At 47.5% G+C, this 141,776-nt stretch overlaps 5 protein-coding genes and 1 long non-coding RNA gene across 14 annotated transcripts in view; 4 read left to right on the top strand and 2 right to left on the bottom strand.

Moving 5' to 3' along the window:
• Positions 1–14,496, bottom strand: part of Flvcr1 (FLVCR heme transporter 1) — a 17,780-nt gene extending 3,284 nt beyond the window's left edge. Inside the window, exons 1-6 of one of the 3 annotated variants that reach the window (XM_028876784.2) lie at positions 13,707–14,496; positions 9,709–9,853; positions 3,723–3,863; positions 1,589–1,656; positions 490–593; positions 1–36 (exon numbers count right to left, since the gene is read on the bottom strand). The exon at positions 1–36 is cut by the window's left edge and continues 75 nt beyond it. In XM_028876784.2, the coding sequence (XP_028732617.1) occupies positions 1–36; positions 490–593; positions 1,589–1,656; positions 3,723–3,863; positions 9,709–9,853; positions 13,707–14,429 (1,217 nt within the window). In that variant the 5' untranslated portion in view covers positions 14,430–14,496. The other 2 variants (XR_005092974.1, XR_005092973.1) reach the window with 2 other exon arrangements.
• A 10,158-nt stretch (positions 14,497–24,654) lies between these two features.
• On the top strand, positions 24,655–30,942 carry Spata45 (spermatogenesis associated 45). The gene is made up of 3 exons (XM_028876725.2): positions 24,655–24,752; positions 27,446–27,757; positions 30,879–30,942. Exons 2-3 carry the CDS (start codon positions 27,484–27,486, stop codon positions 30,896–30,898), a joined length of 294 nt encoding a protein of 97 aa, XP_028732558.1. The 5' UTR covers positions 24,655–24,752; positions 27,446–27,483; the 3' UTR covers positions 30,899–30,942.
• A 4,120-nt stretch (positions 30,943–35,062) lies between these two features.
• On the bottom strand, positions 35,063–53,931 carry Tatdn3 (TatD DNase domain containing 3). Of its 7 annotated transcripts, none has more exons than XM_037211136.1 (10): positions 53,796–53,931; positions 52,199–52,231; positions 51,093–51,166; positions 49,996–50,080; positions 42,555–42,617; positions 41,322–41,431; positions 40,889–40,944; positions 38,929–39,041; positions 37,246–37,377; positions 35,063–35,484 (listed from the first exon to the last, which is right to left on the bottom strand). In XM_037211136.1, exons 1-10 carry the CDS (start codon positions 53,865–53,867, stop codon positions 35,341–35,343), a joined length of 882 nt encoding a protein of 293 aa, XP_037067031.1. In that variant the 5' UTR covers positions 53,868–53,931; the 3' UTR covers positions 35,063–35,340. The 7 variants fall into 7 exon arrangements, with proteins under 7 accessions (XP_037067031.1, XP_028732618.1, XP_028732619.1 ...); XM_028876785.2 differs by having other exon boundaries at positions 37,246–37,326; XM_028876786.2 differs by having other exon boundaries at positions 37,246–37,323.
• Positions 53,932–53,996: 65 nt separating this feature from the next.
• Nsl1 (NSL1 component of MIS12 kinetochore complex) lies at positions 53,997–73,071 on the top strand. The gene is made up of 6 exons (XM_028876789.2): positions 53,997–54,272; positions 56,265–56,343; positions 60,161–60,291; positions 61,831–61,885; positions 70,822–70,889; positions 72,290–73,071. Exons 1-6 carry the CDS (start codon positions 54,039–54,041, stop codon positions 72,566–72,568), a joined length of 846 nt encoding a protein of 281 aa, XP_028732622.1. The 5' UTR covers positions 53,997–54,038; the 3' UTR covers positions 72,569–73,071.
• An 825-nt stretch (positions 73,072–73,896) lies between these two features.
• LOC119089102 lies at positions 73,897–75,263 on the top strand. Its single transcript, XR_005092932.1, has 2 exons — positions 73,897–74,377; positions 74,608–75,263. It is a non-coding gene; the product is annotated as an uncharacterized LOC119089102 (long non-coding RNA).
• Positions 75,264–94,278: 19,015 nt separating this feature from the next.
• Batf3 (basic leucine zipper ATF-like transcription factor 3) lies at positions 94,279–107,145 on the top strand. The gene is made up of 3 exons (XM_028876726.2): positions 94,279–94,445; positions 96,732–96,836; positions 106,668–107,145. Exons 1-3 carry the CDS (start codon positions 94,377–94,379, stop codon positions 106,845–106,847), a joined length of 354 nt encoding a protein of 117 aa, XP_028732559.1. The 5' UTR covers positions 94,279–94,376; the 3' UTR covers positions 106,848–107,145.
• Positions 107,146–141,776: the final 34,631 nt, after the last annotated feature.

Here is a 141,776-nt window from a genome sequence, read left to right as displayed (position 1 = left end):
ATGAAAGACAGGATGTACACGATCAGAGTCGTCTGCCTAAAACAAAGACAAAATAATTAATGGTTCCCTTCTGATTTCCCTAGGGCATAGAGAAAAATGTGGCTGGCTATCACAAATCATCCCTTCTCATCAGTGGATAATGTGGCTAGCTCAACAATAATCTTCCCATAGAAAAGACCTTTTTTTAAAGTTTACAACATAAAAAAGACAAGATAAGGTTTGTTGGGAACCTGGTGCTTCACTGGGAGGGCTCTTTTCAGATAGAAACAAGCTACAAAGGGCTGGGAAGATCTGTAAAGCATTCATGCAGGCAGATCACTGAAATGCTCCAAGTCTCAGTTACAATGGTGGGTCACGCTGGCATCCTGGCAGTCCGGCAGCTACGGCAAGATGGAGCTCCAAGCCAGCTCGAGCTACCTAGTGAAACCCCGTTCTTTAAAATCAGTGTATCTTTACTTACATACCATGCACATATCTACTGTAACTTACTTGTAGGTTTTGGTGTAATCCAGCCACAAGCCACAAAGAATAGAGCCCACCATTCCAGCTACCACCAGCGTTAGCCCAATTCTTCCAGCATTCACCTCTTCTCTCTAGAACAATTTGATAATCAGATATTTCTAATTCAAGCAGTGGTTCATATTCCCATATACTTACATAGTTAGCAGAAATAATTATTAAAATTAAGCACACAATAGGAAGATTCATTACATGGGATAGAGGTGTGTTTTTGGAGAGGATGGTTTATTGAAGGCATTCTATTTTAAAACAACAGAATCAGTAAAAGTGAATATAAAATAATGAAAGAAGTAAAAAGGAGATATTTCCTGGATACTCCATAGTTGTATTTACTTTTTGTTAAGACTTTGAAATCATTTATACATGTGCATAGAGAAAGGTAAGGGCAACACTTTTACATAGTAAAAGTGCCAGCTCCTTTTTAAGAGAGAGGCCAGTCTGACCTCGATGTCTAAGCTTACATCCTTTACAAGGTTTTGTGTTTTTCCATATAACCAAATTAAGGTTTTGTCACAATGCTAATAATATTTACTTTCAATGTGTGTTTTGCAAATTAGGTTAAATACGCTTAATAAAAGTATGGGAGCTAGTGATTTTGGACTGAGTTTACACACTAAGTCCAGGGGACCAGAACAAACTAGATTGGTGTGATATACCAGGTATCATATTGACAACTCAGGAATCTGGCCTTTCTGCTCTAACTGTGAGACCCATCTGCCTTCTATTTCCTAAACAGCTTTATTCAGCTTTTTTTCCACTTCTTAGTTGTAGATGGAATGCTGCCTTTAAAAAAAAAAAAAACAAAACAGGTATAAATCTTTTGCATTAACAAGGCCATAATCCGTCATTTTAGAACCACACTAATGCAAATTATATTGTTAAAGGAAAAGTCTTGGTCAAGCATACAATATAAAAGCAGATGGTGGCCCACGATTGTAATCCCAGCATTGGGGAGACAGAAGCAGGAAAACCATCTCAAGTTCCAGGCTAGCCTGGTCTACATAATGAGTTCTAGACCAGTCAATGTTCCATTGCAAGACTCTGTTTCAGAAAACAAAACAAAGCTTACCTCATAATGTGTCAATATCATTTGATTTAATAATGTTGAAACTGAATAAAATGCTCCAGTCATAATACCTATAAAGAAAAAAAAGTTCATCATTCCATGAAATAACACAGAATGCTATGCAATATGTATAAAATGTAATGTTCTCAGACAGTCAAGAAGACTAAACACCACCACTGTTGCCTTTTAGAAGATAGACAGATGGATTTAATACCAGGTTTATTAGAGATCTGTGCTGGAATCTTGGTCTCCACCATGGGTGGGTCAAAGGTGATGGAACCTTTAAGAGGTGGGACCTAAAACAATGAGATGAGGCCCAGGGGCTCCTCAGAAAGATTCATTTAGGTCTCATGGAGTAAGTCAGTTATTAGTGAAGAAGGCTGTTATAAAATAAGGCCACCAAACACCTTGGTCTACTTGGCACAAAGTCATATTTTATCTCTGTCATGATGCTCCCAAGTTCCTTGCCAAAGACTAAGCAGATGGGGCTACCTGGTCTTGAACTTTCCAAAGATATGAGATAAATACACCTCTTTTCTTTATAAAATATCCAGCACTGGGCATTTTGTTGTAGCAACGGAAATGGAAACTAGGATTTTGTTACAACACATTATTTTGATTCAGGCATGTAGATCACCACATGCAACTCTGCATATGGCAAACATTCAAGCAACCTTTCCTGTGCATGTACCATAAACCATAGTCAGTGGTGCTGAAAAGTGAGACAGGGCTCAATGACAGCATTTGCCTAGTATACACAAGACCCTTGGTTTGATTCCTAGCATCACAGCACCACACCCCACCAAACAAAACCAACCAACCAAGTCTTAAGAAAAAGAAACCCTTCATCATTAACAGCATAACAGAATGCTTGTTTCAGAGACCTGACACTTGAATCAAAAACTTACAAGGCAATTCCTAAGAGAATAAAAGAACACGAAAGAATCTAAACAGATTGTTATCAGGAGTCACATGTGCAGTCTCAAACCTCGTGTGCACTTCCTCAAAGACACGGGATTGGTAACATAGCTGAGATTTAATTTACTATTCATTCTCTTTTACTATTAAATATTCAAGCACACAAAGACCACTGCTGTGGGGTGTCTTTCTACATGCTGTGAATTTGTGTGGCTCCCATTGGATAATAAATAAAGCTGTTTTGGCCTATGGCAAGAAAGCTTACAGCCTGGTGGGAAATCCAAGCAGATACAGAGAAAGAAGGTCGAAGTCTGTAGAGATTCGAGCCTGCTGCCAAAGGAGCAACAAGATGCCAGCAGACCATAACAGCACAGCCATGTACGTATGTACATAGACTTGTAGGAATGGGTTAATTTAAGATGAAAGAGCTGGCTAGCAAGAAGCTAAAGCCATAGGCCGCACAGTTTGTAATTCATATGAGCCTCTGAGGGATTATTTCATAAGCAGCTGCGGGACCTGGGGAGAAGAGATTCGTCAGGACTGCGGGGCAAGGCAGGACTGGAGACGTTTCTGGCTACAGACCACAGTGAATAACATACCCTCTCATCACTGATCTTTGCTTCAATTTTCCCACTTCTATACTTTCTTTTCCAAAAGTACTCCTATCTTGATCTTGGGAGTTTTTAATTTCATGTGTGTATTCATGAATAATTAGAATTATTCCACATCATCTATAACTTGGTCTTACCATTCAACTGTTTGTTTTGTGGTTCATGGTGACACTTTCATTCTAGTTCATTGATTTTTCTCTACTGTGTAATAGTCCATAGTGTTAATCTATTTCAATTCAGTTACCTGTTATCAGTAGACATTTAACACTCCTCCCCCAGGTTTTCAATATTTAAAATAAGACTGCAGTTGATATTAAGATTTTACTCCTAAACACAAGAATGGATTTCTCTAAATATATCTGCAGGCAGTAGATGTAACACTCTACCAGGACTCAAAAAAGCATGCAGTACTTCTGAGATCTGCTTTTTTTTTTTTTTCCTATTTAAAAACATTAAAAAAAAAACCCTTTAGGCAAAACTTAAGTTCATCATTAAGCTATGAAGTTCATGGACCAACCTCATTAATATTCAAGCCACTAGTTTCAATAAAAAAGAATCCACAGTGCTTGAAGGTGTCCATGGCCACCAGCGAACACAGTGCCACTTACCATAACTGATCAGCAGGAGAACAAAGGGGATGTTTCTGAAGAGGTTCCAGATAGAAGTCTTGTAGGAGTACTCCGCAGGAGGACTGTCTCTCAGAGCTGCCTGAGCCTGACTTGGTGGTAACAGAGGCCTTTCCTTGAACACTGGGAACATGTGTGAAAAGGATTACATATGACTAGCTCACGTATATTATACCCACACACCTCATGTGATTAAATATAGGGCATCTTTCTCAGTGAGAGAACAGAATTTAGTTTAGGACTAAAGAGGCAGTCAGAGTCTTGTACAGCAAGGTTGTTTTTTAGCTTTACTGACTTCTAAGTGAAGAATAATTTGGCATTATCCTTTTAGCTCTCTGAACTAAAACTCAGAGATTTGGCCAATTCATCGGAGCTGAAAAATCACTGGCAATGAGACCACCTTTGCCCATTGATTGCTCCATTTTCAATAATCAAGATCAATATTTACTACATTAAGGACTTCACTTTTAAATTCAGTCCCTTGGAAGAGATAAATGCTTGGATTCAGTGACCTTCCCAGGTATCAAGAGTCACACAGTCATGTCTCTATAATCATAGATCCCAGATGTACTGATGTCACTGATCAGACAATTCATGAAAATGTGCTTTACAATTAACAAGTAAATTCAAAAAGCAAAAGGGAAGCACACGGGCAAAGTCATGCTTTCTAAGACCATAATTTCTGCCCCCTCCGCCCGTCTCTCCTCTCGGAGCACTGACCTTTACACAGCACAGCCCCCCACTCCCTGCCGCTCATCACTTTTCCATTTCCTCTTTTTCCTTCTCCCTTTCAAAACAATTTCTTCTTGGTTGGAAGAGGCCTGTTTTATTTTCAATTTGAAGGGGATTAGGTCTGGTGTCTCTGGTTGTCAAGTGGACTGATTTAAAAATTTAAAATTAATACTGGTTTTGAGACTCTATACAAGGTTTAACAAGCAGAATCCGTAGGATAGAATATGAGACCCTACACTAAACACAAAATTCCAACATCCCCAACACACAGACATATTTGAGAGTTACTGGGAAGAAACAATCCTTGCAACCCCACAAATTATTATGAGTCATTTCTCTATTTGCTGATAAAAACAAAAAGTTCAAGTTTTTGTTGGGAAAAAATTATGATGTAACTAAAACCAAACTCAGTATACTTCTATTCCAGAGCTCAGAACTAGAGCAAGAGGGACAGAACTCATCGGTACTTATTCATAGCATCCTTACATTGGAGCCTGGTGGGCACAAAACCTTTAGCTGCTGCAATTCTTCCTCTTCCTTCCTCCCTATCTGATCCTTGCACTGTTAGGAGGCCTCGAGTCTGTCCTGCAAGTCTCTCTGTGTCCTAGTCAGATAGGAAATATTTCTCTTTATTAGCATTGGTAATACAAAACTTTCACAGCAGTAAATCAAGGTTTCAGACTATAAGTAATTGTAGTCTAGTTTCTAGCAAGTCCTAAATATTTAGCTTTTAATTTACTATAGCAAAACAAATCCAAATGAACCAAATATGGATTAAAAACTCACATAAATTAAAAACAATCCTCATCGGTCTTTAGCTCCACTCAGATTGATTTTCTGAATACAAGTATCATTCTCAAGTTTCGGAGAGATGAACTGATCTCGTGGCAAATGTAACCTGTACCTCCCAGCCACACACCGCTGAAAGGTCAGACTCAGTGCTACATGAAGAAAAGCAGGAACAAAAGGTCATCTGTCTATGACCTTTTTATGCTGTGTATCTATCTCAAAGCAGGAAATAAGGCCTTTCTTTTTTCCTTTGAAATGGGGAACTCTTTTTTTTCCACTAAAAATCTGTGCCAATAAAAGAACTGTTTATTAACCTCAAATAGCATCTACTCTCCACCTGGCATTAGACACACAAAGTCATCAAAAGCTTGCAGAGCACTGAGTCCACGCAGCTCCTCCTTGGAGGAAGAAAGAGTAAACCCGGCTGCTCAGAGCCCTTTTGTCACTGTGGGAGACGCAGGCAGACAGTAAATACACTTGTGAATTCTGCCTCCGCCCTGTCTTACGTATGTCTCAGTTTTAGGTTCTCATTCTTTAAATGGAAATGACATTGACAAGCTGCTGTAAAGATCACACAAAATGTGTGAAATTTTACAATTATCAAGTGTTGTTATATAAAATGTATTGTATTATTTGAAAAATATTCACTTAGAGTGGAACTTGGTGGTGCATGTCTTTAATCCCAGCACTTGGAATCCAGAGGCAGGTGGATCTCTGTGAGTTCAAAGCCAGCCTGGTCTTCATAGTGAGTTCCAGGACAGTCAGAACTACATAGAGAAACCAAAAATAAAAAAATAAATAAATACAATATTCACTTAAAAAATCAGACTTTGCCTCAAGAGCTTGAAATATTTATAGACTAAGTAAGTAAAAGGCATCTCTAGTAAAAAGTTTACAGCCATGTACAGCCATCGTGAATACAAGAATCCAAAGTACAATTACACATCTAGCCTATACATTCTTGTGTTTATGTAAGACTAATATTGAATTAAATGTTTTTTCTTTTTTGGAGGGTGGCAGTTTGAGACAGGGTTTCTCTGTGTAGCCTTCATTATCCTGGAACTCACTCTGTAGACCAGGCTGGTCTCCAACTCACAGAGATCCACCTGTCTCTGCCTCCCAGGTGCTGATAAAGAATCTTGAGGCTTAATAAGAACCAACATGTGGTGTGCATTCAACCATGTTTTGGTGCACATCTACCATCCAAATGTGAGAGGCCAGAATTCCTCAAGAATGAGGAATCAGTGTGGACTCAGTGGAAGGTATGGAGAGTTCCTAAGATTCCCACATAAATCCATATACACAACCCACGAGGATAAGAAAGGTCACACAAAGTGAGCCTTTAAGGAAGTCTTTGAGGTAGGCTGATGAGTATTAGTTCAATATGTGTCATGTTACTAAAAACTGTAATTTAAAGCCATAAATTATATGGATTTGGTTGAATTTTTAAGTAATTATCAGTAGGATTTGGTTGAATTTTTAAGTAATTATCAGTAGAATTTAGGAGGATGTAACCTCCTCTCTTCTAGTAAACAAGGCGCTTTAAGAGTTTCCAAATTCAGTCTCTTCCTCAGCAAACCCTGAGTGCGGTGACACAGGCTGCCTTTCTATTGACTGTCATAGTTTTCCCACAGTGAGGGTGTGCTATCTGTTTTTGTTTTTTGACACAGGGTCTCAGGTAGCCAAGGACAACCCTGGGCTCCTGATCCTCCTGTCTCCACCTCGCAAGTACTGGGACGATAGCAGATGCTTCCATGACTAATTCCTACTTTGCTTTTATACTATGTCTAGAGTCATAAAACTAAAAATGTAGGGCACTAAAACAGACTTGAAAACAAGGCTTTTTCATTCCATTGTTTCTACACTTCCAGTTCTATCTCCACTCTCAACCCATAAGCCAAAAGTACACCCATAACTAATTAGATACATAAGTAGCTCACTTTAATTTCTCAGACTACAAAAGATAATAAACTAATAGTCATACTCATTTCATTGTTTTTCATCTGTCTTTGGAAACTTAAAAACCTATTTGTAATAGTTTATACACACACACACACACACACACACACACACACACACACATCATGTAAAAAAGTTCAACTACAGAATTATTTTTAAAATTTTATTTTTACTTTTGGATTTATTTTCTGTGTATGAGTGATTTGCCTGCATGTCTATACGTGCACCATTAGTGTCTGGTGTCCACAGAGCTCAGAAAAGGGCATCAGAATCTCTGGAACTGGAGTTATATATGGTCGTGAGCTAGTTACATGTGAATGCTGGGAACTAAACCAAGTCCTCTACAACAGCAATAAGTGCACAAGCGCTCCTAACCACTGAGCTACCTTTCCACTAATTAACTAGAAATATTTTAACTTTTCAGTGTGTGTGTGTGTGTGTGTGCGTGTGCGTGTGCGTGTGCGTGTGTTGGGTTTCCTGCACGTGACTGCAGTGCACACAGAGGTCAGATAAAGAAGTCAGGTCCCCTGTAGCTGTAATTACAGGAAGCGGTGAGCTACTGGTGACATGGGTGCTGGGGACACAACCTGGGTCCTCTGCAAGAGCAGCAAGTGCTCCTAGCTGCTGAGTCGTCTCTCCAGCCAGCTCTTTTTATAAAGATGTCTTCTATAATTGATTATTCATTTCTTGTGAAGAGATGCTCAACTTAAGATCCAAGAAGACAGAAGCCCGAGATTTATGTGATTGATTACACATAAATGATTGAAAGACACTTTATACTTAAACCTACTGTGAGTGCAAGATCCATTTCTCTAAAAATGTACAGAAGCAATATTTTGTACTTGGTCAAGCAAGCCAAATGCACCAACCAGAAAAGCCGATTTAAGAGTCTCCCTCACCGTGCTGGGCAGTGGTGGCGCACGCATCCCAGCACTCGGGAGGCAGAGCCAGGCGGATCTCTATGAGTTCGAGGCCAGCCTGGTCTACAAAGCAAGTTCCAGGAAAGGCACAAAGCTACACAGAGAAACTGTCTCGAAAAACCAAAAAAAAAAAAAAAAAAAAAAAAAAAAATACACTTCTTATGGGGGCTGGAGAGATGGCTCAAAGGTTAAGAGAACTGATTGCTCTTCCAAAGGTCCTGAGTTCAATTCCCAGCAACCACATGGTGGCTCACAACCATCTGTAATGAGATCTGGTGCCCTCTTCTGGCCTGCAGACATATATGCAGGCAGAACACTGTATACATAATAAATAAATAAATCTTTAAAAAAAAAAGTCTCCCTCACCAGTACAGATTTCTTTTAAAACTGTTAAAATACTAAGAGTACAAGACAAACTTTTCAGCAATGTGCACAGTACAAACATGCCACTCCCTGACTAACTGCAAAGATGGAAAATGAGAAGCCAACTGCACATACTGGCATACTTCAGATGCTACTAAGAGAACATTCCGTTCATCACCTCAAGGGAAATTGCAGATGTGGACTGAGCTGCTTATACCTGGTCCTGCCACTCGCCTACCCAGGTTACCAGAAGATATTTCTCTGAAAACTCAACTTCATATCTGGAGACCACAAAATATGAAGATTTCATTGATATCATAGCAAGGTAAAAGTTTAATATGTAAGTCTAAAACCTCCAACCATAACACGGTTTAATGATAAGTGTTAATTAAAAGATGGTCTATGAACTTCACAGTTCCTTTTCTAATAAAACCCATCGAAGAGATCCTGAGTGTCTAGCAGGCAGTCTAGTTACGGCAGCAGCAGTATATCTTAGATACTCCTTGCCTATCTTCTCCCTAAAATCAAAATTGTTTTCCCTTAAAAATGAACTTAAAAAAAAAAAAAAAGCAGACCTTCCCAAAGCTTCTTCCAAGCTGGTGATGGCTGCTTGCAGCTGACTCTGACTGACTCCTTCAAAAGACAGGCCCAGGCGAGGACGCGGGAACGAGGGACGGCAGCCGGGCTTTGCTGAAGTGGCCTAACAAGCAGACAGTTCCCACAGTTTGAAATTCGGAACAGCTCCAGGCTGCCCAGGATCATTTACAGGTCAACATTTTAGACCCAGTTAATCTTAAACTGGGGACCCCTGGGGGAATTTCCCGTGAGAGGGGAGGTGGCATCCTGCTTGCGTCATTTCAAAGCATGACAAGAATCGGCTGCAGGCTAGGCAGGTACAAGATGCACACCACAGAGATGAACATGGGAAGGGAAGCCAGGCAGCATGTCTGAGATGAACACTTACCAAGCTGAGTTAGTAGGAAGGTAAATGGGATTGATTAGTCTCCAAACCCTTTAGAATGTTGAGGACAACATACAGTGGACCATAACATACCCCTAGAGCTGTTCCATTCAGTACCCGAGCAAGACATTGCATGAAGAGAACATAAACAGCACTGGACACACCATCAGCAAACTTCCAGGGTTAGTTATCCTCATACATCTGTCATGCACTTATCTAAGCTTAGGACGAACAAGTCACTTACCAATTACTGTTAAAAAAAATAAAAGTGTGGAGATGAATGCTGTTCCATAAAACATGGTGTTGATGTTATAAGCCAGAAGGTCTGTGTTATTCTGTGTGTTGGGCACTAAAACAGGCGGCAACAAGAAGCCAATTGCAGTTCCAAGCTGTAAAATAAACAGTCCTGTTAACAGCCATTAATAGGAAACAAAGACTAAATACTGGCATTTAACAGAACATAAAGAGAAACGGTAGTACATATAAAGATGTACTGTAAACCCTAAAAAATCTGTTCTCATGTCTTTGTTAAAAGAAAACTGTTGGCAAACTTCTCTCCTATATCTGATAAGGGATTAAAAAATTCTTACAACATGGGGAAAATATTTCCAAATCATATCTAAGAAGGAACTAGCATCAGAGTAAAGAACTTTTACAACCCAACAACAAAGAGATAAGAAGCCGGGCGGTGGTGGCTCACGCCTTTAATCCCAGCACTCGGGAGGCAGAGCCAGGCGGATCTCTGTGAGTTCGAGGCCAGCCTGGGCTACCAAGTGAGCTCCAGGAAAGGCACAAAGCTACACAGAGAAACCCTGTCTCGAAAAACCAAAAAAAAAAAAAAAAAGAAACAAAGAGATAAGAATCCCAATGTTAAATGGGCCAAAGACTTGAAAAGACATTTTTCCAAAGAAGATACATAGCTAAGAAGAATATGAAAAAAAGGTCAATATCATGCTGTAAAGGGAAACACAAATCAAAATTACCACGAGACTCCATCTTACATCCACTAGAATGAGTGTGATTATAAGAACGGAAAGTAAGTGTTCCCAAGAACGGGAGAAACTGGAACCCTTGTGGCACAAATGTAAAATGATACAGTAGCCACTATGGATAGTTTGGCAATTTCTTCACAAATTTAAAACAGAACTGAAATATGATGTTTCCATTCCACTTGTAGGTCCATGCCCCCCAAACTAAAAACAGATAGTCAAATAAACTATATACAAACACAGCAACCCCATTCACAGACCCAAAACATGATAATAACCTAAATATTTATCTGGCATGTTCACACAATGAAGTATATCCATCTGTAAGAAGGAATGAAGTACTGATGTAGTACTATCCCATGTACTTTGAAAACATGATAGAGAACTAAGACAGACACAAAGACACACAGTATATAATTTCATCTATATAAAATATTCAGCATAGACAAATCCATATCGAAAGCAACTCTGGGCTGGCAAGCTGGCTCAGTGGTGACGAGTACTTGCTGCACAGCGTAAGGACCAGAGTTCTAATCCCAGCACCCACACAATGAGCTGGCACGGTCCTGTGCACTCCTGCACCCACCGCACTTGGGGTGAGGACAGGGTGCTCTCTAGAGCCTGATGGCTGACAGCCTAGCTGAAAAACCTCAACTCCAGGCTTATGAGAGACTCTTCCTCAACAGAACAAGGCACAGGGAGACAGCGGGCATCCAAAATCCCCCTCTGGTTTCCAAGTGTGCACTCACCCAAACCATCTCCCTCCTACTGCACACCTGTATACATACATTCACACACACACACACACACACACACACACACACACACACACGAAGACATTCAAAGAAAGAAGGCAAACAAGTAATTACAAAGGGATGTGGGGGCTGGAGAGATGGCTCAGGGCTTAAGAGCACTGGCTGCTCTTCCAGAGGACCTGAGTTCAATCCCCAGCATCCACATGGCAGCTCACAACTGTCTGTGATTCAAGTTCCAGTGGATCCAACTCCCTCACAAAAACATGCAGGTCAAACACCAATGCATATAAAAAATTTTTTAAAAATTAAATTACAAAGACAGATGGAAAGTTACTCAGGAAATGAAATGAAAAAATGGACAGTAATGAGCATAAAACATGTATATTTGTCAATATATGAGCAATAAACATGAGACAGTGATAAATGCTACATGGAGAGAGAAAATGTAATGATGCAGTAAGAAAGTGACTAACTCCACATGGAATCAGGAAAGCGACTGGCTATTTAAACTGACTTGAGAGCTGAGTGGCTGTAAGTATGTAATCACGTAATCTGAACAGGAAGAAGATTCTAAGCATGGGGAAGGAATGTTTCTGCAAAGGTCCTTGTGCAAGTGCAAGTTTGACACTGTTTAAGAAGCCAAAGACACGTGACAAAGGTTTTGTAACTTATAGTAAACACTTTATATTTTTTAAAGTACTCTGGGAAACCACTGGCGAGTTTAAAGCACCTGTATTTTGGAAGGTTCTCTCTGGAGACCTAAAAAGTTAAAAACTACCATTCAGGAACCAGACAGACATGTGAACAAGCGGTATTATTACCTTTGGAAAATGATTTCATTCCTTAAAGTTTCAATTTCCCTATCTAACAAGTGGGAAAACTAGTAGTTCCTAACCTTATGATATTAAGTTGAATGGCATATGCACATAAATCACTTTAATGTTACCAAGCTCTTAGTGACTGCATAATGCTTCTGAATATCATTATGCATGATCACTCCATAAATGAGACTGAAAAATGCTTATTTGGTCATAACTGCACAGTTACAGGCACCAAGGAAGGAATGGGAACACTGAGGAGGCTACAGGAAAAGCCAGAAATGTGCTGCTAAGAGGAGGGAAGGCCACCTATAAGTGTTCCCTTTATTATCCATAAAAATTGATGCTTCATAGATATAGAGCTGATAATATTTTTATTATGGTCAATGAAGCATAATCTTGAATATAATTTAGAAACAAAAAATATCTTAAGAAAACATCTACTATCCAAATATAAAGAAACAACTAAAATATCAGTAATAAATTATTTTGAATGCACAGCAATTATAGTTTAAGTGGCCCTTCTACCGTCTTAGAGAAAGCAAGTAAGTCTAACAAAATAAGCACACACAGTCTTTTGGGGTGTTTTAAACCATGATCTTGATCCCATTGAGACTTGGAAGTAAGAAAGTAACATTTTCGCTCAGCAGTGGTGGCGCACACCTTTAACCCCAGCACTCAGGAGACAGAGGTGGGAGGATCTCTGTGACTTGGAGGCCAGCCTGGTCTACAGAGTGAGTTCCAGGACAGCCAGGGCTGTTACACAGAGAAAGGAAGGAAGAAAAGAAAAAGAAACATTTTCTGGTTACATAGCTGCATGTAGCAATATATGTATAAAGGGGTATGGATGATTTTAACTAGATTTCCTTCAATTGAATGAATACTAACTATCCTTTACAATGGTGACATTTACGGTGGTGACAAAGTACCCGGTGTCACAGTTGCCCTCTACTAAGAGTTTAAGCTACAATAAGGGAACGACCCTGAAATTAACAAATGCAAACATCAGAGTGGGTGGCTCATTCCTGCATTTGGGAGGCTGAAGCAGGATTCTCAAGAGTTTGAAGTCTGCCACACACCTTTTGCCTAGTATTGCGTCTGGAATTCTGGTGCATTTGAATTTATCATGGTAGGGGAAACAAGGCCGTTTCTTAAGGGAGCCTCGGCTAATTAAACCACTAGCCATTCCAGAGTCAGTGATTTGCAGCACTGCCTGACTTATTAAGAACTAATAACTGGACTCAGTAATATTGCCAAGTCTTTATCACCAAGACATTTATTGAACATTCACTTACGCCTATTCAGTGTGTGCCAGGCTGGGCTCACTGCTAATACACTTAAATCGGGACTGTTCCAAGGACATTCAACATGGAAACAAACGTCACAGAACTCAACACTTTCCTTCTGCAGTGATGACAAAAATACCTATGAGATCTCCAGGCGCGCCTGTGTGTAAGTAAGCCAGAGGGCAACCTCGGACGTCCTTTTTCAGGAGCTGTCCTCCTCACCTGTCAGTGCTGGCTGGAAATACAACCTGGAGCCACCATGCCACGTGGTGCTGGAGCTCAGTCTTAACGCTTCTACGGTAGGCACCTTACCCACCAACCGTGGGCTCAGCCCCGCCTATGGCTTCCTACCGTCCTTAAGAGGATCCTAGTGTCTATTCGTTCCAGTCTTTACCTGGTTGCCCAGCACCGCGGTGGCACAAGCCGTCGACACCTCCTTGGGTCCAAACCACACCGAGGCGATGCGAGAAGGCAAGCCTAGAATGAAGACCTGGGCCACGGAGCACAGGCTCTGGCCCAGCATGGTGACCCAGAAGAGGTGCCGCTGCACGCTGCCGCACTTGACCCAGGCGCCCAGGCCGTTGAGGCCGGAGCCCAGCAGCGCCGTGAGCCGCAGTCCTCGCGTGTCCAGCAGCCAGGTGGCCGGGAAAATGAGGGGCACGTAGGCCAGCATGTACACCATGGACAGCCAGTTGATGTGCAGCGCCGACACACCGTAGAAGCCCTCGAACACGTTGCTGATGATGCTGTACTGGATCCAATGGAAGGCGTTGACCAGCGAGTACGCGCTGAAGATGAGCAGCACCACGAAGCGCCGCGGCGACAGCGCCGTGCGCGGGGAGCGCGTGGGGCCCGGGCCGTCCTCCCCACCGCCCGCGGGCAGCAGCCGGGCCTGGGTCTCCTCCTCCGCCGCCGCCAGCAGGCCTTGCGGCCCGTCCGGAGCTCCCGCGACCACGGAGCCGTGACCCGGGCCTCCGTTCTCCGCCTCGGGCCCATCAGGCGGCTCCGTGCGCGCCTCCCCATCCGGGGCGCCCCTCAGCACCGGAAGGTATCCCTTTGCTAACGGGTGCCCGGGCGCCACGGCCGGCCCCTCCTCCTCCTCGTCGGGCCGCGCCATGCCTCCCGGCTCCCCGCCCCGCCGCCCCTCCACTCTCCTGCCCTGCAGCGGAACGCTCGCCGGCGCCGCCCGCTGACTATGTGAAGCTGCGCGCGCGGCGCCGGCGGTGTGGCTCCCGCCGGCAGGCCCCGCCCCCAGGGCGCCGCGTGTCGCCTGGCCACGGGCCTCCAGCCAATCATTGGGCGCCTTTGGAGGCTGGGGAGCCAATCAGGGAGTTGCCGGGAAGAGGGGCGGGATCAAATGTGAGACTGTTCGGGGAGCCCGGAGCTGGCGCGCTCCCCACTTTAGATGCTGCATGCTCTAGGCCTCCGCCTGCGCTCGCTCGACCGCGGGTATCCTCGGGTTATCTGGGAAGGAGAGGGCCGGAAAGGGCTTCAGTCCAGCCGGAGAAAGAGGTTTCCTCTGCAGCAGGCCCTTTGTGCGGTCCGGAGCTGCCCGTCTCCGTCCACAGAGCGGACTGAAGGTGATGGGACAAGGCGCAGTCCCTGCCTGCCCTTGTTCCCCTCCAGTGACCTAAGGCTGTCTGTGCCAGGACCGGATGAAGACAAGAGCTCCGGAAGTCTTGGGGTCTTCCTGGACCACTGACAAAGTCAGCCTGCTACCCTTTGGAAAGCTGTGTGTGAAAACATGGGGTACCAGGCGTTATAAGAAATACTCTCCCTCCCTCCTTTCCTCTCTTTCTTAGACAGGGTCTCACTTTGTTGCCCTGGCTGGCCCGGGACTGTGGAGACAGGTTGACCGGGAATTCATAGAGATCCACCTGTCTCTGCTTAGTGAGTGTTGGGATCGAAGATGGGCGCCACCACGCCTGGCTGAAATCTGTTTGATGAGCAAGGCACTAAAGAAGTCACAGAGGCTGCGGTTGCCTGCCTAGGACCTGAGCAAGACTGGGACCCCAAACCTCCAGGCCTCGGGAGATAGCAGCGGGGGATGAATGACATCAGGGCTGCAGAGGGAGAAGTCCTTGTATATCGTGAGGCAGCTACTGGGGAGTTACCCATGCACCAGGGAATAGTTCCACAAAGCACTTTGTAAATGAATTCATTTAAGAAAAATCAAGCGTGTATAGGGCAAGACTGCTCAGTGGGTAAGGTGTCTTGTTGCCAACCAAGCCTACCAACCTGAGTTCGATTCCTCAGCACACACGATGAATGAGAGAAGAGGCTCCTGAGAGCTAGTAGTCCTCTGACCTCCACACAGCCGGAAGAATCACCCGACTCTACAGATCTGAAGGTACCCTGGCAGCCTAGACAACACAACAGGGCCATTTGAGTTTTTTGTTTTGTCTTTGATATGGAGCCTCATAGAACCTAGACAGGCCTTGAACTCGCGGCCTCAGCCTCCCAAGTACTGAGATTGTAGGCATGTGCCTCCATGTTCAGGTTTATGCAGTGCTGAGGAGCCAGCCCAGGGCTTTGTGCATAGCAGGCAGCCACTCTACCAGCCCGACCTGTTCTTAAGAAAGCAAAAGTGTTCGGATCGGGGATCAGGGATTGAATGCTGTGTACCTTTCTTCAGTTGCCCAGGCATAGTAAACATTCAGATTATTTGTAAACTCTCTCCCTTTCAAAGGCCCCAGACTGGCAAGATAGATTAGATATAATTTCCCCTAACCTGGTAGGACTTGGAGATCCTCTCTTACCAGATCTGATAGACAGCCTCTTCTCTCTGCATGAAATTGGGGTCTCTTGGTTGTTTAGGCTCCTTGTGCTTAGATCAGTCATCTTCTCCATTGTTAACAAGGATTGGCTGACAATTGCCCAGGTTTCTGGCGTAGCCAATCAGTTTTAGTTTTCCTCCACAGATGTTTATGTTACTCTTGTTCTCCTTCTCATGCGCCGTCCCTGCACATGATAAAGTTATGTTTATAACACTGTAACCATACATGGAGCCTACTACCTAGGGGAGTCTATAGAAGTGGGGAAGGGCATTATAACTGAGGACAGGCTACATAGGTACACACACACACAACACACACACACACAATATACACATATATATGTGTGGTTGGGCTTAGGGATACACACACACACACATGCTTTTGAGGCAGGGTCTCTCTACATAGTCCTGATTGTCCTAAAACTCACTATGTAGATGAGGCTGGCCTGGAACTCACAGAGATCCTCCTGCCTCTGCCTCCTGAGTGCTGGGATTAAAGGTGTGGGACACCACAGCTGGCTATGGACATCTAAATTCCACCTTTAGTTTTCACTAGATGTGTGACCTTGGGCATTTTACAGAGCTGTTTTGTACTAGGATGACAGAATCCTTTGTGGGACTATTATGATGATTAAAGGGTTGAACAATACTTGGTATGTGGTAGGCTTTCTCTGAGTAGTTAGTAAGAAATCTAGTATAGTGGTAAAATACCAAGCTTCAAAAGGCTAGGGTTCAAACCCTAGTTTTTTCATTTTTTGGCTACATGGCCTTGGAATAGTCTCCTCTCTCTGTCTGACTGTCTCTCTGTCTCTTTCCCCCTCTGTGTGTGTGTGTATGTGTGTGTGTGTGTGTGTGTGTACATGTGCATGTATATGCAGCTATAAAATGAGGTCAGCGTTGATGACATTGTTGTGAAAAATAAATGATTAGTAAATACCACACATTCTAGGAGAACCTGATCTCTTCCTATATTAATATTTGGTAAATGTTATCACCATTATTATCTATTCATATCTTATTCTTTTTATTGGGTTTGACCCCAGCTTGTCTAAGCCTGCTTGGATTGTCATGCACTTGTTCACACCAATCACTTTCAAACTGAATTTGCAGTGGTAGGCCCCTTCCTAGTGGGCGTTTTCAGGGACTCCTGAAGTGAAGCCCTCAGTGGCTTATCTGAGAAGCTCATTGTCTAACTAGGGGAACCTGTTAGGATCCTGCTGTCACTCTTCCGGGTCTTCCATCATCAGGGGGCGCCGGGACTGCATACCGCTGCATGGTCACACAATCTCCACCTTAAAAAACTGCACAGAGACCACACACACACACACACACACACACACACACACACACACACACACTCTCTGTTTCCTCTCTGCTGTCTGCTCTGCCCCACTTCCCTCCCCTGCCAGGTCTGCCCCCCCATTAAAGCTCTGAAAACTAATATTGGGTTCTGCCGTGGCCGTGACTCTTCCGCCAACCCACCTGCGCTGTTTATCCTTTCAGTGCCTTTCTTTCATGGGGGCGATCAACAGTTGGGTGAACCACCATTTTCCTTACCTGGACAACTACGTGATTACTGACATCCTCCCACACAAGCCTTAAAAACTTGTCTGGGCAGGTATGTCATGGATATGATTCCTGAATTTCACAGAATTCTCAGAAAACTGAGCTATGTGATATCTGAGATTCTTCTGACATTGTTGCTATATGCAAAGTAAAGTAAGAGGCTTCTAATGGAAGGATTCAATAAAATTCATATGCCCATTTCAACAAAGCTCCGTGAAGGATGGAATACAGCAAGAGAGGAAAAGGCAGCAATGTCTCTCTGTAGTTTTGTTAACTCCCTTAACCTTGAATTTTCTGTCTTGAGAGAGTTACTTATTAACCAATGTAGGCATGAGTCATCCTCTCTACCATATGTGAAGGTGTAGAATATGACATGAACCTTAATCTCTGTTGGAAAGGGCACCACTGGGAGCATCACTTGGCCAGGATTCGAGGTCAGATTGAGCTGTATCATGAGTGTTAAATACCAAGCTTGTAGAGATTTGAGTAGTAACAGTTTAGTAATATGGAACCTGACCAGAACCTGGGAGTCAAGGTCCAAGACACCATTAGAAGTGATGTGATGTGGCTGTCCTTGAGCAAAGGTTTCCTATAGTCCAAGAAACTCAGAGGGCGGGGTACAAGCCAGAATGCTGCTAATAGACATAGGGTCCATTATGCTTCATGGGGAGTGGATGGATTTTCTTTTACACGACTGTAACCATGTTCCATCTGCCTGAGCAGCAGTCACTGTGCCGTTCTACTCTGGGGGGGGGGGACGACAGAAGTGGAAAGAAGTGGGGAAGTCCAGAAACTGAAACCCTCCTGTGTGTGCTCTCCCCCAGCTCACTGAGACATTTTAGCTGTGCACATACATTGAATTCCTAGAATAAAAATCAGGATTGTCCCTCCTGAGTTTTTGTTTTTCTTCTCTTGGTCCTTTGCAGCAGTTGAAGTTGTCAGTGAGACGAAACCACGTTGGTGGATGAGAACACATCATTCTTCCAGATCTTTCAGGTGTGCGTCACATCTAGGGCCGGCCATTCCACATTTGCTTAACCTCACCGTGACGGTGACAAGACTTCTTCAAGCTCTGCGATTAACAGCTTCAAATTCCTTTAAACATTTTAATTCTACTTAAGGTTAAGCATGTGATCTATATTCCCCTAGAGATTCTTAAATATAATGTCTAATTTATAACGAGATAAACTTAAGCAATGCTGTAGCCAGCTTGCACAGGCTGGGGAGAACGGATGGATTTTGCCTCTAGTGCGAGCACTGCTGGTCGATTAAAACTGTCCATCTTGGGCTAGAGAGATGGCTCAGCAGTTCAAAGCACTTGCTCTTGAAGAGGACCTAGGTTCGAGTCCAAACACTCACATGGTGTCTCACAACCATCTGTAATTCTGGTTCCACGGGATCTGAAGTCCTCTTCTGGCTTATGTAGGCACCAGGCAAGCATATGGCAAAATAAAGTAAATCTAAAATAGCTTTTAATTGTTCATAATGGGAGTATTTATATAATGGAAATGGGAGACTGCTACATTTAACTGTTGAACCCTACTAAAAGTCTAAGAAAACAAATTATCTGTTATGGTTTGAATCATAACTATTCCCCCAAGTCTAGTGTGTTAAAGACATGGTCCTCAGATGCTGGTTGTGTTGGGAGTGGTGGAACCTTTAGGGAGCCCAGCCCCTTTCTTTGTCTTTTCTTCTCTGTTACCATGAAGTGAACAGCTTTGCCCTGCCTCATGCCCCCTACCATGATATCCTATCCCTTCACCATTCTAAAGTAATGGAGCCAACACATGGCCTGAACCTCTGAAACCATCAAGCTAAACCCTTCCCCGTCAGCCGATTTTCTCAGGTATTTTGCCACAGTCATGGAAAACCTATCATACCATCTAAAATATTTAAAATAATATTTACAGATTTAATACGTTTAAACTTAGATCAAAATGTTTTTTTTTTCTGGGGGGCAGAGTTTGATACAGGGTTTCTCTGTGTAGCCTTGGCTGTCCTGGAACTCACTCTGTAGACCAGGCTGGCCCTGAACCAGAGATCCACTTGCCTTTGCCTCTTGGGTGCTGAGATTAAAGGTGTGAGCCACCACCGCCTGGTGGTGTATTCTTTTAAACAAAATAGAGACTGGAGAGATGGCTCAGTGGTTAAGAGCACTGGCTGCTCTTCCAGAGGACCTGGGTTCAGTTCCCAGTTGTGAGTTGTGGCAGCTCACAACTGTCTGTAACTCCAGCTCTGAGGGGTTTGACACCCTCACACATGCAGACAAAACACCAACGCACATAAATACAAATAAAAATAAATCATTATTAAACAAGTAAATAAATATCAATATAACAAGTGCTTCTTGAGGGCCAGGGAGCTGACTCAGCAAGGTAAGGGCACTTGTTACCAAGCCTGATGATCTGAGCTCCATCCTTGGAATCCACACAGTGCAAGAAAGAGAACTGACTCACACAAGCTGTCCTCTGACCTCCACATGTGCATCAAAGCACAAACACACACACACACACACACACACACACACACACACACAAATAATGATGATGACCAAAGCATAAGCACACAAATGATGATGGTAATAATAATAAATGTAAATAAATTCAAAATATCTCAAAATGTTCTTTCACATTTGTGTGTGTGTGTGTGTGTGTGTGTGTGGTTTATGAAGACAGGGTTTCTCTGTGTAACAGTCCTGGCTGTCCTGGCATCTGCTTTGTAGACCAGGCTAGCCTCAAACTCACAGAGATCCGCCTGCCTCTGCCTCCCAAGTGCTGGGATTAAAGGCGTGCGCCACCACCGCCCGGCTCTTTCACCGTTTTTAATTGCTTCATTTGAATTGATTGAAACTTGCACTGACTTTCCTCAGCACCCTTCCCCATTAGTGCAGGTGTTTTTCAAAAGATTTATCTTTCATTATGTCTCTGTATGGGTTTTTGTATATGGGTGCAGGCACCTAAGGATGCCAGACCAGGGTGTCAGAGGCCCTGGAGCTGGAGTTTCAGGTAGTCATCAACTGTCTACTGGGAACTGAACTCAGGTCCTCTGCAAGGGCAATATTTCCTCTTAACCCCTGAGCCATTTCTACAGCCTTATTCAGGACTTTGTTGTTGGTTTTATTGCTTGAAGCTTGTCTTGGGGGGAGGAGTTAAAATACAGATTGACATGCATGGCATTCAAAGACATCCCGAATTTACAGTCCGTCTACTGTTCGCCCTCCCACCGTGGCAGCTGGTGTCTTCATTGGCAAGTTTGTGCTAAAACAACCGGGCAACCTCTCTATTCTCCTCTTTAGAGTTCACTACTTTGGAATTAATCTGGTAAAACCTTGAAGAAGGAATTGGACAGACAAAAACAGACTTTCTGTCTCCTTCCCTATCCCTTGCCAGTCCAAAGCATGTACACCAGAGGAATCCTAAGGCTTCTATTTGCATATGGTTGGAGAATAAGTATTCCCTGAAAGCTGTGTTTAGAGGAACTGCCAGATGAGCTCGGCCACAAGAAGTCAGTCACCTAATCTAAAGAGGCCCTAGTAAAGGAGAGAACAAGGTTGAAGCCAGAGATCAGCTGAGTGAGCCAGCAGTTCTGAGAGGAACACAGGAGAATGGAACAACTCCTAGGTGATGAGCAAGCCTTGACAAGCCATGGGTGTGCGTGCACACACAAGTGTGCACCTGCACACATTTTTTCCATGAGGAAGATTATGAAGAAAGGGTGATAAGGTCTCTGTAGCCTCAGGAAGGAATGTGGTGGGGGAGCGGTGAGGAGTGGCCTTGGAGACATCACTATAGCTTCGCTCTGGAGAGCTCTCCAGAGCGTGAGCAATGCCAGCCAGGAAGAAGAGAAAGGGCATCTCAGGAAGACTGGGATGGCTACAAGGTAAAGAATATGGTCTGGAGCCAAACTGGGCCGGGGGACCTTGAACTTCAGTCAGCCTCACTCTCTACATTAAAGAACCACTGACGTTCTTGACCAGAGCAGCAGAATCAAAACACACCATGGTCTACGAGATGAAACTGAGGTGGAAGAGCAGATGAATAATAAATAGAACACATAACACAATTTCCGCCTGTGGTTTCCTGAAGGCTCCATGTTGCTCCTCGAAGTATCTGGAGAAGCATGTATAGTTATTACAAGACAGCCTATGTGTTTATAAGCTCACTTGTAAGCAAAATTACTTGAGGAAACACGCAAAAAAGTCATATTCCATCATTATATATACAATACTGTTTTAGCACAATAAATGCATAAAATTAGTATCTCAAATAACTATTAGCTGTTTGGAGCAGAAACCATCTAAAATCATATTTTTAAAACTTTTTTATACTGCTTAAAGTTTTTTTTTTCATTGTTTTTTTGAAACAAAATCTTAGTATGTAGCCCAAGCTGGCCTCAAACTCCTGCCTCTTGTCTCAACCTCCCGAGTGCTGGGATCACAGGTGTGCAGCACCACACACAACTCTCTTGAGTCATCTTTGAATCTCCTTCCCCTAGCACTGACCTAGACAGGAATGCTCAGTAGGAATTCAGAGAATGAGTATCCTTAGCACAGCAGTAGATACAAATTAGCTACCTGGCTAGTTTTATGTCAACTTGACGCAAACTAGAGTCATCTGAGAGGAGCGAGCCTGAATGGAGAAAATGCCTCCATAAGATCTGGCTGTAGGCAAGTCTATAGGGCACTTTCTTTCTTTCTTTTTTTCTTTTTTTCTTTCTTCTTCTCTCTCTCTCTCTCTCTCTCTCTCTCTCTCTCTCTCTCTCTCTCTCCTTCCTCTCCTCCCTCTCTCCCTCCCTTCCTTCCTTTCTTTTTTTCTTTTTTTTTTTAAGATTTCTTTATTTATTATGTATACAGTGTTCCTGCCTGTATGCCAGAAGAGGGCACCAGATCTCATTATAGATGGTTGTGAGCCACCATGTGGTTGCTGGGAATTAATTCAGGACCTATGGAAGAATAGCCAGTGCTCTTAACCTCTGAGCCATCTCTCCAGCCTCTAGAGCATTTTCTTTTCTTTTCTTTTCTGTTTTGTTTTTGTTTTTGTTTTTTTTTTTTTTTTCGAGACAGGGTTTCCCTATGTAGCTTTGTGCCTTTCTTGGAACTCGCTCTGTAGACCAGGCTGGCCTCGAACTCACAGAGATCCGCCTGCCTCTGCCTCCGGAGTGCTGGGATTAAAGGTGTGCACCACCACCGCCTGTGCATTTTCTTAATTAGTCATTGATGGGGAGGGCCCAGTCCATTGTGGGTGGTGCCACCCCTGGGCTGGTGATCCTGGATTCTATAAGAAAGCAGACTGAGCAAGCCAGTAAGCAGCACTCCTCCATGGCCCCTGCATCAGCCCCTGCTTCCAGGTTCCTGCCCTGCATGAGTTCCTGTCCTCACTGCTTTTGATGATTAACTGTTTTATGGAACTATGAGTGAAATAAATCCTTTCCTCCTCAAGTTGGTTTGGTCATGGTGTTTCATCACAGCAATAGTAACCCTAAGACACTACCATAGCAAACAGATTCCTCAGGTCTAGACCTGAGAACATGACAATGTTAACACACCATCCCTTTGGTCAGATGAGTGAAAGCTGGTGTGGCTCAGTGTCAGAAGAGAATGAAGTAAGCCTTTAGTGACGTGTAGGGTGGTTGGTAAACCAGAGTATTGGGAGGATGAGGATCACTGTAGTCTTAAAGTGCAGCCCGAAGGGAAAATAATCTCTGAGCAAGGAAAATCTGTTGCTTGAGAATAACCAGGGTAGGTTACTTACATGACAAATTATCATATAATAAAATAATGGTATTTGGGCACAGCATGCATAACTTTCTAAATTAATAATCTCAAATATATTTTAGAAAAACTAATGTTAACCATCTTTTTCAGCCTTTTTAATTCCAGCAGACACTTTAATTTGTTATCAAATCCCAAAGATCTATAATGGTTAGCCCCATCTCTAAGTAAGCCAAAGCCCACAGGGTAAAAACCTTCCTCCAGCTGCCCTGGAAGTGAGAGAATCCAGCATCCTTGGGTTTAAAAATGTCAAGATTATGTTCAATCAATTACAACCTTTTGATAACCCTTTGCATTATCTGTGGCATTCAAAACAAAACAAAGCTCTTCTCATCCCTCCAACCACTTTACATTGGTCTCCATAGTCACCACATCCCAGGCTCACTAGACTTGGCTGATCTAACGTTCATTGCTGACTGTTACACACTTATTCAGTGAACTGGTGTGTAAACTTTCACTACCAGTCTTTCCCCATCACTAATTCCTGCAAGGAAATAAAAGAAATTCTGACTTTTATATTTCTGAAATTTATTTCTTGAGAATTTCTTAAAAAGCAGGAGGAGATCTCTTCTGAAGAAAGATATCTGAGCCAGTGTAACGACACACTCCCTCAGTCCCAGGACTCAGAGGCAGGTAGATCTCAGCGAGTTGGAAGCCAGCCTGGTCTACATAGTGAGTTCTAGGACAGCCAGGGCTACATAGTGAGACTGCCTAAAAACAAATACAAAAACAAACAAACAAACAAAAAAAGATATCTGAATAGTCCTTTGTGCAAAACATGAAGGTATTTTTTTCTTTTGGAGATGAGATCGTGTGATATTACTCAAGTTGCCCCCAAATTCCTGGTCTCAAGTGATCCTTGTTCCTCAGCTTCCCTGTAGCTGGAATTTCATGCTCATGCCAACACCCAGGTGAGCTCCTAGCACTTCTCTTCACGGGAGCACGCTCTTGATTGGCACCAGGCATAGAATGGGCGCTCAAGAAATTGAGCACCCAGCAAACGGAAGCACCCACAGCACAGCTTTCCATGTGTGCCTTACATAATCCCAGCTTCTTCCCTGTGGTCTGCCACACAGCTCAATGAGTATCTTTGTTCCCATTTGACAGGTGATTTAGTATCTCACTGACAATAAACACAAGTCAGGTCGCTTAGCTAAGGACACGTAGTTAGGAAAGAAGTGGTCTCTGAAGAGACTTCCTCTGTTAAGCAGGGTTCTGAGAACAGAACAGAGGTGATTCACAGAGCTCAGAAAGTTCTATCACCGGGGTGGCCCAGTGGGCTGATTCCCACTGTGTACTTCATAGGCTTCGGGTTGGTGTTGTTCAAGGTAATTCACAGTTGCTGTGCCTGTAGAAATAATAATACTATTTCTCTGTGTATGTAGACTATTCTCATTATCCTTGTAGTTGTATTCATAAAATCACTGTAAACACTGAACTAGCAAATACCACTCTCCTAGATGATCAAGTTCCTATAAGCTTTGGTAAGCCAGTCAATGTATAACCTTATTTTGCATATGTTTGTAGTTTGTTGTTATTTTGATATGGGATCATACTATATTGCCTAGTCTGTTCTTGCACTGCTGGGCTCAAATGATCCTCCTGCCTCAGCCTCCGGGTAACTGGGACTATAGTGTACCCTGCTTCTGTTTAAAGCCACCTTACTTGATCTATATTGAGAACTCAAATTCGATCCATTGAATTCACAGCCAACATCTCAGATCTAACACATTCTTCTACCTTTGGGTGCACAAGAAACTTGACAGCATTCCAGTACAACACTTGGGTCATCTTAGACATTGGAAGAAACAAAACCTCACAGATGTGAAGAATATGATGCCAAATGGACCACAGAGAGTAAAGTCTGAGAGCGGAGAGAAGAAGGTAGAGTGGCCACGCTCCTCACCAGGGCGGGCAGCAGGAAACGGACTTCTTGCTGCTCTGTGCTGTCTTCCACGGACTGTGAAAGCCACAAGTACTGACCTGGGCTACAGATTTTAGTGACAGGAAAGCTTAACATGAACTCTACAAATAAAGTCTCCGTGTTCATGCTTCACATTTTCAAATATCTTCAGTGTCATAGGTTACACACACAGCTTGTCTCCATCTAGAAGATTGTAAAATTAGGAGAACGAGCTGTGCAGACTGACCTGTTCCTGTGCCAATCACCCAAAGGGCCACTCTGCTAGGCTTGCAGCCTGTGCAGGCTGGTGCTCACCAGGCTTCAGTCTTGGCAGGCGTTCTGCTTTTGACCTCCTGAATGTCTCAATTGATTTTTAAAACAAGAATTAGGTAGTTTCAGCTTCACTGGAGCCCACCAATTTTCATCACAACACATGTAAACAGATTAGTGATTAGGGAGACCAAGATATACCGTTTACTTATCAGGTAGACTACACCTTTTTCTTTTCAAAGCACCTGATTACGTGATAAATTGCAGGACCATTTGTGGAGGATGGGCAATAGTAGACTCTGATAGGTATTAGTTCATCTAGTCTATGTGATACTCTGAGCTGGTTATCTTCACTGACTTGTCAGAAGCTGAGGCCCTGAGAAGGTGAGTAACTTAAAGTGTGTGTGTAGTAGGTAGCGCAGGTAGCACAGAGACCCAAATGACCACAAGTCCATGGTTTTACCACTGCGTTCCACAGCTGAGTTTTGGGCTCAAATTTGTAAGTGATATAAAGTGTTAATTTTGTGATCCCAGTGAACCTTTGAATAGATCTATAAAATGGGCTTTCAACAAAATGTGGATCCTCTGTCCATTTGTTTTCATGTGCACATCATCCAGAGGATAACAATACTATCAAAAGCCAGGCTGAGAATGTCAGTGGTAGGGTTCTTGTCTCAAATATGCAGTTCCTAGTATCCTCCAAAAATATTGAAGGAGGTAGAATTTAGAGTTTAAGTTCTGATAAATTTGTATCTTTAGTAAGAGATATTTAATGATTAAATGAGGTATTTGAGCCAACTAGGTTTATCCATTGTTTGTTTAGTTTTGTGTTTTGTTTTTTTGATTATGGTATCTATACATAGCCCTGGCTGTCCTGAAACTTACTATGTAGACCAGGCTGGCCTTGAACTCACAGAGATGCACTTGCCTCTGCCTCCCTAGTACTGGGGTTAAAGGTAAGCACCATCACACCCAGGCAAATTATTCTTGATAATTTTTATTGTCATATTATTAATTGGTACTTAGAATGGTTAGCGTTACTAAAACAACTCAAATTATTTGATGTTAATTGTTCTACAAAACATTTTTAATTCCTTTAATTAAAAATTGCCAGATCCAAATGCCAGCCCCTGCAGTCTGCATTCCCAGAAGTCTAAGGTGGTTCTTCAGAGGTTTTTTGAGAGGATTGGATTGGCAATTTTTGAGAGGATTTTTTTCTTACTTTGGCAATAGATATCTAAAGAGATCTATTTAATCACTTAAATACCAGCAGACTATTTTAGGTAGTTTATAATTATCTTTTGTATGTGCTTTTATTGTTGTTTTGTTTTCTGAAGCAGGAGTTCACTCTAGCCCAGGCTGACCCAGAGCTTACTCTGTAACCCTGACTGGCCGTGAACTCAATACAATCCTTCAACCTCAACCTCCTGAATGCTGAGGTTACAGATATGAGTGCTAAGGCACCCAGGTTCAACTGCTTCTTAATGGGCTCCTCTATTATAATTATACTGTGTTCAAACTGCAGCAGGTATTGTAAAAGATGCGGCTCTAAGCTCACAGATTTCCCAAAGCAGAGAGATAAAATAAAAAGGTTCATAAGTCAGAGATGGGAACGTAAACTGCAGGCCCATCTTAGATCAGTCACAGGCTATTGTGCAGGAAAATACAGCGTTAATTGTTGGGTGCTGCTGAATTTTGCAGTATTTGGGGGCAATAATGACCTGAGTCGGTTCTGTAGCATGTTTCCAAACATGGTCTCGCAGAAGAAGAAAGCACTGGTAAATGTGGATATGATGGTGAATCTGGCTTCTGAGTTGGACAGGAAACTAATAAGCAATGTGTTTGCAGGACGGCAAGAGTCAGCTGATAACTGGTGCGCTAACAAAATGGCATCTGTGAACAAGAGCATTGATGTGAAAAAAGACAGACTGAGCAGAAAGCAGCTTCTGGAAGAGATAAACGAAAAGCGTGAGTCCTACTGTCAGGTGGAGAGAAGCAATCAAGTCAGCTTCCTGCGAGTTCAGAAGAGGCACTTCAGCCAGGCCTACCAGTCTTTAGATTGTATGAACGTCAAAGAGTCTGTTCCTGAAAGTGGCAGGACCTCCTGGGTCGGTCGGGGCCTCTTTGTTCGCAAGGAGAGAAGGCACTTCCCACCAAAAAGTAAGATAATATGGTAGGACTCCTACCAACCTGCAGGGGGTAAATATGGAGACTCAGCAGAATTTCTGGGTTGAAAGGGGTTCGAAGACATTGCCCTGGGGGTCTCTGAAGGCAAAAATAGATTATTTGGTATAAGCTCCACTACAGACCAGAGACTCACTTTCTTGTGTCTGTAGGAACCCAGGCCCCACCACAGGCCAGTTCGTTCAGTGGACTGGTGTTTGGGCCTGCGTCTGCATTCCCAGCAGACTAAGGTGGTTCTTAACTGCCTGACAAGCACATTTTGAGAAAAGCTGCATTCCCTTCAGAGACCTCCTGTGTCACCAATTTCATTGTCTACAGAATTTGATGTTCAAAATTGAAGTAAAACGGAGTTTTAGTAACAAATGTGACATATAATGCCAAAAGAAGCAGTACTAAAACTATGGCAAGAAGTTGGGTGAAGGGTGGTGTTTTGGTATTACAAATATGGATTGTGACTATCTATTCTGCAGTCAAGGCAAGCAACTGACAATATCTTCTCATTTATTTAGAGAAAGTGTGCATATGTAATTATATTCACTATAGCCAATGCATTATTAATTTAGTTCACAAAGACTGGCCCACATTGACCATTAGTGGCCATGACTTTGCTTTTGGCCAGTGTCCTTAGGGAGTGGTGGTACAGTGTGGCATGGAAAGCCCAGACACTGCATTGTGATTTGAGGTTAGTCTGTAACAACTGTATTTCTTTTTTTTTTTTTTTTTTTTAAAAAAAAAACAAACAAAACTCAACTATCTTTATAAAAAAGAATGTTTTCCATTCCTAATTCTAAAAGAAAAAAGTGCAGTTCTTTAGTGGAACTATTCAGAAAAGCAGTATGTCAGTTCTCTGCACTTTGATGGTAGTGAGAACGTCCCCCTTAGAGGAACACACGTGGTTTCATACAATACAGAGCAGGACCATGCGTGGTTTCATACAGTTTAGAGTCTAGCATGTCTAATCCCACAACTAGCTTTCATACTGTCAAAACTGTAAACCAATAACCCCCAAACATTACGTCTTTCATATTTAGAAAGCCCCTTGCCTTTGATTTGAGTTTCATTGAGAAATAGGATGAAGATAAAAATGCTGGTTTATTGAAAAAAACAGACCTTCACTGGAGAAACTCCCTAAAAAGAGGTCAAGCAGCCATTCCCAGAGCAGAACTTGAGGTCTGCTGCTCTCGGCTGAGAACAAATGACGGAGAGAGCCCTGGAGGCCAGCAGGTGCAGAGAAAATCATTTGTTAAGTTAGGAGCTGGGACATTATTATTGAAAAAGGCATTAATTTGGTAGGTTTCAGCAAATTAAGTTATACACATCACTTGCTACAAAGTAACAGCCTCTCTTTGGAAGACAGTGCTCTCCTATCCTGAATGTCGAAGGGTGAGGAGGTCCAACACCCGCCTTGTGGTCCTCTCAGGGAGCCTCAGGCAGGCAGCTGGTAGACTGTACAGTTACTTTCTGTTACTGTGATAGGACGTTTTGAGTTACAGCTGCAGGGGGTTAGTGTCCATAATGGCAGGGTGGAGGCAGCAGGCAGGCATGGCGGGTGGAGCAGGATGCCTAGAGCTCACATCTTGGACCTGGAGCACAAAGCAGAGAGATATCTGTGAGGAGAGTGAAGCCCGAACCTCTCAAAGCTCAATCCCAGAGACGTACTTCTTCTGGCAAGACTGCATCCCCTAAACTTCCCCAAACAGCACCATGAACTGGGCACCAAGCGTTCAAATGCCTGAGCCTGTGGGGACATTGCCATTTAGACAACTGCCAGAGGACTTACATTTCATCTCCTTTCTGATGACCCCGCATTTTAATTTCTGACCCCTCTTCTGACCTTCAGCCATGAATACTGTCTATCACATTGTCACTCTACTTGAAGTCATCTACAGTTTAGTATCACTGAGACAAAATTCCTGTTACCAAACACATCACTTGTCAGCAGCCTCACCTTCCTCACCTGGGAAAGGAGCCGAAGTGGAACGCTGGCCCTCACACTCCACACAGTGTGTGAGCGAGTCCTATCAACGCCTCCTCCAGAATCAGTTCTGAATCTGAACCCTCCACTGCACTGGCCCAACCTATAATCAAAGGAGTGTATCGGGGCCCTCTGGCTACCTAGTTTGTACCCTTTCTGCTCCCACATTTACTTCACAGGACAGCCTGAGGGAACTGTTCAGAACATGTTACCCGCGCACAAAACTCATCTGTTTCCTCCCCCGAATTCCACCCCCCCCCCCCCCCCCCCCCCCCCCCCCCCCCCCCCCCCCCCCCCCCCCCCCCCCCCCCCCCCCCCCCCCCCCCCCCCCCCCCCCCCCCCCCCCGCCCCCCCCCCCCCCCCCCCCCCCCCCCCCCCCCCCCCCCCCCCCCCCCCCCCCCCCCCCCCCCCCCCCCCCCCACCCGAGGATAAACCACATCCCACCCTGTGGGGCACACGCCGAGGATAAAATCCACACCCCACCCTGTGGGGCACACACGCCGAGGATAAAATCCACATCCCACCCTGTGGGGCACACACCGAGGATAAAATCCACACCCCACCCTGTCCACACCCCCCCCCCCCCCCCCCCCCCCCCCCCCCCCCCCCCCCCCCCCCCCCCCCCCCCCCCCCGAGGATAAAATCCACACCCCACCCTGTGGCGCACACGCTGAGGATAAAATCCACACCCCACCCTGTCCTACACACCCCCCCTGTCATGATTCTCCGTGAACAGCCCAGTGCAGACCTCCTTTGCTCACCCTGGGTCTCTCTGCTTTGCTTTATTCCTCTCCTAGAAATAAGGATAGAGCCAGCTCCTACCTCAGGAACTTGGCCCACGCTCTTCTCCCTCCCCCGCCCCCTGTGTGTGTGTGTGTGTGTGTTGTGTGTGTCTGTCTGTCTGTCTGTCTGTCTGTCTGTCTCAAATATGCAGTGTCCACAGGTAATCCTAGCATAAGAACAAAGAAATGAAAGTAATGATCCTCTCTGCCCTTCAGGTTATTCCAAAAACTGTGCAATAGATTGGATTACTGAGATGTATTTCTTTTTGATGTTTTGTTTCTGAGTCTTCTAGCCTTTCATCATCTCACCAGCCTAATAAATGTATTTTTTATCTTTCAGATAATGCCATATTTGGATAAAGTACATGTCCAGAGACCACACAATAAATTCTCTTCCATCAGTCTTCAATGTCTGTGAATTATTTAGAAATACTATGAAAGAAACTGGCCTGGTGTCATGGTGAGCACCGGTAACCTCAGCACTCAGGAGGACAGTGAACTCCAGGCCAGCCTGGGCTATATCTCAGGCCCTTGTCCCTAACAGGGCTGGGGACGTGTGATAAAATAAGACCAGAGCTGCGTTTTTCACTTCCCAACAGTAGATAGCTAGCTTCGAGTAGCTTGAAGGGTGGCCTCCTACTTTCATGAACTTGGACACTAAAAGAAGAAATGAAACTCTTGGTTCACAGCAGAGAACTCTGGCTCTAGCTGATTCTCTTCCCCCAGTCCACTGCCTCAGAACCCTCAGGGCTAGACAGAGCTGCCAGGTAGACAGACAGACACAGGTTTGGCTGCAGGCGGAGGACCTCTGTTGAGCATAAACAGCCCAACCTTTGCCTATAAGGAGACTTTATCTTTATTGTATGAGGTGACCAGGCCTATCTCTGCTCCAGGGGAGACCTTATCTCTGTCTTCTGAGGCGATCACCTGGTATCAAGGCTATCAGAGCCTCTGCCCCCTGCCTGGACAGAAACAAGAGACCAGATCTACTGAGCTTGTGCCCTAAGAGTCCAATTAGAGATAACAAGGCACAGTGTTCTCTAGGGACGAGCACAAAGCTGCGAATGCCAGGTTATACACATCGTTGCACCTCTCCACCTCCTTTCCCTCTCCCTCTCCCCCCTCTCCCCTCCCCCCTTCTCCCCTTCTCCCCCTCTCCCTCTCCCCTCTCCCCTCTCCCTCCCTCTTCCCCCTCCCCCTTCTCCTGTAGGTATGTCTCTGCTCTGTAGAACTGGTTGCAGTTTTTTGAACTTGCCTCTGTCTCTGAGCTCCCTCCCCTCCTGTGGTTCATAATTCCTTCCTTCGGCCCTTCCCATTAAATAGTTCTTTTCTACTTTGCCCTGTGTACCCTATAGCAGTCTTAAGCTAAAGCCAGAAACTCAAAAGTACAGTTGTCTTTGGACTCTGACCCTACCTGAGACGGCAGACATCCTCTCACCTCCCGGGAGTGCTTCCTATCCATCAGTGACATGTGATAATGCCCTGGCTTCCTGCGGGGGCCCAGTTGAGCCCACAGGATTCTCACTGCTTCCCCACAACTCTGGGAAGGACATTAGTGTTGTGGCATTGTCACAGTTGTCACAGACAGCTGGTACTTCCTCTCTAAGCTCCTACTGACTTCATGTCCTTTCCCAGAACTGCAGTGTGCCCAGAGAGATGGGATGGCAGAGCTGGAGGCCAATCAAAGCCAACCAGACCATGACCATCTAAGTGGGCTTCTGAACAAGAAGGGCCTGGGTCAATATAAGGACTGGGTTGATTCCTCAGTATGGATGGGCTGTGTGAGAATACACAGACATAAAGGCCCTTACTCAAGTTTGTATTTTTCCTTGAGTGGAAGAGACTGCACTTAGGAGCAGAGAATCTGCACATTTCTCTCAGAGATTTTGCTGAAAACACTCTTCATATTATGCCTCCTTTGTAGGTTCTTCCTCCTCTATGAGCCTGTGAGACTGGTTACAGAGCATCTGGACCTCAGACATTGTTCCTAGGCTGGGGCGGTGGCACACACCTTTAACCTTGGCACTGAGCAGGCAGAGGCAGACGAGTGTTCAAGGCCAGCCTGGTTGGTGCACCTAGTGAGCTTCAGGCCAGCCAGGCTTACAGGGGGTTGGGGGCGGGGTGGGGGGACAGGAATGGAAAAACAATTCACTGCAGCCACATTGGGAGGAAGTCAAGAGGCCATCATTAGGGTCTGTGCATGGGGGTTAGAGTTAAACAGAGCAGAAACGTATGTCTAAGTAAGTAGTCCTGGTCAAGATGTATTCTCACCCACCATTGACACATCACTGTCTAGGCTCTGGTCTGTCCTGTAAGGTGATCTGACAAGTTGTCAGACCTGTATAATCTCTTCTTGGGAGAGAAGTTCCTCCTCTAGCTGGCACCAGATTAAAGGTTGTGATTTCTGGGGCAATTCCAGTTCCTTGAGGTTCATTATTTTAATATTCTGATAGCCAGCTAAAAGGACGGGTACAATTGTCTTTATAATAATGCAAGTCTTGGATGGAGGTCCAAGGGGACATCGGGACAGACTGTTGTGTCATTAATAAAGGGTGATCAATGTCTTGGGCCGACAACAGCATGGCGGGGGTTCTGAGGGAGGTTTGATGACGTGGTGGGGTGCTGAAGAGAGGAACAGGCTCCCCCGTGGCAGAAGTGGAGGTCTCTGCTTATCTCTGAGGACAGGGGAGGTTTCACAGCACAAGCCTGTAGCCAGGCTCTGATTCCCAGGCAGGAGGCAGGACAGGGTGGGGAGCAGGATGAGTGGTTACCAGCACCCCTTTGATGTAAGCTCACTCCCCCAGAAGTCTTAGCTGGAGGTTCACGGTGTTCTCTGCAGGGGCCGTGGTATCTGTGGGGGAGGAGGACAGCTGTAGGCACTGTGACCCAAGCAGCAGATGGATTCTAAGTCTTAAAAACACCTTCGCAAGATGCCAGGACTGGGACAGTATCTCAGTGGCTGCCATCACTCCATTCAAGCCTGTCACACTTCACTGTGCCCTGACTTCTATGCTTAAGCACAAGGTGACAGGCTTCCTAATTTCAAGAACCAATTAGCAGGTGTATGGACAAGCTGGGTCAGTCTCTTTTCTCCTGTTATCTTCTCCATCAGTGAAACCAGCAAACATCTCCATCCTGCATCACAGAGGCCTGCTCACTTCTTTAAAGATACGCTTTATTTGCCGGGTACAACTGCTTAGGAAGCTGAGACAGCATGGCTGAGCCTAGGTGTTTGGGCCAGCCTGAGCCACATAGTGAAGTGTGTCCCTTTAAGGTGTGGGGGAGGAATATCTCAGTGCTCTCACAACTGCTGTTTCTTCTGGAAAAGGCCCTTTTCCTTGTACAACTCAGATCTGGTTCCTTCTTACCGCGGCACACCTCAGCTAGGACATTGTGCCCAGAGGCACACTGACTGCCACATCTGAAGTATATCGAACTCTGCCATGCACACACTAATTATTAAGTATTCAAAGACAAAAATCCATGGAGCACCTTCTTTATTTTTAAGAATTTTTAAATTCATTTTACATACCAACCACAGATGCCCCTCTCCTCACTCCTCCTGCTCCCGGACCAGCCTCCCCCCTCCTGACCCACTTCCCATTCCCTCCTCCAACAGGGTAAGGCTTCCCATGGGGAGTCAGCAAAGCCTGGAACATTCAGTTGAGGCAGGACTAAGCCCCATAGGTAATGGGCTCCAAAAAGTCTGCTCATGCACCAGGGATGGATCCCGATCCCACCGCCAGGTGCCCTTCAAACAGACCAAGCTACACAACTGTCTTTCACATGGGCCCAGTGCAGTCCCATGCAGGCTCCACAGCTCTCGGTCTAGAGTTGGTGAGTTCCCATGAGCTTGGTTCAGCTGTCTCTGCAGGTTTCCCCCTCGTGATCTTCACCCCCCTTGCTCATAGAACCCCTCTTCTCTCTTCGACTGGACTCCCAGAGCTCAGCCCGGAGCTTGGCGGTGGATCTCTGCATCTGCTTCCATCAGTTACTGGATGAAGGCTCTATGGTGACAGTAGGTAGTAGCTGGGGTAGGCCAGTTCAGGCACCCTCTCCACTACTGCTAATAATCTAAGCTGGGGTCATCCTTGTGGATTCCCGGGAGCTTCCCTAGTACCAGGTTTCTCCCTACCCCACAATGTCTCCCTCTATCTAGATATCTCTTCCATTGCTCTCCCACTCCATGGAGCATCTTCTATAAGCCTATTGTTAAGTGGGGGAAAGCAGGATTGGGGTGGTGGTGGTGATGGTGGCGGCGGCGGCGGCGGCGGCGGCGGCGGCGGGGGTCCTTTGAGGCTTTCCTCAAGTGGGCAATAACTCCAGAAGCTAGCGTGTCTGTGGTGTTTTCCCAGTCTGCTCCAGGACTTGGCTAATTCAAAGTTGGAATCCAGGGTTTCAGCAGCCAAGCCAAATCTCTTTTTATAAAGTTTTTAGAAATTATTATTATTTATATTTATGTTTATGTGTGTCTGTGTAGGGGTATGCCGCATGTGTGCTAGTGCTAGAGGAGGCCAGAGGGGGGGCTGCATCTTCTGGAGTTGCATGGAGTTGCAGGCAGTTGCAACCCACCCACCGTGCGTGCTGGGAACTGCTGAGTCCTCTGGAAGAGCAGCAAATGAGTGCTCTTAGTGGCTGGGCCGTCTCTCCAGCCCAGAATTTGTTTTAAAGAGAAACATTTCTGTAAAACTATGACTGCTATCCATATACACCGGCTTCTTCATGTCAGACCACTAAAGCCAACGCTTGCTTTCTCCAGTGCGGCCCTGAGCTGACTTGGCCGGGCAGTGGGTGGTTTGAAGCTATTTCTGGAGCAGGTACCGAAGCCTGGGAAACAGTTTTAATGCGTTCTGTGTCGTCACTTCTTGGACCTCTTCCACTGAGATCCCTTTCACTTGGGCAATGAATTCTGCTGAAATGGAAATGTTGCAGGGTTCATTCCGTGTCTGAAAGAGAACAAAGCTGAACACTCAAAGTCTATACAGATCCTTGGAGACGGCAGCTAAGACACACACACAAGAATGAGCGGGTAAAAGCCCCAATGAGCTACTTTTCTACTCTGGAGAAACTGACATTTCTCTATTAAAGCTTTTGTAAATGGGGGATGGACTTGACAGGGTGTCGGCTACAATGCTGAGTCTACATCCATGCTGCTCAGAAAAGAACCTAGAGGCTTTTGCAGTCCAAGCCCTGAGCACCAGCATATGAAGCAGTCCACACCTGAACCCGGGAGAGCAGCTTGCTTGAGGGGTTAGCCATCTTTGTGTTTTTGCATGCATGAGTGCTGGGAAAGGTCACTGCACTCTCCTTGGCCTCTCACCTCACAGGCCACCTGCCCAGTGTGACTTAAAATGCCCCAGGGACTGGAAAGACTGCTCAATTAGGTCCTGCCATATCACTGACTTTTATTATCTGTGAAAGAAATAAGCATTTTGCTTACACTCAGTGGAATGTCTTAATAACCAAAAAACAAAACAAAACAAAAAACAGTATTTCTGCAGTCAATAGCATTTAGATTTAGTGAAAAATATTCCTGTAATTATTAATAAGTGGATATTTGGGATAATAATTAGAGGAATAAAATTGGAAGTAAAAAATACTTGATAATACAGAATAAAAAAATAAGAACTATGTCAAAGATTCACATTCAAAGCTGTTCCTCATAGTACTTAAATTACAGACTGGCTGAACGTGGTGGCACACATCTAGATCCCCAGCATCTGGGAGGCAGAAGCAGGAGTGTCAGGAGTTTAAAGCCTAACCTGGCTACACACTGACTTTGAGGTCAGTCTGGCTACATGAGACCCTATCTTAGAAAATTAACACGTGTGTGTGTGTGTGTGTGTGTGTGTGTGTGTGTGTGTGTGTGACTAATACAAAGTTTTTTTTAATTATGCCTTTATTATTTTATGTGTATGAGCATTTTGCCTATGTGTATGTGTGCATACCACATGCCTGCCTGTTGTCTGTGGAGGCCAGAGGAACGCATTGGGTTCTCTGGAACTGGAATTACAAATGGTTGTGAACCATGATGTGGGTACTGGGAATAGAACCCAGGTCCTTTGGAAGAACAGCCAATGCTCTTAACCCCAAAGCCATCCCTCCTAATACCAAGTTTTAACAGTGGAACATTATGTGGTTATTAAACACTGAGGAAAAGTACATCTATAATATATATTTCTGACAGAAGGTATGAAATAGTGTGTTCAGGCTGATCCTTTCTTAAGGATATATATATATATCTTAAGGCATACACACATACACACACACACACACACACACACACACATCTAGTGATTTTTCACAGATAAGGTTTCATTCCCTTCCTGGAATGTCTCATTTCACCTCTTTGAGACAGTATCCTGTTCGCAGGAAAGATGATATCCTAAAAAGCTAATGAAGCTGGGCATGATTGCTCTAACATCGGCACTCGATGCTGGGTGTGGAGGCAGAGGCAGGTGGATCTCTGTGAGTCTGGGGCCAGCCTGGGCTATAGTGTGAACTCCAGGACAGCAAGGGCTGTTAGACTGAGAAACCCTGTCTTGGAAAAACAAAACCGAACCAAAATAAAATAAAATAGAAAGAAAAGGACTCTACAGGAAACACGGCCTCAGCTTAGGATCCGAGTACTGCAGCGAGTCCCAGCCAAGCCAGAATAGCCCCCACGGAAGACGCATCTGTACCCCAGAAACCAGCGATCCACGTACCAGTTTTTCCGGTCCCAGTGCAGGCGAATCTGTTTCTAAGCAGATAGAGCTTAGAGGCAGCTGTTTCACAAGCTTCTGCTTCTTAGAGAGAAGAGAGTTCGCTTTAAACAGGTGGGAACGGAACAGCATTAACTTACCACGGACGGACGAGTCTCAGCGTGCAGGACTCCAGGGCCCGTCCTACCACGAAATCACCGTGCTATCTGGACAGCTCCCACGCTCCCTCCAGCCCTCTTCGAACGGCCACTTTAAAACAGAACAGCAGCCCGGCGGCGGTGGCCACAGCTTTAATCCCAGCATGGGGGTAGGGGGCGGGGCAGGGGTGCAGAGCCAGGTGGGTCTATGCAAGCTGGAGGCGGCCAGCCTGGGCTACAGAGTGAGTTCCAGGACAGCCTGGTCTACAGCCAGGGCTACCCAGAGAAACCCTGTCTCAAAAAACAACAACAACAACAAATGTTTCCTGCTTTGCAGTCAGGCTCTCATTTTTATCGTTGAATTGTAACAGCACTTAGATATACTGGATACTATGCCCTCACCGGACACAGGATTTAAAAGTATTTTTTCTTTCTGTGGGTTGTCTTTTCACTTTATTGACAGTATATTTTGAAATATAATTGTCTTCTTTTCTCTTTCTGTAGAAATTTATCTTTTTTTTTTCTTTCGGTTTTTCGAGACAGAGGGGTTTCTCTGTGTAGCTTTGCGCCTTTCCTGGAACTCACTTGGTAGCCCAGGCTGGCCTCGAACTCACAGAGATCCACCTGGCTCTGCCTCCTGAGTGCTGGGATTAAAGGCCTGGCCGGAAATTACTATTTTGATGATGCCAATTCCACCATTTTTTCTTTGCTCACTCTGTTTTCAGTGTCATCTCCAGCAAACCATTGCTAATCCAGGGTCAAAACCAAGAGCCGCTCCTGTTTTGAGAGTTTAAAAACATTGGTTCTTGCTGGGCAGTAGAGGCGCACGCCTTGAATCCCAGCACTCAGGAGGCAGGGGAAGGTGGATCTCTGTGAGTTCGAGGCCAGCCTGGTCTACAGAGGGAGATCCAGGACAGCCAGGGCTACACAGAGAAACCCTGTCTTGAAAAACAACAATAAAAACAACAACAAACAATATTGGCTCTTACATTTAGGCCTTGATGCATTCTTTTTTAAAGATGATTTTATTTGTATGTAGTGTGTGTGTGTGTGTGTGTGTGTGTGTGTGTGTGTGTGTAGAGAGAGAGAGAGAGAGTTTGTACATGTGTACACAGAAAAGGGTGTCAGTTCATCTGAAGCTGGAGTTACAGCTGGTTGAGAGCCGCCGCCGTGGGTTCTGGGGACAGAATTCACGTCCTCTGACTCTTTTTGTTGTTGTTGCTGTTTTGTTTTTTTGAGACAGGGTCTCACTATGTAGCCCTGACTGGCCTTGAACTCACTATGTAGACCAGGCTGTCCTCGAACTCTGAGATAAGCCTGCCTCCACGTCATCAGTGCTGGGATTAAAGGTGTGCACCACGTCCACCATCAGAGCCGCACTCTTAACTACAGAGCCGTCGTCTCCCCAGCCCCTCCTGGGTCCTTTTGTCTTGTCTTATTTTGTTTTTCTGTTTGGGTACAGACTTAAGATAACTTTTGAAATGCAACCATAGGCACCACAAGTTTGTCACATACACAGTGTGCAGTAAGTCCTAATGAGAGGCTTTACCTGTCCACTTCTCACGATGGACGGTGGAATTGAGAAGTAGTAACCCGCCCTTACTCCTTCCATGGCCACCGATGGCCGACCATCGAATGCATGCAGCAGGACCTGTTCAGCACCTCTCAATGAAAACGAAGTCAGAGTTCCATTTTATCCCATAACAAAGGGTTTCCCCATTAGTCAAACTAAACAGACCTGAATTTTAAGTAAATATTTATCAGCATGATATGAAGATCAGATTCCATAACTTCTAAAGTTTAAATAAACATACTGATCTTCAGAATGAAATAGTTAACATTGGAATGCAGCTTTTAAAACCATCATCTGAACTGTCTGTGCCGCTAGATCGTTTCTATACATCCACGAGCTTTAAATCACCGCTAGAATGTTTCTATACATCCACGAGCTTTATATCACAGAAGAACTTCATTACTACTATACATCCACCGAGCTATACATACGAACTATCGTTTCTATACATTTTATAGCTTAGAGTTTCTATACACCACGAGCTAAATCACGCTCGAGCTTTATATCACCGCTAGATCGTTTCTATACAACCATGAGCTTTAAATCACTGCTAGAATGTTTCTATACATAGCTTTAAAACCGCTAATAGGAGGGTTTGAGAAAACTGAGTTTCCTGACAGAAAGGCTAGTAGGAAAATAAAATGGACTCACAAATGAAACAGGCCTCGGCTCATAAAACCAATCCCATTCTTTGTGCGTGCGTGCGTGCGTGTGTATTGCCAAGGACCAAACCCAGACTCTTACTCATACCAGGCAATCCCTCTAGCAATAAGGTACATTCTTGCACACCAACCCCAGCTCTTAAAGGATAGTTGCTCAGCCTGCATTAAAATCATGTGTTCAGTGACCCGAGAAGGGCTCAGTCCTGATTACTGACAAATTCATCAGTGACCACACCTCTAACTGCAGGCAGTTCCATTATTTCAGCATCTGTTTTTTCAATTACTGTGAATCTTCACTATGATCATAAATTTTTTGTAAAATTTATTTAGTAGGTCACAATCAACCAATGTGTGTTTTTTATACACACAACTGTAAACTAAAAACACACTTGTACACATACATGTACTGTTAAATGTCTGACAGGATATTTTATGCAAATAGGAGTCTAAAAGTAAGGTGAATGGCATTTTAAACTCTGGAAAAGAACGCTGTAAGTTATATTCACGTCAGGAAAGTCCAGAGCAGGTGACTGCTCTTTCAGTCATGTGATAGCCACAATCTAATACTGTTTTATTATTTATTTATTCTTCATATATATTTATTGTATATATGCGCTTGTACAAGCACCCATGTGCCATGGCAGAAGTCAGAGGACAACTCCCTAGAGACTTGTTTCTCTCTTGCGACCTGATGGGATCTGAGAACTGAAGTCTGGTCAACAGTACAATCCCTCTACTATGTGGCCCAAAAGGAACACACTGAGCAACGAGACTGTCCTGTGGCCTTAGTTTCTTTCTTATTAGAGCCAGGGGCTGGAGAGATGGCTATGTGGTCAAGAGCACTTGTTGCTCTTGCAGAGGACCCGGGTTCATGTCCCAAAACCACATGGCACAACTATCTATAACTCTAGTTCCAGGGGACCTGATGCCCTCTTCAGGCCTCTGAGGAGACCTGGCGCACATACAGTGAACATACATATATGCAGGCAAAACACTCATACACATAAAATAAAAACAAGTAAATCTCAAAGAACAATCTAAAGAAAAATAGAAATTGGAGCTTCAAGTTCTCATTTGCTCTAGTGGAGCCTGATAAACACGTAACTGCACAAAATCAATCTTGTAAATATTAGCCTGGCACACAGACTCATCCTAGTGGGTCTCTGTCTTTCCTCTTGCTGCATTCCCTTCTCTTTAAGGAATCAAATGGACCACGCTTGCTCCTTCTACCCTCAGCCGGAACTGTGAAGCCTGTATATCAGGAATGTAAGTACCTTGTTCACGTAAGAGGTTGATGGTGGGTCTTCCTGCTGAGCGGGAGTGCACATTTCTGTTTAACAACAACAGAATTCCTTTGAAGTCTTTTATATAGGAAAAGACTGTTTTTGTTGTTTTAAAAATAATTCAGGAGGCTGGAGAGATGGCTCAGCTACTCTTGCAGAGGACAAGGTTTGGTTCCCAGCACCCACATGGCAGCAGCTGGTTAATAGCTCTAACTCCAGTCCCAGGGGATCCAATGTCCTTTTCTGGCCTCCATGGGCACTGCAGACACATGGTCCACAGACATACACGCAGGCAAACACCCAGACACACAAAGAATGAATTAAAAAAATAACTCAGAGGAAAAGGGATATAGCACTCATTTCAAGAGGACCAGCTGTTACAGAATTTGCTCTGTAGTTCTGAGCAGAAAGATAGTTCACTTACAAAGGCACATTTAGTCTTTTGGCCAATTGGACCTGTCTGATCAGGACCTGTCTTTGTTCTTCCTTCTCTTCATCAGTGCCTGCAAATCTGGGGGAGAAGTCTAGTCCCACCTGTAACAGAAAGACAAAAGATCATGGCCTCTCCATGCGTGATGAGCTCAAAGAGACATAAGTCAGCACACAGACCACATGCACCACTACACAGCAGCCACAGGAAATGTTAGCCAAGTAGATACAAGTAACTTTAGCAGTCTATTGGATACACCCAACTTCTAAGTTGTTTTGTTTTCCTCTTGTGTGGTACTCCAACTCTAAAGCTCATCGGGTATGTCACATCTCAGTTTGGCACAGCGACATTGCGAGTGTTCAGAAGTCACGCATGGTCACTGCACTGGGCAGCACAGATTACAGGCGACCATTCCCATTGATGCTACTGGGGCACGTAGTCTATGACCTCTATTCAGAATGTGTTTTCTTAGCTTTTACATTTAGTAGGAAGTAGAATTTTTTAAATAAAATTTAATAGAATTTTTAATAGAATTTAATTAAAATTCTTTACCATTATTAATAATTTAAGTAACACAGTCTTTAATCACAAACTCAAGATTAAAGTATGCCTTTATGTTACTTATAAAGGTTGTTTATTTGTTTGTTTTGAGACAAGGTTTCTGTACAACCACCCCAGCAGTTGTGGAACTTGCTCTGTGGATCAAGCTAGCCCTAAACTCATAGGATCCACCTGTCTCTGCCTCCCAAGTGCTGGGATTAAAGAAATGGGCCACCACCACCCAGCACTGTTGATGTTGTTTCAATTACACTTATTGGGTGGAGGGACCCACAGGGATGCCACAGTGTGGTGAGGTCAGAGGACAACTTTCAGGAGTCAGTTCTCTCCTTCCACCGTGTGGGTCCAGGTTCTCAAGCTTGTTGGCAAGTGCTTCCACCTGCTGAACCATTTCACTGGCCCTCCCTCTACAGACTGTTTTAGCTTCTCAGAGCAATGGCCACACTTAAGCAAAAGCAAAGTCTTTAGAAATATTACTACATCATCATCTCCCATTAACGTAAGTCTAGAGTAAGACTTTCTATTGCTTCATTCCCAAGAGTATCAAGTTATTAGCAGGCTGAACCGGGTGAAAAACTATCCAAGTTGGTTATAATCACTAGTACTGATTAATACACATATCCCATGAAGATCTGGATTAGACATCATCTGATCAGCAAATGGGTTTACCTCTCCAATTGCCAACAACCGATCCTTGTAATTCTCAATAATAGGCAAAGCTACATCCAAATCCTACGAGGAGAAAACTGTATTAATGCTGAGAGTAGGAATAATAGTTCCTTATTTTGAACTATGTGCCAGGTCCTATGCCACTGGTACTTCACACAACCGAATCCATTCAACTCACCTATGACAGAGGAATCATCGTCTCTATCAAGTCAGCAACTCTAACTAGAAATATGAGTAGGAACATCCATCCACACGTTCTGGTTACAAGCCCACCAAGATCCCACTTATACTTGGCCTTCTGCTTAGGAGGTGTTTCCTCACAGATTTGGAGGAACCTGGAGTGGAAACTGTGATTTGAAGTTCCTGGAGTGAGGGAGACCTGCTCCCTCTTTTCCCCCAGGGTACTCTTGAGGAGGGAGAAGTGAGAAATATGTAGATAGAAATATAGAGGAGAAAGACAGAAACACAGGATAGCTCAGGAGGTCCTGGGTCAAAATCCACCTGCCTCTTCTGTCCTTCTGTCTCTACTAAAGGGCTTTTACAGGAATGCCAAGGGGTGGAGCAAAAGACCTCCCCCAGCACAGCCAAGCGGACCATCCCAGACACCTGGTGACCACGCATGTGGTCAAGCCATCCCCTAATGCAGCTCTGCTGTGTAAAGCAAGTTCAGATCTAAGTAGGAAACCTTTGTGGGCTCCCACAGGTCCCTCCTCTTAATTTTTTAAAGAGCCCCTCAGGCCCCATCAGATAGACTGAGGTCTGTCTTAGGTCATTCTTCTTGATTATTTCTTCTGTTACCCATCATGGAGATATGCTTTTCATCAAGCATACTCTGTCTTAGGCTGGAAGCTATGAAGAGAAAGTTGCCCATTACTGATTCTCAGCCTCTGGCAGGAGGGAGTACTGAGCTTAACTTAGCTTTGGCCCAGGTTCCTACTGAGCTTATAACCATCCACAGCAATCTCCATAGCTGCCTCACTTCCCAGTACAGGAGTAGATAATGATAGAGATGGCGTATCTTTTTTGGAATGGGTGTTAAGATGTCTATAAGAGCCTTAGCTGTGCCAAGCCCTTTTTAAATCAATGAACTCTTGATGCAAAACACATCAGATAAATTACATCAAACTTAAAAGATTCCCTTAGGTTCTTCCAAACTCTAGCTTATAACATCAACATAATTTTAGTATAAACATTACATATTTACAGTTATCATGGACATTTACTATATGTATTTACACTTCTTACAAACTTACATCACTATATATATTTAAACTTACATTCTATAGGACTTTATAAACCTTAACATCTAGAAGAGATCTCTGAACTATTATCACTATACATATTTACACTTTTTACAAACTTACTTATGTATATTCAAGAGGAAACTCTATAGATCTATATAGACATTTAGAACTAACTTATACTAGCAAGCATCTAGAAGAGATTTCTTAACATTTAGAAGAGATTTCTTAGAGAACTATTTACCTGCCGGGCAGTGGTGGCGCACGCCTTTAATCCCAGCACTCGGGAGGCAGAGCCAGGAGGATTGCTGTGAGTTCGAGGCCAGCCTGGGCTACCAAGTGAGCTCCAGGAAAGGCGCAAAACTATGCAGAGAAACCCTGTCTCGAAAAAACCAAAAAAAAAAAAAAAAAAAAAAAACTATTTACCAAACTTATATTAAACTATTAGCAAACATCTAGAAATAATCTCTTAACAGAACTAACCCATCAAACATTTAGAATAGATTTTTACATTATTTTCCAACAAGACAAAGAGCAATTTTCTTTGGACTTCATTTAGAAAGTAGAAATAGTGCTGCTGCTAAAACTTTTATAAAAACTCTATTGAGAGCTCAGTTTACAGCAGGCCCAAAAAGGCAGAAAAGAGACGAGGAGAAAAACCTCCTAAGGAACACTCTGTCTCTGAATCGCTCAGCTGGCAACTCCACAACAGTCAATTTCCCATCAAGAGAAGATAATTGTCTAAGTTGGAGTGGGGTTCTAGACCTGCAGCTTTTAGCAGGTGCCCCTGTGTACCAAAAACATTGCTGAAACTTCATCCCAAACTCCTCAGCAGCCTGGAGGCCTCCTTACTCTCCTACGGTCCCCGGACTGCAAGATGGAACCTCCATGTCAGCAGAACTGTGTTCAGCTCCTTTTCACCCCAGTTCCTCTAGAAGAGTGCCATTGGGGCTGACATTCCTCTGTTCCACACTTTCACCAAACTCTCACACAATTTCCCCCTTCTTAATTTTTTTAGAGCTGCTGTAAGTTTACCATGAGTGTTTTTAAATGATGTCAATGTTTCTCTCTTGAATCTTAAGCACAAGTCAATCTCGTAACCTTTTTTTTCACACCTGAAGCCATCTCCCAGTGTAAGGACCATTTTCCCTTGCTTTCTAAAGGGTTTTTAAATGACTTGTTGATAAACAGTAGTGTTTTAATTATCTCCTGTGAGGCAAGCTGTTTGTTTGCTTTTAGCTTTTTGGGAAGTAAATCTAAGCTTTCTAGCAGTGCTTAGGAAAGAAACTTCACTTTCAGCTGGAAAAAAAAAAAAAGGTTTTACGGGCAGTGCTACCATTTTTATCTGAAAAGCTACATTTCCCAGGGGGAGACACTGCAGCCACCGCCAGGATAAGCAGCATGTAAAGACTCTGGTAAGCCACCAGCCACGTGGCAAGGTATAGATTTATAAAAATGGGTTAATTTAAGATAAAAGAACAGTTAGCAAGAAGCCTGCCACGGCCATACAGTTTATAAGTGGAAAAAAAAAAAAAAAAAAAAAAGCTACATTTCCCATAATGCATTTCTCTATATTGGCCTGCTGTTATGAATGACATTATGGACTATGTTTGGCACAATTCCTTTCAAGTCCACCACTCCGTTTCCCTTTACATGGCCAAAGTCAAGCTTCTGCCTTCAGCCCAGGAGGTCTGAGTCAAGCTTTTTGCTTTTTCACCACAGGAGATTGGGAAATGTGGGGCAAACATGAGCTACAAAGATGGTACCGAGAGGAAGTTAGCCCAAGTTGTTTACACTAAGATTAGATACAAATGATGCTGAGAGGAAGTTAGTTCAAGTTGTTTATGCTGCGATAAGATACAAAGATCAGGAGATGATGTCGGTGCACAAACAGCTCGGAAACAAGGAAATGAGTATAGGGTGGCCTTTAAAACAATTGGTTGGTTCCTTCCACTCCCTCTTAGGGTTCTGAGGTTTTTTGCTATAAAAGAGGCTTACTGCCTAATCAGAGGTGACTGAAGTTCCTGGTGGGGCAAAACCCCACAGGGAGACGTCGATTCTCCCTGAGCTGGTATTGCTAGGTGTTTTTCCTTCCTGATACTGTCCCCAGAACTGAATTATACCCGCCTGCTAATGCACTCATATTCGGGCAGGCCCTTTTGTGCCAAAAGCAAAATTCCCTCAGGGCTTGCTCTTCTGAGTTACTGGGTCAGTGAAAGAAAGTGAAACTTGAAACAAAGCTTTTCCACAGCCTTTTCTGAGAGACATTTTCCCTGATAGATCTCTGTCTTGTCCCCGCTTGTCTGCTCCCCAAACAGAGTCCTTGAGGCAGCCAAGGCTCAGCTTTACTGCTTCCTCTTCTACAGTAACCCTTCCCCAATTCCCACACCACCTCTGTCGGGGTTCTACCTTGGGGAATCTGTCCCTGCTTCGGCTCGGCCTGCACTTTCTCGACAGGCCCTTGCCTCAGGGAGCTCTGGCTGCTGTTTTTTATTTCTAGTTTAGAGAGACAGGGCTTAGCAGAGAAGATTGGTCCAGTTCCAAGAGGTCTTTTTGTTTTCTTAAAACCACAGGTGGTTTTCCCATAAAGTTCCAGGTGAATCTAATTTTGCCTTTACAGAAAGAGAGTCTCTGAGAAGCAAAGATCTGAATGGCTTTTTATTTTTTTTTAGAAAGAGATTAAGTTTTTCCCAAGAAAGCTTTTAGTTTTGGGGAGAGAAAGACCACCAAGTTTTCCCCAAACTTCTGTTCTCTAAACTTTGGCTTCATGGCCAAGAGGAAACTAATTCTGATGCTGCGGTGTTTCCAGACAGTGGCATCGGCTGCAGAGTGAAAAGTTTTATTTCACCTGCATTTGCCTCGGGGAAAATCCTTTCCCACAGGAATCTTTTTCTCCCTGTTTCTTCCTCTGATTTTTCCCAGTTTGCATACATAGACCCATAGTTAGAAAATTAAGGACATAGTTCCTCTGTCTTGCTGCTTATCTTATTCTAAGCTTTACTTATGCTATATTTGTACATCCTACTTTTCTAAGCTTCTTTTTCTACACTATATTACTACACTCTACCTTCCTTATTCCTCATAGATAGAATTTTAAGAGAGAGAGAAAAAGAAAGAAACCTAGATAGAGAAAAATATACTCTTCAGGCTCACTAGGGCATCTTCCAGCCCCTTTCACTCCTGAAAATAGATTACCCCTGCTTTAATTTCCATAACCAAACATGTCCTAACTTCTCACGGGGCCCTCAAACCCTCCTTTTGCCAAGTCCCTGGACCCTGTTTCCAGTGCCATTTGAGGGAGACCTGCTCCCTCTTTTTCCCCCAGGGTACTCTTGAGGAGGGAGAAGTGAGAAGTATGTAGATAGGAGTATAGAGGAGAAAGACAGTTAGAAAACATAAGGTAGCTCGGGAGGGCCTGGGTCAAAACCCACCAGCCCCGTCTGTCTCTACTAAAGGGCTTTTACAGGAATGCCAAGGGGTGGAGCAAAAGACCTCCCCCAGCACAGCCAAGTGCAGACCATCCAGGATACCTGGCAACCACACACTGGTAACCACGTGGTCAAGCCATCCCCTAATGCAGCCCTGCTGTGTAAAGAAAGCTCAGATCTAACTAGAAAATCTTTGTGAGCTCCCACACTGGAGTGGGTGAGAAGACATGGGTGGTCATCATGCACATGGCTCTGTCTCCTCCTAAGTAGTGGTTTGTAAGTTTATAAGAGTGGTAGTCCCACATTCCCTTTGTTCCTTTTTCATTGATTTATCTTTATAATCTTGCTTGGTCTACCTATAATAAAAGTTCAACAATAAAAACTCTGCATTTCACATATAATCTCGTCTGAGAACTACTGAAGTAGTGGTAGATTGTTAATTTCATTTAAGAGAATTTGATGGTGTCTTTCTAAGGTGAAGACAAAATTTAAAAATCACTTGTAGATAATTTTGAAAAGATTTGTTTAGTGTGTGTGTGTGTGTGTGTGTGTGTGTGTGTGTGTGTATGAGGTCAGAGGGCATTGGAACTTGATACCTCAGGTGGCTGTCACCTGATGTGGGTGTTGGCAACCCACCCTGTGATCTCTGCAAATGCAGTGTGTGCTCTTACTGCTAAGCCATTTCTCCAGCTCCCTGTGGAACACTTTAAAGCACTCTGTGGATTTTTTCAGAATATATAAACTGTAAAGCTCTTCTACTAGAGAAAACCAGAACAAGGAGAACCAAGGGAAGGAGGAAAGGAGTTGTGTGCTTGTGGGGACAGGGAGGCAGAGCAGAGGGATGTAAATTAAGGCCTAGAAAGGCATCATAGCAGTTTGGTTAAAAGAATGCACACTGCCCTGAAGAGCTAGAAGTGTTGGACCCACATATCCAATAAGCTGGTGGCAACACTGTCAGACAAGGCCTCTTCCTTCAAGGACATCCACACTATCTGCCTCTGGGACCAGGGGCACTGGAGAGGAGGGATAAATAGCTCACTAGAAAGTCTCGTTCAGGGGCTGGAGAGATGCCTCAGAGGTTAAGAGCACTGGCTGCTCTCCCAGAGGTCTTAAGTTCAATTCCCAACAACCACATGGTGGCTCACAACCATCTATAGTGGTATCTGATGCCCTCTTCTGGTGTAAAGGTGCATGTGCAGCTAGAGTACTCATGTATACATAAAATAAATAAATCAATCTTTAAAAAAAACTCAGAAAGAGGCTGAAGATAAGGATGAAGCTCAGATGCAGAGGCCTGCAGCTCCCAGAGTGTGTGCTAGTTAGGAGAAAAGCAAACAGTTCACAGGAGTCCATTCAAACCCCTAATAAAAGAGCTAGAAGGTTTCTGGCAAGTCAGGTGATAAACACAGAGACTATGCCCAGATTCACAAAGTTAGGGTTTCTATTGCTGTGAAGAGACACCGTGACCATGGCAACTCTTATAAAGTAAACATTTAATTGGGCCGGTTCACTTACAGTTCCCGAGGTCAGTCCTTTGTCATCATGACAGGGAGCATGATGGCATGCAGGTAAATGTGGTGTTAGAGCTCAGAGTCCTACATCTTGACTCAGAGGCAACAGGAAACTAAAAGTCACACTGAGGGAAGCCTGAGCAAAAGAGACCTCAAAGCCGGTCCCCACAGTGACACACTTCCTCCAACAAGGCCACACCTCCTCCAACAAGGCCACACCTCCTTCAACAAGGCCACACCTCCTCCAACAAGGCCACACCTCTCACTAGTGCCACTTCCTTTGGGGGCCGTTTTCTTTCATAACGCCACACTTATGTAATGCATACAAATGTATTTTATGTGTTCTTATTGTTTTAAACTATGTGTATATAGGTGCCCCCAGAGGCCAGAGGCACTGGGTCTCCTGGGGGTGGAGTTACAGGTGGTTATAAGCTGCCCAGTGAGAAGGATGGAATCAAACTTGATCCATCTGCAGAAGCCATGTGAATTCTTAACCACTGAGATGTCTCTATGGCCCCTGAACTTTTAATGTTTTAGCTGGGGATTGAACCTAGGACTTCATACATAGTAGGTAAGCACTCTTCCACTGAGCGGGAGCCCGTCCCTCTTTGTGGTTTTTTACTTTTATGGTAGTCTCATCTTGAGACAAAGTCTCTCAGTGGGACCTGGGTCTCACTGGTTGACTTGCCCTTTCTCCACCTCCCCAGCACTGAGATGACAAGTGGGTACCATCACCATGGCTATTTAGCATGAGTTCTAGGGGTCAAACTCAGGTCCTCACACCTGTGCAGCAAGCACTCTACTGACTGAGCTACTTCCCCAGCCCCTTATCCCTTTCTTTTGGTGGAAAAAGCAGTATGACATGGTTAAAAAATAAGGAAAAAAGAAATCCTAATTCTACTATATCATCATGTCATGCAATCTTGAGTTGATGGAAGGTGCTGTTTCTTTTTTTGGGGGTTATTAACTTAGAACACATATCAGAAGCTGGGTTTGTGGCACAGGCTGCAATTCTATTTGGGAGGCTGAACCAGGAGGATCATGAGTTCAAGGCCAGCCTGGGCAGTTCAGTGAGACCCTGTCTCAGAATAAAAAACATAGCAGAGGTTACAGCTCAGTGGTAGAATACTTGCTTAGCATGTCTGAGGCCCTAGGTCTCATCCCTAGCTTTCCCACCCCACATCACAAGAATATAAACTATGGGGGTGACCACTGAGTCAACAGTTATATTTTTTATGGCTCTCATTTACATGACTTTTACCTTTAATGTCACACTTCTTGGTTTTTCTGGTGAAAGTTCTTGAACTGGGTGAACTCCCAGACATGGCAGGATGAATCCAGTATACCTAAAAATGTACACTAAGTTAAGAAAGCCACAGTAGGCCAGGAGATCACAGTGCCTCCCTAAAGAAGAGAAAGGGAACACTCTGCTTTGGGGACTATGTTAACATGCCTTTTCCTTCTTGATCTTTCTATTTTCTTTGAGACAGGGTCTCACTAAGTAGTCTTGGCCTGCCTGGAACTCACTATGTAGACCAGACTGGCCTCAAACTCACAGAGATTCTCCTGTCTCTGTCTCCGAGTGCCAGGTTAAAAGCATGTGCTATCATTCCTGACTTTCCTCATTCTTTTAAAAAACAATTCTTTGATTTTATTTAAATTGGACATAACAATCTTTCTTAGCAACTCTTTACAATCTTCATTAAAGCTAGTGTAGAGTCTATGCTTTGGTCTCAGCACTAAGAAGGCTAAGGTGGGAAAACTGCTTGAGTTCATGAGTTCAAGACTGGCTTCAGCAGCCTAAATTGCAAATCTTAACTGAAGTAGCACCAGAGGTGGAGAGGTGGTTCAGCAGGTAAAGCTCAAGGACTGGAGTTCAGCTCCGCAGAGGGCAGCAGGGGCTGGAGCTGCTCTGTGCAGGTAGGCATGGTGGCCTGGAGCTCAGCTCCCAGACAGGCAGGCATGGTGGCCTGGAGCTCAGCTCAGACAGGCAGGTGGGGCTGGAGTCAGCCCAGACGGGCAGGATGGTGGCCTGGAGCTCAGCTCCCCAGACGGGCAGGCATGGTGGCCTGGAGCTCAGCTCCCCAGACGGGCAGGCATGGTGGCGTGGAGCTCAGCTCAACCACATGGCTTATAACTCAGCACTTGGGAGGCAGGGGATCCAGGAGCAAGCCAGGATAGCTAGACTAGCCAGAATCCGTGAGCTCTGTGTTTAGTGAGGTAGCTTACCTCAATAAATAGGGAGAGCCATCAAAGAAGACACCTAATGTCAGTGTTGGGTGTTCACATGCCCCACCCCACATCTGCACACAGATGTGAACACCACACACACAAAAGAAGACGAGAAACAACAATCACCTTTCTGAAAGTTGCATAATCCTTTCAAATTCTCCTGCATGTTCAGCAACTGCTACAAGGGCCATAACATTAGCCTAAAAAAAAAAAAAAAAAAAAAAAAGAATAGAATTCCAAACAATATGCACATTTGATATAAATTAAGAGAAATGTTAAAGTTTTCTGTACATTTCACTATTCTCCTTTAGCAGGCCCCAGTAATACAATCAAAGTGACGACCACTGAGTACTTATTATTTCAGGCCCCATGTTCAATGACTATAAATGTCACTTCATTAACCTACACAGACCAAAGGTAGGCATTGCTTTAATTCACTGGACAGAGACAGCATTTTGGAGGGAATCAAGGTCGTTAGGCTCATGTGACTCTACAGCCCATGTGACAATTAAGCTGCCTGCCACACAACAGTGTGCAACTATTTCATAAATAATTCCAAGATTTTGTAATTTTTTATTTTTCAATTCAGTTTTTTTTTTTTTTTTTTTTTTTGTCGAAGGTTCTCTGATTTGTTACTATTATTATCTCTGTCTTAGTGAACATGGGTGCACAAGCATGTGCAGGCACATGTATGCCACAGTAAGCGTGTGGGACTCGGAAGACACCTTTGTGGGGTCAGTTCTGCCCTTCCATCGTGGTCCCAGCGGTTGAGCTCAGAACTTTATCCACTCCGCCATCTCTCAGTCCTTGCTAACTTTTTTTCTAACAAATCAAAATGTTTCAGAAGACTTTTGTAATGTATCCTAGATCTCCAAAATAATGTGAGTTTAGGAAGTGAGAGGCTGGCCGCGCCATCCATTCTACAGAGCTGCTTACATGGTGGCAGGTCAGAGTCTCGTGTCTCTGTCACTTCCCTGGCATGCGTCTCTGCCTTGTTCCTAACCTTTAGACACGAGAACCCTCAACTATCAAATGGAGAATGTCTGACTATGAAAGAGGAACTTCCTCAGGAGGTGTGGAGACTTTAGAAGAGCTGACGTTAGCAAGGACTTAGCTCTGTGGCTGGCATAGGCCATGGAAACACGGAGCATGTCTAAACAGTACCTAAAAATAGTATGTCCAGGGAAGACAGGAGGGGCGCAAAAGGGGGGCAGTAATGGACATTAACTTACCTTTTTGGCTTTCTCCAACACAGCATCCAGATCCTACAACAAACATAAGCAGCCACACTTACTTTACATAGGGAATTAACTGCTCTTTGGCCATATAAATGTAGCTGAGACATCACAAAGGACAATAGTGTTTCTCCCACAGGGTGGCAGAAAATGAAGTGCCTCTCCTGACCCAGCTCCTGTTACTCTTACCACACTGTACAACACAAACCTCTGCTGAGAAATACAAAGGACAGGTCTGTCCCACCTTACTCTCCCCCTCAGCAGCTTCTAGACACCCCCTACACACACACACACACACATACACACACACACACACACACACACACACACACACTTTGTTTTTAAAGTATCACTGTCTCACTGGTGGCTACTCTCCAGTCTCCTTGATTGACTGTCATCTTTATGACAAGCTCTTCTGTTCTCTCTGTACTTTTAAGAGATCTCATCTGTCTTCTTTTGTTTATCTAGCGCCCTCAGTTACACCACACCTGTTCTCTACCACTGAGCTATATCCTTAGCCTCTCGTGGGGTTAGATAGCACGTAGAATCTCCAACTTACCTCAGTTTTTACTCTCTCCTGAGCCCGTGACTCACATTCTAAATCACTACATAATCATTCTATTTGGATGAGATCAGACATACCAATACGTCCCCACTAGGGATTCTATCTGCCTGCCTCTCCACTCCCATCCCAAACCTTGGTCTTTCCTCATCTCAGCAAAGGGCATCACCACCTTAAAACACAAACTAAAAATCTAAGCCACGTCGATTCCTTCTTTCTCCTTGCTCTTCACATCCAAGTCCCCTGCATGTACTGTTGGAGTTATTTTTAAAATACGATGAGTACATCTACTCTGATTCTCATGATATCATCACAGCACTAGCCTCTACCATCTTCTGTCTGTATACTGAGACTTCTTAAATGTTGTAGCTTTCTCTCCTTTACCTTTTTGCCACACAGCAGATTTGTCTTCAGAATATTCTGTTTTTCTTTCTTAAAATGGGTTGTCTTAAAACTTTAATGGGTTAAAAGTGTGCATCTAAAGCAATCCAAATGTCTTATTGACTTACCTCTCCTATACCCTGAAAATCTCCCTAGTCTTTGAAATTTTTATTTTATTAATCGCTTCCAGCTGTTGGTTAACTAAAATAGGCCAAATTCCATACTGTATAGGCATCTACAATCTGCCGGTGTTCCTTACTACCGCACACTCACACCATAAGCGTCACCTCCTAAGAAATAGACAGTCCACCCTCAGTCTCTCTAAGGTAGCAGGTAAAACCTATTTCCACCCCTACACACACGCCCCATCCCGTTTGCCCCTCTCCGGGTCCAGAACTGGGACCTCTGCTAAGGGCTCGGATGGAGCATATCTCAGGAGTGGTAAGAGAAAGGACCGTTGAGACGACAAACACAAGCTTGTGGCGATAGTTTACCGCTGTTTAAGATCAGAAAGAACACCAGGAGGACGGAGGTTCAAAGGGAAACCCTCAGGTCGCCATAGACTAGGTAGGGCCAGAGGGGTTGGGGAGAAAAGATAACTTTCAGGAAAGGACTCCCGACTCCCGCAGGCCCCAACTCGCCCTCACGTACGCTGTTAAAGTCCGGGGCGGAGAGATGGCAGTGACAGTCCACTAGCCCCAAGCCCACGGGACCCATAGCCATTTCTGCAGACTTCCCAACCGGAAGCCGGAGTGGAAGCCATGGGCCACGGAAGCCCGAGCGGAACTATGAGCACCGGGGGATCGAGTTTCCGGCCGGACGCGTACAGAGGGGCTCCACCGAGGGAAGCATCCTTCCGGTCTCGACGTCACCGCCTCAGTTCAAACCGGAGAGATGGCGGGTATTCCTGAAACGGTGCCGGTCTCCGCCTCGCAGGGTCAGGATGCCCGGACCTCCTCAGACCCCCAGGCCTCGGCACCCGCCTCTCCGCCAGAGGACTTCCGAGTGCGCTGCACCTTGAAAAGGGCTGTGGTGGAAGTGATGGAGCTGTGCGGTCGCTTCGTGCAGGAGCTGGGGGCCGCGCTGCCGGAGGACATCCGAGAGCTGGCGCTGCGGGACGCGCAGTGGGTACGGACCGGCCCCCTCCTTCCCGCCCCTCACCCTACTCTGCCCCGCTCCGCAGACCGCAGGGTGCCCGAGGCTAGCCTGGGAAATGCCGGGGAAGGCAACTAAGATGCTAGTGCCACCCGGGTGCTTCCTGTCCGCTGGACATACAGGGCTAGCGAGCACATACACAATCTTGAAAAACAGACGGCATGAGTGTACTCATATATTTTAATACTGCGGTACTATAATATATAAATAAGGCATCATACTAAGGCTTTCAAATCTGATGGCTTATGTCTACAAACCGTCTCGTTTGTTACTTGCCGTAGCTTAAGTGCTCAGTTAAGTACAAAGTGGCTCTCCTAGGGACCAGCGCATGTTTACAGTCTGGTACGAGGAATTCTCCAGGAGCCAACAATCCTCGAAGTCAGTCACCTGGCTAGTTTTTTAGTCTTTGCTTTTGCATGTTATTTTATAACATTGTGTGAATGGAGCAGAAGCATTTTACTTTAAGTAAAAAACAGATGAAAACGCTGTCTTGATGTTAAATTTTACTAAGGTCACTGGTTGAGCTGGACATGGCAGTGTACGCCCAGCACTTGGAAGGCAGAGGCAGGTAAATCTCATTGAATTCCAGACCAGTCTGGTTCACACAGTGAGTTCCAGACCAGCCAGGGCTACATAAAGAGACCCTATTCCTCCTACCCCATTGGCCCTTATAACCCACTTCCCTTTTCATCCATATTTTGCAAAGACCCTGAAGTTGATGGTTTCTGAGGAAAGACACTGGAAGTTGAGGGATTGCTTCCTCTCTCTTGAACAGTCTATATGTAGGGGAACGTCCCAAGCTTGTACTGCAGCACATCTGTGACCAAATGACAACAGTACAGAGTAAACATAGATGTCGTCAGTCTCAAAAAGCAGAAATGAGGAGGGGCTGGAGAGGTACTTAGTGCTGAGTGTTCTTGTAGCATGCACAAGACAGAGGTTACATGAAGGAATGAACAAACCGTCCTGGGATTGTAATTCTGTATTCCAGTTTTTTGTACCGCGGCTCCTGTTATTCCCTCCTTGGAATCAAGGCAAGAAACATCTCATAACATTTTTAGTAGTTATTTTGGGAGACAGCTGTAAATAAGAGGGCTTGTCTGATTCTAGAAAATTGCTAATATGCTTAGAACATCAACGCACAGGAAAAGACCAATGTGGCTTAACCTCTTATATTCTATTGAATGAGATCTTAAAGACAATGAGAAGTAATGGTCTATAGAGAAGTTTTGACAATGTTGATAAATCTCTGGGTAAAACTGAATAATGTAGTGGTATGTTCTTAAATGATTGGTGTAGCTGCAGCGAGGATTTCAAAGATAGTTTGTATTCACATTTAATCTTCGAGAGTTTAACGTCGTAAGAATCTTACTCTATAAATTTTTTTTCTCCTTTAGTGCCTGGGATTGAATGCAGAGCTTTGCTCATGCTAGCAAAGCGTTGTCCACTGAGCTATATTGTAGCCCTTTTTATAAGATACTAGTATAGAAAATGTTCTGTGACTCATAGTTACCAGTCATTTATTTATACTTATTTTTAATTATGCAAGTGATACAAAAGACATGCTCATTAAAAATATTTTCAAATAATAGCATTTATTAAGCCATTTTTGAAGTCCCTGTCTGTCTGAACCCCTCTGGAAATAACTTATGATTTTGGAGACAGGTGGTGAAGCCTAACCCCTCTACCCTTCTTTACAGTTTCCCCCTCTGTGTTCTTGTTTGTTATTTATGTGGCCATGCTGATGAGATGTCACTGGTAGAGCCGGTGCAGTACCACTGTGTGGTAAGGGTATTTAGCTTTCTCCTAATAGTTAACTTGGATTCTATTTTTTTCCTCAATTTTTCATTATTTCCATTCTGTTCTATAGAGATTCCTTTTTTGTTTTTTTGTTTTTTGTTAAAATGTTTGAATTCAGTATTTAGAATCCCTTTTGCTGACTTGGCTGCTGTAAATGTATTGTAGACTTTTGAGTCGGCTGTGCAGGAGAATGTCAGCATCAATGGACAAGCCTGGCAGGAAGCTGCAGATCACTGTATTATGGGTATGTGGCTTCTCTCTTCCTTCTATCATTAATTTCTGAGATTGTTTTTGCAGCTAACTTTATTTTGAATGCTGTTTTGCAATTTCTGTTTTTATTGTCTCTTTGTGGTGGTTTGAATAAGAATGGCCTCCATAGGCATATATATTGGAATTCATAGTCATTGGGGAGTGGAACTGTTTGAGAAGGAGTAGGAGGTGTGGCCTTGTTGGGGGAAGTATGTCACAGCCCAGTCTGTCTGTCTTCTCTCTGCTTGTGGATCTTTCTCTCTCTCTCTCTGCTTGTAGCTCTCAGCTTCTTCAGTGCCTGCTTGCAGGCCACCATGCTCCCTGCCATGATGATAATGGCCTAAGCCTTTGAAACTGTACACAAGCCCGCAATTAAATGCTTTCTTTTATAAGAGTTGCCTTAGTCATGGTTTCTCTTCACACTAACTAAGACATACTCTCTCTTTTATAAACATTTTATTTATTGGATGGAGGTGTGCCTGTCATGGCACACTGTGGAGGTCAGAGCTTTCAGGAGTTGTTTTTCTCTTTTCACCATGTGGGCTCCAGGGATCAAACTCAGGTCCTCACTCAGGCTTGATGACAAGCATTTTTACCTGCTAAACCATCTTACTGGCTTCAGTATCACTTATTTTAAAACACATTTAAATTGTTATGGGATAAAAAGAAGAAACTAATGTAGATCATTGAAGTCATAGCCCAAGAGAAACTTGGGGTACCTTGATCTATCCTGTCTGATATCTGGTGTCTGAAAATGTCTGTCATCTGTTCTTCAGAAGCTTCTGTCAGTAGGCTGTTGGAAGATATTGTAGAATTATCCCCAATTAAAGAAATAGGCCTACAATATCCCTGTGTTTCCTCATAAGCCAGGTTTATGTTTTTACAATGCTTAGATGATACTTAGAATGGATAGTGAAGTGTTCTTAGGTGTAAAGTTAAACCATAGGAGTAGCATGCAAAGGGCGTTAACATTTGTAGATGGCTTCTTAAGACTTTTAGCTTATTCCAAAGACTTGATTGTACCTTTGTTTGTTTGTTTGTTTTTTGATACAGGGCTTCTCTTTGTAGCCCTGACTGTCTTGGAACTCTGTAGACCAGGCTGGCCTCAAACTCAGACTCACCTGCCTCTGCCTCCCAAGTGCTGGAATTAAAGGTGTGCGCCACCACGCCTGGCTTAGACTTGACTGTACCTCACTGGTGCTGGCATGCCTAAAGAAGGCCAAGTGTTAATGGAGAGAGAAAGCAAGGTCAGAGCAGGAAGGAACCATCAACAGAAAGGGAGTGATCCGCTTGAGAAAAGAGGCAGGCGTCCCTGTCTGCAGTACTGTCCAGAGGAGGGCTCCCCGACAAGAGGCCGCGTGTGCCGTCTGTCCCTCTAACATTACTCAGGGCTCAGCCCCCTTGCTGTCACTCACTGCTTGTGTTCACGTTGTCCAGTCATTTGAGCTGATGGCAGGCCTGCTAGCAACTCACTGTGACATCACTTTTCTTCTCAGCGGTAAGGGAGTGCTTTGCCCAGAACATGTTCTTGCCTATTACCCGGGACTATGTTAGTTGGCCTTTTAAAATTATCAAAACAGAGTTTGGGTTTACGTATTAAAAGGATAAAACCAACAGCATCTGTTTTGTAAAATATTAACACAGTAATTGCTGATTAGTAGGGAATGTATAAACAATTAGCCAGAAGTACTTTCTACACCACATAGCTTTTCAGTGGGTCTTTATTTGAAACAAAACGTTATACAAAAAGGCACAAGGGAGTGATATGTTTGGAAAGCCAGCATTGAGCTGGGAAAAGTAATAGCAAATGTGTCAAGAAAGTGAAGTTGAGGAGAGATTACCACATGCCTCAAAAGTGTTACAAGGGATTTGTGCTTTATCGTGTGGTCTTGGAGAAATCATGGGAGTGGTGTGTGTGTGTGTGTTAGTGTTAGTGCTGGTGAACGAGCCTATAAACTCACATATGTCAGGCCAAGTACTGTATCTGTGCTATAAAGCCCAGTCTTAGGTGAGAATTTTAAGGAGAATTACATGACTAGATCTAACAGGCTTTGCTTCTGGGCAGATACACAGAAGCAAAACGGAGACTTCTCAGGGACAGAGGCTTAACCTGCTCTGTTTATGGACGTCCCCAAGCTCCTGCACACAGTACCGCTCTGGAAAGAAAGCAGACTGTGTGTGAGGCAGCGTCTCTCCCCCAGTTGTAACTGCCATGGATGGGTCTGATCACATGAAGTTTGGTCAGACAAATTTGTAAGGTTGTTCCTTGAGAGCAGAACTCTGTTTTCAGAATTAGACGCTCACCCAGTATTTGTCCATTTGTTTATACGTTGTGCTTTTACAAATTCTACCCCTTGGTGGCGCTAAGAAACCGTTTTCCTACATAGAAGATTTCACTGACAGATGAGATGGCTGAGCCCAGAAAGGGACTTGCTGTGCAAACCTGGGTAGAGGAGGAAGGAGAGAACTGATTCCAAGGACTTTGATCTCTCCACGCATGCTGTGGCACATGTGCCCTTCCCCATCACACACACAGTTTTTAAAAAGAACTTGTATAAAATGCTGTGGTGGTCCTTGCAGGCCAGTGACTTCGCTTTTCAAATGAACGTGATAAAATTTAAAGTTGCTTATTTCAGTAAGTGTTCCAAGTGAGACATATTCCTCAGACATCCTCCAAGGGGCCACTGAGTGGACGCAGTGTTTGTCACAGGAGGAGAGGTCGTCCCCACTCCTCTTCACAGTCTAGATGTGACACGAGTATGCTGACGTACACCGGCCAGCTCTCAGAATGTTGCAGAAACTGTGCCAGTCAGACTCCTTCCTAGTAAAGCTTTAGTCAGGGAGATAGCGTTGCCTGGCACAGCAGAGCTCAGGGTGCGAGTCATTTAACCGAAGACTCGGGTCTTTAGCATTCGTAACCACTTAGTATTTCTTACGGTTTTTTCTTTCAGTACCGGGGATTGAGTGCTAGGCAGATGTTCTTACCACTGAGCTGCCCTCCCCAGCCCAGCATTTTTACTCTAAGTTATTTTTCTAAACGAGGCCAAGTGCGTCTGCTGCACTCTTCATTTCTGTGCCCTACCCTAGACCTTCTGAGTCCAGATTTACACCCTAGTAACATGTGTTACTCCCTTGGTAACCATTCCTCCTTGTGGAGCTTGAGAACCATTGTCTTTCAACCGAGGAAAGAGCTGATAGAACAGTTACCACGAAATGAGAAAGTCCCCAGGTCGCCGTACCTTTCATATCCCCGCCCCCGCCATGAGTTAGGTATCACATCTGGGCGTTCTTTTTACTGCTGTTGTCAAAGTTTGCCCGTGGTATGAGATGCCGTCTAGAGTCTATTGGGGGAGAGGGTACAGGACTGGACTCGGCCCTGCGAGGTCTGAACACATGCTCTGCAGCTGAGCTACACCTCAGCCTTTGTCCCTGTAGTTGATCCTTTTAGATTGCTTCTGTTTGCAAAGACTCCACACCCTTACAGTTTCCTTTCCCAAAGCCGTTTCCCTGGCCTTTCTTCATTCCGTGCCTTCGTTTATATGTAGATTTCAAGCTTGAATGTTTCTTTCCGGTCAGTAACTCCCACTGGTGGTGTTCCGTGGTTCTGTGTCCTCTGTCTTTATGCCCTTGTTGCATTTATCAGGTTACAGTTGCTGTCTCGTGGGGTCTTTGTACTTCCTGGAGGTACTTGATAATTGATCAGTGCAGAAATGAGGGGGCTCCATTAGTTTTCCATGCTTGTTTTCTTTAATGATTTTGTGAATTGAGCGTATATAATGTTTCTATACTAATATGGACTTTTTCTGGAATAGATTCTGACATCAAAGTGCTTGAAGATGAATTTGATGAGCTCATAGTAGATGTGGCAACAAAACGTAGACAGTACCCGCGAAGGATCCTCGAGAGTGTCATCAAAACCCTGAAAGCACAGCACGAGATTCTGGTGAGATGTTTACATTCAAATTCTCACACAGTATTTCACCACAATAAAAAATTAGATTACCTGTCATGTAGGGCAGGTTGGCCTTGAACTCCTGATCTTCCAACCTCCACCTCAAGTGCTGGGATTGCAGTATGTACTACCACAGCTGGCTGGCTCTGCTTTTCAGACGGACAGAGCCGTAGGTCTGTTCTCCTGTAGGCATCAGTCACCATGCCAGTCACAGACCCGGATTCTCAGGTTTATTATGACTGGGACAAATGGAAGTGAGGCGAACCCTGGCAGATTGGCCCGAGTCTCCTTCTGGGTACTGAGGAGATTTGCCGGGGTGGCATTGTCCCTCCTCCTGACCGTATGCGGGCTTTAGAGCCTACAGTCCTCTATGCCTTTAGGGTTTTTTTTTTTTTTTTGGTTTTTCGAGACAGGGTTTCTCTGCGTAGCTTTGTGCCTTTCCTGGAACTTGCTCTGTAGACTAGGCTGGCCTCAAACTCACAGAGATCCGCCTGCCTCTGCCTCCCGAGTGCTGGGATTAAAGGCGTGCGCCACCACCGCCCGGCGCCTTTAGTTTTTAAATCAGCAGCTTTTCAGTGTGAACCTTCCAGTAGTCCCTCCTTCAGCAGTGTTTCTGGGCATTACAGGTCTGCCGTTGCCCTGAACACCCAAAGTCATGGCATGATAGGGGAAAAAATCCACGCGAATGCTTCCTCTTTCTCACAGCACTCATCCTTAAAGAAAGCCCTCCCTAAACCTCAGGAAAAATGCTGGACGCGTATTGACTGTGCCTCCCTCCTCTCCTCCCTGACTTCCCTAAGGAGAACCCTGAGACTCGCCAGGGAGGTCGAGGTGCAGAGAGAAAACTGGAGAGCGTCCGTTGTCCCGTGGCCCTTCTTTTTCACACTTGGCTCTGGTTATCATTGAGCGAGAGGAGGAAGGAACATTTCCCTTTGCCTTTTGCCTGACTGGGATGGCCAGCTGTCCCGTGTGCTGCTGCAGGCGTGGAGAGTAATGGGCTGGGCTGGTATTCTAGCCACTTTTTAAAAAGTTCCTGTGGAAATTGGAATTGAAACATTTGTCCTGAATGAACTCCATCACACTTTGGTCGTTGTCCTGTATTTTACAAACCACTATGCCCTCCTCACTTTGTTTTTTACTATAATCTTCATGGGGCTGTTTCCTACTGTATGCAGCAGAGGGCAGTACATAAAAGGTATTCAAACCTGGGCATGGTGTCTCTCGCCTTTAATCCTACCACTCGGGTGGCAGAGGCAGGCGGATCTCTGAGTTTGAGGCCAGCCTGGGCTACCAAGTGAGTTCCAGGACAATTATGCAAAGAAACCCTGTTTCAAAAACCAAACAAACAAACAAAAAGGTATTCAAACCTAAGGACGTTTTCCCTACAGAGTTCATGATCTAGAAAGAGAAGACCTTGAAGCTAACACTATTGACTGTGTACGTATACTTGCTCACACTAGCTGAAAGACATGCTTATTCATCTGAGGCATCGCATGTCTAAACTAATGTTTTAATCTGTGCTGTGTTTAGAAGCAGTATCGCCCTGTTGTTCCTCCCTTGGACCTGAAGTGTGACCCTGACCCAGGTAAGCCAGTCCCGGAATGTGTGGACGGTGAAGGGTCCTCGGTGATGGTCCCCAGCTGTGAGTCCTCTCCTCCACACTCCTGAGTGTGACAGCCGTTGTCTGTGCTTCTCCAGGAGCTCCTCCGTCTCTCTCACTTCCGCCATAGGTTTCTTTCCTTAGTCCTTGTTTTCAGGATTTCAGATTTTATCTTGAATGTGGTCCTTCTGGTTTTGTCCATTTCTTTGTTATATTTAACTTCTTGAGTTAGTTCAGACATAGTTTTAATAAACACAGGGAAGGCCACAGATGAGGAGTCCTGCCTTATATTCAGATTTTCAGATTTCTTAGTTTCCAATTCCAGGTCTCTCTCACCAAGCTCTGCATTGGCTGCCTTCTGTCGTTCACTCTCTGTTGTGTGGACACGGTGTCGTTCCCTCTGTGGTGTGGACACGGTGTCGTTCACTCTGTTGTGTGGACACGGTGTCGTTCACTCTCTGTTGTGTGGACACGGTGTCGTTCACTCTCTGTTGTGTGGACACGGTGTCGTTCACTCTCTGTTGTGTGGACACGGTATCTTTGTGTCACTCTTCTTGTTGTGTGGACACGGCATCGTTCCCTCTGTTGTGTGGACACTGTGTCGTTCACTTTCTGTTGTGTGGACACTGTGTCGTTCGCTCTGTTGTGTGGACATGGTGTCGTTCACTCTGTTGTGGACACGGTGTCGTTCGCTCTGTTGTGGACACGGTGTCGTTCGCTCTGTTGTGTGACTTTTTTTTTTTTTTTTTTCTGTTGTGTGGACTGTTCGCTCTGTTGTGTGGACATGGTGTCGTTCACTCTGTGTTGTGTGGACACGGCATTGTTCACTCTGTGTTGTGTGGACAGGGTGCTCTTCACTTTCTGTTGTGTGGACACGGTGTCGTTCACTCTGTTGTGTGGACAGGGTGTCGTTCCCTCTGTTGTGTGGACAGGGTGTCGTTCACTCTGTTGTGTGGACACGGTGTTGTTCACTCCGTTGTGGACGCAGTGTCGTTCGCTCTGTTGTGTGGACAGGGTGCTCTTCACTCTCGTACTTTCCTTCCCAGTCCGGAAGAGGCATACTGTGGTTCTGAAGATAACCAGAGTCAGGGCAGCTAGTTTGGGAGGGAGGAACTTACTGCAGAGATGATTTGGTAAACCAAAATGGCCTGGATGCCTGAGAGCTAAGGTCAGTCTGGCGTATTTATGGGGCTGCTGTGGCTGTGCGTTCTTCACGTGTTTAGAATTTTCTCGTGAACGCTCCCTGGACCTCCTTGTGCAGCGCTCCGTCCTGCACCAGCTTGTGCTGCCTTCACCTAGTCAGGTGCAGTCCAGGGCGAGGGCTGTGGTTAGTTAAGAGGCCCTGCACACTGTGGTAGTGAGACAGTCGGTGGGTAGGCACACGGTGCGGCCCCCCGGAGATGTTACCTGGCCCCCAGCACTTACGGTGTGGCTTGAAGTACAGTTGTGGGTTGGTGGCAAGTTTTCTTCCAGTCTCCATTTCATCTCAGCCTTGGCTGTAAACCAGGGAGCTGATGGGTCCCGCTTCTACCCCGCTGGAGCACACTGCTTCCTTCCATTTTACAGGGAGGCAGATTTGTAGCTACTGTTCCCTAGCCAGGGTCTGCGTAATGAAACAGTCGTGGCCGGGTTGTGTGGGTTGAAGTAGTGAAGTCCTGCCACTGTTGCCTTGGCTGAGGGGTCCATCATCTCCTCAGGACCCAGAAATAGCATCTAGTCTGCAGTAGCGTGGTGCTCAGCCAGTGGGTAGCAAGAGCCTGAAACGGTGTGCTCGGATGAAAGGAAGCCGCCGTGCAATGGCAGACAGGAAGTCGTATGGCTACTATCAAAAGGAGGAAATCTGAGTCCATGGAACAAAAGAATTGACGAATAAGATCAGACACCTGGCTGAGGCCAGATCAAAACCCCTGGGTGAAGATTTTGACAGCCCAAGAGAGACTGAGGCTGTGTAGTTGTTGGGGTTTCTGTTTTATGTTATTACTCTTTTGGCTCTTTGACTCTTTGGGGACCGACCACTGAACCCCCAAATAAGTCACACACAGAGGCCTATTATTACTTATAATATTATTATATTGTTACCTATAATTATAATATTATTAATATTATTACCCAGCTTGGCTTGTTTCTAGCCAGCTTTCATTAAATTATCCTGTCTACCTTTTGCCTCTGGGCTTTTTCCTTTTCTTACTTCTGTATATCTTACTTTCACTCTTACTCCATGGGTGGCTGGGTGGCTGGGTGGCCCCTAGCATCCTCCTTTCCTTATTCTCTTGCTCTTTCTTCTTTTCCTCCCAGATTTCTCCTTCTATTCTCTCTGCCTGCCAGCCCCTATCCTTTCTCCTCCTTGCTATTGGCCACTCAGCTTTTTATTAGACCATCAGGTGTTTTAGACAGGCACAGTAACACAGCTTCACAGAGTTAAACATATGCAACATGAAAGAATCCACCACGTCTTTTCATCATTCACACGAATATTCCACAGCATAAACAGATGTAACACATCTTCAACAGATATTCCACGACAAGCCTGGCCCCACAGTGCTGTTGAAGAGTGAGGTACATGGGCTCACATGTGTAACCTGTTTCTGTTTTCAGCAAGGGTGCTGATTTCTCTCCTCACTGACTCACGGCGTCCATGTGTGCTCTGAGCATGCTTGCTTGTTCATGCTCAGGAAATACATTGCAAGTAAATGGGAAGCTCTCAGCTAGGGCATTTCTGCTGAATTTGCAGGCCTTGGAGGTTCATGTTCCCTTGTTTAGTCAGGCAGTGACCCGGAAGCAAAACTGGGCTCATTACTCAATCTTTCATTTCCACTTTTTCATTTCCCTCTGTTTTAGAAAGCAAGCAGCTAGGGAAGAGTGTTCTCAGAGGTTCTGAACTTCCACATTTTGTAAGGGCAAACATTTTCCCCCCAGCTATGTACTGATTGACTATTTACCAGTAAGACGTGGTTCTCGTCTGTCAGGAGCAGCCTTGACTGGTCATCAGTGTAAAGCCCCTGAAATGAAGAGGTTCTTTCCCCGTTACCCTGCGTTAAACACGCAGTGGTGGCAGAGAGGTGTAAAGTTCTGGAGTCACTGAGTTCCAGGCCCGCCCTGCAAGCAGAGTGCTCAGATGGCCCTCTGGTTTTCTGTAAAGCTGTCTGGCTTCAGGCACTGCTGAGCAGTCTGTGGGCGGCACTCACAGACACTTACACTTCAGGGTTCAGCTTTGAGTCGGGCTGCAGAACTTGTACTTTAAAGAGGAAAAGAGAGAGTTTATTTTGGAGATAAATAGGAGTGAACATGGTCGGGGAGTGCAGATTTCGGTTACTGCAGATTTCATGTTGCAGTGTGGTAACAGTTTCGTGGAGTTTTACAATAACAGTGAAGACAGTCATAAACTGAGATCTTTTTGGTGCATTTCTGGGAGTGTCAGGGAGGTGGTTCCAGAGAAGCTGTGGCCTACGATGCTGTCGGACAGCATTGTTAGCTCTCTCTCTAGCTGACAGAAACTGGGGTCTGTTGGTGCATGTCAGAGGATTTCTCTAAGGGTCACTTACAAAGGAGGGCGTACATGACTGTAAAGGGCACTAAAGATGACTCAGGTGATTTGGCTCTGAGTTGAAACATTTCATTCTTTCCCCATTGTGCTGAGTCAGTTAATCAGCCTTAGAAGGTTCTGAAATTCTCTTAGGAACTTTTGTTGACATTGGTAAGCATGATACATATTGCACCCTGAGGATGTTCTTGTGGAGCCTGTGGAGAAGGAGGCACAGAGCACACTTAGGGGAAACCCACCCCGTCTCTTACATGGGCTGGGCCAGCCATGGGCACTGGATGCTCATGTGTTCTTCTCAGTCATAAAACATGACAGAGTCACTTAGAATCATTGTGAGCAAAGGAGCAAAAAGCTTATTGCTTTGGAATTTCTTCAAGAATTCAAGTTGGGAAATGATGTTTTTATCTTCCTAAAAATTTTTAATTTTTATTTATTGTGTGTTTTTGCGCGCACGCGCACACACACACACACACACACACACACACACACACACACGAATGCTATAGTAGCATGTGGAGGTCAGAGGACAACTTGCAAAAGTCAATTCTCTTTCTTCTTCTACCACATGGGTTCCAGGAATCAGTCAGGATTGGCAGCAAGTGCTTTTTCCTGCTGAACCATCTTGCCAGCCCAGAAAATAATTTTTATGTATGTGCAGTATATCCACACATTTTATGAGTTTTGTGTAGCTTTGTGTTTTGTTTTTGATATAGGATCTTGCTGTGTAGCACAGGACGGCCTGGAATGTGTGGTCCTCTTGCTGTTGCTTTCTGGGTGCGGAGGTCACAGATATGTCTCCTTGTCTGACTGTTAGAGATTGTTTTTAAGTGTGTGCACTTTCTCCCCTTTTGTCTTTATTTTTGAAAACTTGTCTTTTATTCTATTCCTAGAATTATTGTAACTTGGGTTTTCTTTTATATTTTATTTTTTTTTTATTTTACAATACTATTCAGTTCTACATAATAGCCACAGATTCCCTTGTTCTCTCCCTTCCTGCCCCCCTCCCCTTCCCCCCAGCCCACCCTGGTTTTTGTTTTATCTTGTTTATTTTTGAAACACTATGTATCTCTGGCTGGCCTAGAACTCACTATGTAGAGCAGGCTAGCCTCAAATTTAGAGATATCCACCTCCTCTACCCGCCAAGTGCTGATTAAAGGCAAGCACTACCACACACTGCAGATACCTTTTAGTTTTGAATGCAGAGGATTCAATTTACTTAATTAAAAAAGAAAAAGTACTGTAAATTCATAGTTGAACATTCAATTTTAGAATGGTATCAGGAAACTTTCTTTATCCTGGAGCTAAGTTTTTCCCATTTGTGGATTTACATTTTTAGGAAGACAGTATGTGATTCTGGCAAAGTGATATTTTAGAGTGTTACTTTGGATTCTAGAAGATGTGAGTCTGATTCTGTCCAGTTCCTGTCTCGGGTTATTTGTAGCCCTGCTCTGAGATGGCCTGAGGATCCCAGGATGTGATGGCCGCAGCAGAGCAGACTTCGGGTGTGTCTTTGCCCGCGGTCCTTGCTTTCACAGGCCAGGTCCTCGGGAGACCTGCACTCACCAGCTTCACTTTTCGTTTTGTTTTGTTTGGGTTTTGGGGGTTTTTTTTGAGATAGGGTATCTCTATGTAGACCCCACTTTCCCGAAACTTGCTCTGTAGCCCAGGCTGACCTCGAACTCCAGAGATCCACCTGCCTCTGCCTCCTAAGTGCAGGCATTAAAGGCGTGGGCCATGCCCAGCTGTCCACATACTTCATGTTTAATCTCATTCCTGTAGAAAAGCATCCGTCTGCTGGGTCCTGACATCTGACACTAAGTGCATGCCCTTCGGTGTGAACACGGTTACTGCAGCCTTTCTGTCCTGTCTCTGGCTTTCACCAGAACTGTAAATCCGGAGTGTGGTGAACACTTGAGGTTATCCTTCTTATCCAGTCTTCACCAGCCGCCCTCGCCTGCTGCAAACCTTCATCCTGTCTACCCTTCATCACTGTCCTGGGAATCTCTTTACTTCTCTCCCGCTGTGGGTCGTGGTTCCTGGTTCCTGTTTTCTCCTGTTTCTGATATATTTCCTTATTTGGGGAGAGCATATCCTATCCATCTGCCTCCGACCCTGTTCTCCTCAGTCCATTTGGCACCAGATCCCTGTTGAAGGCAAACTATCCATGATAATATTGTCCCCTGTGAGGTGACGTCACCCTCTTTGATTAAGGAAGTGCCTGATATCGTGGCTGTTGCCTGTCATAATTTTGAGTACTCTCAGGTACTGTGATCACTACTAAGGATCCCAGGGTTGGAGAACATAGTCTTCTTCCCAGGACATTCCAGACTTCTCATTGGTGTGCATACTGCCCTCTAGTGGCCCCTCTGAAAAAATTGGAGGATGTTTGGGGGTAAGGAATGGTGTAAATTATAAAATTTGTGAAAGGGATTTGTAGTCATGTCAGAAATACTAAATGTCTTATGTATCTAGCCCCATTGTAGAATACCCATCACACACTTGGGTGTGAAAATCAGTAAGTATGCAAGCCTAGAGCCTAGCTCCATTTTACACACAAGCCCAAACCACTCTTGGGCTTCTGTGTTGTCATTGTTTGTACAACAGATGAAAAACAGGCATTGTTCAGCAGTGGGAAGATAAAGACCAAAAAAGGTGGCATGAGGTATTTTAGGAATTGTTTGTAGTAGTCATTGATAGAACTTAATCTGGGGAGGCAGAGGCTGGCAGATCTCTGTGAGTTCGAGGCCAGCCTGGTCTACAGAGCAAGTTCCAGGACAGGCTCCAAAGCTACACAGAGAAACCCTGTCTCGAATAATCAGAAACAAAAAAAAGAACTTAATTTGTAAGAGACCTAGAGAAGAGGTCACAGGCCAAGGTCTGTAGCTGCTGCTGCTCCTAGTAAAAGCTGCAGCAGCAGTAAAGACTGTGGCTGCCCTGTTCACACACAGAAGTAAGAGTCAGTGTTGCATACGTGTGCTTGTTGTAGAATAACATACAGTATGCAACTTGATCAAGTTATGCATGAGTACATGTGTATGTAACCACCACCATCTAGATATGAGTGTCCGATGGCCAGAAACATGGTGAACATTTTAGACCACTTTCAGATGTGTCCATTATGTTTTTATGTATACAGTGAATACAGCAGGATGCCAAAATCCTGGAATCATAAGAAAAATGGTCTATTGTGTTTCTGTCAACTAGTGAACCTATTTCTTTAAATTTAGAAGTATTTTATCTGGGAGAAAGTAAAGTGAGGAATAAGATGTATTGGACACACCCCCAGAGACCTGTAGACCTCCCAGTACACTTGCCTGGTAACCAAGCATTTAACACATTGGCCTTTGGGGAACATTCAGGATCCACTGGAATGTTCTAGATAGTCATTTACTGAGAATTTGAATTTACACTTATGAATAAATGCGTTAATTTGAAGACATGCTGCTCTCATGTTGGATTGGTTATCTGTTGTTACTTAAATTATCTCAAAATTTAACATCTAAACATTAAACATGTGTTCTATTCCTTGTGGTTTCTGAGGTCGTTAACCTGGTAGAAGGGACTTTAGTTCCTCCCAGCGTGGGCTCTAAGCTTCCTGCCGTGACAGAGTGCCCACTCATGTTGGAGTTGTTCTAAAACACCCTAGTCTTGGCAGTGACATGCTGTCAGAGTTACTAGTCACACAGAGAGGCTGATCACAGAGCATGCAACTGAGACTGCATCACAGGGGTGCACACTGAAGAGGGAAGGACTGCATGCACAGGGGGGAGGATGATGCACGGGCACACAGAGAGGGAAGGACTGCATACACAGGAGCGTGCACACTGAAGAGGGAAGGACTGCATGCACAGGGGTGTGCACACTGAAGAGGGAGGAATGCATGACGGGGCATGAGAGGGAAGGATGCATGCACAGGGGGGGAGGGGGGACTGCAGCACGGAGAAGAGGGAAGGACTGCATGCACAGGAGCATTCACACTGAAGAGGGAAGGACTGCATGCACAGGGGCGTGCACACTAAAGAGGGAAGGAATGCATGCACAGGGGTGCACACTGAAGAGGGAAGGATGCATGCACAGGGGCGTGCACACTGAAGAGGGAAGGACTGCACAGGGTGCACACTGAGAGGAGATGCACAGGGGCGTGCACACTGAAGAGGGAAGGACTGCATGCACAGGGGCGTGCACACTGAAGAGGGAAGGACTGCATGCACAGGGGCGTGCACACTGAAGAGGGAAGGACTGCATGCACACTGAAGAGGAAGATCATGCACAGGAGCATGCACACTGAAGAGGGAAGAATGCATGCACAGGAGCATGCACACTGAAGAGGGAAGGACTGCATGCACAGGGGCATGCACACTGAAGAGGGAAGGACTGCATGCACAGGAGCATGCACACTGAAGAGGGAAGGACTGCATGCACAGGGGCATGCACACTGAAGAGGAAGGACTGCATGCACAGGGCATGCACACCGAAGAGGGAAGGACTGCATGCACAGGGCATGCACACTGAAGAGGGAAGGAATGCATGCACAGGGGCGTGCACACTGAAAAGGGACTTTTGGATCATTGTGAGGGTGGCTAATGTACACAAGGATGCTACTAAGGTTTTGTTGCTGTGTCTGGGCTCTCTAAAGGAACAACCGATGAAATGAATTTGAGAGAGACAGTGTTAATAGAGTGGCCTACAGGCCATGGTCCGGGTGGTTCAATTATGTCTTTGTCCTGATGGAAAGGCCAAGGTTCAGTCAATTTCCAGTCTGGTGCTGGAGTCCCAGGGAATTCCTGTTGAATTGTTGGTCTTCAGTCTACATTGAAGTCCTAAAGAAGTAGGTTCTAACAGTGAAGGAATGCCTGAGCAGCAGGCGGCACACAATGTGCATGTGAAGATCAGAACACAGCTTTGTGAAGTGGATTCTCTCCTGCATCCTTGCAACCTTGCCTCATTTCTGGGACTGAACTCTTTTTGCAGCCACTTTGCTTAGTCATCTTACTGGCCTGTGTTTTGCTTTTATAAGATTCAGAATCATTTAAAAATAAGTCTTAGCCTGCACTTGTCTTAAAACTTGATAATGTATAGAGGTATCAGCTGCAGGAGTGTTTATACAACAGATGTCTGGTGCTCTTGGGGCACAGCTGGGGTCTGCTCAGCATGTAGCCTGTGTGCACACCTTTGAATTGCACTCTGCTGCTCTCCTGGTCCTCTTATTCATCTTGATAACTGAATGGGGCATTGGCTTTAGTAGATTACAAAGTACTCTAAGGGAGAATAGACTAAGGTGAGTGTTCCTAACAGATTTCTGTCTGGATTGCATCTAAATGGCTTTATGGTTGGCTAACTAGATAAAGAACCTAAAATACTGTTTGGTGGTTTCTTGCAGCTTCTCATGTGGAAAATTTGAAATGCCGTGGGGACGCCATAGCTAAGAAAATCAATGACGCCATGAAGGTAAAAGCTGTACTAAGTGTATCGAGTGGGAAAAGACTGGTGCTTGCTGTCGGTGCCGGGTGTGTCTGGGGCTGCAGGAGGATCTCAGGAACTGTTACGTGGTTCAGAGTGTGTTTGTTAAGCAGCAGTAACATCCAGAGCTCCATTTATCAGGTGCCTACTGTGTGCCACGTATTCTACCTGGCAGGTTCCTCCTGTGAGGTTATTCCCCCAGCTTCTCCAGTGAGGTTATACGTTAGGGGCCGAGCTGGCAGCTTGTTAGGCACTTTGGGACAGTACTGTTGGTAGCATTTACGGAGCGTGTGGTTTCTGCTTTACCTTTGCTGTCTTGCGTAACTCTCACACTAACCTAGAAGATAGGTATCTTAACCCCCAGTGTGTGGAGAGAAGACTGAGAGTTCCTGAGCCAGGATATCTGGCTTTGGGGCTTGTCTGTTGTTTCTGCTTTGTGCTGGGTCTGGACCCAGGCCTGCCATGTGCTCATCACACACTGTACCCTGAGCTGTGTGCTAGCCATGGAGTTCTGCTCTTAATCACTCTGTTACACTACTCCAGCCAGAGAGCCTCAAGGTCATGATCGCATGGTTTCAATTGGGACATTTATTTTACCTAAACATGAAAATCAATTCCTAGTACATGGAAATGATTTTAAACTCCTTCAGAACCTCTCTAGTTCCGATGTCCATTTTCTGTGGCATTATTTTTTAGTTTATATGGATTCCATGTTTTTCTGGAAATTGGTCATCTATTGCTTTTATCCTATCCTTGATCCAGAGTTGGTAGGCCAGGTATTCAGTTGACCTCGTTTTTTTTTTAACACAAATGGGATCATTCATTTCCTTCCTGTCGTTTCTTTCATGTCCTAATAGTGGAGTTGAGTTCTTTTATTTTGGGACAGGGCCTCACTGTGTTCCACAGACTAGCTTCAAACTCATTTTAGTCTCCCGAGCACAGAGATTACATTTGTGTATCATCTACCGTGGCTGCCTGAGGCTGAGTTCTTAGGCACAGAGCCCCAGAGTCTAAAATGCTTACTGTTTCATTCATGATAGTCAGAAGGTTCCGATCTCTACTCTTGATGACCAATATTCCTAAAGCATGCTCCTCAAAGAAGCGGGATTTCAGACTTTAAATTCTTAGCTCTGAAATTCTCTTACCCCTGTCAAGTTGAATATCACTAACAATTATTGTAGGAATGAGCCATATCTTTTAGTCTTAGCTTTTAGTTAAAATTCCTTCATTTAAGTATTTTAAAATATAAAGCCGAATATCCATGACCCCAAGAAACCAGGTCTCAGTAATAGACTTGATCTAAAGAATTGCAGGGCAGCATGTCGAGGTCTGTGTATAGTGTCTTTGTCTGTGTGTTCACCTTTCAACCTGAGATTTTCCTTCCCAAGGCTTTGCCTCTGCTAATTGAACAAGGAGACGGCTTTTCCCAGGTCTTAAAGATGCAGCCTGTCATCCAGCTGCAGAGGATCAACCAGGAAGTCTTTTCCAGCTGTTCCAGGGGAGCAGATACCAAGCCCGACAAGTCTGTAACACAAGTAGAAACCACACCAACTGAGACTGCAGCCAGGAAAGCGTCGAACATAGTGCTGAAGAGAAAACCTGTCCCAGACTGCTCCCAGAGACAGCGCTACCCGCTGCGGCCGAAGCGAATTGATCTGGATGTATGAGCTCTGTTTGTTGGGGAATTGGAAGTCGGTGCTCTCAGCATCCAGGTCACGGTCTGCTGCCCGGGGGACTTCATTGAAAGTAACTGTGACTCTGTACAGGTGCAGTGCACCGTTCTGCTTGTCCTGGGCTGGGTCTCCGTCTGCGGTAGGTAAAAAGCCTGTGGAGTATCACACAGACCTGTCGGTGTCCTCAGATGCTATCAGTGCCAGCTGCCTGCAGCCTTCGGGGCACCCCAGGGGGGCATGCTCTGAGCTCCATGTGCGAGGTCGTGAGGTGGTTCTTGGAGGCTTGCGAACTGGTGTTGGCTCTGCACAGCAGCCTGCTCATTGCTAGTCCAGTTCATCAGAGGAGCGCACAGAAGATGGGCCTGGCCTTGGCTTTGTTCCACGGGCACTTAATTCACAGTTTTAGGGTTTTGTTTTGTAAGATTAAGGAGAAGGCTATTATTTGTGCAGGAAATTAATTTTTTTTTTTTTTTTTGTCTGCCTGTTTTCAAGACAGGGCCTCTCTGTGTAGCCTTGGCTGGCCTGGAACTCACTCTGTAGACCAGGCTGGCCTTGAACTTAACAGGTTCCACCTGTCCCTGCCTCCTGAGTGCTGGGATTAGAGGTGTGCGCCACCACCGTCCAGCTGTGCAGGAAATATTCTTAAAAAGAAAACCTGAGGCTGGAGTCTCTGTTTCTTCCCTACACTTTCATTTCCATAGGTCTTTGAACATAATTTGTCTGGGAACTAATAGTTTCTTTTAAAGTCCTCATTTCTAAATAGATCCTTCCAGTTCAAAGTGTATATACATTAGGGTTGATTGGCATGCTCCAGTTAAAGACATTTGTTATCCAATACAGCATCAGACCTCAAAGGGGTCTCAGCAAACTTACACTCTGAGATTTGGCCACAGCCTTCATGGCCTCTCACATTGTGTCCCTTACATGGACATTGTAGATAGGGCTTCTAGCTTGCCACCTGTTTCCTTTCTTGGTGATTATACACTTTTGTCCATTTTCAGAGAAATTTACTAATCATGGCTTGGAAAATCTGTATTGCTCTTGCTCGGTATATCCTAAAGATCATAAACATCTAGGTTTGTCTGGTTTTCTCGATTGGAAAAGCCTTATGGTGAGGCTACTTTATGGGACTTGTAGATTCTGTTCAGGGAGCTGGAGAGATGGCTCAGAGGTTAAGAGCATTGACTGCTCTTCTAGAGGTCCTGAGTTCAATTCCCAGCAACCACATGGTGGCTCACAACCATCTATGATGAGATCTGGTGCCCTCTTCTGGCATGCAGGCAGAACACTGTGTACATAATAAATAAAATAAATCTTTTTTTTTTTTTTTAAATTGAGATCAGTATATTCATACAGAGCAATGTTTTGTTTTTAAAAATAATATATAAAGACCAAAATCTTGGCACATGCTTTCTCCAGCTAACAAGGCATTCTTGGTACCTACTTTAGTAGGACAGCAGGCCGGCACTCTGCACTCCGGAGTGAACTGACCTTTGCCTTAAAATCACTTTGTGACTTCAGAAGGTGGCTGTGGTTCTGTGCCTTTCATGGCATTTACGTTCTGTGATTGAGTTCACTTCAGAAGTGCCCAAGCAGGCAAGGCTCACACACCAGGCTGTGAGGTGAGGTGGTGCAGTGTGTAAAGCTTGCTCACACACCAGGCTGTGAGGTGAGGTGGTGCAGTGTGTAAGGCTCACACACCAGGCTGTGAGGTGAGATGGTGCAGTGTGTAAGGCTCACACACCAGGCTGTGAGGTGAGGTGGTGCAGTGTGTAAGGCTCGCACACCAGGCTGTGAGGTGAGGTGGTGCAGTGTGTAAGGCTCACACACCAGGCTGTGAGGTGAGGTGGTGCAGTGTGTAAGGCTCACACACCAGGCTGTGAGGTGAGGTTGTGCAGTGGGTTAGGCTCACACACCAGGCTGTGAGGTGAGGTGGTGCAGGTGGGGTGGGTGGGCAGTGGTAGGCTCGCACACCAGGCTGTGAGGTGAGGTGGTGCAGTGTGTAAGGCTCGCACACCAGGCTGTGAGGTGAGGTGGTGCAGTGGATTTCCATTGAGCAAATGCCGTATGGCAAGATGGGGGAATGAGCTTGGAGGAGTCCCACTAGATGGTTCTGGTGGACTTGACAAAGTCACATCTTGAAAGGCCCCTTTCCACACTCAGGATGTGAGATGGTACCAAGAGGAGTTTGGAGTGATGAACTTGGTCTGGCATGAATGTGACTTGACCCTGTGACTAAAGCACTTACTCAGTAGTGACCTCTGAGAGGTGTTCAGTCCTAGTGCAGAAGCCGAGTGACTGGGGAACTCCAGGGAGACTGGGGACCTTTGGTAGAGGGGAAGACGTTTTGCCTGTTGTAAGGTAAGATGTTTGTGTGCGGCAGCGGGGTACTGTCATCTGGTGAACAGAGGCTGCGCATGCTCTGGATGGCTGACACAACTGACCGTCTGCCCCAAGACAGTGGCACTGAGGTGAGGAGCTGCTGAGGGGAGGGTGGTTCTGCAGCATGGGGTGTGACTACTGCAGCTTCCCACCTCTCTAGGAAGTGCTGTTGTGTTGGTTGTACTTAACTCTTGTCAAAATATCCCACAGTCAGTCTGTAAGACAAAGTGTAATGTATAGAGTTTAAATAAAACTAGACTGTCGAATATGTAATGAAAAAGCCCCAAATAAAAAATGTTAATTCTAATTGCATTTTTATTGAGTTTAAAGGGTGCATGTTGACAGAGTAAAATGATGTTGTATCTTGGATTTGCTCTTAAGTATTTAAGCAAAGAGAAGGGATAGATTAAGCAAATGTATAAGAAATGTTGATGGCATTGGACCTATGTGATACAACATTTACTTTGCGCTTGGAAATTTCGTATATAAAATATACATATATGTATGTATTTTTAATTTGTTTTGTTATGAAGCAGCCAGCCCCGCAGATGAAGCTTGGAGTCTTCGGAAGCCCAGCTCTGTCCCGTAGGCACAGCAGTGTAGAAGCAGCGATGAGTAGGCCTAGGCTGTAACGGGGAGTTACAGCTTCTCAGGCCAGGGGTTAGCGACATGAGAGTATTGAAACTAAAACGACGGGAAAACTGAAAACTTTCTGTCTCTGTTGGAAAAGGAGGCTGAATTGGAGAGAGTCTTAAAATTCCTTGTGAGGGCTAGAGAGATGGCTCAGCAGTTAAGAGCACTGGCTGGTCTTGTAGAGGACCCAGGCTCGATTCCTAGAACCCACACACTGGCTCACAGCCATCTGTAACTCCATTCCAGGGGATCTGACGCCCTTTTCTGGCCTCCTTGGGCACTACACACATGGTTCACAGGCCTTCATACAGGCAAAAGATTCATGCACGTTTTTAAGAATTTCTCTGCCAACAAAATTTAAACAAAAGGCCAAATCTAGGCCCTGGGAAGAGAGAGCCCTCGAGAAGAGGCACATTCTTAATGTCAACAGTTAAAGGCTGGTGAGCTGGCTCAGCAGGTGAGGGGACCTGCCACCAAGCCTGGTGACCTGACCTTGATCTCCAGGACCCACACTGTGGAAGAAGAGAACTGACTCCCACAAATTATCCTCTGACCTCCGCATGTGCACTACATATCACGTGTGCTGCCCCCTACACACACACACACACACACACACACACACACACACACACTTCATTTTTGAGATGGTCTTACTATGTAGTCTTGGCCTGGAACTTACTGTATAGACCAGGCTGCCCTCAAATCCTTGAACTCACAGAGATCCACCTGCTTTTGCCTCCCACATACTGGGATTAAAGGCTTGTACCAACCATGACGAGCCGTAAAATGTTTTTAAATTAATGGTTGTGTTGGCTTCTTGGTGTCAAGTCAAGCCACTGAGTGGTTCACGTGAAAGGCAGTGGAGTAGGCGATGCGTGTCTCAGAGGAACATAAACAGAAATAAGGCCAGAGCAACACCAAGTGCTGTGTGAATGTGGAGCTTGCCCAGTCCCGGCATGATAGGATGAGAGGTAGTGCACACCTTAGTCCCAGCGTTCTGGAGACAGAAGCAGGTGGGTCTCTGTGAATTCAAGGCTAGTCTAGTCTACACAGAAAGGCCAGTCAAGGCTGTGTAGTGAAACCCTGTCTCAAAAAAAAAAAAAAAAAAAAAAAAAAAGACACCCAACATAGACTTCTGGTCTGCACGTACACACAGACACACACAAAAGAAAAAATAAATTCTGTGAAAGCTGTCTCCGGAATTATGTATGTCTGGATTTGTGCATGTGAGTGCAGTGCTCACACACGCCAGGAAAGGAGAGTTGGAGTTAGAGCCTGCTGGGAGCCTCCTCAGGCTGGTGCTGGGAACCTGACCTCAGGCGGTGCGGGCTGCTGGTGGTGGGAACTGACCGGCGGTGCTGGGATGACTCAGGCTGGGCTGGAACCTGACCTCAGGCGGGTGCTGGGAACCTGACTCCGCTGGAGTTCAGCTGCTGGACTGAGATCTGAGCAGCAAGCGCTCTACCTGCTGAGCTGCCTCTCCCTGGATTAGCTTTTCTGACTGAATTTCAGTTTTGTTTTTATGGGGTCTGTTTCCCTCCCGACCCTTTGTTTTGTAATAGATTTTACCCTCAAACTCCAGTGTACAGAAATGGAAGGGAGGAGCCTTCTGATAGCCACTGGGGGGTTCTTGGGCGTTAACATTTGGAGGTTTGGCAATGTTGGTATATTCACCTGGAACTTCAGGAAGAAACCTGTGTCATGGCTGTCCCTGGATTGCTAATACCTATGGGGTTTCTCCCCCAGTACTAATGAAATGTCCAACTTCTCAGTGTCGCATCCTCACAGCCTCAGCCGTTAGTGACTGTGGCATGACTGTTCATGGACTGAGTTTAAATAGTGGGTTTATTGGCAGGGCTTAGTTAGTGGCCCACACCTTTAATCCCAGCACTTGGGAGGCAGAGGTAGGTGGATCTCCACGAGGTTGAGGCCAGCCTGGTCTACCCAGTGAGTTCCTGGACAGACAAGAATACAAGGTTGAGACCCTGTGTCAAAAATACAAAAGATGAGCTTGTCAATTGCAAGGGGCAGAGGAGGTGGAGGTGTGCAGGCCTGAAGCAAATCACTGGCAAGTTGCCGCAACAGGGACCCTGCCTGTGTGTACCTTGGCTTCCACCTCTTTGACCAATCCAGCCACATCCAAACAATATTTAAAAGCCATGTTTCTAAAAGGCAAGGTATTAGATATTTTACAAGAATTGCTAGGTATGTGTGCATGCATGTGCGTGCATGAGTGCTTGTGTATGTGTGTGTGTATGTTGCATGCGTGTGCGTGCACGAGTGCTTGTGTGTGTGCGTGCGTGTGCGTGCATGAGTGCTTGTGTATGAGTGCATGTGTATGTTGCATGCGTGTGCGTGCATGAGTGCTTGTGTGTGTGTATGCGTGTGTGTGCATGAGTGCTTGTGTGTGTGTGCATGCATGTCCCCGATGGTGTGGGTGCAGGTGCCTGTGAGCAGTCTCGTAGAGGCCAGAGTAGAACATCCATATCTTCCTCTGTCACTCCCAAGTGTCTCGGACTCTCTCACTAAACCTCAGGTTCTCTTTAGGTTGCCTGGCCAGGTGACCAGTGAGCTCCCAGATCCACCTGTCTCCAGCCCTAGAGCTGGGCTACCGGCGCCCACAGTCATGCCTGGCATTTTACGTGGGTGCTGGGGATTTGAACTCAGTCAGGTCTTGCCGTGGAAGTGCTTTTACCCACTGAGCCGTTACCCAGCCCTTAGATTTCCTTTTTCAGCTGCTTGGTGGGATTGTGGTTATGTGAATGCAGGTCTAGGTAACAGTGCTTATGTGTATTTAGATGTGATGACCCAGCAGGAAAATTTGAAAAGTGCGATGAAGAAGGAGACAGGCTTCATGGCACATGCCATAACCCCAGCACCTGGAAGGCTGGAGCAGGAGGATTGAGAGTTTGAGGCCAGCCTGGGCTGGCTGGCAGCGCACCCTGTGTGTGTCACCCCCTACACACACACACACACACACACACACACACACACACGAAATAGACTAACGTGACAGTGTTAGCTGTTGAGGCTCGATGAACTTCTTTCTATGTTGGAAAGTTTTATACTAGAAGTTTGAATTAAGTAGTCATTTTTCTTTTTTTGTTTTTGTTTTTTTTCAAGACAGGGTTTTTCTATATAGCAGTCCTGGCTGTCCTGGAACTCGATCTGTATGCCAGGCTGGCCTCAAACTCACAGAGATCCACCTGCCTCTGCCTCCTGAATGCTGGGATTCAAGGCGGTGGGCACCACCGCCCGGCTGAGTAGTCATTTTTCATGTGAGTTCCTTTACTCCACACTCAGTGGCTCCACAGTAGTGGTTCCAGGGGGTGGGTGAAGATCTCCACCTGTGCACATATCTCCCCACCTGTCCAGTGGCTTCCTGTCCAGGACATCAGTGCTAGCTGAGGACCTCTTGGGGAGGAAGTAGGATGTGAGGGAAACAGAGTTCCCTGCACTCTGACCTCCTAAGGGAATGTGGGAGTGAAACTCAGACTTTGGCAATTTCTGTGGAATCAGATGTTTGTAAGAAATGGCTTCATCTGTTTCCAGAAACTGCAGGAGAGCATTAAGAAATTCATAAACACAGCCCCTTGCCTGGGGTGATGGACTCTGTGTCCCCAGCCAGTCCCCAGCCCAACCCCAGCACCCCCAGGCTTGCCCTTCTTGGGGGGGCCTTGCTGGGGTCCCCAATAGAGTGAAACAGGCATGTCAAGGTACGGCAGCAAGGGGACCATGACCAGCTTCACCTGGTGTCATCTGTGAAAGGGGCTCCCCCCAGAGATCTCACCCAGTGCTGCGTGAGACCGCTCAACATAGCAGCCCAGGATCCGAATCCTCAAAAAGTATGAATTTCCTAATGAAATCCCCTTCTCTTTCATGCCTCCCTGGAATCTGATTAAAATGTTCTATGGACAGATTGGCTCCAGCCACTGGGTCTCCTTTCTCCTCTGTTTGTTCAAGATAAAAGATGGCTCAAAGAATGAGCGATCTTAGGTGGGGGAGGTGGTTAACGGGCAGTGTGAACTGGGCTGGGTGCAGCTCAGTGGTACAGCACTTGCCTAGACTGCTCAAGGCCCTGAGTTCAGCTAACAGCATTGTTTAAGCAGCGGATAGGTAATAATGACTACTATGCTGTCCAGGCTGATCTGTTGGTGTTTTTATTTTATTTATTTATTTTTATTATATATATTTTAAAGATTTATTTATTATGTATACAATGTTCTGCCTGCAGGCCAGAAGAGGGCACTAGATCTTATTATAAATGGCTGTAAGCCACCATGTGGTTGCTGGGAATTGAACTCAGGACCTCTGGAAGAGCAGCCAGTGCTCTTAACCTCTGAGCCACCTCTCCAACCTGGTGTTTTTATTTTTGAGACAGGCTCTCACTGTGTAGCTCAGGCTGGCCTCAAACTTGACATCTTCCCCTCTCAGCCTGCTGAGGGTTTACATGCATGTGCCAGCCCCCACTCCAGCCGAAGGATGATCTCAATCTCCTGGGCTCCAGTAATTCTCCTGTCTCAGCCTCCCAAGTAGCTAGGAATACAGACATGGGTTGCTGCATCTAGCTAAAATCCACCACACCCCGGAATTGTACAAAAATAGATTTTTAAAACCATTTCAGTTTGAGTTTTTGTTTTGTTAATTCTTTTTAGGAGACAAAGTCTCATTCTGTAGCCTGAGCTGGCCTAAAGCTCACTCTATAGCCTAGGCTGGCTGCAGACTATTGGTGATCCTTTTATTTAGTCCTCTGAGTCTGAGAACACAGGTGTGTGCCACTGTTACTGTTTGGGAATCTAGACTGGGTGGTCTTCTCTGCCAGTTAAAGAATTAAAAGGCAGGGAAATCTAGAACACAACTGGGAGCACCAGGGAGATCTCAGACACGGCAGGCATGATCCGCTGGAGGAAGGCTCTGTTAGGTGAGGACACCAGCAAGGCGCACAGAGAAAGGCCCTCTGCTTTGTAGAAGGCGGACTCCTGAGCTCTAGATCCAGTCTTTCCTTGAAGGCTCTGGGTTTTAAGGGCCTTTGAGGGGCCTTCATCCCCTAGATGAAGAAAGGGAGGTTGATGACCCATGACTTTGAAGAAAACATGTCCTGGTCCAGCCTTGAACTTTCAACTAGTCCACGGCAGCAGCCCACTGATGGGGAAGCCCACCAGGCTGTTGATCAGGAGTGCGAGGAAGGGGCCAGAAATTTGCCATCTTTATTACAGATTTGTGGCCCCCTTTCTATCCGACTGCTCCGAGGGATCTGTCCAACCCCTAGTCCCTCACCACCACACTGAAAACTTACTTATTTTCTATCCTGTGGGGCTAGAGCTCAAAGCCAAGGCCTTGGGCACAATGAGCAAGCTGCCGCGGAGCTCAGGCCCAGTCTGTGACCAGTGCATTCGCTGAAGGGGACAGCAAGGTGTTCATGGTTCCCACACACTAGGTGGGTTTTGTTTTGTTTTGTTTTTTTCCATGTGCTAAGATCTGCTCTCATCCTCAACTCCCTGAGGTGGGGCGGCATCACACACACACACACACACACACACACACACACACACACACACACACACACCGTCATGTGGAGCCGAGAGAAGCCAAACCTGCTGCCGTCCCGCAGACGTCTGTGCAGGCCCAGCAAGGCCTGGCCCCAGCCCAGGCTCTCGGCTAAGGCCTAGTCTAGTCTCAGACACCAAGACATCACAGCCCCTTGACTGTTTTGTGACAAACATTTCTGAATTTCCTGGGATCCAGGCACAGCTAATACAAAGCAGTAGGGACGATTCCAAAAGGAAACAGTTGTTTAAAGCAGGTCAAATATGTGTTTTGCTGGTTGTGGCTCGGGTTATACCAGCCACCAAAGCCAGGCTGGCTTCATTACAGGATGTGAACTGTCCTCACTACTCAGACACCGCTTACAAAATCCTCTGAATCACTGAACTGATTTAAGGTTTTGAAGCGTTTTCCAGACAACTGGGTCATCACATTTTAGGAACAGCACAAGCCTCGCATTTAATCCATTATCCTTTCTCTTAGGAGAAACTAAACTTTTAACCATCATTTTAGTGGACCGCTGACCATTGTCTCCGTCTTCCCAGTATATATACTTTGAGAACATCAGGCTGACTTCCATCCACTTTCTGGGCTAAGCCTGCTCCCTCCCGACCCTGCCTGGGGCAGTCTCGGGAACTGTGAAGGCTGGCTGGTACAGGCCCTGTGAAATATGCAGTGTGAGCCCGTGTCCACCTCTACAGAAGCAGACTCCTCCATCTCCATCAGCCCCATCTGACACCAAAGACCCAGGCCTGGTGGCCTTCTAATGGCACCTCACGTCAAGTCTGTAAAATTTAATTTTTACATGGTTTTCCCGCAAGTATGTATGTATGTGCACCACGTGTGCAGTGTCCACAGAGGCCAGAAGAGGGGGGGTCACAGTTCCACCCCGAAACCGGAGTCGCAGGTGGTTATGAGCTTCCGCGTGGGAGCTGGGAACTGAACTCAGGCCCTAGGCAACAGCAGCTTACCACTGAACCGTTTCTCCAGCCCCACTCCACTCTGCTCGAAAGAGGTCACAGGCCAGCCCAGACTCAAAATTGGGCCAGGCGGATGTAGTTGGTTTTTTTACTCTTTGGGGGTCCGCCACCCATCTCCCCCAAAAATACACGGAGACTTATTCTTACTTATGAATGCCCAGCCTTAGCTTGGCTTGTTACTAGCCAGCTTTTCTAACTTAAATTATCCCGTTTCTTTTTAATTATGTTTTGCCTCTGGGCTTTTTGCCTTTCTTTATTCTATATGTCTTTCTTTATTCTATGTCTCTTTCTTTCCTTTTCACTCCAGGGCTGGCTGTGTGGCTGTGTGGCTGGGTGGCTGTGTGGCTGTGTGGCTGGGTGGCTGGGTGGTGGCTGGCTGTGTGGCTGGGTGGCTGGGTGGTGCTGGCTGTGTGCTGTGTGGCTGTGTGGCTGTGTGGCTGTGTGGCTGGGTGACTGTGTGCTGTGTGGCTGGGTGACTGGGTGGCTGGGTGGCTGGGTGACTGTGGCGTGGCTGTGTGGCTGTGTGGCTGGGTGGCTGTGTGGCTGGGTGGCTGTGTGGCTGGGTGGCTGTGTGGCTGGGTGGCTGTGTGGCTGGGTGGCTGGGTGGCTGGGTGCTGTGGCTCTGTGGCTGTGTGGCTGTGTGCTGTGTGGCTGGGTGGCTGGGTGGCTGTGTGGCTGGGTGGCTGTGTGGCTGTGTGGCTGGCTGGGTGGCTGGGTGGCTCTGTGGCTCTGTGGCTGTGTGGCTGTGTGGCTGGCTGGGTGGCTGGGTGGCTCTGTGGCTCTGTGGCTGTGTGGCTCTGTGGCTCTGTGGCTGGGTGGCTGGGTGGCTGTGTGGCTGGGTGGCTGTGTGGCTGGCTGGGTGGCTGTGTGGCTGGGTGGCTGTGTGGCTGGGTGGCTGGGTGGCTGGGTGGCTGTGTGGCGGCTGGGTGGCTGTGTGGCTGTGTGGCTGGGTGGCTGTGTGGCTGGGTGCTGTGTGGCTGGGTGGCTTGTGTGGCTGGGTGGCTGTGTGGCTGGGTGGCTGGGTGGCTGTGTGGCTGGGTGGCTGGCCTGGCTGTGTGGCTGTGTGGCTGTGTGGCTGTGTGGCTGGCCCTGGCCGTCCTCTCCTCCTTTTCCCACTCTCTCCTCACTCTCCTTCTCTCGATTTCTTCTACTTATTTTTTTTTGCCCGCCAGTGCCCTCCCCCCATCCTTTCTCCTGCCTAGCTATTGGACATTCAGCTCTTCATTAGACCAATCAGGTGTTTTAGACAGGTACAGTAACACAGCTTCTCAGAGTTAGACAAAAGTAACATAAAAGAATGCAACACATCTTTGCATCATTAAACAAATATTCTACAGCACAAATGAATGTAACACATCTTAAACTAATATCCCACAACAGGCAGGGAAACACACAAAGGCATCCATACTGATGAGTGGCTCACTGTGGCCACGGATTCATGGTGCTTTACAGCAGCCTCAAAAACTGACACCTGGAGACTAGGACCGGAGAGATGGCTCAGTGGTTAAAGCATGGCTGCTCTTTCAGAGGACCTGGGTTCAATTCCCAGCACCTACAAGGTGGTTCACAACTGTCCAGAACTCCAGTTTTATGAGATCCAACACCTTCTTCTGGCCTCTGCAGGCACCAGGTGTGCATGTGGTACACATACATACATGCATAAAAAACACCTATGTGCATAAAATGAAGTAAAATTTGAGAAAGCCAGCTTAACCCCCGCAGTCCCTTCATTCAGTTGCATGACTGCCAGCACTCGGGGAGGCTAAGGCAGGGAGGTCAAAGTTTGAGGCCAGCCTGTGCTACCTAGTGAGACTCTGTCTCACAACAACAAACGACAAACAAAGCCCCCCAAATCTCACTGAGACTCCACCCCCTGCACTCAATGCATGAGCCCCACGGATCCCTACGCAGACACCTGTTGAGTGAACACTGGTGAACACATGTGAGCAGCAGCCCGCTGGAAACGCAGCTCAGGTTTGAAGGGCAAAGTGTCCACAGCTATCTGTGAAGTCATCTGCAGGGGCAGCCTTGCTGGTCTGATATGTTGGGGGTCATCCCATAACCAGTTAGTTACATGCCATCCGCCTCTCGGGAGGCGTCATCTATGATTAGGGCCTTTCTGTAATCCATTTGAAACACACAATGAGCCAATGGATAGACTGCAGAATTTACATTCTGTGGATGTTCTAGGAGGGGCTGGTCACATACAACACCTCGAGGGGCCCCTGTCCAGTTGGTCAAGAGGACGTCCTAGAAGCCGGTTTCAAGATCCTCTTGAGTAATGGGAGAACACAACGCTCACTGTGGATCTTTGGGGAAGGAGGTGTGAGCTTGACAGAGTAAAATAATAAAGTAAAATAAAATCCAGAGAGCCAAGAGCCAGACAACAATAGGAAATAATGAATGAACCTCCTTCCCACCAGAATGGAAGGCCACTTCGGGCAAGTAGTTTTGAGAACTGTCCAGTCACTTTCTCCAAATGTTTCACGGCATCAGGTGCCTCGGCAAAGGCTGGGCTCCCAGTAGGGGACCCGTCCACACTGTCAGCACTGCCCGGGCTCTGTGCAGCCTCCCAGCTGCTCCAGCAGGGTTCGGTTTGAGGCCCCGAGTAGCCAAGGCTGCTCGCTCTCGGCTTCTCTGGTACCCAGGGCTCTACATTTAGAAGTGGCTTGCAGAGAAATGAGGAAGCAGGAGGCAGCAGATGAACTTCAGCTTCCCGGAGCTTTCAAGCTGCCCCTAAGAAACCAGAGCTGCTGTGAGGTGGGGGGAGGGGTGGGGGGAGGTGGGGTGGGGCTGTATCCCAGGCTGGCCTGGAGGTAGGGGTGGGGTTAAGTCATTTATCCCAGGCTGGCCTGGGACTCATTATGTAGCTGAGAATTACCCTGAAGTCCTTGTCGTGACTGTCCTTGGCAGGCGGGGCTGCGCCTCAGATGGTTTATGCTGGGCCGGGGATTGAACCCGGGGACAAGAGCACGCTGGCTGCCCTTGTCAACTGGATACAAACTAGAGTCACTGGAGAAGAGGGACCCTCAGCTGAGGAATTGCCTCCATCGGAGGCAAACGGGGGGGGGGGGCATTTTCTTGATTAGTGATTGATGTGGGAGGGCCCAGCTCACTGTGGGCGGTGCCACCCCGGCAGGTGGTCCTGGGTGCTATAAGGAAGCAGGCTGAGCAAGCCAGTAAGCAGTGCTCCTCGTGGTTTCTGCTTCAGTTCCTGCCCCAGGTTCTTGCCTTGGCTTCCCTTAGCGATGGACTGCAGAATGTCAGGTGAAGCAGATGCTCTCCTCCTCCCCGGTTGCCTTTGGTCAGTGTTCTGTCTGGAAACAAGGCAAGCCTGTTCCCAGCTGAGCTATGATCCCAGCTGGTGGCCAGAGCTCTCTAAGAACATGGTCCCCAGACACGTCCCTTGGTAGGGCACCCCGGGTCCTGGCCTATTCTTTGTAACCAGGCTTTCCAGGACATCTGGGAGGAGCCTTGGCTGGAAACAGGAAATCTATATTTTTCCTTCTTGATCCTCCGTTCACTGAGAAACTGGCCAGTTCTGGGAACTGCCTGTGTGGTTCTCTGTGGCTCTTATTAGGAAGTTCACGCTTCAGCCACAGGCTGTAAGGCTTAGCAGGAACCGGCCTGAAGATGATCCTCAGCCAGGTCAGACAGGGTGAGCCTGAAGTCAGCCAGAGAACCCGCCCACCCCTAAGTCACTGCAGGCAGCTCCTGGCTTTCAGAGAGGCCGACTTCAAACAGCCCAGGAAAGTGACGAAAACGGCAAACCTGGAAGACAGGGCTTGGACACCAAGGATGGACCCTGGTGGAGTACCCAAGACTGGGTGGGTCAGTTCCCTGAAGGTTCTTGGCAGATAGAGAGGCTGGTTTCTGCTTCCACTGAAGGGAGAGCAAGAGGAAATACATTTGAGGAGCATGTGGGGCCAAAAACAATCATGAAAACTTGCAGCATTAGCAGTGTGAACATAGCAGGGCGTGGACACAGACGAGTTAGGTGGATCAGAAGTACACCACAGAGGCCTTGGACCAGGAAGTGAGGCTTTTTACCTGCACGTGTATCCATCATGCATTGCCCTGTGCAGGGTGACGCATGCCGGAGAGTTGCTCAGAGACACAGTCTGGACTTCTGGGCTGGGATGCATCTGCAGAGGCCCTGCAAAAACAAGATCCAAAGCAAGGCTGAAACAGTTCATTTTAAAGGATTAAATTTGAGTAACTATGGCTGGGGCGATGCCTTAGTTGATCAAGGGCTTGCCTTGCAAGAAATAGTTTGATCCCCAGCACCTACTTAAAGAGCCAGGATGGCTTAAGTTTGTAATCCCATCACCGAGGAGGTTGAGACAGGTGGATTCCTGGGGCTCCCTGGCCAGACAGCCTGGCCTACTTGGTGAGCTCCAGGAAACTGGGAATCGATCTCAAAAACAAGGTGGAAGGGAGAAATGACAACCGAGGTTCACCTCTGGCTTTCCGTTGCAAGTGCACACACGTGATCACACAACATGTGCACACACGTGATCACACAACATGTGCACACACGTGATCACACAACATGTGCACACACGTGATCACACAACATGTGCACACACGTGATCACACAACATGTGCACACACACGTGCTCACATTGGATACTGGGAAAACCTTCAGCTACATGTTTGAAGAAGTACAATCGGGAAGGAAAGAGAATGATAAATTTCATGACCAATCTTGCTAAAATGCATGGAAAAGCAAATTGAGATGATAGGTGAATGAAATTTGAGTTTACTAGACAGGAAAAATAAACATGATTAACAGGACAACAAAATCAGCAAGGACGTAGAACTCAGCTGGCAGCATTGATGGAGAGACGCAGCGGCTAAGAGCACTGGCTGCTCTTCCAGAGGACCTGGGTTCAAGTCCCAGCACTCACACTGCGGCGGCTCACAAACGTCTGTAACTCCAGTTCCAGGGAATCTGATGCCCTCTTCTGACCATCAGGCATGCACGTGGTGCACACATGTGTGCAAGCAAAATAAGTCTAAACATTTTTCACAGAAGATAAAAATAAGGCAGAGCTCATCATAAATTTAAAGGGATGACAAATCCCTAAAATCAAGAAAACCCTGTGTATTTAATAACTTCCTGGTATTTCTGTGGTGATTACTTCCTATGCATCTCTAACTAGTTGCTTTGTTTGTACTGACAACAGATCTATGATACCTCGTTCCACAGAGACTAAAAAGATAATTCAGCCCAGGTAATTGCATGATAATTTAAGAAATGTCAGCTATTTTTTTTTATACTCCATAAGACGTGTGTGTGTGTGTGTGTGTGTGTGTGTGTGTGTGTGTGTGTGTGTAGGGGTAATGTCGTGTGTGGGAGTGATGCCATGTGGGAGGGGTAAGGTCACGTGGGGAGGTAATGTGTGTGATGGTAATGTCGTGTGTGTGGAGTAACATCGTGTAATTTTTAAGAGTTGGCAGACTTGGAAAAGTCCCTGTTAATTTTTTTTTTTTTTAAATAGGCCGGGCAGTGGTGGCACACGCCTTTAATCCCAGCACTTGGGAGGCTGAGGCAGGCGAATCTCTGTGAGTTCGAGGCCAGCCTGGGCTACCAAGTGAGTTCCAGGAAAGGCGCAAAGCTACACAGAGAAACCCTGTCTCGAAAAACCAAAAAAAAAAAAAAAAAAAAAAAAAAAAAAAAAAAAAAAAATCTCAGTTGTAATTTTCAGGACATTTCATGGTTTCTTGTCCTGTGATTCATGTTGAAGTTCTTAGAACTGATATTTAGTTAATTAGTCATTAGTCCCCAGGACAGTGGCTCACAAGCTCGGTGTCGTCCTCAATCTGGAAAGGGTCCCAGGTGACAGCAGAGAGAACTATCAGTGCCTGTGTTTTTACAGCCCCTCTTCCTTGTGACTGGACCAGCCAACAGTCCAATCAGCACTGATCTTCTCCTCTAAATGGACTGTTTTCTCTTGCATAACCTGAGGTTTCTCCTAACTGTTCTATGGGTATGACATGTCTACTGATTGTTAATCCCTGTGGTTATCGCTTTTTATATTTCCTTGGTTTCATACATTTAAAATTTTCAGTTCTTTAATATGTAAACAATTTAGAGGGATATGTGCTATGTCCTTCACAAATGGGCAGATGAATCAGGAGTCTACCTCTGTTAACTTGTTTAATGAAATATTCTAGTGTATTTCCAAATGCACTAGAATATGGTTAAAATACCATAGTCAAGGAGCTGGAGAGATGGCTCATCAGCCAGGAGCGCTGGCTGACTTTCTAGAGGGCAAGTTTGATTCCCAGCACCCACATGGTGGCTCACAACCATCTGTAACTCCAGGTCCAGAGGATTCAACAGCCTGTTCTGGCCTCCACAAGCACCAGGCACAGACATACGTGCAGGCAAAACACTCATACACTTAAAATAGTAATAACAAGAAGTTAAGCATAGTCAAGCTTTTTGAAAAGTGTCACTCATGTTAACAAGAAATACACAAAAAGACCAGGAGGTACTTTACACTCGTGTGTGCTGTTTGTATTAAAGTCCTGGAATAGCAAGCTCTGTTTTGAAGAGTTGTAAACAAGATAGGACTCTGACGCTTACCGACTTCTGTTTGATGACACAGAATTTTCAAACTGGATGTTTGGGGTGTTTGGTTCAAATCTGACTTCCCTCCACCACCCACATAATTCTGGTGCTGGGATGTGTGGGAGGTGTTTTTGTCTTACTAGAACATATGCTGGTGCACAGTTTAGCACAGAGGACAGTGGAAATATTCCTGGAGGTCATACAAACAAACCTGTCTACACAATCGTGTCTGTAAACCACATACATAGATTTCCGTGTGTGAACTTCCCTGCCTAAGCCTTCCTTTTCTGGAGCCCCTCAAATGCCTGCACGCAACACTGATAGAATCCAGGGGGTTAAGGAATGATGAGTTGAAAAAAGACAACGGTCTTACCCATTTGTGGTTTAAATCTCTCCTTTTTACAAATATGTTAACCATTGGAAATGGTCCGCACAGGCTCCTGTTTGGAATGACTTCCCCAGTAGGTGGCGCTATGATGAGACGCTATGGAACTTTTGGAAGGTAGGGTCACCGTGGTGGGACTGAGTCACCAGGACTAGGCCTTTGAAAGCTGTGGAGCCTTAGGTTCAGGTTGGTGTTCTCTGCTTACCGTCCAGTTGGTCAGCAGTGACGTGAACAATCTGCTGCCATGAACTGCTCTATATCTTCTGTGGCATAACTTGGAAGCTTGGAGACTAAAACAAGTACTTTCTCCCTTACTTTTCCCCCCTTTCCTTATTCCATTTTCTGGTCTGTGTTTGTGGTGTGCATGTGTGTGTGTATGAATGTTTGCATGTGTGGGAGCACACGTGTAGGTGCATGTGAAGGCCTGAGGTTGATGTAGAGAATCAATCTTGATCACTCTTCCACTGAGTGATAGGGCTAGTCTCACTAGCTTGCTCTGGGGATCCCCCGTCTCTGCCTCAGAAAGCTGAACCTCCAGGTAGGCCACCACAGCCATTCTGGGAATCTGAACTCCAGTTCCATGGCCTGTCTCTCTCTTCACTCTAACCACTGAGCCATCTCCCCGGGCCCCTAGGTTGTTCTGACAGGCATTTTGTTCACTGTGTGGCAAAAATGGCCAATGCATTCATGAACGCTGTCACCAGGTGAACACAGGCAAGGCCCGCTCTGGGTGAGGATGGGCCTGTGGTACTGAGGCACCGTGAACCTTCCATTCAACACGCTCCCTGCAGCCTGGCCTTGGCCTCCACCATCTTCCCAGCCCTACCCCAGCCTTCCTAGACCATGGCCCTCACCTCCTGTGTCTCCTTTTGCTTCCAATTTGTTAGTCTTAAGATGTAAATATCCCATTGCAAATGTTACTGTCATGGCCCGGAAGGACACCCACAGGCTCCTGTTTTGGACGCTGGATCTCCACTTGGTGGCACTATTTTGTGAGGTGACCAACATGACCCCATAACAACTTAAGTCAGCTCATGCCATACCTCTGCTCAGAAGCCTTGAGTTTTCCACTATATTCCAAATAAAAGGTAGCCCTGAATGAAGGGTTTTCACTGCCTCCCTGACCTCATCTCTAGGCGTCCACCCCTCCCCAGGCCACTCCAGACCCGGGAGTCTCCTGCAGTTTCTTGAATGGCCGGGCCGCTTCCACAAGGGCTTTGCTTCTGTGTGGTGCAGCCAGACCACATCCTCCAGGTGTCCCCACAGCCCTGCAGAGGAGCCTTGTCTGCTCTCCCTGCTCAAAACACACACACACACAGACACACACACACAGACACACACACACACAGACACACACAGACACACACACACACAGACACACACAGACACACACACACAAAACAACACACACAGACAACACAGACACACACACACACAGACACACACAGACACACACACAGACACACACACACACACACACACACACACACACACACTGCACCCTCTCTTCCAGCCCCTGCTCTTCTACGCCTTCACGAGGCAGACCACATCCAAAGTACTCCATTGCGTTTATGTGTGACTGTCTGGACAGCGAGTTCCCTGAGGTGTGGCTGACACAGTGGCCAGTCTCTGGTGAATGCAGTGGTCTCTACCCCTGGCTTTCTCTTCCCTAGCCTCCCCAGAAGCCCACAGGACTGTCTTCTGAGAAAAGCCCTGAGAGGACACTCAGCAGAAGGCGTTTCCTGAAGAGAACAGCAACAGTGAACTGCTCACGGGACTTCCAAGCATCTAAGCAGCTTGTTATTGGAAAGAACCATCTTCTGGTGAAGTGAATCACCCGAGCACTGAGCTCTGTCTTACAGCACCCCCTCACCCAGCTCTGTCTTACAGTATCCCCTCACCCAGCTCTGACCTACAGCACCCCCTCACCCAGCTCTGTCTTACAGCACCCCCTCACCCAGCTCTGTCTTACAGCACCCCCTCACCCAGCTCTGTCTTACAGCATCCCCTCACCCAGCTCTGTCTTACAGTATCCCCTCACCCAGCTCTGACCTACGCACCCTCACCCAGCTCTGTCTTACAGCACCCCTCACCCAGCTCTGTCTTACAGCACCCCCTCACCCAGCTCTGACCTACAGCACCCCTCACCCAGCTCTGTCTTACAGCACCCCCTCACCCAGCTCTGACCTATGGCACCCCCTCACCCAGCTCTGACCTACAGCACCCCCTCACCCAGCTCTGTCTTACAGCACCCCCTCACCCAGCTCTGACCTATGGCACCCCCACCCAGCTCTGACCTACTGCACCCCTCAAGCCAGCTCTGACCTATGGCATCCCTGCCCCACCCCAGGGACAGAATCAGGGTCATCATGATATAAATAGGTCGCTGACACATCATACTATGTATCTTCCCAGTTCAAGGGAATACATAAAAAAAAAAAAAGAAAGAAAAAGAAAAAAAAAGACATTTGAAGTATTTCTTTGCTTTTTTATCTCTCTCCTATTTATTTTTGTTTTGAGACAGGGTCTCTATTTTGTAGCCCTGGCTGTCCTGGAACTCACTCTGTAGACCAGGCTGGTCTCAAGCTCACAGAGATCTGTCTGCCTCTGCCTCTGGAGTGTGGGGAATAAGGCCTATGCTACCACGCCCAGATTTTTTTATTTTTTATTTTTTTTTTACGGTCTCACTATGTAGTTCTGACTGGCCTGGGATTTGATACATAGACCAGGCTGGTATCCCAGTCAGAAAAGGGTTGGTGTTCTGGGGGCAAATGGGCTTAGCCCTATAACCACATTATGGGAATAATAGATACAATGTGCTATGTTATAAATGTGGAGTGTGTAAGGAAGCCAGCACCAAGCTTTTCAAGAAGTTTAAGAAAGCAAATGGAGCCGGGCGGTGGTGGTGCACGCCTTTAATCCCAGCACCAGGAGGCAGAGCCAGGTGGATCTCTATGAGTTCGAGGCCAGCCTGGTCTACAAAGTGAGATCCAGCACAGGCTCCAAAGCTACACAGAGAAATCCTGTCTCGAGATGGTAATTCCAGGAGCTCAGGGATGGCTCTGGGGTAAAGAGAGCATGCGCTGCTCTTGGAGAAGACCCAGGATCCATGCCCAGCACCCACGTGGTGGCTCACATCTATCCATAACTCCATTCCAGGGGGTCTGACACCCTCTTCTGGCACCAGACACTCATGTGGTACACAGACCTACATGAAGGGAAAGAAACTATCCCATGCCAGGCAAGCCAGCACACGCCTTTAATCCCAGTGCTTGGGAGGCAGAGGCAGGCGGGTCTCTGTGAATCCGAGGTCAGCCTTGTCTGTGGAGAGTTCTGTGATCACATCAATAGACTATGCTGATACAAGTCCCCGGCTCTGTGGGGAGCACCCCCAGAGGACTTAGAATGTGGTGTAGCTTAGCAAAACAGGAAAGGGGTGTTGGCAAGAATGAAAGCTTGGGAATGCACTGATATGTCCAGGAATTCTTCCTCCATTCTTAAACACGAGTGAACGAAACCCTGAGAGTCATGACCATTTGCCCCCAAAGCTGCTTATTTTGCTAGTCTTGCTCTTTCGAGATCTTGTCTTGATATGTATCTCTAGCTAGCCTGGAATTTATTGTTTAGCCCAGGCTGGCTCTGAACTCATGGAAACCCTGCCTCAGCCTTCTGAGTGGAGGAACTTCAGGCTTGTGCCACCACACAATTAATAGTCACATTAATTTTCAAGAACAGAGGTCCTGGGCTGCCCCACAGAGTGCCGGGTGCCGTGCTGTGTGCCTTCGGTATACTGTGTGAGATGTGATTGTCTCTGTGTCTCTCTCTGTCTCTGTCTCTGTGTCTGTCTCTGTCTCTCTCTCTCTGTCTCTCTGTCTCTGTCTCTCTGTCTCTCTCTCTGTCTCTCTCTCTGTCTCTCTCTCTCTGTCTCTCTCTCTCTCTCTCTCACACACACACACACACACACACACACACGTACGTTATGCTGTTGATGGAATGGGGTCAAAACTGAAATCTAGGCAGAACACCCAGTGTGGATAGGCCCTGCTGGTTGGGAGAGGTATGCAGACACGGTCCACCTTCTGACCTACTAAGGCACACATCTCCACTCCTCTCCTGCCTGAGGCCGGGCAGCCAAGCTCAAGCAAGCTCCTCTCTTAAATGCTAGCAAGGAGCCATGCACCCTGGGCTGGGACTCAGAAAGGCCACCTCCCCTACTGCCCAGAAACCAGAAGGCCAAAACGAACACCCTAGGAAGGCCCCTCTTGTCTGGTTCCCACCCGCCCCCCAGCTCGCGGTTAGCTTTCCTCCCTATGCTTAGACCACAAACCTTTAACCGCTAGTTTTTTTCTTTTTCTTTTTCTTTTCTTTTCTGGGCACAGTCATCTTGACTTCGCATTTTTTAAAACTGGCAGACAGGTGAAGAGGGGTGCGTGCGCTATGCCTCTACCTGGTCTGGCATGAACATAGCAACCATGTATCTTAAGTCTTTAGCCAGGTGCCACCTTAATCTTGAAGAAGCCAAAGTAGCTGGTCCATGGAACCTTAGCATGGCCTGCCCGGATCCCCGAATGAGAGACGACGGACCTCTAGCCTGGCAGATACATTCTTGGGAGCCTTTCTTGGTTTCAGCTCACAACCTCCTCTTGCCCCTCCTCCCCCCATCAGAATTCACCCTCGGAGTCACCCCGCCTCCTCCCTCCTACTGGACCCGGCACCGCTGCAGTAGGGAAGCCCTAGGGCGCCCGCTGCGCAGGGACTGCGGAGGGACCGCCGCGGTCCCTGGCCCCTGGCGTCGCGGAGGGAGTGAGTGGTCCAAGTGCCGCCTCGCGGGAAGAAAGTCCCCCATCGCCGGTGACCCGCTCTGGGACAGGGAAGCCACCAAGCCAAGCCACTCACTCCCGCTTCTCACTCCTGCTCCCCGAGAGCGGCCGGAGGTCCCCAGTGGCCGTGCCGGGCCAGTACCCCGTCCCCACCCACCCGGCGTCTCCTCCCGTGGGTGGGCTTCGTGGCTGCCACGTGACTTCCACGAAGCACGAGGCCCCTAGCGAAAGCAACGACTTGGGTGGGATCCTGGACCCCGAGGTGCGGCGAGAGGGCGGGGAGAGGAGGAAGCGGGGGCGGGGTGGGAGCAGGGGGCGGGGACGGGACCGGACGGGACGCGCGGGGTGGGGAGGCGGGCACCGCGAAGGAGCCGGGAGAGCGGGAAGCGGCGGGGCGGGGCGGCAGGTGCGGAGATGCGGGCGGAGCGCGGGTAGCAGAGCCCCGCGTTCAGGGCGCCCCGTGCGGTGAGCGCGCGGCATGTCGCAAGGGCCCCCGGCGGGCAGCGTCCTGCAGAGGAGTGTGACGGCGCCTGGGAACCAGCCGCAGGTAGTGCCTGGTGCAGGGAGGGGAGTGGGGGGTAAAGGCAGCGCTCGACGTGCGTCCCCGCCGTGCGCGTCGGGCGCCTGGGAAGGATGCTGTCCATCCCGACTAGTCTGCGCCCGACACGTGGGTCCGCACTGCTGGGGGCCACTGCATCCTTGTCCACTGCCCACGCTGGAGGGAGAGGGCCGGACCTCGGATACTGGGAATTCAGCCCAAAGGGGCGGTTCGTCCCTGCATCCAACCCTCCCGCTAAGGTCCGCATTGGGGGACGTGGGACTGTCGGACCGGTCAGCCTGCGGGTGTGGGGTTGTGCCTCTAGTGGGCAGACTCCACCCCCAACGCGGGTGGAAACTCCTCACCCCCATCCGATCAGTCCCCTCCGCTGTCCCCAACTTTCACAGCTGCACCACAAGAAATTGAGACAGCTGTTGGGACACTTGTTGGCCAACTAGTTGCTTTAGCAACAACTGGTCCTATCTCCCCCCCCCCCGCCACATTCCCAATAATATGTTTGACACGTAGTGTCCCAGGGTGACCCGAAGTGTGAGCCACGTAGGTGGAGTAAATAGTCTTGTACCATTTGTTTCACCTCTCTGAGCCTTGGTTTCCCTATCTGTAAATAGGGACCCTGTAGCATCAACTCCTGATGGTGTGTGCACAGATTGTGTGAGCTATGGAGGATTTGTGTCTCTGTTAAGATATCTGCTGGGCAGGTATGATCATCTGTGACAGGTGATAGGTCCGGTTTACGGTGACAGATCCTGAGGACAGGCGGCATGCTGTCCCTTGCCCTGAGATAAAGAGGCATTATTTCCTGTCAAGCACTAGTGAGGTGAAAATCTGTGTATCTCAGGCGAGCCTCAGCAGCAGAGATGACTGACAGAGCACTGTTGGGGACCCCTGTCCCCGGGGCCCAGCAGAGTATGAGTAATTGACAGGTTCCTAGCTAATACATACGTTGGAAGGATGGATGAATTGTGTTTATACTAGCATCTGTGAGGATTGTAAAGCTGAAGTTTTGTTTATATGGCCTGTCCCCCTGGGTAGGTATATCAAGGCTCCTTGGATTGCTGGGTGTGGTGATTGAGGCAGGCCTATAATCCCTGAGCTAGGGAGGGAGAAGGAAGGTGGAGCATTCAGAGCCAACCTGGGCTACCTGAAATTCTGTTAAAAGAAAAAGAAAAAAAAAAAAAAAGACTGCTTCTGGAAGACTAGAAGACACATTTGACACGTCTGTGTTCTGAACGGTGTCTCCATGCCTCTCCCCTGCAGTGTGTGCTGTCCATCCGTACCTGTGCTGGGGATTATACCCTGGGCCTCGCACAGGTCGGCAAGAGATCTGTCTCTAAGTTTCCTCCCCATCTAGACACCTTTTGGCCTTCATCTTAAAGGACATTTTTTTTTCTCCCGTGGTGTTTCCAGTGCATTTCTGGAAAGCAAACCCTTCCCACTGAATAAGCTCTCACCGTGGTAGATGCATTTTTCTGCCTGCCCACCTCATGCCACCTCATGAAGAATTTTTGGATATTTGGTTAAGAACTTTTGAGACGCATCACAAATTTGCATTTGGAATAACCCTGACCTCTGAAAGAAAATGTCAGTCAAGCGTTGTTCAAGAGAGCAAGCGTGTCCTCATTGGTGTTTCGAGACACTCAACGCTCTGGTAGAGCTGTGTGGTTGCAATTAGTAATAAATGCATGATTATGGTCTGCACAGTTTCAGAAGGACTTGCCACTGTGTGGTGGTGTAAAGGCTATGCACAGCAAGTTCTAGAGAGCAGACACCCCGGTCTGCCCCACGCTGATGAGCAGCGACACTACAGCTCTTCCAGGCAAACACCCTGTGGGGCAGAGGTTTGTGAACGTTGGCTTGGAGACCAGCAGACCTGAGTTCCACTTCCCACTCACCCTCATGCTGGCCATGATACCTGGAGAACTTCCCTAACCTGAGTTTCTTATTCCTCGTCTCTTAGTATTTTTGTTTTCTTGTGGTCCTCGGTATGGGACGCAGGGCCTCACGTATCCCACACCGACGTGATGCCACTGGGCTGCACCCAGGCCTCTTATTCCTCATTTTTAAGTGACAGTCTCACTGTCTATTTCTCAGGATGGGTGTGGAGATTCACATAAAGCAACGCCCCAGCACGGATTGGGTGCCCCTTAACAAGGGCCAGCGGCAGCCCGCTGGGGGTCGCAGGGGGTGCTGTCCATGGTGGCAGATGAGCCAGTGGAGCTCAGTGGGCAAAGCCGAGCGGACTGAGCATGCCACTTGGCCACATGTCTTCCCCAGAGCCCAGAGGATGATGACAGGAAGGTTCGAAGGAGAGAGAAAAACCGGGTTGCTGCTCAGAGAAGCCGGAAGAAGCAGACCCAGAAAGCTGACAGGCTCCATGAGGTGAGACTGTGGTGAGGGCAGGACCACAGGACAGCCACCATGGGACAGCCACCCTGCCCTGGGGAGGGGGCCAGTGATGACATCACGATGCTCATCACCGGTTCTGCACAGCTGATGTGCCGGGTCTTTCCAGCCGCTTGCTTTGCTTCTTTATTCGTGGGCCTCTTCCCTTCCGCCTCAGCTTCCCACACTCCAGTTTCTCTCCTTATAGAACCAAATAAAAGCCGAGTGTGGTGGCATACACCTGTACTCAGCACTCGGGGAGGTGGAGGCAGGGGGACACCCAGTTTGAGGTTGGTTTGAACAACAGAAAGACTGTCTCAACAAATGACAATAATAGTTGTACACATTGAAGTGCTGAGGAAGCGCTTCCGCAGAGGGCTTGCCTAGTGTGCTAAAAGATGTCCTGGGTTTGAGTCTCTGCGCCACACAAGTCAGGCACGGTGGTGCATGCCTCTTATCTCAGGTCTCAGGTGTGCGGGCAGAGAATCGGAAGTTCAAGGTCAGCCTTGGCTTTATAGTGATTTTTGACTAGAAAAAAAAAAAAAAAAAAATGGGACTAATGTCATACACCTTTAATCCCAGCACTCTGGAGGCAGAGGCAGGTGTCTCTGTGAGTTCGAGGCCAGCCTGGGCTACAGAGCAAGTTCCAGGCCAGCTAGAGCTTTACAGTGAAACATTGTCTCAAAAAAAAAAAGTAGATAAATAAAAGAAGCTGGGTGAGGTGACACTTGTTTAGGTCAGGAGTTCAAGGCCATTTTTGGCTACCTAGCAAGTTTGACGCCAGCCTAGGCTACATGAGACCCTCTTCCAATTGAAAATAAAAATTGAAAAAGCTAAACAAAATGGCTCTTCGTGCTTTTAATTCCTTTTCAAATTCTCGCCTCATCCTGTGTATATAGTTTGAATGAAAATGGCCCCTATAAGCTCATCCGTGAGACTGCTCAGTATGGAAGTTGGTGGAGCAGTTTGGGAAGGACTAGGAGGCGTGGCCTCGTTGGAGGAGGTGTGTCACTGGGAAGGGGCTTTGAGGTTTCTAAAGCCCACAGCTTTCCGTTAGCTCTCTCTCCCTCTGCCTTGCGCCTGTGGATCAGATGTCAACTCCCAGCTCCCACCCCAGTGCCTGTCTGCCTGGTGCCAAGCTCGTCTACCTCTGGTGTTTGTCTTCGTCTGTTTTGGTATAGTTTGCTTTTTGAGACAGCCTCACTGTGGAGCCCAGCTATGGCGTCCCAGTCTTGCCCAGCCTGCCTAGTACTGTGATGACAGGCGGATGCCATCACTTTCTCCTCCTCCCTCCTCCTCCCCCTCCTCTTCTTCTTGGTTTGTTTTCTTCTTTTTTTGTTTTCTTTGAGACAAGCTTTCTCTGTGTAACAGTCCTGGCTGTCCTGGAGCACACTCTGTAGACCAGGCTGGCCTTGAACTCACAGAGATCCGCCTGCCTCTGCCTCCAGAGTGCTGGGATGAAAGGCCACCACTGAGCATCTGTCTCTTGTGGTGGGATGTTTCTCTACCCGCTTGGCCTACCAGCAGCACTAACGATCAATTCATCACTTACAGGCAGGTCTCACGTTTGCTTCGGCGTCCCTTGAGCTCGGCTTGCATGCACTTTCGTGGCAGAATGTGGTCTCTTCACCCTGAGACTTTCTCTTCTCACTACCTCCCCGGGGTAGCTAATGGCGCGTAACCACCTTTCTTATCTCTCAGATCAGGAGCCTGTATCTGAGTCTTTTCTCTATTACTAAATACCACAGATTGGGTAATCGACAAAGAAGAGACTATTCGGCCCAGGGTTCTGGAGGCTCAAAAGTCTCAAAATATGGTGCCACATCTACTTGGTGTCTGCTCTGCGCCTAGTGAGGGCTTTGTGCTGTGCGGTTGTGTGGTGGTGGCCAGGAAGGCCAGACAGCAAACAAATCAGAGAGCTTGCTTCCATAAACGGCCGCTCCTTCCATAGCCCAATCCTCCCTTAGTGACTTAATCCATTCACAAGAGCAGAGCGTCTGTGACTCGTTTCTCCGAGGTCCTTCCTCCCAATATTGCTGTTTGGGGGCCAAGTTTTTCAGGCCAGACAGTTGGGGGGCACATTGAGTCATAGCACCATTTATCCCCAGGATTCTGCTTTCCTTGACCTGAGTGTGTAAAGCTACACAATTCCACAGCCAGGGCGGGAGCTGCTCCCCCTCAGGACTGGTGAATGATGTTTCTAACCTGAGCTGTGCACCATCGGGGTGCAGAGTTAAGATTTAGTGTAGCCCACTCCGCCGTGCAGCGCCTGCCTGCCCTCCCCACCGTGCAGGGCCCGCCTGCCCCCTCCGCCGTGCAGCGACCGCCTGCCCCCTCCGCCGTGCAGCGCCCGCCTGCCCTCCGCTGCCGTGCAGCGCCCTCCTGCCCCTCCGCCGTGCAGCGCCCGCCTGCCCCTCCGCCGTGCAGCGCCGCCTGCCCCTCCGCCGTGCAGCGCCCGCCTGCCCTCCGCCGTGCAGCGCCCGCCTGCCCCCTCCGCCGTGCAGCGCCCGCCTGCCCTCCGCTGCCGTGCAGCGCCCGCCTGCCCCCTCCGCCGTGCAGCGCCCGCCTGCCCTCCGCTGCCGTGCAGTGACCGCCTGCCCCCTCCGCCGTGCAGGGACCGCCTGCCTCCTCCGCCGTGCAGGACCGCCTGCCTCCTCTGCCATGCAGCGCCCGCCTGCCCTCCCCACTGTGCAGCGCCCTCCTGCCCCCTCCGCCGTGCAGCGCCCGCCTGCCCCCTCTGCCGTGCAGTGACCGCCTGCCCCCTCTGCCGTGCAGCGCCTCCTGTCCCCTCCGCCGTGCAGCGCCCTCCTGCCCCTCCGCCGTGCAGCGCCCGCCTGCCCCTCCGCCGTGCAGTGCCCTCCTGCCCCCTCCGCCGTGCAGCGCCCGCCTGCCCCCTCCGCCGTGCAGCGCCGCCTGCTTTCTTGCCATGCGCGTTTCTCCAAAGCTGGTCAGGGCTTTGACAGCTCAGATATTCATTTGTTAGGAGAGAGGAAAGACTATCTGAGCACTCTCTGACCACGATCGGAACACGTTTAGACTGCACACACTCAGGGCTGAGACTCACTGATAGAAACCCGCAGCATGGCATACGTTGTAAGTGTCTGAGTCTTTGCTGGAGGCAGGAAGGGGAGGCCTGCAGGCCAGGGTCTCCAGACGGGCTTCAGGGAAGATCTTCCCCGTCTTCAGGAGATCTGCAAAACTTCCACAGAAGAATGGCAGTACCATTTGCCTCCTTCCTTCCCTCTTGTTCCTAAGGTCCTAAGGGTTTGTGTTGCCAAATAGCCTCCTGGGGGACCAGGGGCTCACCATTAGTGTCTAGCCCTGTATTCAGACCATGTGTGCCTGCTGCCTCCTCTTGTGCCTAGGTCTGGAACATGCCCGAAGGAAACATTTAATACATGTTCTGAATGAAGTGGCAAGAGGGAGGTGACTCAGGACCTCATCTAGTCCTACAATAACTGAAGTATAAACGGAGGGGTCAACTAGTCATAGCAACTGGCAAGAGTCTGGGCTCCTGTGCACGTCCATCCATACCCAGGTCCCTCCCCTCAAAGGTTCCAGTCCAAACCAGAGGTTTATTGCCATTTGTAAGTGCTGAGTGATCATGTGTACAGAGGTGACCAAGTGTCTTCTTAGACAAGGCTTTTCATGTACCAAAACATAGTAAATCCAAAAACACTTACTAAGCCCTTCCTTGAGCGAAGCATTGCTGTGGAGCCACAGGGAGAAGAGACCTCATGTGTGTCCTTGGGAAGGAAGCATAGGACTCATTTCCCTCCATTGCTGGCAGTGAGTCATCCAAAATGCATTCCACCGTGCCACAGTGACGATGCTGACCGCTGTGTTCACTCTGCAGGCTCTGGGGAGGATGCCTTTCCTAGCTTTTGTCAACTTCTAGGGAGTTCCATGTTCCTTGGTTCGTGGTCTTCCGTCTTCAAAGCAATACTGCCCCATCTCCTCTCCCCTGACTCCCCTGGACTCACTGGGGTGATCCCCTCCATTCCGTACTCTTGCCTGCAAAGTCCCTCTTGTTAAATAAGGTTCTCAAAGATTAGGATGGAAGCATCTTTAGGGGCCAGTGCTTTTCCTGCTACAGAAGGTAACAGATGCCCTTACCACCTCATGAGTGCCAAGAAAGGGCACGCAAAGGGCACGTTCATTCTCTCGGTGCCTCATAGCTGACGTTGACAGCCAGGTGAACCGGGAACTCAGGACTACTGCTGCCTTTACGCCTGCTGTGTCCCTGGTAAAGCCAGGGGTGGTGTGCCCTTGCACGGGGCCCTGAGATGGTCTTCTGCCCAACGTCCGTGTGGCCTGGTCGCTATGCCCTTCCCAGAACAAGGCAAATTGATCTGAAGCCAGTCCCCTCGGGAGAATTCATCATTCTCTTCCTCGCCGGGACTAGACACACAGGTGAAGAAAACCACCTCTGCGCATCACCTCTGCAGGGAGGGCCCGCGCTGGTGGGAAACTCCGTCAAGTAGGTCAGGGCAGTGGCTGCCTGTGTAAACGGACCCTGGCTGTGGCCCTGGCTTTTCCTCATTAGTTACACAGAAGGGTCACTGGTCACAGGGGATGTGAGTGAGCAAGACACTGCCTTAGGAAAATGAAAATAAAAGATTGTCAGCTGTGGACAGGAAGACACTCTGTGGGGAATCCCTTCATGGGTACCTCCCAGGCTCCTTCCGTGAATGCCGTAGCCATGAGGAATCTGTGTTTTACGTTGAGTGGGACATTAATTGACTAACTCCGTATCCTGGAGGTGAGGTGCTGGTGAACAGTCTCTGAGACTCAGTGAATGGAGCGCAGAGCAGTTAGCACATCGCTGTAGATCATGGAAACTTCACACCTGGTGAGAAGCCAGCTGTGGGCTTGGGAAAACAGCCACCTGGCAGCTGAGACTGCCCGATACTGTGTGGGGAGTGGCCCGGGCGCTTCCTTATCCTCCCCTCTCCCAGTTCTGAGGTGCAGAGCAGAACCCTGAATGCTACAGCAGCTGTGGTTGTATGCTTCTCTTCTGTGAATGCCACAAAAGGGGTGTTTGAACAAGGCTTCAAAATGGCCACTTCTCTCTGCTGTGGCTCTCATTCACTCCACTTGTCCCTGAACCCAAGATACCTTGGCCTTCCACTTTTGTGAATTTCTTGTCTACTTCCCTCTCTTCCTGGTTGTCCATTATCAAAGCCTGTGGCCCATCCCCCAAGATAGACTGGGCCAAACTGAGGGACTCCTAGAAATTCCCTCAAGGTCATGGTTGCTGACATTTGTGACAAGAAGTGTCCCTGACCCTCAGTGGTTCACACTTCTGGGACTTGGATCTGTATTTCTCTCTGGACAGCGTTAGGCTGAGTCTACATACCCTGATGAAGCCACAGAGTAGCTGTGCCACACTGAAAGCTGGCTTAGAAGTGGGCCAGATTTGGCCAGGCACCCAAAGACGTCAGACTGAGAAAGAATTTTGAGTCAGACGAGGGTGGGAGCCATGCCAGCCTCGGGAGCCTTAAATGTCACAAACTGACAAATGAGTTGGGCAATGTGATGTGGTGAGCGTTGTCAGGAGGTTGTCAAACCTTGCGTGTTCGTAGACGCCACTGGTGACAGTTCACACACAGTTTAGAAACTGATTATGACACTAATTTGTTCGGTTCTTGCTAATGGCACTGTTTTTCAGATGGGAACTCTCTTTGTTTAAGGGTTGGGACAGACCAACTGTAGAGTCCTGAGATCTCAATTCTGGTAACTACTGTGGGGAAATCTGCATGACACATGCGTGTTGGAGTTGACCTTGACACGGATGGGATCTCAAGTCTCTGATGCCTCTCCTGTCCTTCATGTCACTTATTCCATTCATGTGTGTCCTCTGCCTCAAACGACCTGACCCTGAGACCCAGGATCCCAACCTCAGCCTCAGCACAACTGGCATTGGGCCTCGTTGCTGTAGTGTTGGGTGGGGTTGGGCTGGGCCCTGGGGATGTTGAGCAAGATCCCTGGCTTTGCCCACTGGATGCAAGACCACCTACCACTCTGATGTCCTGGCGAGGACTACTGCTTGATTACATCTTTACGTTCGTTATGTGCATCTGAGCGAGCATGTGCCGAGTAGGTGCCATGGTCTGTGTCAGGGGTCAGTTCTCTCCTACCTTGCAAGGTAACTCTGTTACCCACCAAGTTCTTCTGGGACTGGGACTTGTGTAACCCAGACTGGAATCAGACTCGGTACGTAGCTGAGGTTGACCTTGAACTTCTGACCCTCCTGCCTCTACCTCCTGAGTGTTAGGCTTACGGGGACTGAACCTAGAGCTTTTTGCAGGCTTGGAAAGCTCTCTACCAACGGAGCCACATCCCCAGCTCAAGCCACTTGAGTTTTGAGGCCTACCTGGTGTTTGTAGTCATTCCTTCACCCATGTTTTGGGGGGCTCTGCTTTGAGAGTGTGACTTAAACAATTGGGGGGCTAGGGGGTAGCACAGTGCCCTCTGATGCTCCCTTAGCCAAACTGACTTTGAACTAGAAAACATGTCCGAGGGTGTCTGGATTTGAACCGGTGACCTCGTGATCTTCAGTCAAATGCTCCACCACTGAGTCCACTATAGTCCCTCTTGCTTACTTTTTGGTCTAGGTTAGGTCTAGTCCTCTCTCCTCACCGAGACATGGTTATATTCTTTGCTCTTTGCTCTCACTTGGTGTTCTGTGGCCGCCCCCTCCCCTCCCAGGGCCTCTTATTTATAAGATTAGTCCCGCCTGGATGTTTTCACTGCTTCTCTTTTTATTTTTCCCTCCTATTCCACCAGATCAGTAAAAGTCCCTCAGCTGACTTAAGAATAAAATTTAAATCCCAGGAAAGAAAGTCCCTGTGCATAACAGGAAGGGACCAGTGGAGAGGCTTGGGGCACAGAGGAGAATGGGGGTGGAGCATAGATTTGAGCAAAGTACATGGCACACATGATGATGAAATCCATCGTTTTACACAATGCGTATGTGTGGAAAGAGACTGGGGGTGCTTTCTGAGACCCCCCCTGGAGGTGGAGGGTGAAGGGCCTTTGCAGTCGGACTCTGACGACTTTCAGAGCAGTGGTCTGGGGAAACAGTGCACCTCAGGGTGGAGTCAGGCTTAGACTCCCTCCTGAGCCCAGAGACTAAGCTCAGAAGCTCCGGGCATCTTGCTGCAGCCTCAGGAACTATAGAAAGGCAGTTTGGAGTATGGAATCCAGTGAAAACTGAAAATCCAGTGAAATAGCTCACTGGAACTCATTTCTGCCATCTGCCTTGTGCACAGGTGCAAGGCGTTGGATCTGGATGCCGAGACTCCAGCTGGTTAGAGGTTAGAGGTCACAGAAACTAGAGGTAGCTGCAAGGAGGGCCATCACACAGCCTACAGGAAGGGGAGAGAATTCTGGAGAGGCCTTCCTGCAGTCCCTCTTGGTAACCTGGAAGGGAGAAAGGTTTCTAGAGATGAGGAGAAAACAGATGGCATGGCTGAGTGGTTGCTAGCACACGGGTTGGACCACACTCGAGAGTTCAGAAGAGGACGTCAGGAGCTCCTGGGCCTTGGCATCTCCGATCTTTAGGGAGAGACATAACTTACTGTAGGTGAGATCCAATAGTGTACGTCTGAATGGAACTCAGAATGAGAAATGTGAGACCTATAAGTGCTGTGATCAGGGAAGCCTTCCTGGAGGTGGTGAGCCCATGCTAGGCTCACAGAGAAAAGGAAAGCAGTCGGGTTGAGGGGAGCCACACAGGCCAAGGCAAGGATGTGCGTGTGTCTTAGGGGCTCTAAGGCAGACTTCTTAACTGATGTTTATTAAAAACGATTAGTAATTGAGAAGGTGTGGTGGGGGATGGGGTGGGGTCCTCAGCACAGCAAGTGCCCAGTATGCTTGAGTCACAGTCTGACCAACAAATGGAGCGAGGTATGAGTGGAAATGACGGCTCAGCCCGGAGGGGACCACTGATGATGAGCTGAGGGTACCCGGAGGGGGCCACTGATGATGAGCTGAGGGTACCCGGAGGGGGCCACTGATGATGAGCTGAGGGTACCCGGAGGGGACCACTGATGATGAGCTGAGGGTACCCGGAGGGGCCACTGATGATGAGCTGAGGGTACCCGGAGGGGACCACTGATGATGAGCTGAGGGTACCCGGAGGGGACCACTGATGATGAGCTGAGGGTACCCGGAGGGGGCCACTGATGATGAGCTGAGGGTACCCGGAGGGGGCCACTGATGATGAGCTGAGGGTACCCGGAGGGGACCACTAATGATGAGCTGAGGGTACCCGGAGGGGGCCACTGATGATGAGCTGAGGGTACCCGGAGGGGGCCACTGATGATGAGCTGAGGGTACCGGGGGCCGTAGACTTTATCAATGGCCTGGATTAAGGGGGAGAAGTGCGAGCCAGGTTCCTGGATGGCACAGGCTGTGTGACAGTACGTATCCATGAAGTGACACCATGGAGATTCAGAGTGAAGAGAGGGATTCAGTGGCCGGGGGAAGCCCTGTCCTCAGTCCCTCATAGTCACTCAGCTCTTGCGCCTGGAGCGTGGCTCTCTGCACACTCAGGGAAGTCTCCAGTGGCTCCAGGTCCAGCATGGAGAAGGACAATCCGTGCATCAGCTCCTGCGTCCTCCTAAGCCACATGCTGCATTTTGAGAGTATCAACTCAGCGAGTCCAACAGCTTGGAGTGTGTGCCAGGGATGGCGGCCAGGAGGGCAGAGAGGCTAGTGGTCCTGCACAAGGAACTCAGAGGACTTGAGACATTTAGGCTCAGAGAACATCTAAGGGGGAGGGATGAGGCTGTCGCCTATCATTTCAAGAACTGAGGTTGCGAGGTACTGAATTCATTCTGTGTGGCTCCATTAGGTAGGAGCCCAGCTCAATGGGCGGATGTGGAGGAGTTTTCGATCACTACAAAGAGGATAGAGTATCTCAGAAATCGCAGGGACTGTCCCTTGAAGGTGGTGCCCAGCCCGAGATGGATGTGTGAGCTAGCCCTGCATATGAGAAGTTCCTCCACAGTTTGGGGGAGATGATGTGGAGCTCTTTGCTCCCCTCCAGTTCTGAGCCTCTACACCCTGATGCAGTAGAAACAGCAGATGAGTGCGGGAAGGGGCAGCATGTGTCCGTGCATTTATTAGTGCAGCCAAAGGCATGCATTCATGCATTTATTAGTGCAGCCAAAGGCATGCATTCATGCATTTGTTAGTGCAGCCAAAGGCATGCATTCATGTATTTATTAGTGCAGCCAAAGGCATGCTGTGTCAGGTATTATTCTTGGTATTGGGGTGGCCATGAACCCACCAGAGACCTTCAAAAAGAAGGTCAGTGTTGAGGATGAGAGCTGATGCAAATGGGTAGGAGGGACCACTTTGGAGTGATGGGGATGTCCTGTGTATTAGCACACGTGTGTGTATGTATAGTTCTGTTACTCCCTGAATTACAGACACTTAATATAGACACGTTTCATGTAAATTATACTCCAGTAATATTGATTAAAAAAGGAAAGCTGTACTATTAGGACCATTTTATTCTTGTGGGGAGACAGATCTAAATCCAGTAAACATGAGGGTGACCCAACACCATGGTACACATCTGAAACCCTAGTACATGGGAGCTAGACAGGAAGACCACAAGCTTGAAGCTAGCCTGAGACACGGTAAGTACCAGGCTAGCCTGGGATACATAGTGAGACCTGTCTCAAAATAAAACAAACATGAAGACTCTCGCCCAGGCTGGCCTTGAATTCTTGACCCTCCTAACGCTGCTGCCCAAAGGCTGGGACCGTGGTCATGCACTTCCACACCCGTCTACCTGTCCTCTCTCTTGAGCAGGAGCATGAGTGCCTGGAGCAGGAGAATGCCGTGCTGCGCAGGGAGATTTCAAAGCTGAAGGAGGAGCTGCTGCATCTGAGCGAGGCCCTGAAAGAGCATGAGAAGATGTGCCCACTGCTGTGCCCTATGAACTTTGTGCAGCTCCGGCCAGACCCTGTGGCCAGCTGTCTGCCACGATGACATCTTGGCTCGCTCCCCTTTTGTCCAGCTCAGAACCTTGGTTTGCACACCCAAGAGTTTCCCTGCACACCTGTGTCCAGAGGTACCTGTGGCTGTGCCACTTCTAGGAGCTCTGGGGCCAGCCTGGGCTCAGCATGTGCTCTGAGGGCATCTGTCCTAGAGCAGTGGATCCAGAAGGCCGCCCACAGGGAGGCTGCCCTTTGGAGTCACTCCTCACCCCACTTTGGCAGCTAGCCGGTCCTGTCCTTAGGCAGAACCTTTCGTCTAGAATTTGGATAATAAAGATAGTTACCACGTTTCCTTTGTGCAGCTTCTTGGGATGGAGAGCACACAGAGTCTCTTCTCTGGGAAGGCCATCTCGTTGCAGGTAGGTCCTCTCCTGTTCAGCTCCCCTGCAGCCACATGCAAAGCATGTGGGGAAGCACCCTTGGCTATGGCAGAGCATAAGGCTTCCAATAAGTCTCTGACCCAGTTTGGTCCCAGTGGGTGAGCTGGCTGTGACTCACACCTGTTTCATGTGTTACCCAGCCTTCTCTCTGGCCCAGCTTACCTCATTTCAGCAGTAGAAGTCTGTTATTGTTTTTATTTTTTTGAGACAAGATCTTACTCTGTTGCCAGGCTGGCTCAGAACTCAAGAAATCCCCCTGCGGTAACCTTTTAAGCTCTGGGATTACACCACAATGGTGGCATGCTTTTTTTTCTTTCCTTCTTTTCAAAAAATGATGATTTTTATTTTATGTATATGTCTGGGTGCATGTCTGTGCACACCCAGAAACCAGCACTGTGACATGTTAATAGCAGGAATCCTCAGAGGTCAGAGCAAGGTGTTGGATCCCTGCAACAGGAGTAACAGGCAGTTGTGAGCCACTGTGTGAGTTCTGGGAACCAAACGGGTCCTCTGCAAGAATAGCCGGTGCTGTTAACTGCCAAGCCCTCTCTCCAGCCCTGAGAATTGTCCTGGTTGGGCCTCCCAACTGCTCAGCTTGCACATTTTTGTTTTGTTTTTTGTTTTTTCAAGACAGGGTTTCTCTGTGTAGCTTTGGCGCCTTTCCTGGAACTTACTCTGTAGCCCAGGCTGGCCTCGAACTCACAAGAGATCTCTTGTGATCTTCTCTATACAGTCCTGGCTGTCCTAGAACTTGCCCTGAAGACCAGGCTGGCCTCGAACTCACAGAGATCCACCTGCCTCTGCCTCTGCCTCTCAGTGGTGGGATTCAAGGTGGGTGCCACCGCCGCCCAGCAAGGATGGGAACAAGAAGTGGGGCAGAAAGGAAAGGACTTGGTTGTAAGTGTGGATGCCAAAGAAGGAAAATGGGAAGCGAGGCTGTGCTGGTGAGATCACGCAGCCAGGGAAGGGCTTGCCATGTGAGCCCGGGGACCTGAGTTCCAATCCTCAGCGTCTGTGTGAATGGGAAAAGCCAGGTACCCGTGGAGCACACCTGTGACCCCAGCACTGCTGAATGGCGGGTGGGTCTCCGGAGCTCAGTGGCAGCAGGCTAGCAGCCTGGCTCAATCAGTGAGTCCTGGGTTTAGTGGAAAACACTGTGTGGGGGGCAGGGAAGAAAGTGAACGAATCACAAATGGGGGAGGAGTGGTGAGCAGTGGGGGGAGACATCCAGTGCTGCCCTCTGCCCTCTACATGCATGAAAGCACATATACACAGGTACCATACACACACTAAAACAATAAAAGCAGGAGAGAAAGAGGAAAAGCAATAAGAGGAAAGAGAATAGGTTGATGGTGGCCCTTCCTAGGCAAAGGGCTTGATATTGGCTGCTCCTGCAATCTCCCCTGTCCTGGAAGGCACCCCGCACCCCACTGGTCTCTAACCAGTGCAAGGTCTAAAGTTGCACAACTCCTTTATGAGGCCTAAGAAGGCTAGTGTTAGAAGACAGGGTTTATGTCTGCTGGCAGAACCACAGAACGGTGTGTTTTTAAGTGCAAGAGATGTTAAAGTCATTTTTGTCTACCCTTTAGTTTGCAGATGAGGGTCTTGGGCACAAGAAGAGGAAGTCACTAGTTCAAGAGTGCTCCCTGTTGGGTGTGTAGGGTTCAAGAGTGCTCCCTGTTGGGTGTGTAGGGTTCAAGAGTGCTCCCTGTTGGGTGCATAGAGTTCAGAAATGCTCCCTGTTGGGTGTGTAGGGTTCAAGAGTGCTCCCTGTTGGGTGCATAGAGTTCAGGAGTGCTCCCTGTTGGGTGCATAGAGTTCAGGAGTGCTCCCTGTTGGGTGCGTAGGGTTCAGGAGTGCTCCCTGTTGGTGTGTAGGGTTCAGGAGTGCTCCCTGTTGGGTGTGTAGGGTTCAGGAGTGCTCCCTGTTGGGTGCGTAGGGTTCAAGAGTGCTCCCTGTTGGGTGCATAGAGTTCAGAAATGCTCCCTGTTGGGTGTGTAGGGTTCAAGAGTGCTCCCTGTTGGGTGCATAGAGTTCAGGAGTGCTCCCTGTTGGGTGCATAGAGTTCAGGAGTGCTCCCTGTTGGGTGCGTAGGGTTCAGGAGTGCTCCCTGTTGGTGTGTAGGGTTCAGGAGTGCTCCCTGTTGGGTGTGTAGGGTTCAGGAGTGCTCCCTGTTGGGTGTGTAGGGTTCAGGAGTGCTCCCTGCTGGGTGTGTAGGGTTCAGGAGTGCTCCCTGTTGGGTGTGTAGGGTTCAGGAGTGCTCCCTGCTGGGTGTGTAGGGTTCAGGAGTGCTCCCTGTTGGGTGCCTACAGTCAGGCTGAGGTTCCCGCCCAGCAGCTGGTCAGGGCAGGCTCCTCTTCCTGGAGTCTGAATGTGGCATGCTCTTCTGGCAGCAGAATGCTGGCAGGGACTGTGGCTGAGGACACCCCATCTGTGAGGGGTGGACTCCTAGCCCCAGAAGCAATCTACAAATTCTGTTGATTGTTTGATAAACATCGCAGATCCACCCACTTGGTTCCAGTGTGTCAATTGCTCTATTTGCCATCAATAACTGTATTCAGATTAGCTTCTGCACTCTGGAGACTTCCTTCCTAGCTGCTGTGTACTCACTGAGGTTGGGCTTGAATTTGAGGAGGCCCAGGTGGCCTCCACCTGCTCCATAAGCAGGACTTTGGTGGACAGCAAACCCAGACAAGGAGGTGCTGGGCATTGAACCCACTCTGAGAAAGCAGGAGAGGACAGACATTCTGAAAGCCAGACACTCGCCAAGCTACCTCCACTCTGAAGAAGTGAAAGTCCTGCGTGGTGTCAAGATCTCACGTCGAGGAGAGATGAAGGACAGGGCACTAGCAGCTGAAGATGGGGATCACCCAGCTCTCTTCACCACTGCTGCAGCAGAGGCATCTGCATGATGGATGCCTCGGGAGGGTCTGCTGGGCTTGGGGGGAGGGGAGGTTACTGAGCAAGGTCCCCAAAGCATAGAAAGTGTCAGAGAGGGAGGAAGCTGGCCTCTCACACCCACACAGCCACACAACTTCCTGTCCGAAATCCTGCTGCATTTTGCACCAGCTTAGCCCTGAAAGCTCAGGGTTTTCAGAGCTGAATTAGGACTCAGTTTTGACCTGGAACCTTGTTAAGAACAGTGACTCTGTTGGATAGGAAAATGAAAGACTTGAAACCCCCTTGTCTTCCGCAATGATGGGGTCTTTCTCAAATACGCCCTGTGCGTATTTACCGACAGGAGGCTGTAGGCTTTGCCCCAGCGACAGCTAAGAGAAAAGGGGCAGCCCCAATACTCACCAACGTGCCTGACTTCCCGCCACACTCAGGAGGTCCCGGTGGGGTCATCTGTGCCTCCCGAGAAGGCATTTAAGAGAGGGAGGGGAGGGAAGAAGGGGAGTGGGGGAGGTCGTGGTGATTCAAGTGTTCTGGACCTGGGGAGGCCCCCCTGGGGCCCTCAGAAATGCAGCACAGCTTGAAGTGTGAGCAGTGGAGGACAGACTCAATAATGCCCCGGTACAGAGAGGCAGTCACTTCTTAGGACTGCCCATCAGAAACCACACCACGACACTAACACTGTCAGTTTGACAGGACCTAGAATCATCCCGGAGACCAACCTCTGTCCCTGTCAGTGAGGGGCTTTCTAGATTGGGTTAATTGAGGTGGGAGGACCCATCTTAAATGTGGCTGCAGGATCCCACGGGCTGAGATCCCAGGCTGAAGAAAACGGAGAAAGAAGGCTGAGCACGAGCGATCATCTCTGCTTCCCGACGCAGACGAAATGTGACTAGATGCTCCACCTTCTGCCTCCCTTCCCCGACATGATGGGCCACCGCCTTTCTTTTATTGTTTTTAAAATGTAAAACTTACATTTATTAGTTTATTTGAGGAAGGAGGGTACATACATGCCACTGTGCACACACAGAAGTCAGAAGACAACTTGTGAGGTCTCTCCTACCACATGGGCCCCGGGGATTAAAGTCAGGTCATCGGGCTTGGCAGCAGACACCTTTGCCCATTAAGCCGTCTAACTGGCCCCGTCCCTTCTTAAACTGAGCCAAAGTCAACCCTTCTCCCCTGAGTTGCTTCTTGCCAGGTATTTGGTCACAGCTACTAGAAAATAAATTAAAATTGTTCCCCCTGTCAGTTGGGGCAAGGGAGATGAGTGTGACTACCTGCCTCCTGTTGCCCTCACCACCATCATTAGTGACCCCTACCAAAAGTCTATCTGCAGCCAGTGACCGTGAGCTTAGTGGGACTTCCTTGATGGGCTCCTAGCCTGAGTCCCAGCTCTGCTCAGGGCAGACCTGTCCCTTGAGACCACTCACCTGCACTTTTGGGTGTTCTAGCATGACATTCTCTCGTCCAGCATTCTTAAGAAGACCAGAAATGTCACCACAGATCAGACCGAAGACTACTGGTTCAGAATTCTGACCACAGCCCCGAGGGAAAGTGTGAGGGAGAGTCCAGTGTTTGCATCCTGAAAGGCCAAAGATGTGCTCGGGATGTCCCTGATTCCCCTTAACAACCAGCTACTTGTCTACCTCTCTGTTAGTCAAGACTCTGGAGCAGGTCCAGGGGCTCCATGCTCTGCTCTGTGCCCAACCCTCCTTCTTAAGCAGTGAGGTCTAGGAGGCAGAGCTGCCTTCTGAGCATCTCCAGACTTCATGGAGCTTACTCCAAATCCTTCCTCTAGACCAGCAGCAGGGCCCCAAAGTCCCTTTTAGAATGTCACAAACTCGCAAGCACACCACAGGCTCCATTTCCCAGGTGGTACCTCTTGAAATGGAGAGAGGAAGCGGTGTGAGGAGCATCAGTGGTGGCCAGTGCCCTCAAAGGACAGAAGCAGAGCCCGGTGTGGAGGTGCACACTTGCAACCCCAGCACGTGGGAAGCCAAGTCAGGAAGATCACCACAAATGTGAGGCCACCTTGGGCTACAAAAAGTGCCAGGCTCCAAAGTGAGACCCTGTCTGAAATTACAACAATGGATACGTAGCTCTTAGCAGATTGCTCGTGTCACGTGCACATAGCTATGGGTTCGAGCCCCAGCATCACGTGAACCAGGCACAGAAGGTAGGAGGATCGGACGTTCAGAGTTAGCTCAAAGTTGTCCGTCAGCTGTGCAGATTGAGGTCAGCCTGGGATATGAGATGCCAGGTCTCAAACAAAAACAAACACTATTAAGACAAATGGGAAAGCCAGTGAATGTTCTCTAGAGCAGTGGTCCTCCTTCTTCCTAAGGCTGTGGCCCTTCACTACAGTTCCCCATGCTGTGGTGACCTCCATCATAAAATTATTTTCGTTGTTACTTCATAACTGTAATTCTGCTCCTGTTGTGAATCGTGATATAAATATCTGATATGTGACCCCAAAGGAGTTGCATCCGCAGGTTGAGAACCGCTGTTCTAGACGGTTCTTTAATGGCTGCAGTGACTTATGAATGACCTGTTAGCTAGTACTAATCTTTGTTAACATTTTTTTATTCTACTAATCCATTTCTCATGAAAATCAATTATTTTAAAAAACAAAAATAATCTGGGTGTGGAAGCGCACGCCTTTGAACCCTGCGCTTGGGAGGCAGAAGTGGATGAATCACGGTGACTTACCAGGCTAGCCTGGTCTCTATAGGGAGTTCCAGGTCAACTAGGATTATATAGTGAGACTCAGTTCAAACAAACAAACAAAACTAAAATAAAATTATTAATAATTTATGAAATACTGTTCAAATGCCAAGGAGGAACAAGACCAGGAAGGGAGGGACACACACGCCTTGGAGGGTCCCCCTTTCCTTCAGTCTTCCCAACCTTCCCACCTGTCTCAGTCTCCCCAGGGGGTCTCATGCCTTCCTGATGATGATTTACTCAACCTGTTGTTCCTGTAATTCTTTATTAAGATTGTGTGTGTGTGAGTGTGTGTGTGTGAGTGTGAGTGTGTGAGTGAGTGTATGTGTGTGTGTGAGTGTGAGTGAGTGTGAGTGTGTGTATGTGTGTGTGAGTGTGTGTGTGTATGTGTGTGAGTGTGAGTGAGTATGTGTGTGAGTGTGTGTGTACATGTATGTGTGTGCGTGAGTGTGTGTACATGTATGTGTGTGAGTGTGAGTGAGTGTGTGTGTGTGTGAAAGAGTGTGTGTGTGAGTGAGTGTGTGTGTGTGTGAGTGTGAGTGAGTGTGGGTGGGTGTGGTGCAGTGCTTTAGGTAGACACCTGCAAAAAAAGCATAAAGTAGCCTAGCCACCACTCTGCCTACGACTTCCAGGCAGGGTCTCTTGTGGAGGCCCAAATCACTCAGGGTCAGAGACTCTGAGCCTGCTTTACCCAGCAGGGCTGCATAAGGAGATGATTTGGTCACCAGCATGGTTACCAGGTGTTTGGAAGGGTCTACACCTGGCTGTGCGGTGTGCTTTGATCCTGCAAGGGGGAGGTCTTTTGCCCCACCCCTTAGCATTGTTATGAAAAGTCCTTTCGAATAAATGGAAGGAGCCAATGGGTAGTGATCCAGGCCCTCCTGGAACTATCCTGTGTTTCTTTCTTCTCCTCAACTAGGTCTCTCTAATATTTCCTTATCCCTCTCTCCTCCTCCTAAGAACCCTAGAAAAGGTGGGAAAGATAGGAGCTGGACTCCCGAGGCCTCCTACAGTCTCTCACTGATCCCAGGGCTCAAATTTTCTCCCCTAGGCTAGCAGCCAGCAAGCTCCTGCATTGCTCTGTCTCTGTCCTCCTTGGAGCTGAGGTTCTGGGCACCAGCATATGCAGAATGCCCAGCTCGGTGATGCTGAGATCCAAACTCCCATCGTCATGGTTACCCAGCAAGTGATCTTACCCACCAAGTCATCTGTGGGGTCCCTGTAATTCTGGGTAAGTGTTCCTGTGGCAGATTAGGAATTCCCATAAGTCAGCCATGAAACTGATTAAGAGCAGACATGTGATGTCAAGGACGAAAGCAGCAGGTAGATGACAGAAGTGGAGATGCGGCCGTCAATCACCCAGCACACACGTCTCTTCAGTGCTGACAAGTGCTGTTAATAGTCATGGTGGCTTGTTCATCTTAGAGCTGTTCTGTTTCACAGCAATGACTGTCTCAGCCCTTGTTGTTAGAGCTTCTTCGTAGCAGGCTTTCTTCTGATCCACCAACCAGCTCCCAAATCATGATACAGAGACTTATTGTTATGAATGCTCGGCCTTAGTTTAGGCTTGTTTCTTAAGTTATAGCTTAAGAGCTATATATAGCTCTTATAACTTAACCTGTTTCTCATCGTCGTCTATGTTTTGCCTCAGGGCTTTTTTACCTTTCTTTCCTTCTGTATATCTTACTATCACTGCTTCTCATGTCTGGCTGGCTGGCAGCTGCCTGGCTTTTGGTCCTGGGTGTGTTCTTCTTTTTCTCCCTCATTCTCTCCTCCTCTCGATCTCCTGAACCTAGATTTTTTTTCCTCCTACTTATTCTCTGTGCCCACCAGTCCCACTTACCCTTTCTCTGCCTCGCTATTGGCTGTTCAGCTTTTTATTAGACCAATCAGCTGCCTTAGGCAGGCCGGGTGAAACAGCAACACATCTCTTCATAATCAAACAAATGAAGCATAAACAAATGTAACACATCTTTACATAGTTAAAGTAATTTCCAGAATACCTCTTCAAATATCATCTGTTCATGGAAGAATTAGATACACAAATCAGTGGTCCTGGCCAAGGGACAAAACATTAGAATGTGAGGGGTTGACCTAAGGAATCTAAGGAAGATATCTGAGGGAAATTGAAGCAGCATTGCCTGGAGGACGCTTCTCAGGCAACTGTAGTCACTCAGTGTCTTTGACCTAGTGAGAACTGTCAATTGTAGCAGATTTATAGACAAAGGAAAGTAATTCTTGCGAAACCGGTCCTGCCCTCCTCTCTCCTCTCCAGAGCAGTCTCTCCCCATTTGCACATCCATCTCCACGTGGTGAATCTGCGAACGTGCTCTGTAGTTCTGCCAGACTGCTGCTCTCTGTGGTCTCTTTAGAACTGGCCACAATTTCTTAACTCCCTCACTGCATAATTGTCTCTAATCAATACAAATTGTAGAACTTGGCCATTTCATGTCAGAATAAAAAGCCAAGATTTGTTAGTCCTTTAAATATTAATCATTGCACTACATTGTTCATGACAAAGGGGCAGGAAAAACATGCATAGGCAGCAAATAAAAATAAATCTTTTTTAATATATAATTTATTTTTATCTTCTGTTCATTGGTGTTTTGCCTGCATGTGTGTCTGTGTGAGGGGGTCAGAAGCCCTGGAACTGCAGTTACAGACAGGTGTGAACTGCCATGTGGGTGCTGGGAATTGAACTCAGGTCTTCTGGAAGAGGAGCCAGTGTTCTTAACTACTAAGCCATCTCTCCAGCCCCTAAATAAATCATTTTTAATTAAAAAAGAAAAAAATACTGCTTTTAAAAAAGAAAAAAAAAGACAATGACCTTGAACTTCTGATATTTATGCTTTCACCTCCTAAATGCTGGAATTGCTGGGCAGGAGACAAAACCCTTGGCTTAAAGCATGGTAGGCAAGCGCTCTGCAAACTGAGTACATCAGCAGACTGAAACGGATTGGTGTGTGTGTGTGTGTGTGTGTGTGTGTGTGTAAACCAGAGGTCAACCTTGGATACCCTCAAAAGCCATTCCCCTTGTTTTATGTGATAGGGACTCTCGTTGGCCTGGAGCTAGGCCAGTTGGCCAGGGAACTCCCCGGAGTCCACTTGTCTACAGCTCTGTACAGTTGGGATTGCAGGTATGTGTCCCCAAGCCTGCCTTTAAAAGCAAACCAAACCAACATGGCTTCTGGTGACCCAGCCCAGGCCCTCGTGCTTACTGACAAGCTCTTTACCAGTCCTCTCAGCCCCTTAACATTTTTTCTTACTGTTTTAGTATCTAATGATCTCAGTGTCTCTGAAAGATAATTTAGTTCCCCGGACTCAGTGGTACCCAGAAAGCCAGACAGTGTGTGGATGCTTGAGTGACAGCCCTGAGAGGCAGAGAGGCCCTGGTGGCCTCTCCTGTTCGGCTGTCCTGGAAGCACCACGTGAATCCAGGCCCTCATCTTCCTCCTTTGCGTTTCCCCCACACACTGGGGCATCCTTGTGGCAGCCTCAGCTACTGCTTTCTCCAGAGCCTTCTGTGTTCCTGACAGACCTGACCAGATGTTCTCCCCAACCCTCGACTCTGTGGGTCAGGCACAGCCTGTCACTGCTCATTAGATAAAGAAATGCACATGTGTCGGGATCCTGATGTCCCCAAGGTTCCTCTTCTAGGGTCTCCCCAGTGAAAAAGAACCTCTCGGGCCTCGAGGAAATACTTGAAGAAACGTTTCCTCTCTTCCTTCTCGGTGCACCCAATGCCTTTGCCCATTCTTCCTGTACACTGGTGTGTACACATGTGCATGCTTTTGCATGTTTGTGCACATGTGGCGACCCAAAGTTGATGCCTGGAACTATCCTCCACTGCTCTTCCACCTTATTCACCGAGGCAGGGTCTCTCAGTTGTGGTGGTATTGTGTTCCCCAAAATATTGTGCACCCCAATAAACTTATCTGGGGTCAGAGAACAGAACAGCTACTAGATACAGAGGCTGGAAAATGGTGGCACACACATCTTTAATCCTACCATTCCAGAGGCAGAAATCCATCTGGATCTCTGTGAGTTCAAGGCCACACTGGAAAGAGCCAGACATGGTGACACACACCTTTAATCCCAGGCAGTAATGGCAGAAAGCAGAAAGGTATATAAGGTGTGAAGACCAGAATCTAGAAGCTTTTAGGTGGTTAAGCATTCAGGCTTTCAAGAAGCAGTTCAGCTGAGATTCATTTGGATGAGGACTGAGACACTTCCAGTCTGAGGAAAACAGGATCAGCTGAGGAACTGGTGAGGTGAGGTAGCTGTGGCTTGTTCTGCTTCTCTGATCTTCCAGCATTCACCCCAATACCTGGCTTCAGGTTTGTTTTTATTAATACAACCTATTAAGATTCGTGCTATATCTGGCGCCCAACATTCATGGTACAAATTCATGAAAAAGCTGCTTGCCTGTGGCCTTTCGGGCCCCAGCTCAGACCTGAGCTACCCTCAGCCAGTTGTGGTGAAGCACACTGGTAGGAAGACTGAAGGAGACAGAGGCAGGAGGATCCCAAGTTTGAGGCCGGTCTAGGAGGCTTGCTAAGGAGAAGACATTGCCAGGGCCCAACCACAAACGGTGGCAGAGGGACCATGGAGGCAGAGGCTGCTGCCCCAAGTTGCTGACTGCTTCTCATTGTGTTGGTGACTGCGGTGATGCTGCTACCTGGGACAAAGGGTTTACTGTAGCTTGTTTGGAGAAGAATTGCCAGGACCATCATGTTACAAGAAAGCATCAGCAAAGGTCAGTTTGGAAAAGTTTGGCAAGACAAATAGTGGAGAGAAATTGCTGTGAAGATTTTCTCTTCTAGGGAAGAATGTTCATGGTTCCGAGAGACATTCATCAGACTGTGATTGCTCCAAACCACAGAGGACACACACACACACACACACACACACACACACACACACACACACACACACACACAAATTCTACCGGGAACCATGACCACGTAACAGCAACTTTGAAATCTTCAAAAGGATGATAGGACCCTACAACAATGATTCCACAAGGACTATGGTAAAGCCATTAAGCTGATTAACACCAGGGAAAGATTGACTTTGGACTACAAACTACTCAGGACAATTTTGAGATGGCTAGCTGAGATGATCCAACATGACAGACTACTTGAACAAGGACTTGAAACAAGCCCTGCACTTTCTCATTATGCAGCGACTGGACCAATGATACAGGACTTGACAACCCAAAAATTTTCTTTTCAGGATCCCCTAAAGATGTCTTCACCCCCAGAAATCAGGAAGTAATTTTAAGAAAACAATGACCATATTCCCAAGAGGTGGAATGGGAGGTTTTTGGTAGTTTAATGAGTTATGGATATTGTCATTGTTTATGATGGTTGGTTACAGGTTGTTAATTGTTAATGGTCAGGAAAAAAGGCTGAACAAGGAGATTAGATTCAGAGTTTTTGTTTGAAAAAGAAAGAAGAGAATGTAGATATGAGGTAGATCATTGACTCTACTCTGAGAAAAAAGATAAAGAAATAATAGGATAAATGGGTAGATCACTGAATCTATTCTAAAAAGATAAAGGGGAAGATATAAAAATGACAAAAGGTAAATTATTGAATCTATTATGAAAAGAAAAAAGAGAATATGGATATGATAAGATAAAAGGTCAATTATTAAATCTACTTTTAAAAAGGAACTACCTGTTTTACATAGGATAAGTAATGAAATTTTTTTGTCTGAGTTTATCAAATATTACTGGACAGGACATTGTTAATATATATAATGGAGTTTTTTGTCTGACTTTGTCAAATGTTAATGGACTAGACATTTTTAGAAAGGAAACTAAAGAGGTGTAAGTGTATAAATTTGAAAGCCATAAGATAGTTCTGTTAGTAATATAAGTTAGGATAGCAAGTGAATCAGGTACATTTTGGACTTACCAAAATAGGATAGATAATGGAATTATTTTCTCTGAGTTTGTCAAATGCAAATGGACTAGACATTGTTTAGGTATTTATTGCTTGTATATATTGTATATACTTATTGGATAGTTTTTCTTGTATTAGTTATAAGCTTTTTAAATTTTAGACAAAAAAGGGAAAATGTGGTGGTATTGTGTTCCCCAAAATATTGTGCACCCCAATAAACTTATCTGGGGTCAGAGAACAGACAGCCACTAGATACAGAGGCTAGAAAATGGTGGCACTCACTCCTTTAATCCTAGCATTCCAGAGGCAGAAATCCATCTGGATCTCTGTGAGTTTAAGGCCACATTGGAAACAGCCAGGCATGGTGACTCACGCCTTTAATCCCAGAGAGTGATGGTAGAAAGCGGAAAAGTATATAAGGCATGAGAACCAGAAACTAGAAGCTTTTGGCTGGTTAAGTTTTTAGGCTTTCAAGCAGCGGTTCAGCTGAGATCCATTTGGATGAGGACACAGAGGCTTCCAGTCTGAGGAAACAGCATCAGCAGAGGAACTGGCAAGGTGAGGTAGCTGTGGCTTGTTCTGATTCTCTGATCTTCCAGCATTCATCCTAATACCTGACTTCAGGTTTGTTTTTATTAATACGACCTGTTAAGATTCGTGCTACACTCAGTCGAACCCAGAGCTCACTGCTATGGAGAGTCACAGTAGTCCTGCTTGCTCTGTAAATCCATTTCCAACTTCAGGGCTGGAGTGACAGGGGAGCCCCCAAGCCTACTTGGCACTTTACACGAGTTTCTGGGGACCCCAGCTCTGGCCTTCATGCTTGTGTGACAGGTGCTATGAGCTCTCTTTCAAGCTTGAACCCCTTGCTTCTCCTAGCCCATCTCCCCCCATTTATTTTCTGTTTCATCTTCTGGTTTTGCTCTGTCCTATCCCAACCACAGAAACCAGAACAGAATCTGTACTTGTGATCAAACGCTTTGAAGGTAGCAAGACCTCTGGCCATTCTCTCAGGATCCACTGGTGCTGTGAAGAGGCTGGCATCGTCCTGAGGTCACCCTGCAAGTGACCCTCAGAGTGCCTGCTTGGGCCTTCCCGTCTCCAATGAAAACTAGAATTTGGGTTCCCCAAGTCATCCAAACCCTGTAGAGGATTAGGAAAGAAAAGGCAGGAGAGGGCTAATTGTGTCCCAAGCTCACCATGCAAATCTGTGCGCTTGTCCAAACCGAGTCTTTAAGAAGAGAGATGAGACTTTTCACAGCCAGAGGGACCCTTTCAACCCTGGATTCCAAGCGGCCTCTGCAGCATATCTCCACCTCACCTGTGGGCCATGCGGATGTGCTTGGCCGTCACTGAAGACTGTCTCCAGCTCATTAGGTGAGAAAGTATGGAATCCTGTGTCTTTAAGAACTGAAACCATCTAGAAACAGGATTTGATGCCCCGTAGGAGCCTGGAGACTTCCTTTTTGCTGTTCAAGTTTCATCTCTGGTTATCAGGAACTGAGTGAGGTGGGGGGGGGGGCAGTGAGTTGCAGCCACACAGCTCTGCGAAGACTCTGCACTCTGGAGATGAATACATTCTTCTTTCTTTTTGAATGTACCTCACTGTGGTGAAAAGAACGTTTGAGAAAGTCCCTGGTTGACTCTGCGCATCCTATAGATTCACTGGAAGAGGCAAGCACCAGGGCTAACTCCCAGATGCTGGCCAGTTCCAGGATGCCCTCAGACTGACCTTGTTCCACACACCCCTGGCTGCATGGGTGGAGCCCAGCATGGACCTAGTGAGGGTGAGCTCCATGGGACCTCACAGCCATGGGACCCTCTGTGGGAAGGAACCACGGACTCCCTGGTCCAGCTCACTCAGCACACACTCTGTTTGCAAGACTTAGGACCCAGGACCTTTGACTGGGTGTTTTCACCACTCCAGTCACCCATGCTCTGCATGTGAACTGGCTGACGTCACTTGCCCGAGATCCGCACTGACCAGATCCACTTCCCACACTTTTCTACCCACACTTCCAAAGACTGGCTTTGTGGGAGGCCGCAGTGTGAGACTGGAGGTGGAGTCTGGGCATTTTTTTGTTCTTGCATTTCTGTCCCAAGCCATTGGTGTGACCACGGCTTAGTTCTTTCAGGACCATGAGCTTTTCCTGAGCACAGATGGGCTCCCACTGACTTGGGCACATCTTCTCCCTCGGCTCCTTCAGGCCTATGGCTTCCATATGGTAACAGCTCCTCATGGTTGCTGGCTCCTCCACAGCCCTCCATTTATTAGCATTTCTAGACTGCACATGCTCATTGACAACTCCTGATTTTGACCTTCATCATGTCTAACGTGGGACACCTTCTTCTCTGCCCTTCACTGGGCCTTCGTCCACCTTTAGAACCGTCTGCTTAAAAGACCAATCACATTGTCACTTTCTCCGGTCCCTGGACAGTTTCAGTTCTTCAAACACAGGTTTCTACATTTTCTCAGCCAGTGAGCTGAAGGCAGAGTTTTCAGTGACCACCAACCACAGCTGGACGGCCTGGGGAGGAGATAGAGTCACACTGCAGAGTCTGTCTGAAATCCGGGTTGGAAAGGCGCTCCTCCAGTTGTGGAGTGCCTCATCTCAGTGTTTGAAGACGTTTTAAAGGCAGGGGAGGTGGCGCACACCTTTAATCCCAGCACTTGGGAGCCAGGACAAGGTCAGCCTGGCCTACACAGCGAGTTCCAGGACAGCAAGAGCTACATAGTGAGACCCTGTCTCAAAAAATAAAACAAAAATAAATAAAACAAAAATATGTATTTTTTAAGTTACGTGTATGAGTGTTTTGTGTGCATGCATGTGAGTATTCCATGGTCTTCATGGAAGTCAGAGATGGCATCAGGTCTCCTGAAAGTGAAGTTACAGACAGCTGTGAGCTGCCAAGCAGGTGCTGGGAACTGAACCCGGGTCCTCTGCCAGAGCAGCCAATGCTCTTAACCACTGAGCCGTCTCTCCAGCCCCCACATCTTTCTTCTCCTTCATGACTCCAGTCATAAAAGCCAAATTGCCCGGCCAAGCAAAGCTCTTCTGCTCTGGTTTGATTCTAACTTCTCTTCCAACCGCCTCTCTGGAAAATAGAGAGGAAAGCAGACGGTAGGAGACAAGAGGGGTGGATGCAAGCAGATGGAGACTCTGAGCCCAGAGGCCGGGAAAGGAGCCTGCCACTCAGAAATGCCCACCTAACTCAGGACCCATGAAGCCCACAAGAGTCTCATGAGACCGTATCCCTGACAGTTCCATAAGAACAGTCCTCAGTTGACTGAGAAAGATTCCAGTCAGTGGGAGGCAGTATGTGAACACGTGTGTGCAGATCACATGTGTGTGGAAGCCGGCGGAGGGTGTCGTGTGCCTTGCTCTATCACTATCCCACTCTCGTGACAAGATCTTTCATTGAAACCAGAGCTAAGCTGATGGCCAGCAAGACCTGGTGACCCTCGTCCCCATACCCATAGTGCTGGGGTCACAGGCATGTGTAGTGACATGTGTTTAAGTTTTATTATGTGTGAGTGCCTGCATGTATGTGTAACACATGTGTGCTGGTGACTGCAGAGGCTAGAAGAGGTTGTCCGTCCAATCCCTAAGAACTGGAGTTACAGGGTGGTTGTGAGCCACATAATATGGGTGCTGGGAACCAAAGCCAGGTCCTCTGTAAGAGCAGTAAATGCTCTTAACGGCTGAGCCATCTGTCTAGTCCAACACCTTGTTTTTTAAAAATCTCTATTACATTTATTCTTTTGCTTGCTTGTGTGTTTCTTGGCAGGGGCATGCATTTGTGCCACGGTGTGCAAGTGGAATCAGAGGACAATTTGCAGGAGCTGGTTCTCACTTCTCATCATGTAGGTCCCGGGATTGAACACAGCAGGTTTTTTCCCTGGGTGCTGAGATCTGAACTCGGGTCCTCACGCTGGAGCGGCAAACACTCTTACTGTTGAGCCGTTTCCCCAGGCCTCAGTCCTTGGCAGTCTGAATTTCTGAGTAAGTGAATCACTTGCACACCATTTCTTTCCTTCTCTCTCTCCCTCAGTGCGTTCTCATCTACACATCTAGGAAAGGGAGCAAGTCCATTTGCTCGTACACCAGCTCCCTCCTAGAGTGCCCAAAGGCAGACTTTGGCCTCCTCACTAAGCTGCCATATTCTTCACTAGACTAATGACAATTCCCCCATTCATAAACCAAGCCCAGAATCATGCCTTCCAAGGCCACACATGGACATACCCCCAGGATGGACGTGATTTCTGAACAGGGTTGAGCAGCTGGTCTCTCAGCCCTGCAAGGGTACCTGGTACCTGCCTCTGGCCACTGCTCCTGAACCTGGGAAGGGAGCAGGCACAGGTGGGTTGGTGGGGAGGGAAGAGACTGCTTTGAAAGCTGTAAATAGCGTTTGGGTTTCCTCTGGGTCACCGGGGAGGTTGGAACAAGAGGTCTCCCTGCCTGCATCTGGGTAGGAGAGAATGCAAATGACCCTGGCAGCCCGCAGCACGGCACTGCTCCGATTGCAGGAGGAGGTGCTTGGCCTGGTTATGGACTCTCTGGGAGACTTTTCTCTGTGGCCTCTGGGTGGGTCCTGCTGTGCCAGTGTAGCCGGGGGAAGTTAGGAGGCGGAGTATTTGGTTTCCCCCGCCGTGGCTGTGATTCAACATTCTACAAGCAACTCAGGGAGGAAAGGGTTCGTTTAGTTGACAGCTACCGTCAAGGCAGAGACTGTTGGCAGTAGCTTGAGGTGGAAAGCATGGAGGAACTGCTGGCTGGTTCACTCCCAGGCTCACGCTCTGCTGGTGTCTCAGCCCACGTCCAACTGCTCAGGCTGGGCCCTTCCCCGTCATTCTGCAACCCAGACAACCCTCCAGAGGTGGCCATAGGCCACGCTGGCCCAGGCAGTCCCTCACTTGAGACCCTCTCTGATGACTCTAGGCTGTGACAAGCTGACCTCCGAAGTTCACCAGGACCAACAGGGACTTTCTTTTTGACTGGTTCCTCATTTCTACCTCTTCAGTGAAGAGACCGGTCACTAATGCACTCCAAGCTGTGAAGTCAGAATGCGTACCTAGGGTCCAGCTTACAAAGAATTCCGTGGGAAGCCTTTGTCACTGGAGGAGAGAGGCAGGAAGTTAGCTGGGAAACAGACATCCCCGGCTGAGGGAAGACCCTGAGACCGCTTGCTGAGAAATGGGCCAGGCCAGACGGAAGCAAAGGTGAATTAGAAGCCGGGCCCTGGGGGCCTCAGCTTCCTCCTGGCACAGTGGGGCCCACGAGAGCTTCCTTGCTCAGGCAGAGTTAGGGTTAAATAAGACAATCCCACAGTGCCTGTCTCCAGATGATCATCGTTGTGAAGAGCTGAACTTTATACCAACCAGATCCAGATTTCGCTTCCTGGCTACACCCTCCGACGTGAGTTTTCTTTGGGATCTTCCTTATGTGAGTGGCTGGACTGAGCACGGGGGTGGGGTGGGGGCACTGGAGGCCTCCTGATAGAAGAAACCAGGATGTGGCTATGTATGCGAGTGTTCCTAAAATCCCTTCTTCCTCCTAAGGTCACGACAATAACTCCACCAAGTTCACAGTGGAACATTAAGGCTTCCTTACAGAGCAGTGGTGAGGGGTTATGGGCAGATATGTAGACGAACTCAAAGCAGCCACACTGGAAAGTCTGCACCTGACCGAGGCCATCCCCATGGTTGTACAAATGGAACCCCCCTCCACCATATTCCCCACTCCGCTCTGTCCCCCAAGACTGCTGCAGTCAGGGCAGAACTGCATTCGACTGGGTGGCTGAGTGGGTGGCAGGGGTGGGGGTGGGGGGCCTGAATACTCAGGTGAGGGTCCCAGGACCTGCCACCCCTCCTCCTATGAGGGAAGGCAGTCAAGAAGCCGAGCTGTGATGATCTTTTTCAGGCGGTTTAGCAGAACTCCTGAAGATGGTGGTGGTCTGCCTGGAAGGATATTCCTGCACAACACAGGGGCTTTGGCTTCGGGAACAGGGAAGTTCCCAGCCTTGGCCAGAAGCCGTCACGTGTTGGCAACTGGGAGGCTGCATTGGAGGGCAGACGGAGCACGGAGCCAAACTGCATTCAAATCTTAGCTCCATACACCTTGAACAAGTGGCTTAATTTCTCTATGCTTCCCTGTCTTGATCTGTTAAATTCAAGTACTAAGGCCAGGCATGGTAGTGCAGATCTTTAATGCCAGCCCTCGGGAGGCAGAGCTGGAGTTCCTGTGAGTTCCAGGACAGCCAGGGATACACAGAGAGATCCTATCTCCAAAAAACTATTTAAAAAATTCAATATTAGCCTTATACAGTTGTCGTGATGGGTGTCTTAGTCACTGTTCCATTGCTGTGAAGAGACACCATGACCAAGGCAACTCATAAAAGAAAGTATTTGGGGGCTGGATCACAGTTTCAGAGGGTCAGTTCATCATGATTGAGGCTGGAGCCTTAGCTGAGCTACATCCTGACCAACAGGCCGAGACAGACAAAGGGCCTGGCACAGGCTTTTGAAACCTCAATGCCCACCCCCAATGATGCACCTCCTCCAACAAGGCCACACCTCCTAATCCTTCTCAAATAGTGCCACACCCCGGTGACTGAGCATCCAAATATGTGAGCCTATGGGGGCTGTTCTTATTTACACACCACAGTGGTAAAAGGAGTTTATGTGTAAAGAACTGGAAAGGAGATGGCTCAGTGGGCAAAAACTTGCCTAGCATGCACAAAGTGCATGGTTCAATCCCCAGCTCTGCATAAACAGGTGTGGTGGCACATGCCTGTAATCCTAGCACTCAGGAGGCAGACACTCTCTCTCTCTCTCTCTCTCTCTCTCTCTCTCTCTCTCTCTCTCTCTCACACACACACACACACACACACACACACACACACAAATAAAAAAATACAGAAGACCCAGTCTCAAATATACATGTGTGTAAGTGCATGCTCACATACACAGACACACATCTGCACATGCACATGTGTGCACACACATGCACGCATGTGCATATTACACATACATGCACATGTACACATACATGCACATATGTATTACACACATACACATGCAACACGCATGCATGCATGCACAACACACATGTGTTTGTGAGGGTCAGCATATTTAGACAACATGGCACTGATATAGATATCCAGAATAAATCATCTAAACCATAGCTGACACTGGACATATGGGGGGCTATGAGTCAGCACCAAATGACTGACACCGGTTGTCTGGGGACCCCAAAAGTAAACAGTGATGTAATTTGTAATGTAACTACTTTTTGGTAAAATGCTACTTTTATGTGACTCTATACAAATATGGCTTTGAGGTCAGGAGCCTCTGCCTGAGGCGGCCTGCAGAGCTCTGTGCCTACCTCCACGGGGCCTGTGTAGTATGTATGCTTGTGCCTGCCTGGGTGGTCTGGATGTGCTGGCTTGATCTGGGTCCCTGCCATCTGCTGTCTGTCTGATGGCCTCCCTGATGGCAAATAAAGTATTTCTTATCTTCGAAATCTTCTGTGGGATGTCTTTCTGTATGCTGTGAATATGTCTTATTGCCATTGGTTAATAAAGAAGCTGCTTTGGCCTATAGCAAGGCAGGCTATAGCCAGGTGGGAAATCCAAGCAGAGATACAGGGAGAAGAGGGCGGAGTCAAGGAGAAGCAGCAAGTCGCCCAAGAAGCAAGATGTGAAAGTGCCACCGGCCACGTGGTGATACACAGATTATTGGAAATGGGTTAATTTAAGATGTAAAAGCTATTAATAAGCCTGAGCCATAGACTAAACAGCTTGTAATTAATATGAAGCCTCAGTGATTATTTTATAAGCTGCCTCAGGATTGGGCAGGACAGAGAAAAGCGTCTGTCTACAGAAATCCCCTCAATCCCCAGCCTCCCCTGACCCTCCTCCTTCCTGGCATCAGAGCATGGACCTTACCAGAGCCCAGCACAGAGTTCACATGATATGCATTAGCCTTTCTAGAGAGCAGAGATCCTTGAATGTGAAATTTTGTTATTTGTCATCTATCATCTATCTATCTATCTATCTATCTGTCTGTCTGTCTGTCTGTCTGCCTGCCTGCCTGCCTGCCTGTCTGTCTGTCTGTCTGTCTGTCTATATACCTATCATCTATCTACCTATCACCTATCTATCACCTATCTATCTATCTATCTATCTATCTATCTATCTATCTATCTATCAATCTATCATCTATCTATCATCGATCTATCCACACCACACACACATACGTAATCTTTTGCAGTGTTCAGGGCCCTAACAATATCAAGTATTCTAGTGCTAGGTTACACTGATCTTTTTTGGTAGGGGTGGACATATTACTCTTGCAATTGTTGTGAGCAAAATACCTGAGAGGAAAGCTAACAGGAAGAAAGATGTATTTGACTCGGTTTGAAAGGTTTGGTTCACGGTGGCTTGACCCAAGGCACTCAGGCAGGAGGACTTCACAGCAGCGAGGGCTTGGGCAAAGAAAAGATCACACCGTGTGGGAAAGTCCACACCGCTCATTGCTTCGAGGGAGCATTTCGATTCTTTAGCCCTAGTTGGTGATGCCACTTGGGGAGGCTTAGGAAGTATGACCTTGCTGTGGGAAGTGTGTCTCCGAAGGTGGGCTGTGACAGCTCAAAGTCTACCGCCATCACCGCTCACTCTCTTGGGTTTGCAGTTTGAGATGGGAGCTCTCAGGCTGCCACGGTCTCTGCCTGGTGACGGTACAGTAAGGACTCACCCCTGCCTGGTGCTGTCCTGCCGTGACGGTACAGTAAGGACTCACCCCTGCCCGGTGCTGCCGTGACGGTACAGTAAGGACTCATCCCTGCCTGCTGTCCTGCCGTGACGGTACAGTAAGGACTCACCCCTGCCCGCTGCTGCCCTGCCGTGATGGTACAGTAAGGACTCACCCCTGCCCGGTGCTGCCGTGACGGTACAGTAAGGACTCATCCCTGCCTGCTGTCCTGCCGTGACGGTACAGTAAGGACTCATCCCTGCCCGGTGCTGCCCTGCCGGACGGTACAGACTCTCATCCCTCTGGAACCGTGAGCCCAAATAAGTTGCTTTGGTCATGGTGTTTTATCACACAATAGAAAAACAACTAGACATCCTGGAAGACAAGAAGCAAAGGGAAATGTTACCAGTAGGAGCCAGGGTGAGATACAGCCCTTAGGACAACCCCTCCCCCAGTGACCTTCTTATTTCAGTAAGGCCCCACCTCCTACTCTATATCACCTCCAATAAAGTCCCTGTATATTGAACCCATCTGTGATTAATCCTTTATCTGGTCAAGCTGACAAAATTCCGGTGAAAGGCTGAGAGGGGGGTGTCTGGAGTGTGTCTGCTCACGTGGGAGGGGTGTGTGGCCAAAGACTGAAGGTGGCCACATGGGGCACAGACTCCTCTTGCTGAGTCTGGAGGACAGCAGTGGTGGCAAGATGGCTGCTCACCCGCTCGCTGCAAGTCAAGTAACTCTTCCAGAAGACTCGTGGTGCGTCTGCAAAGACCTCAGGGCCCTGCCCAGGACGCCATTGCATTCTAAGAGAAACAACATGTCCTCTTGACCCTTCTGTGAACTTTGTCTGACAGTTGCAGCCTCTGCTCTCAGTCTAGCTTTTCCTGTGAATCTTACCCGAGCACATCTGGATTTCCCAGCCACTGTTTTACCTTCTGTTATCAGTTGCTCGCTGGAAACGCTCCCTTAGACGCGGCCGGAGGGGAGTCTACTAGGAGATTTCAAATCCAGCGGCGCTGACAAAGGTTAATTATAACGTTAGCATTCTTTCCATTTTCCACTTGACTTTCTTTGTGTGTGACAACATCTCATATAGCTCAGGCTGGCTCCAAGCTGGGGGCCCTCCTGACACCAGCTACTTTCTTGTCTTAAAAAAAGAATCTTGCTGCATTGTGCATGTTGTATGAAACCTTTAGAGGTTTCTGGAATAGGCAGAGAGTAAATAAATAAGTAAACTTGTCCTTCAAGTTCATGTTTACTTTTCTGGGTACTTTCAGAACCAAAAATATAAAAATGTATTCTCCCCGCCCCCCCCCCCCAGGAAGCCCTGTCCTGCTTGTCTCTTTGTCCATCTTTCCCAAGCCTTGGCTCTGAGCTCTGTTTGTAAACCACTGTTCTGCTCCATGGAAACCATACTGCAATGCCCGATGTTGTTTAAATGCAAATTAAGGAAGTGAGATGGTTTTCTTGTGGCTTTTTGGACAGATAGCTTATTGTTGGCAGACATGAACTCCCCAGTTAATCACTGATGGGACCAACAATAAACAAAACAAACTCCTGTTTACCCTGTGATGCAAGGTACTCAAGAGTCTACATAACCAGGGCGGTGCCGCACGCCTTTAATCCCAGCACTTGGGAGACAGAGGCAGGCAGATCTCTGTGAGTCTGAGGCCAGCCTGGTCTACAAGGTGAGATCCAGGACAGCCAGGACTACATAGAGAAACCCTGTCTTGAAAAAGAAACAAAGAATTTACATGACTTCAGCCGATAGTGGTGGAATGCAAACAGGGACCAGATAAAATGTGAGTCTTTCTGTATGAAAAATATAAAGAAATAAAACTTAATGGTAGGGTTTTTTTGTTTGTTTGTTTGTTTTTCCCAGGGTCTTGCTATTTTATTTTGGCTGATCTGGAACATCTGTGTAGACCAAGCTGGCCTCAAACTCACAGAGTTCCACCTGCCTCTGCCTAAGTGCCATGATTAGGCATATACCACCACACCCTGCCTAAAGGTAGTTTTGAAATTGGTTTTCAACCTCTCCCCACCAAGCTGTGAATTCCCCATTCTTCTTTCTCACCTCTCACCTTTTGTGTTTAATCCCTCTCCTCAAATCCTGGTGGAGAATAGGGCTGAGGGGATGGCTCAGTTGGGAAGGTGCTTCCTGAGCAAGCAGGAACACTTGAGTTTGATCCCATAGAATACAGGCTTTAAAAAAAGGGAAAAAAAAAGCCAGATGTGCCATAAAACTAGCACTCAGTAGACAGAGGCAGGATCCCTGGGCTTGCTGGCCTGCTAGTCTAGGAGAATAGCTGAGCTCTGAGAGATTTTTGTCTCAAAAGAATAATGACCATAAGGTAGCAAGTGGCTGAGGAAGACACCTTACATCCCCCTCTGGCCTCCAAACACACATGCACACTCAGGAACACAAACATGCACACAGATGATTACACACACACACAAAGGTAGGGAACAAAAGGCAAATTCTTAATTTCTTCTTATGCTCTGATGCAATAGTACTCTGGTCTTTCCATCTCTTTTCGGTAAAACCAGACTTTCTATTTCAAGAGAAAAACACTACAAGAAGAAATGAAGGCAGCCAAGAGTTCTCCCAAGACGCCCACGGACTCTTGCCAAACCTCATCTTGATGAGTTCACAGTAAATGAGTCAGAGTGCTCACTGGCTTCACTGCCCTTCTCCAGGTCCCTGGAGGGAAGCAGAAAGGCTAGATAGAGACCTGGAGATCAGTGGGCTCAGCCAGCGAGAGGCCAGGAGTCCTGCGACTTCTCTGCCCGTCCCTGGGCTCAACTCCTTTCTCATTTGACTATGAGTCCCCAGGGAGCAGAGACATCTAGGGACCTTTCTGAAAGGCAGACAGGAGGCAGGCTTCTCCAGACCCTGGTGGGTTACCCCTTGACCTCTGCCATTCATCCCAGCTGCTGGCAGGTAGGGTTCTAAGAAAGACACATGGGGGTGAGGCTTGCTCTCTGTGGACGCTTCCAGGAACTGAGCTTGTTTCCTGAAAGATGTCACACTCTGGAATGTTCCCAGTGACGGTCAGGGGAACTCTGGGATGACTCAAGTGAAGACCTGAAGCAGTAAAGGATGAGCTATGGCCTGAGACCACACTCTCCCCCCACTTCGTCAGAAGCACTGGCTTCAGTGAAGGCTTCAGTCCCTCACCGTATCCCCAGCATTGCTAGAAACCAGGGGTACTTTCTACCCTGAGGTGGCTCACACCTCCAACACTCATTTGCATATGTGGTTAGCTTCTTAAGAGAGTAGCTGCAGCCCGGCCCTCTGACAGAGTCCAGTGGACAGATGGCAGCCTCCTTTAAGAACTGATCAAGAGCCGGGCATGGTGGTGCATGCCTTTGACCCCAGCACTCTGGAGGCAAAGGCAGGTGGACCTCTGTGAGTCTGAGGCCAGCTTGGTCTACAAAGAGAGTTCCAGGACAGCCAACAGAGAAACTTTGTCTCAAAAACAAAACAAAACAAAAAACAAATAAACAACAACAACAACAACAAAAACCAAACAGCAATCCCCTCCCAAACAAAACACAACAAGAACTGATTGAGGTTCAACTTGATAAAGCCTGAAAGCCAGTGAGTCAGCTGACTTGTCAACACATACAGTATGATTATACACGGCAAGCCGTCCTGCTGGGCACAGGGCGGTGCAGGCCGTCCATCCTGCTGGGCACAGGGCGGTGCAGGCCGTCCATCCTGCTGGGCACGGGGCAGTGCAGGGTTGTTGAGAGACAACTTGATCTCAAGGTGGAAAAGGCGCTGGTGCTGTGGTGAGATTCCGATCCTAGTTTAGTGGAAGTGGAGGTAGGTGGGTCCCAGAGCTAGCCGGCCAGCCAGTCAGCACAGACTACTGGGACCCAGTCAACCAGCTAGACCCTGTCTTTAAAAAAAAAAAAAAAGTTGGACGGTATCTGAGGGAAGACATCAGAGTTTGATCTCTGGCCTCCACACACATCCAAACCCACATGCATCTGTAGTCATGTAGCCCCCCCCCTCCACACCCCCCCCCACATGCACACACACATGCACACCTGCACACCCACACACCAACGTGCATCTGCACTCACATAGCACAAGCAGGCACCCACCCACCCACACACCAAACACACACAAGAGAAAAATCCTCAGAACATCCCAGATGCCGACAACTACATGTGGACTTGTTTCCCTGCCCAGCAGCCGTGAGCGGTTCACATTACAGTAAGCACGGTAAGCTCTATCCGTGCCAGCTGCCTTTGCAGGGGCGCAGTCTCTCCAGTGCTGAATAGAAACCGAATCCGATGCTTAGTCTCCTCCCCACTCAGTCCAGGTCCTCCTCCCCCTCCACAGGGGCCTGAGAGGAACAAAATGTTGCAGCAGTTCAGAACTGCGGTCAGCCCGGAAGCAGGGCGAGTGGCACCAGGCGCTTGCGCTCACTGGTCTATGCAAGATGAAAACAGAATTGCAGGAGAGGTTTGTGGGCAGCCACTCTGGCCCATCTAAGGACCAAGCGCCTGGAGAGGAAAGAACTTCGGGAGAAAAGACAGCAGACTCGCAGCTTTACTATTTGCTTGTTTGTTTGAGGGTACAGGGGCGGGAACCCAGGGCTCCATGCATGCTCGGCAAGTGCACTTGGGCTAATCCTCAGCCTGCTCGTTACTAACATCCTATTTGAACGCGGACGGCTGAGTTTCCAGTAGGAACGGTCCTTGTGGCAGAGTTTCTTCTTTCGTGGAGTTGTGCAACTCCACGCAGAGTTACGAGCGAACTCACACGCGGAGGCTGCGGCTGGGAAAGAGGAAGGAGGTCCAGCAGGGGCGCAGCCCACCAGGCGTCCCCGAGGCCTGCCGGAGCCACGGCTGGAGCTGCGGCTGAGGTCTGCGCCGGTCTGGGTCAAGGGAGCAGGTCGGCAGGGAGTGGGACAGAGGCCTCCCACTGCTTGCCAAACCTCTGCCCGGTCCACCTCAAGCTACCGGGGCCTCCAGGTCGGAGACTTGAGTCCGCGCAAGAGGCGTGGACGGCACCAGGGAGTCACTGGCCTCGCAGCGCCACCTGGTGGCCACCGGCAGCACACTGGGCCCACCCAGGGGCGCAGAGGCTGTGTGGCTTGGGTGCTGGGCTCCAGCCCCAGGTTACGTGGGTTGTCTTTGAGAACTCTGCTCCCAACGCACAGGTTAGGGCTGCTAGCCAGAACCCAGACCCGTCTGTGAGTCGCGGCCTCTGACCTGCCTAGGCCTCAGGGCGCTCATCCCTGAAGGGTGTTACTGTAAGGCCCTGTGGCAGGTTTACTGCAAAGCCCAGTCTAGAAAAAAAGGCCTCAGGTCTTAGGAATGCAACATCCTTGGTGGTATCATCAGTCAGTAATTACCTCAGGTCCACGCTGCTGCAACTCGTGCTCCACAGGTGATGGAGGCCCTGAGGCTTTTGCAAAGAGGCAAAGATGCCTTCTCAGTTTCCAATTTAACAGCGAGACAGCGGCAGAGCTAGATATTTGCCATGCCTAAAGAGCTGGCTGTTCCTGGGTGTTGTATGATCTCAACACTCCAGAGGCTGAGGCAGGAGGATCCTACTGAGTTCCAAGCCTGTCCAGCTACACAGTGAGACCCTGGGTTTTTTTTGTTTGTTTGTTTTTGTTTTGTTTTGTTTTTCAAGACAGGGTTTCTCTGTGTAGCTTTGGTGCCTTTCCTGGATCTCACTCTGTAGACCAGGCTGGCCTCGAACTCACGAAGATCGACCTGGCTCTGCCTCCTGAGTGCTGGGATTAAAGGCGTGTGCCACCACCCCCTGGCGAGACCCTGTTTTAAAAAAACACAAAACCGGGGTCTAGTTAAGCTGAGAACCCAGGTTCAATTCGCAGCATCCATGTGGTGGCTCACAACCATCTGTAACTCTAGTCTCTGGGGACCTAACGCCTTCTTCTGGACTCTGCAGGCACCTGCATGCACATGTACACAGATACACATCCAGGCAAACACTCAAACACATTAAAAAAAATCTTTAAAAAACACAAAACCAAGTACAGCAGGAGGGAGGAGAGAGGACAGAGGCTGGCCTGGTGCACACCCTTAACCCCAGCACAGGGAGGCACAGACAGGTGGAGCTCTGTGAGTTCCAGATCAGCATAGTCTACATAGTGAGTTTCAGGCAAGCCGGAACTACATAGTAATCCCCATCTCAGTAGGGGAGGTAATGAAGGGATAAATATCATCAAAGTATATTACACACATGGGTGAAACTGTCAAAGAAGGATTTCCAATTCCGATTTATTTTATTTTATTTTGTGTGCACGAGTGCTCTGCCTACATAAATGTCTGCGTTCCATGTGCACACCTGGTGTCTGAGGAGGTCGGAAGGACGCTCCAATCCCCCGAAACTGAAGTTATGATGGTTGTGAGCTGCCTTGTGGGTGCTGGGAATCAAACCTGGGTTTTCTGCAAGGCCAACCAGTGCTCTAACCACTGAGTCATCTGTCCAGCCCCAAATAAAATATTTAAAATGATAACAAAACAACAAAACCCAAACAAACAAAAGCTGGCTTTCACATCCATTGACCCAGGAGAAAGCCTGGTCCTCACAGTGACCCTTGCTGACCCTTTTCTGCCTACCCATCTGTTCCCCATTCGGTAGGCCCTGCAGCAGGGAGGGGTGAGGGCAGCAGGGAGGGGTGAGGGCAGCAGGGAGGGGTGAGGGCAGCAGGGAGGGGTGAGGGCAGCAGGGAGGGTTGCACAGACCCTGGACTTCCTTCCCAGGCCAGCCACTGACTTCTCCCCACCTTACGATTTCATCTGTAATTTGGGGACACTAATTCCCACCTCCTCAGGCCTTCATGGAGTGTGTGTGATTCCTTTCTCTCTGTTTTGGTTTTAACATATCTATAACACACATGTGCTCATCCCTGCCATGTTGAACCAGAGGACAACTTGGAAGGGTCCGTCCCCTCCTTCCACCACGCAAGTCCTGGGTGTCGAATGTACATCCTCTGGCTTGGTAGCAGGCACTTTTACCAGGCAGGCCGGGCCATCTCACCAGTTCAAGTTCATGAGATTTCTCAGGTGAATTCCTCAGCACAGAGGTTTGACTGTGTGTCGCTGATTAAATCCCTCCGGGCCCCTCCCTGACCCCAGAGCCTGGCTGAAGCCTCTGGCTGGCTGAGAGACCAGAATGCAGGCATGATTAGCTAACAATATTTGCTCTGAAGGTGGCCTGGGACACACAGATAATATCCTTTCATTGTAGATATTTTATGTTAGAATATCACTGAACTAGTCTTAAGGCATGAATGCATATGAATGTAGGTAAGGCTTCATCTTTCTCCCAGACATTTTTTAAAAAATAATTTACTTATTTGTATTTTATGTACATTGGTGCTTTGCCTGCATATATGTCTGTGTGAGGGTGTCGGATCCCCTGGAACAGGAGTTATAGACAGTTGTGAGCTGCCATGTGGTTGCTGGGAATTGAACCCAGGTCCTCTGGAAAAGCAGCCAGTGCTCTTAACCACTGAGCCATCATCTCTCCAGCCCCAGATGTTTTCTTTGAGTCTCAGATGGATCATTGACTTTGTTTACTGTCTGGCTTCCCTCTGAATTAGCCCTTTATCTGCTGTAAACCTGTCTGGTGCCCTCAGGATCCACCCTGTGGTCTCCCTTAGGCTTTTTAGTAACCTGGCGAGAACAGTTTCACACCCCACCAGAAGGGTGTAGATGGCTATGGTGGAGACAGTCGGGACCCTTGAGCTGCCCACATTCATGCCCTTGATTGTGTCAGACCCTCTTCCCGGGCGCCTTCTCGCTAACTGTCCTGCTTGAAATCTGTTTTAAAATCTCTCTAATACCAGCTGCGCTCCACACTGGCTGGTCCTGAAATTCTTCCTGGTGTCAAAACCAAGAATCCCCGAGTTTCCCTTGTGTAACTGTAGGTGATGTGTGGTGTGCTAGGCTTTAGGAATCCCAGTCAGGAGTGAGGGACTTGGTGGGGAGGGCTGAAGGCATGTGACCCATGCTACCCCTCCCTTGTATCCTCCCCTCCCCCCTCGCCCCTCCAGCTGCGGGGACAGGGAATGGTAACGCTCTCACGTGAGCCCCTCCTCGGGTGGTAGGAGAGGCTGGCCTGGGACAGTCTTGAGCCTGGCTGGGCCTGAGTAGCTCCTACAGGGGTATAGATGGAGGAGGAGGAGGAGGGGAGAGGAGGAGGAGGAGGAGGCGCGCCAGTCTGGGGTATCAGAGGGGCAGTCAGAGTTCACCTGCAGAGGCAAGGCACCACACCCAGTTGGAGTTTCCATTTATATCTGTGTGTGCACTGGAACGTGCCAGCACGCCATGGCCCCTGTGGAGGTCAGAGGACACTACGTGGGAACTGGTTCTCTCCTTAGCCATGTGATGTGGCACATGGGGATTGAACGCAGGTTGTCAGGCTTGGTGGCAAGTGCCTTTATTCTGAGCCATGTCACAGGCGCTGGGTTTACTTTTTGTTAGATTTGAAGAGTAGAGAAGTTCAGGGTCAGTCAGGGGGTGGTGGATACAGGGAAGGATGCGAAGACCACAAAGGCTTCCGGGCTGTGTCCTTGGCTGTCTTTCTTCCTCTGCCCTCTATACCCCCTTCCCGCTCCACCTCTGTGGCCCCTTCCCGCTCCACCCCTGTGGCCCCTTCCCGCTCCACCTCTGTGGCCCCTTCCCGCTCCACCTCTGTGGCCCTCTCCATGCTCCTCTTCTCACCAGATAGCAACAGAAAACGTCTATGACCCAAACCTTCGTCTTCTGCCAAGCCCCTGCCATCCCAGGTTCAGGCCTATGCTATATCATATTTTTCTCTGATATAAGTCCCTCCATCTTCAGTCTCTCCACAGGGACCACCAGATTTGGCTTTTGGATCATGTGACTAGTTGTTGGCTACTACCAAAGTAACCTACCTCTCACCTGGTGTTAGATCCTACACAGGACAGACCACGCCTGGTGCTCTCTTCCCAGCCCTGTCCCTCAGCCGGCTTCTCTTCCTGGAAGGGACTTAACTGTCCTCACAGCCCTCTGGCTCTCCTGCATGCTTAATCAGCAGGGTGGACTTATAAGAGGCGGGAGAGAGAGACAGAAAGAACACATGTCTCTTTCCACCAGTGACTTCTGATTCCTCTCAGTTTTAGCCCTCTTGAAAGGATCACAAAAAAAAAAAAAAAAAAAAAAAAAAAAACACACTTTAAAAAGTATGAAGAGGGGCCACATGTGGTACATGAGAGTTCAAGGCCATCCTCATCTACATAGAAATTCAATGCCAACTAGAGCTACATTGTCTCTTTTTCTTTTTTAAGTCTAAGGCAGGGGCTGAACACTCAGAGTGCTTACCTAGCACGCCCGAAGCCCTGGGTTTATGATTTACATGGATAAAGTGGTCGCCGTGGCTCATATCTATAATCTCAGCACTTAGGAGGTAGAGGCAGAAGGATCAGAAGTTCAAGATTATCGCCGGGCTGGGAATGGAGCCAGGCGACAGAGCATGTGTGTCCAAGCACGTACACACGGTTAGAACACCAGCAGCGCTGACAGAAGTCCTGGGGACACACCTTGCCTGTCTTCTGGTCTTGGTATCTCCGTCATCCCTGGCCACAGCCCTGTCCAAGCCTAACTGAGGCTTCTCGGCCCCGTTTTGGCCTTTTGTCTTCAATGTGAGAGGCCAGGATCCAGGCTCTACCCATGGCTTCTCTTTTCTGCTGCTTCCACTATGATGTGAGCCTGGAATGCTCAGGAGGCCCAGGGTCTCCCTGATTCTACATCTCCATTTGCTCCAGCCTTCAGGATCCCTCAGGTCTCGTGCAGAACCTACAGGGTGGGTTAATTATTTGTGAAAACTCTGCAGTTTAGGGAATCACTTTATCAGGGAATTTTAGCGCAAATGGCAAAATAGTGTAAAAGAACAAGATTACAAGGGGTGATTCGCACCTCGATGCAGGTCAGAGGGAAGGAGTCTGGAATGTGTGTGGTGTTCTGAGGACCCAGGCATGTCCACTGGTTTTCAGGACTTTCTTCAAAGCGGCACTGTTTTCCTTTTGGTAACAAGATGCCTGATGTGGCTCCAAGCTCCCCCTGAAGCAAGAAGAGGGCAGGGCACAGTCTGTGAAGAAAACCTTACCAGAAGCTTCCAGCAGTCTCCTCACCAATCTCTTTGGCCACAGCTAAGTCACAACACCAACCTTGGAACAATTATGAGACGGAGGGATGGGACTCACCAGTCAGCATGCACAGGGAAAAATGTGTGACAAGTGAAAAACTGAGGTCTGTTAGCAAGAGAAGGAAAGGGAACTGCTGGTAGGTGGGTCACCAACAGTCCCAGCTGGCCGCAGAGAATGCTTTCAGAACAAGAAAACCAGTATGTGTGGCGATTACCAGGGGGGAGTGTACTGAAAGGAAGGAACAGGGTGAGACTGGAGGAAATGGCAGGAGAGAGACAGGAAGTCCAGTAAACACCTTGTAGCCAGGCTTAGCTTCCGCATCTGGAGGAATGCTTGTGCCTCTGGGCATTGCTGAGTACTTCCAGAATCGAAGTCTGGCACAAACGCATTCCTTGCCCTGACTAGGGCTCAGAGCTGGGTCAGAACGAAGCAGGACTTGGCCTTGTTAATCTGCAATGGGCCGTCCGCTCACGCCTCACATAATGGGCGATTCCCCTTCAACAGGAAGCAGTGGTCGGTTGCTGTAGACAGATAAGCCAAGCTGCTGGACTCATCTGCAGGACCTGGAAAGCCTGTGTTGAGTCAGGACCTGATGGTATGAGCCTGTCACCCTAGCAACCCAGAGGCTAAGGCAGGAGAACCAAAAGTGTAACTCAGTGAAGCCATGTCTCAAAGGTAAAGGGCTGAGGCCACAGGTCCACAGCAGGGTGCCTATCCAGCATGGGCAAAGCATTGCATTCAATCCCCAGTACTGCAAACAATAAAAAAGGGGCCTGAGGAATGGCCCAGTAGGTCAAGGTGCTTATAATCCTGACGATCCATGTTTAGTCCCTGGGACCTACACGGTGGGAGAAGAGACCTCCACATGCACCCCACCCACATCTAAATTTAATAAAATAATTAAAGAAAGAACAAATCTAATAATTTTTTTTTAGGGCTAGAGAGATGGCTCAGAGGTTAAGAGCACTGGTTGCTCTTCCAGAGGACCGGTGTTCAATTCCCAGCACTCACATGGCAGCTCACAGCTGTCGGTAACTCCAGTTCCAGGGGATCCGACAACCATGGCAAAACACCAATGCACATAAAATAAAATGAAATGAAAATCTTCTAAAAACCATTGGTTTAAAGGAAAGAGCCTGTGGAGTGAGAGGGCTGGGAGGCAGTCGTTGAATTTCTCTGTAACCATGGTGATTAATTACCATGTGACAAAAGCAAAGGCCGAGACTCCGTGCTCCCTGTCGCTTTACCATGGCGTCTCGTGAGCACCACGGAGAACGTGGGCATGCGCACATCTCATTTGCCACTGTGGTTGGCTGCCTACAGCTTCCAGAAAATCTGAGTATCATTTAAAAACAAAAGTAAGTCAAATGAAAGGACATGGGCAGAAGCCTTGCCCGAGGAGGCTGTGCTGAGGTGAGAGGCTTCGAAACCTCTCAGTGGTGGGTGTGGGTCCTGGGAGGTGGACCTGAATTCTGAGGAGGACTGCAGGAAACATCTTCCAGTCTCATCAAAGAGCACTTGGAGAGCTGCTGTTGCTCTCCTGGGTACATGGGTAGCACTGCCCACAATGGACGCACCCTCAAAGGGAGCTTGAAGAGCAAGGTGGACAGTTCTCAAGTTGGCCTTTCCCCTCCGGCCTTTGGGGAAGGCTGTCAGGACCTTTCACACCTGTGTATGGTGCTGGGGTGACCACAGACATGGGAGTCAAGGCAAAGGAGAACTGTCTTCTTGGCACCTGCTTGACAGTGCCCACAGGGCAGGATTGGGATTTCAAGCCACAGCCTGGGAGCAGTGGTCCAGAGCGATGCCGAGGAAGTCGATGGGCATCGTGATTAATCTTGATGGCCAATTTGATTGGACTGAGACATCTAGATTAGTAAAGTACCCTTCCAGGTGTATCTGAGAGCATCTCCAGTGACTAGATCATAAGGATGGGGTCTATTGGAAGGTGGTGAGCTATGGAAGGAAGTGCCTGGTTAGAGAAAATCGGTTGCGAAGCATCCCTGGGGAGTGTACCTGCCCTGGTTCTTCTGACGCCACTGCTTTTGTGGCCTCTGTGAGGTGAGCCACTCTGCTCTGTTATGCCTGCTCCACTGTGATGGCTTGAGACCTGTGAAAGTGTGAGAAACCGAATCTTACCCTACGTAGTTGGTTACGGCGTTGGGAGTTAGCCAGCGTGCCTAGGGTACTCAGACATTGAGTACATCGATTCTGTGTTCATCATCAATGGGTGTGTCTTAGTCTCTCTTCCTATTGCTATGACAAAGAGAACTTAAGGGTTTATTCTGACTCACAGAGCCAAGTTTCAGCCCATCCTGGTGGGGGAGTCACAGCAGGAGGAGCTTGAGGCAGCTGGCTGCATCTGCAGTCAAGAGGAGCTTCAGCACCAGGCGTGATAGGTGCTGTGCCATCTACTAGTCGAGGAAAGACATCAGTGGCATCCCTCGCCAACCCTGCACCACACAATACTGCCTTGCCTAGCAAGATGTGACTGACCCCTGATACAACAGCAGCATTAAACTTATAGAGGCATGTTGGGAACACAACTGTCCTTGTTACCCACAGCGCTCCTGGGCAACCAGGAATGTTAAGCACACAGGATTGTATTTTCAACAGAAAAGACACAAAACCTGTTCTTTTACCCAGAAAGCTGGGAATTGGAGGTGATTAATAGCCTGGTGATCTGAAATATCTGTGGAGCCAGGCCATACCAAGCTTCCACAACCAGGGCTGGAGGTGGCTAGTAATCTAAATGACCCTTATATTATCTGTAGCCAGGGGCTCCCCCAAACTCCCACAACCAGGACCAGAGATACCTAAAAGCCCAAATGACCTCTATGCTATCTGTGTGACAGAGACCACGCCAGGTCCTTTCTTAGGCTCTTACGCTAATGCAGGTAGCCTATCTCTAGAACCTATGTTCCTGGAAGAAATGACACATACTTTGAGTTGAATTTTGATGTGATTATGCCTCCTTGTGCAGTGAGGTTTATATTACACCAGGAAATTTCCCCCAAACTATACTGTGTCTAAATATGCTGGCAATAAACCACCCGGCACCAGACTCTGCAGATGGAAGTTTCTGTCCCAAGTAAACACACAGAGGCTTACATTAATTACAAACTGTTTGGTCTATGGTGCAGGCTTCTAACTAGCTAGCTCTTACATCTTAAATTAACCCATTTCTATTCATCTATGTATCGCCACGTGTCTCGTGGCTTTATCTGTGTTGTATTACATCTTGCTTCCCCGAGCGGCTCTCAGTGTTTCCCTGACTCTGCCTTCTCCTGTCTCTCTGCTTGGATTCCCCCTGCCTCTAAGCTGCCTCACCGTAGACCCAAACAGCTTCTTTATTTAGTTACATATAGTTATATATATCCACTAGTTATATATATTCACAGCATACAGAAAGACCATCCCACCCACAGCACTTCCCCTTTTTTGTCTAATTAAAAAGGAATATTTTAACCTTAATATAGTAAAACAAAAAGTTATTAAGAATTACAGTAACAATATCCAATCTATTTTCATCTGACAAAATTAGAGAAAATATTTAATTATCTATCTTGGTGAATATAAAGTTTTGTATCTAATTTACTTTCTATTATAACTAAGGGATACTATAATTATAACTATTTAGTCTTATAAGAGCCCAGAAGAGTGAAATGTTACCTAATGGCAGGGACATCAGGCTGGATACCTCACCTGGAATCCCAGAGGAGTCGGCTCCATTGCCAGTGAAGGAATGGATGTGCTGACAAGGCCAGGGCAAGCAGGCGGAGAATGAACCCTTCCTCATCATTCTCCTTCCAGAGGCTTCCAGCAGAAGGTGTGGTCCAGATTAAAGTCGCGCCTTCCAACTCAAGATCCAGATCAAAAGCCTGAGTCTTCCAGCCCCTAGATCTGGATCACAAGTGTGCCCTCCATTTCTGGATTATAGTTCATTCCAGATCTAGTCAACTTGACAACCAAGAACAGCCATCACAAGTGCTAAGAATAAGTTTCTGTCGAATGTTCAGCTCTTAAACGGGGCAGCTATATCAACCCATTCCCCCAAGGCTGGGAGAGCACGGTGGAAGAGAGGTGGGAGGA

Source organism: Peromyscus leucopus, chromosome 15, assembly GCF_004664715.2.
Source record: "Peromyscus leucopus breed LL Stock chromosome 15, UCI_PerLeu_2.1, whole genome shotgun sequence".
In the NCBI taxonomy this organism is placed as follows: domain Eukaryota; kingdom Metazoa; phylum Chordata; class Mammalia; order Rodentia; family Cricetidae; genus Peromyscus; species Peromyscus leucopus.
Note: the sequence above shows the minus strand (reverse complement) of the source record. Positions and strands in the feature narration are given on the sequence as shown.

Bases quoted from the DNA above. Each gene is read 5' to 3' on its own strand.
- Tatdn3 (XM_037211136.1), bottom strand. From the start codon at position 53,867: ATGGCTATGGGTCCCGTGGGCTTGGGGCTAGTGGACTGTCACTGCCAT. The intron at 50,081-51,092 runs GTGATTGTTGTT...GTACATTTTTAG, and splicing joins ATTATGCAACTTTCAGAAAG to GTATACTGGATTCATCCTGC. The intron at 42,618-49,995 runs GTAAAAGTCATG...TTCTCCTCGTAG, and splicing joins CAAGAAGTGTGACATTAAAG to GATTTGGATGTAGCTTTGCC.
- Batf3 (XM_028876726.2), top strand. From the start codon at position 94,377: ATGTCGCAAGGGCCCCCGGCGGGCAGCGTCCTGCAGAGGAGTGTGACG. The intron at 94,446-96,731 runs GTAGTGCCTGGT...TGTCTTCCCCAG, and splicing joins CGCCTGGGAACCAGCCGCAG to AGCCCAGAGGATGATGACAG. The intron at 96,837-106,667 runs GTGAGACTGTGG...TCTCTTGAGCAG, and splicing joins AAGCTGACAGGCTCCATGAG to GAGCATGAGTGCCTGGAGCA.
- Spata45 (XM_028876725.2), top strand. From the start codon at position 27,484: ATGGCATCTGTGAACAAGAGCATTGATGTGAAAAAAGACAGACTGAGC. The intron at 27,758-30,878 runs GTAAGATAATAT...TTTATCTTTCAG, and splicing joins AAGGCACTTCCCACCAAAAA to ATAATGCCATATTTGGATAA.
- Nsl1 (XM_028876789.2), top strand. From the start codon at position 54,039: ATGGCGGGTATTCCTGAAACGGTGCCGGTCTCCGCCTCGCAGGGTCAG. The intron at 54,273-56,264 runs GTACGGACCGGC...AATGTATTGTAG, and splicing joins CGCTGCGGGACGCGCAGTGG to ACTTTTGAGTCGGCTGTGCA. The intron at 60,292-61,830 runs GTGAGATGTTTA...TGCTGTGTTTAG, and splicing joins AAGCACAGCACGAGATTCTG to AAGCAGTATCGCCCTGTTGT.